This window comes from Leopardus geoffroyi, chromosome B4, assembly GCF_018350155.1.
Source record: "Leopardus geoffroyi isolate Oge1 chromosome B4, O.geoffroyi_Oge1_pat1.0, whole genome shotgun sequence".
Taxonomy (NCBI): domain Eukaryota; kingdom Metazoa; phylum Chordata; class Mammalia; order Carnivora; family Felidae; genus Leopardus; species Leopardus geoffroyi.
The window spans coordinates 79,292,535-79,432,933 of record NC_059341.1 but is presented as its reverse complement, the minus strand read 5'-3'; the positions used below and the strand labels follow the sequence as shown (position 1 = coordinate 79,432,933).

The following is a 140,399-nucleotide window of genomic DNA, read 5'->3' as shown; positions in this document are numbered from 1 at the left end:
AGCAAGCGTTTGCACCCCCCACCACTGTGCAGGTGTGACGGTGAGCTCACAGCTGCCCCCCAGGCATGCCCAGCCCACTTCATCATTCACAGCTCGACAGTTCGCCCGCCCAACCCAGTCCTAGAGGATAAAAAGGGGGGATTAAAGTTCCTGGGTAACAGAGCCGCCTTCTGCGTCCTGCTGAGCTCTGTTCTCGTCAGCACTTCCCGACCCCCTGGTGCCCGGTACTCTTGCTCCGCCAGGAACAAGCCATCATGTCTCGCCAGTCGAGTGTATCCTTCCGGAGTGGGGGCGGCCGTAGCTTTAGCGCTGCCTCTGCCATTACCCCGTCTGTCTCCCGCACCAGTTTCACCTCCGTGTCCCGGTCCGGGGGTGGCGGTGGCGGCTTCGGCAGGGTCAGCCTAGGGGGTGCTTGTGGAGCCGGTGGCTATGGCAGCCGGAGCCTCTACAACCTGGGAGGCTCCAAGAGGATCTCCATCAGCACCAGTGGTGGCAGCTTCAGGAACCGATTTGGTGCAGGTGCTGGAGGCGGCTATGGCTTCGGAGGTGGAGCCGGGAGCGGATTTGGTTTTGGCGGTGGAGCCGGTGGCGGCTTTGGGCTCGGTGGCGGCGCTGGCTTTGGAGGTGGCTTTGGTGGCCCTGGCTTCCCTGTGTGCCCCCCCGGAGGCATCCAAGAGGTCACCGTCAACCAGAGTCTCCTGACTCCCCTCAACCTGCAAATCGACCCCACCATCCAGCGGGTGAGGACTGAGGAGCGGGAGCAGATCAAGACCCTCAACAACAAGTTCGCCTCCTTCATCGACAAGGTGAGCCGGGGTCCTTTTTGAAAAAAACAATATGAGGGGCGCCTGGGTGGCGCAGTCGGTTAAGCGTCCGACTTCAGCCAGGTCACGATCTCACGGTCCGTGGGTTCGAGCCCCGCATCAGGCTCTGGGCTGATGGCTCAGAGCCTGGAGCCTGTTTCCGATTCTGTGTCTCCCTCTCTCTCTGCCCCACCCCCGTTCATGCTCTGTCTCTCTCTGTCCCAAAAATAAATAAACGTTGAAAAAAAAAATTAAAAAAAAAAAAAAAAAGAAAAAAACAATATGAGTGTGTATATAAATGCCAAAGAAAGGGGGAAGAAGGGAGGTTTTCTGACTTTGTGCAAATACCTGCATAGGCGTCTGTTATCGTTTTTTCTGTGTGCTGGATTTGTGGCCCATTTTCTTAGACTGGCAGCATAGAAGAGCGGGTCTTACTGCTTCTATTTCTTCCTCTTCAGAGATTACCCCGAAAGGGCTCCTTGATTCCTGCGGGACAGAGAGATGAATTCTATGCTTCACGTAACAGGGCTGATTGAATAGAAAAGTAGATGAGTTCATCGGGCAGTAATCTGAGTAGCTTCACAGCCACCACTGCACCAGGCCATGCACCACCCAGCTGTGCCCACGGTGCAGGCTGTGTGTCCTGTCTCCCATAGAACAGTGAGGTTGGGCACCTCACTCTGGACCTCCCCTCCTGGGGCCCAGGGCCAGGCATGGTGGCTCATGGTGAGGTGGTGGGGGCGGGGGGGGGGGCAGCATGAAACGGGAGGAAAACTGGCGAACTGACCATTGAGACACGCAATTCAACTTTCTCCACCTTCACCCTCTGCCTTCTCCAGGTGCGGTTCCTGGAACAACAGAACAAGGTCCTGGACACCAAGTGGACTCTGCTCCAGGAGCAGGGCACCAAGACCGTGAGGCAGAACCTGGAGCCCTTGTTTGAGCAGTACATCAACAACCTCAGGAGACAGCTGGACAGCATCCTGGGGGAGAGGGGCCGCCTGGACTCAGAGCTGAGGAACATGCAGGACCTGGTGGAAGACTTCAAGAACAAGTGGGTTGTGGGGAGCAGAGATGGGGCGGGTGGTGTCTTCTTGGCACCAGATGCCCTTCATAACCAGACTGCCTGCCCCTTATGCTTTCCCCACGGGCTAGATGGGTATACCTTTCCATGGACACCTGAAGTACTAGGGAAAAAATCCAGCCCGTGTTTAGAAAGTGCCAGGCCCAAGTTCAGTCCATTGGTAAGGCACTTAGCCACCAGCCAAAGCAGCAAGCTCAGTGCCCTTGGTACCACCTGGCGAAATAAACATCATGGAATCCTTGCTCTTTGGGGCTTTTCTCCCCAGGACACTGGAAGGATACAACATGGGCTTTCTGATGGGTGGCCCCCAAAGCAGGAACTGAGGACATAACCCAACCTAAGTGGCTCAAATAATTTCTTTAGTCCTTGTGAACAAGCAGCTGGGTTGGTAGTTTTTGGTTTGTTTTTTCACAAGGCCATGAAAGCTGGAAAAAAAAAAAAAAAAGCAGTAGGGAAATTGACTAGAGGTGGAGTTGGGGAGAAACAGCATAGCTTCTTTCCAGGAATATTCCTGATACCACTGAATTGTAGCGATAATATAAAGATTATCTGGTAGGCAGTTACAGAAAAACCGATATCCTTATGGGTGAGGACCTTGCCCAGGGGTTCAGACCACCAGTGCTCCCCCACTCTCTGCCCTCATGATGCGAGAAGACCCTTCCTAGAGGGAAGGCAGGCTCACAGTTGTCTTCATGCAGTAAAGACCCCAGGCCTTACCTGTCCCTCATCTCCTGATCAGCACTTCCCATCCTTTTTACCACCAGGTACGAAGATGAAATCAACAAGCGTACCACTGCTGAGAATGAGTTTGTGATGCTGAAGAAGGTGCGTGGGTAGAAGACAGCCTATAGCCTATGGCTATGCTGTCTTATGGTGTCATTCATTTATGTCAGGGTAAAAATCGGGTGTGGTGCCAACCATCCCTGTTTCTCTAGGACGTGGATGCTGCCTACATGAATAAGGTGGAGCTGGAGGCCAAGGTCGATGCCCTAATGGACGAGATCAACTTCATGAAGATGTTCTTTGAGGCGGTAAGAAATGCCCCCTATTTGGGACCCAGAGACATGGCCACTGGGACATCACCAAGAATTAGGGGCTCCAGGATTGACCTCAGTGATTCCCAGGCTGTGGACACATCTCTGTCTCTCCTTCCCTCTTGGTACTACTCACACTTTGTCACTTATGAAGCCAACACTTTAAAAAAAAGAAAGTCAAATTTAAAGCAAAAGACCTCTTCCACAGTTCATTTTGCAGAGTGAGGTTTGGAGTGAGTTATTAGAGGTACAAATATTCTTTTTCTGGCCACCTCCCCTCGCAGGAGTGCCACCCCCTCTCTGTTTTCTCCCAGCATGCAGACCACACAGCTAGATTCTTTTAAAATAAAGTATGACCCAAGAAGATGTGAGTCTGAGAAGTTACATGATGCGGGTTTATTGGAGGTTCAGAGTTTTTAAAGTTTTTTTTTTTTTTTTAAGTAGATGGAGTCATGATTTGGATCGTTTATTAACTTATCTAAATTTTTGATGTAGGTGTTTTATTTCTTTTCTCAAGCTGACATGCCACAGTGAATGGAAGATTTGAATGGAACTGATATTAATGCTGACTTCAAATCTCCCCACAGGAGCTGTCCCAGATGCAGACGCATGTCTCAGACACTTCTGTGGTCCTGTCCATGGACAACAACCGGAACCTGGACCTGGACAGCATCATCTCTGAGGTCAAAGCCCAATATGAGGAGATTGCTAACCGCAGTCGGACAGAAGCTGAGTCCTGGTACCAGACCAAGGTGGGTGCTGTGGTGAATGTATCCTGAGTGAGGGGATGCACACGTGTCTAGGATTCCAGGTCATTGACAAAATGCTGAGGGTGGGGCTTCTGAAACCTGCTGAGGCCTCTTTGGATGACTTATGGGAACAATTATGCATGTATTTTCCACATAAATTCAAGAACCTTAAGGAGAATCTCATTCTGAATCCCACACCTACGTCTCTGTGAAAGCAAAGGCGCTAAAGGGAAAATGATCTAAGACCAGGTCCACCTGGACAAAGCTGAAACTAGCACCAGGCCCCAGACAACTACACTACTTGCCACCTTGGTAGCTCCTACCTGTGAGCTCTGGGAAAATGTTTCCGCCCTCCTATGATTGGGATCTTTCCTCTTTTCTGGTGGCATCAGTATGAAGAGCTGCAGCAGACAGCAGGCCGGCACGGGGATGATCTCCGCAACACCAAGCAAGAGATCTCTGAGATGAACCGGATGATCCAGAGGCTGAGAGCTGAGATTGACAATGTCAAGAAGCAGGTAGGGAGAGGTTGGGAGACCTCTGTTTGGTTTTGTTTTACTTTTTATAAACACACACACACACACACACACGCGCGCGCGCGCGCACAGAGCTGGGACAAGTACCAGCATTTCAATGTTCTACAATCCACAATGACCAGGACAAATGTACTGGCTTCTCCCTGGAATCTCAGAATGAGATACCTCAGGCCTAGCTCAGCTACTAAAGAGTCCCCACTCTCTTCTTTCCCTCCGTAGTGTGCCAATCTGCAGAACGCCATTGCTGATGCTGAGCAACGTGGGGAGCTGGCCCTCAAGGACGCCAAGCACAAGCTGGCCGAGCTGGAGGATGCTCTGCAAAAGGCCAAGCAGGACATGGCCCGGCTGCTCAGGGAGTACCAGGAGCTCATGAACACCAAGCTGGCCCTGGATGTGGAGATTGCCACCTACAGGAAGCTGCTGGAGGGCGAGGAGTGCAGGTGGGCAACGTAATGACTCACTTCACAAGCTCAGGATGGTCTCACATTTGATAATATGAAGCTTCTCCTCCACTACGGGGTGTAAATCACACAAACAAGTGACCACTGTCTTGTGCATGATAATTATTCTTCACTAATCCAGTTTCAATCTGACACCGAGGCATACAGCTGACCTATACAATGTTTCTGACCCTGTTCCCAGGATCAGATTCCTCTCTTTCAAACAGCTAAGCAACTCAACAAATATCTTCCTCATTCTTCAAGTATCTTTTCTTCAGGAAGCGTTTCATGATTACTCCAGCTGACTTGAATGCACTTGCATTTGGATTCTCAAACTACCCCGTTTTCTGCAATCTTCGGACACTATCCACTGTGTCCTTCCTGTTAGAAGTATTTCTGTCCATGCCAAGTCCCCTCAGAGAATGTCAGCTCCTACCAGGCCAAAACTGCTTCATATATATTATATTTCCCACAGCCTCTTACTCATAGTTTCAGTATAATGGGTGGAGGAGAATGTGAATTACAATCTTCCTCCCATAACCTGTTTTTAGGTCAACACCTCTTCATTGGAAGTAACTCTAGAGGGCTATCTCTTTCTCTGATTTAAGCAGCTTTGGGCATGCAGTCTCCTTGTTTTTGTTTTTTTTTTTTTTTTAACGTTTTATTTATTTTTGAAACAGAGAGAGACAGAGCATGAACGGGGGAGGGGCAGAGAGAGAGGGAGACACAGAATCGGAAGCAGGCTCCAGGCTCTGAGCCATAAGCCCAGAGCCCGACGCGGAGCTCGAACTCGCGGACCGCGAGATCGTGACCTGAGCCGAAGTCGGACGCTCAACCGACTGAGCCACCCAGGCGCCCCCAGTCTCCTTGTTTGTAAAACAAGCTCTAAACATGACTATGGGAATTATCCACATGGACTACTACTGTCTTTTGGGGAGTTTTAAACTCTGACTTTAATTTTTCTCCTTTTAGACTGAGTGGAGAAGGAGTTGGACCAGTCAATATCTGTAAGTAAAGTTGAACAGACATTAACAATGATGATAACATGGGGTATTTTGCACCAAGTCAAAATCCTACTATTTCTAGATACTAGTAACTCCCATCCCAATATATGATGTATTTAATACACTTAGTGGGAAGCAGGTGGTAGAGGGGAAAGAACACAGACTGAGACATGAACCAACATGGCGCATGTCTTGTTTCTTAAAGGGTATGGCCCTATATCTTACACATCTTGTAACCTTTCCCTGTTGTTGTCCTTACCTGCTGAAGACTTAGCACCATCCCTTGCCTTCTATGCTCACCAACTGTCTGTTAGGGACTTAACTAAACAGATTAGTTCTGGGCCTTCCTTTGCTACTTTGTGAAAGGGGCCAGGTACAGTGCTAACATTAGCAGTATCAAATAATTTGGACGTGTAGGATCAATCAAGCCAGCTGGTCTTACCAAGTTCTCTCCCCTTTCTCTGCAGCTGTCATCACCAACAGCGTGTCCTCTGCCTACGGAGGCGGCAGTGGCTTTGGCAGTGGCCTTGGTGGAGGTCTTGGCGGTGGTCTTGGCGGTGGTCTTGGCGGTGGTCTTGGCGGTGGTCTTGGAGGAGGTGGCGGTGGGAGCTACTACTCCAGCAGCAGTGGAGGCGTTGGCCTCGGTGGTGGGCTCAGTGTGGGGGGCTCTGGCTTCAGTGCAGGCAGTGGCCGAAGCCTGGGGGTGGGCTTTGGCAGTGGTGGGGGCAGCAGCTCCAGTGTCAAGTTTGTCTCCACCACCTCTTCTTCCCGGAAGAGCTTCAAGAGCTAAGAGCCTGCCGCAAGTCACTGCCTCTCAAGTGCAGCCACCAGACCTGTGCTGACCGCCTCTTCCAGGTGGTTGCCAAGCCAAAATTTTTCTTTTTCTGGAGCGTAGTCTAGAGAAAGCATATTGCAGAACTGCATTCTTTGGTTTCTGGAAGGGTCCACTCGCCAGTCTCTAGTCTCCCATGTCATGATTCTATGTTCTGCTTCAAATCAGCCTCTAGGTCTCTATAGCATGGTCCTTGATGTGAGAAGAATCCAAAGTTTTCTGGTATCTAAATCTTTCCGAACAGGGTCCCCATCCTAAGCCCAAATTTTGTTCTTGTTCTGACTACCTCCAGAGTGTGTTCAAATAAAAAATGCTTTTATAATATAAGCTGTCGTGCAGAATTGTTTTTTCAAGGCTTACAACCAGCTTAGAGACCCCATGAGGGGCAGTCTGTCCAGATGTGATTGGCTCCTCTGATGATTCACGGGGAGAATGGAATGACCTTGAAGGCACAGTGGCCATCATGAGTGGTCCAGAGACTGCAAGAGGCAGAAGAGGAGGTTGCTAAAGCCTCTAAAATGAAGGAGTCTCTGAAGGGCATAAATGGTAATGTCCACTGTATTGCAATTTGGACAGATTTTAGAGCCTTTTGTTGGGAGGGGCCTGATTCAGGGTGGGCTGATTTGTAAGTAATAGCAGAAATGGGCTTAAGTGAGATTTGTAAATAAGGAATATGCTGCCTTCAGAACTCAAAAAAGCCTAAAAGACATTAAGCCTGTTCTAGTATTGTAAGTGCTAAAAGGGTCAATAGCTATTTCTTGACAGTGTCCGTGTGGCCTTTGTATTACCAGATAATTTGAAGTATTTAACTGAGATGGCAGGAACTTGCACTATGTGTGCAGCAGTGGCCCATCCTCTTTTTTTTTTTTGTGAGCTGCTTCGTATTTGCATGTCCTGAATGCACGTGTCCAGTGATTTTTTCAGAGGAGGGTTCATCAGTGTAATATCATACTTGTGCTCCTAGAGAAAGTCACATACATTTAAGATCTTGCCTGCAAAGATTGTGTGCAATGCAGGGTTAAGGAGGCATTCCCTGAGCATCTGAGTCAAAGATGTGTTGTCCCCCTTCAGGGGTGAAGGCAAACTATGAATGAAAGACTGTGGGAATGGGTATTGAACAGAATATTGTTGGCCAAATCCATGAAAGCAAAGTCTTTACCAGTTGCTGATTGGATAGAGTCAGCAATTTCATTAATATTAGTAGGGGGCCTTAATGGGTGTGGCCATGACACTAAGGTTGTGGTAATCCACTATGGGGTACCTTTATTCTTTCCAACTTTAAAACCAAGCCAAATTGGATTTTTGAATGGAGAACCAGTAAGCATAATCCCTCTTCTCTAAACAGATCCCATATAATGGGTTTCACTCTTTGAAGGACTTGTTCTAATTTACATTGGAGCATAGAGGGGAAGGTTTACGGAACCCCATTTTGTCAAGCCAATGTGTAAGTGTCAAGGGCTTAATTTAATTTTAGTTTGTTTGAATGTGCATGACCACTGTGAGAGGTTTTAGGGGGCTATAGATGAAATTTAGGCAAGTCAGTAGCTCTGATTAATTAAGGTGAGGCATGCCTATCTGTTCTCTATTTTGGGTTCAATAACTCTCCCATGATTATAGGGGTACCTTGTTTAAATTTAGTGAGATCTGAGGCATAAGTGTAATTTGACTTCCAGTATGGATTAAGATCATGAAGATTTGCCAATTGGTGTATTTCAGATGTTAAAGCTAATTTAGAACCTATATGATAGAGGCACAAAGCCAATCCATGCCCTTTTTAAAAATCTTTTTTGGGAACCCTCTTGCACTGTTGGTGGGAATGCAAATTGGTGCAGCCACTCTGGAAAACATAAAAATAGAAAAAATTAATCAAAAAATTAAAAATAGACCTACCCTATGACCCAGCAGTAGCACTGCTAGGAATTTACCCAAGGGATACAGGAGTGCTGATGCATAGGGGCACTTGTACCCCAATGTTTAGAGCAGCACTCTCAACAATAGCCAAATTATGGAAAGAGCCTAAATGTCCATCAACTGATGAATGGATAAAGAAATTGTGGTTTATATACACAATGGAGTACTACGTGACAATGAGAAAGAATGAAATATGGCCCTTTGTAGCAACGTGGATGGAACTGGAGAGTGTGATGCTAAGTGAAATAAGCCATGCAGAGAAAGACAGATACCATATGGTTTCACTCTTGTGTGGATCCTGAGAAACTTAACAGAAACCCATGGGGGAGGGGAAGGAAAAAAAAAGAGGTTAGAGTGGGAGAGAGCCAAAGCATAAGAGACTCTTAAAAACTGAGAACTGAGGGTTGATGAGGGGTGGGAGGGAGAGGAGGGTGGGTGATGGGTATTGAGGAGGGCACCTCTTGGGATGAGCACTGGGTGTTGTATGGAAACCAATTTGACAATAAATTTCATATATTGAAAAAAATAAAAAATTTAAAAAAATTAAAAAAATCTTTTTGATGCATAAATTCTCTTAGTAAGTTTTGATTTTCCAATGGCATCAGATTGTGTTTCAGTTCTTTGTTTCTTCCCTGTTTCTAGATTTCTCTCTTACATTCCATTCTTTCTTTCATCTTCTACTTCTTTTGCTTTTTCTTCTTCTTCTCTCCCTCCCGTTCTCCCTCCCTCCTTCCCTTCCTTCCTGCCTTCCTTCCTTCCTTCCCTCCCTCCCTCCTTTCCTCCTTCCTTTTCTTTCTCCCTCCCATTCTCTCTCTCTCTTTTTCTTCACTGTGCTTATTCGATGTACTTGGGGAAGAGGGATTTTTTCTCTACCTTCCTCATGTCTATACATTTCTTCCTCCAGAGGGGATTCCCTCATGGAAATAGTTGAATCACAGTTGTGTCACAGCTATAACATATGTGTGTACCCCTATATGGACCTAAGGATGAGGACCTTTTTTGGCAATAAGGGCATGGGAAGCAGCGACAGCAGCAAAGGCATTTTGCAGGGTCCTAGTAAACCATCTGCCTTTCAGAGTCTGGCCTCAGCATGCCATATAGTAACTGTTCTTTCTCCACATGGGTGATCACGTGATGGGACCATATATTGCACAGGTCCTTGATGGGACCATATATTGATCTTTCCTTTGAGCACTTCACAGAATGGAGACTAATACCTGCTTGAGACACACACTAATGATCACAGGGTAAGAGTCATTCCCTCAATGTTAGTGTCAGGCATTGTTTATGGGAGAATTGAGAACACAATTCAATATGAGACACACAGATAAGTCTGAGCTGAGTGCATGGCCTAATGTCATTTTAAGGAGGTCATCCCCAGTCCCATACTCTTGTCTTTAAATGATGATTATTGAAACTTCTGCATAGGTCAGTTAAGTCTATAACAGATGCCTAGAACTCAGTAGATGTAACACAAAGCAATACAGCTCAAAGTGCAAGTTTGAAAACAGGCAGCAACACAACTCAAAGAACCACTAGATAAAATGCAATAGCTCAAATTGTATGGTTACAAGTAGATGGCAGAGCTATACTGCAAGACAAAGCAAGAAAAGAAGGATCTCAGTGGTAACAGTCATCATCTAGACATCCTGCTCACAGTACCAATTATTATAGCCACCCTACCGAGGCAGGATGGGTCACCACTCAAAATTTGATTCAACTATTGATACTGATGACAATACACATACACACCAGGATGGCATGAAAATATATTACTCACATAATAAGGCTTTCTGAGGGAGAGAAGGGAAGGCTTCCTAAACTGGCTCAAATATGGCTTGAAAGAGCAAGGAATGGAGATGGAGTAGGGTTTTTATGGTGGCTAGGCATTAGGCCAGGCTGAGGATTCCCACATATGGCTTGAAGTTCCCACTAGTCACAAAAAAGGGAAGGAACATCAAGACTTCTTTCTTATCAGTTTTCTCAGATGTGGGAAAAGGGGAAGAGGGATGTATAGGGGGCTTAGAAGCTGTCAAATGTCATTATAGTAAGGGTGGCTCAACATTAAAAAAACCCACCACAATTATATAATGTACAACATTAACATTAACAGAATAAAAAGAGAAATCAAATGGTCTCCTTTGCCCCATGAACATATACAAAACAGACAGCAAATATTATACTTAATACTGAATGATCAAAACTTTCTCATTGACACCAGGAAGGAGACAAGGATAGCTATGATCACCACAATTATTCAACATTATACTGGTGATCATAGCCAGTGCAATAAGGCAAGACAAGGAAATAAACAACTTAAATATTGGAGTGAAAAACAACAACAAAAGCAACACTAACACCAACACTGCACTTATTCGCATATTACATGGTTATGTATGCAGAAAATCAAAAGATTCTTCAAGCTATTAGAATTAATGAGTGAATTTATCAAGGTTACCATAAAATTAATATAAAATCAATTGTATTTCTATATATTAGCAAAAAACAATTAGAAAACAAAATTTAGAAGATCCCATTTTTAGTAGCATCAAAAATATCTGTTACATAAGAATAAAGATATGCAAAACTTATACACAGAAAACTACAAAACCTTATTGAAAATGACTAAAAACTAATAAAGCAAGGTATATACAGTATTCATGGATTGGCAAACTCATTATTGTAAATGTGTCAATTTACCCTAATTTAACTATGGATTCAAAATCAACAATAGTGAAATTATGGAAAGAGCACAAATGTCCATCAACTGATGAATGGATAAAGAAGATGTGATATATATATATATATAGATATATATATGTGTGTGTGTGTGTGTGTGTGTACACAAAGGAGTACTACTCAGCAATGAAAAAGAATGAAATCTTGCCATTTGCAACAACATGGATAGAACTAGAGGGTATTATGCTAAGGGAAATAAGTCATTCAGAGAAAGACAGATATCTTATGACTTCACTCATATGTGGAATTTGAGAAACACAACAGATGAACAAATGGGAATGTAAAGGAAAATAAGATAAAAACAGAGAGGGAGGCGAACCATAAAAGACTCTTAAATACAGAGAACAAACTGAGGGTTTCTGGAAGGAAGGTGGGTAGAGGGATGGGTTAAATGGGTGATGGGCACTAAGGAGGGCACTTTTGGGGATGAGCACTGGGTTTCGTATGTAAGAGATGAATCACTGGGTTCTACACCTGAAACCAAGACTACACTGTATGTTAACTAACTTGAATTTAAATAAAACAAACAAACAAAAAACAAAGCAATTTCAATCAAATTTCAGCTGGTATTTTGGGGAAATTGATAAACCTATTCTAAAATTTGTATGGAAATGAAAAAAATCTAAAATAGTAAAAAAAAAAAAACTTGAAAAAGACAAAGTTCTTATAGTTCCAGATATTGAGACTTTTATAAAAATATACTAAATAAGAGTGTAGTGTTGTGAAAATGACTGAAAAATGGACCAGTGGAACAATATATGGAATCTAGAAACAAACCACATAAGGACTCACTTGATTTATGACAATGTTGCCATTGCAGTGCAATCAGGAAAGAGTGGTTTTGCACAACAAATACTACAAAGTCAGTTGACTCTCCATGTGGCAAAAAAAAATGTATCATGAGTCTTAATTCAGATCATAAACAAAACTCAATTTTAGCTGTATTATATTGTCCTATATGTGAAAGAGAAAATGATTGTTTATTTATTTATTTAAAATGTTTGTTTATTTATTTTGGGGGGGGGAGAATGCAAGCAGGGAGAGGGGCAGAGAGAAGAGGAGATAAAGGGATAAATTCCCCAAGAAGATATTACAATCCTTAATGTGTATGCGCCCAACAACAGAGCATCAAAATACATGAAGCAAAAACTGATAAATGACATAGAGAAACAGATGACTCTACTATTGTAGTTGTTGACTTTAACAACCGTCTATTATTAATTGAGAGATCTAGTAGGCAGAAAATCAGTAAGGACATAATTGAACTCAGCACCATCAGTCATCTGGATATAATTGACATCTATCAAATACTTCATCCAACAGCAGCAGAATACACATTCTTCTCAAGCTTACATGAAACTGGCAGGATAGAAAGAATAGAAATCATACAATCTATGCTTTCAAACCACAGCGGAAGTAAATCAGAAATGAATGACAGAAAAATAACTGAAAAATCCCCAATTATGAGGAAATTAAACAACGCACTTCTAAATAACACAAAAGTCAAAGAACAAATATCAGGAGAAATTTTAAAAATAATTTGAACTAAGTGAAAATAAAAATACAACTTACCAAATTTGTGGGATGCTGCAAAAGCAGTGCATAGAAAGAACTGAATGCATACGTTAGAAAAGAAGAACCAACTAAAAATCAATAATCTAAGCTTCTACCTTTAGAAAGTAGAAAAAGAAGAGCAAATTAGTTTCAAAGTAAGCAGAAGAAAATAAATAATAAAAACTATAGCAGAAATAAATGAAGTAAAAGCAACAAATTAATAGAAAAAAAAAAACTCAATGAAACCAAAATCTCGTTCTTTGAAAAGTTCAATAAAATTAATATGCTCCAGCCAGCCTAACTGAGGAGAAAAAAAAGAGAAAAGACACAAGTTACTAATATCAGAAATGAATGAGTGGACATCACTATGGATCCCATGGACATTAAAAAGATAATAAAAGAATACTATGAACAACCCTATGTCCACAAATTTTATAACCCAGATGAAATGGAGCAATTTCTTGAAAGACACAACCTGCCAAAATTCACATAAGAAGAGATAGACAATGTCAATAATCGTCTACCTATTAAAGTAACTGAATCAACAATTCATAATCTTCCAAAATAAAAACATCAGGCCCAGATTGGTTCACTAGTGAATTCTATGAAATGTTTAAGGAAGAAATTATACCAATTCTCCACAGTGTCTTCCAGTAGAAAGAAGCAGAAAAAATACTTCCTAACTCATTCTACGAGGCCAGCGTTGTCTTCATATCAAAACCAGACAAAGACATTACAAAATAAGAAAACTATAAATCAAAATCTCTCATAAACATGGACTCAAAAATCCTCAGAAAAATATTAACAAGTTGGATTATAACAAAAAGAATTATAGACCATAAGCAAGTGGGACTTATTCTAGATATGTAAGGCTGGATAATTATCCAAAAATCAAGGACTGTAATTCATCGCATCAACAGACTATAGAAGAAAATCACATGATAATGTCAGTAGATGCAGAAAAAGCATTTGACAGAATCCTCCACCATTTAAGATTAAAAACTCTCAGCAAGCTAGAAATAGAGGGTAACTTCCTCAACTTGATAAAGAACATCTACAAAAAAATCTACAACTAACATCACAGTTAATGGTGAGAAACTAGAAGCTTTTCCACTAAGATCAGGAACAAGGCAAGGATGTCCCTTCTCACTGCTCCTTTTCAACATTGCACTGGAGTTCCTAGCTAATGTAATAAGACAAGAAAAGCAAATAAAAGGTATATAGACTAGGAAGAAATGAAACTATCTTTGTTCACAGGAGACTTAATTGTTTATGTGAAAATTCAAATGAACTAACAAAAAATAATCCTGGAATTAATAAGTGATTATAGAAAGATTGCAGGATATGCAATGAATAACTGAAATTTGAAATGAAAAACCAAACTCCATTTACATTAGAACCTCCAAAACTGAACTACTTAGGAATAAATCTAACAAAATGTATACAAGATCTATATGAGGAAAACTACAAAATTCTAATGAACAAAATCAAAAAACTAAATAAATGAAGAGACATTCCATGTTCATGAATAGAAAGACTCAAAAATTTCAAGGTGTCAGTTCTTCCTAACTTCATCTATAGATTCAATGAAATCTCAATCAAAATCACAAGTTATTTTTGGATATTGACAAACTGATTCTAAAGTTTACATGAAGAGGCAAAAGAACCGGAGTTGTCAACATAATATTGAAGGAGAAAAACAAAGTTGGAGGACTGACACCATCCAACTTTAAGACTTACTATAAAGCTATGGTAATGAAGACCATGTGTTATTGGTGAAGGAATAGATAAATAGATCAACAGAATAGAACAAAGATCCCAGAAGTATACTTGTACAAATAAAGTCAACAGGTCTTTGACAAAGCAACATAGGCAATATACAATGGAAAGTCAGTCTTTTCAACAAATGGTGCTGGAACAACTGGACATCCATAAGCAAAAAGTGAATCTAGATACAGACCTTATGTTTTTCACAAAAATTAACTCAAAACGCATCATAAACTAAAATGTAAATGCAAAACTATAAAACCCTAAAAGATAAAATAGGAGAAAATCTAGATAATCTTGGCAATGACTTTTTAGATACAACACCAAAGGCATGATTCATGAAAGAAAGAATTGATCAATTGGACTTCATTAAAATTAAAAACTATGGCTCTGTAAAGACACTGACAAGAGAATGAGAAGTCAAGCCACAGACTGTGAGAAAATATTTGCAAAAGACATATCCAATAAAAAAAAGACTGTTGTCTGAAATATAAAGAGCTCTGAAAACCCAACAATAAGAAAACTAATAACCCAATTAAAAAATAAACCAAAGATCTTAACAGACAGCTCAGGTACAGATGGTAAATAAGATACACAGACGGTAAATAAGCATATGAAAAGATGCCCCTACCATATGTCATTAAGGAAATGCAAATTAAAACAATGAGATACCACTACGCACCTTTTAGAATAGTGAAAATTCAACACTCTGACAACACCAAATGCTGAGGAGGGTGTGGAGCAACAAGAATTCCATTCATTGTTAACGGGAATACAAAATGATACAGCCATGTTGGAGACAGTGTGGCAGTTTCTTACAAAATTAAACACACTCTTAACCGTATTATCCAACAATCACCCTCTTCCGTATTTACCCAAATGAGCTGAAAACTTATGTCCATACAAAAACCTGCACTTACAGTATATTTTTAAGAATGGTACAATCATTTTGGAAAACTAAAATGTATTTACCATGTCGGGGGAAGGAGTAGAGGAAGGGTACATGTGAGATGTGCCTGGCTGGGCTGGCCGTACATTCCCTCTTGATGCAGCAATTCTATTTGTAGCCATTTATTTACGTAAAATGAAAACATATGTCCACACAAAGCCTCATGAGTGTGTTACTAACTGTTTTATAGATGGTAATAAACTGGAAATATTTTAGGAACCTATCAGTCAGAATGGTTAAAGAAACTGTGGTATATTCATACAATGGCGCATCACTCAGCAATAAAAAAGAACGAACTATTAATTAGCAATGAACTATCACAACAATGTGGATGAATCTCAGAAACATTTTGCTGCTTAAAAAATCCAGACGCACACATATAAATGACATATAAATATATAAAATAATAACAAATAAATATATGTATTTTTAAAGTGTATACTGTTTGGTTCCATTTATATAAAGTTCTAAAATAAACACATTAATCCAAGGTGGCAAAAATCCAAAAATAGTTATTGCCCAGGACAGCGGGATTATAGGAAAAAGGACACAAGGGAATGTCCTAGAATAATGGAAATGTTCTCTATCTTGATATTGTATGGATTATGAAAGTGCATGAATTTGTCAAATTTGATTGAACTCCACACTTAAGATCGGTGCATTTCACTGTATGTAAATTATGCCTCAATTAATTTAAAAACATTTTACAAGAAAGAATATTCCACCCTTCAAATTTTCTATAGTGGATATGGGAGAGAAAGAAGGGAATTGGGAATGGAATCTAATTTACCCAATCAACAGTTTCTGCCACAGGGTCCAAGCATTCCCATATTGAATGTTCTTCTTTGCCCTTTTGGAAAAGTCCGGCTGTTTCTGGAAGCAGCTGAGGAAAAGGCAGAGGAAAATGGGAAGGAAGTTAAATTTATCAGATCCCCTTGAGGTCTCCTTTGCCTCATAAATTCCATGGACTTGTGCCAGAATATTTATCTGTCACTAATCCCAACCCTAGGCTTAAAGTGAGATTACAAAGGATTAACAGATGAAGTTGCCACTAAATGCCAAGAAATCTCAGAGGAGAACGTTTGAGCTATGTTTGCTCTCTAGCATATTCACACTAAGACTCGGCTGATTTTGAGATGAGTTTTTTGGGTCAGAATTACTCCAAATTATCCTGAATTGGGGATAAATTAATTACCCAATGTATTCATCCCTAACTAGACATTCCGCCTTTGCTGATATATGATCCTGTCACTGTGTTCTCTGCCAAAATCGTGTGTATAAACCTTGAGAAATACAAGGGAAGTCCTACAGTTTAGTGCATACTGTATGTTCACAACAGCCTAGTAACTAAGTAATACAATTTTGAAAGTTTCGATACTGTCTGAACCTCTGTGTATATCCTAGAAGGCTGCACTCTCTATTCCAACTTTGGTGCTACTGTCTACAGTCTTTATGCATGTGGCTGCATGTGTTTTTTTCAGTGGGTCCTCTGTAGGTATGGGACTGGGTCTGTGGGATTCCCTCTGAACATCATTCTGCACTGAGGCTTGCAGGAGTAGGCACTTAGTCTTAAACTGCTGATGGATTATGACAATATTGTATCCCTCAGTCTCATCTGCCAGCTTTCCACCCAAGGAGTCAGAAAGACAAGGCAGACTTTGCATGGGCTCCATCTTCAGGACTTCCCTCCTGCCTTCCTCCATGCTGGGAAAAATGCAAGGAGTACAAGTTAACCCCTGGGCCCCAGAACAAAGGCCTTCTTCATTCCATGGCGATCAGAAGGCACCACGGAAGGGAGGCTGTCCTGGCAGAAAGAAGAGGCTGGGTTCAGCAGCCTGCTGGGGAGGAGGCTGACTGTCATCGGCGTTACTCAGGTTGCTTGCTTTAGTTTCTCTCACATAGTTGTGTGAACTATCACCCTTTGTTTGACTCTTGTTATGAAGGTCTGGCCTTCTCCACCCTGCTTCTCTGGGAAAATATAACTCCCCTGAGCTCCCCCATGGGACATGATTCAGGAACACTGGGGAGGTTTCATTGAAGAAATCCATTTCTAACCACCCAGTGGGTCCCCACTACCTATGAACACAGCCCTCTCCTGAGAGTGGAAGCAAGAGGAGAGGGCAGAGGACAGGACTCTAGAGGAGAAAAAAAGCACAGCTTAGACCCAGGGCGGCAGTCTAAAAGTGGGTTCCAGAACGCAGGACACCTCCCTGCAACCAAAGATATAAAGAATCCAGGGCAAATGAATCGAGTACAAACTTGACCTTTTGAGTGTGGTGGGATAAGAAAAGAGTGAAATCACAAGGGGACTCACCATGGGGTCGCTTCTGTCTAACTCGCCCACCTCACTGTCATAGGAACCTGTGGCAGCTCTCATGAATCTTTCTCTAGCTGACATCACTCATGGTCAGGGTCACCAGAATTGATTCCCGGGGCATTATTCCCTGGCAGGTAGTGATGACAATTTTTGGGAAAGAGATCTTCAGATATATTAGAGAGAATATAATATAATATAATATAATATAATATAATATAATACAATACAGAATGTCTTATCAATCTGTAAATAGGAGAAATACTTGTGTTGGGAAATGAAACATAGTACTTTATACTGCTGGTGCTATCTGGTGCCCATGGCAAGCTGGGAAGTTGATAATATGTTCAAGTTAAACCATCTTCTGACAGGCTAAATAGTTGAATGTAAAGTTCCTGCTGCAATTGAATTATACCCTATATTCAGGGATGAGTCTGCTCCTACGCTGGAAAAGCTATATAATCAGTACCAAAGGAGGCACTGATCTGGTCACACGTGCTGCTTGATAGCCGCCTGTCCCTGCATGCACAGCCCTGAGGACAGAAGAGGACCGACCCAACAGGAGGTGGCTCAGAGGAGACTGACTCCATAGGACAGAGAAGGCAGCTTGCTGGGCTCCCACCAAAGTCCCAGATCCTCCTTTTCTCTGGCCACAGTTTCCTTCCAGCCACTTGGGTAAGGAGCTCCTTCCACCCTGGAGCAGAGCTTTCCCCTGTCCTGCTGCTCTGAGTGCCAACAAGCTTGTAAATCATACTTCTGCTACTGTTGCTCTTCTGGTTTCCATGGCTCTGAGTGGCTTCTAGGAAGAAGGGCAAACTCCACCTGTGACTTCCAGATCCTTACCAATATGACACAAATCTGCAATGCTGTTATCATTTTTTTTTCATCCCCACCCCCTCTGCCACACACACTGCTGCATCTGTGTTTCAGTTCTTGAAGATTCTCATGAGTTCCTGAACTCATCAAGCTTCTTCATACTTCCATTATAATAATGGTATTAGCTCATCTTCATTGAGGACTTCTGTGCAGGCACTGTGCTAACGCCTTTATGTTACTTCCTATAATCCTCACAACACTGTGAAGTAGGTACTATGTTCACCCCCAGGTTACAGCTGAAAAATGAAAGTTTTCAAAAACACATAGGAACCTAGTTATGAACCTGAGCGCTCTGTCTCCAGAGCTCATGCTCTTTTTAAAAAAAAAATTTTTAGGGGCGCCTGGGTGGCGCAGTCGGTTAAGCGTCCGACTTCAGCCAGGTCACGATCTCGCGGTCCGCGAGTTCGAGCCCCGCGTCAGGCTCTGGGCTGATGGCTCAGAGCCTGGAGCCTGTTTCCGATTCTGTGTCTCCCTCTCTCTCTGTCCCTCCCCCATTCATGCTCTGTCTCTCTCTGTCCCAAAAATAAATAAACGTTGAAAAAAAAAATTAAAAAAAAATTTTTTTTAATGTTTATTCATTTTTGAGAGGTAAAGTGCAGAGGGGCAGAGAGAAAGGGAGACACAGAATCTGAAGCATACTCCAGGCTCTGAGCTATCAGCATAGAGCCTGGTGTGGGGCTTGAACTCACAAACCATGAGATCATGACCTGAGCCAAAGTCAGACACTTAAATGACGGAGCCACCCAGGCACCCCTAGAGCCCATGCTCTTAACCAGGGGTTGAACAACTGTTTCTTTAAAGGGCCAAATAGATCTACTATTAGTACTACTAAAAAGTAGGTCTTTTAGTATTTGCAAGCCATACATTCTCCGTGGCAACAACCCAACTACACCATTACAGTATGAAAGCAGCTCTAGACATAAATATTGGGCAAAATGCATGCTACTGCCACCTGACTTGCCAACCCTTCCTACCCTTCCTGGCATCATCTACGCCAAGCCTAAAGCCTCTATCCCAAGAGAGTAGAGCAGATCAGAACACTGCGCCATGGGAAGGAACACATCTTTCCCAGAACTGGGTGGAAGCACATTTCTTGGTCAGCCATTGTGCAACCAGGGTGGAGAGAAGGGAGCCATTTCCATCATCTTGAGAAGGTATCTCTTTCCTGAAAGATGCTCAGATAGCACCTGCTTTGATATTGTGCACCCCAAAACACTGGGGAGATGGGACATTTATAAGATAGCACCAGGAGATTTACTCAGGTCATCTCAATGTGTGAGTTTCTCTTTTCTCTGCTGGTTGCCATTGCACCCTGTGTTTCTCACAGAATGCCCGCAATTGCTCTCAACACTCCTTGTGCTCAGTGCTTACTCTGTGGACCTCATTCCTCTCCAGACCAAATACCACACTCATTTCACAGCCTTCTTTCCCTCTGAGGTGTGCAGCCAGTTCAGATTGCAAGTGCTGAGATTAGAAATACAAATTTTGAATTTACTTGTGACATCATCACACATGTAAGGACACATTTGTATGATTCACTGTTTCTATATGCCCCTCAACTTTCTGTACACACCCCATTAAGGAGACTGTTTCTTGATTCCTAAGAAATGTCAAAGTCTCTTGGAATCAAACTTCAGTGATTCCTCAATGATTTTTGTCCTTACTCACTTTCAATTCCTTAAGTTAAGCTCTAAGTGAACATTTCAAAACAGGACACAAAAGGTGTCTATGGATTCCAGGTGGAGAGAAAATTTTGCATAATAAGCAGATCAGTGGAAGACCAAGCATTGGGGAGATGGGTGCAGAGGTCAGGCCTCTGGGCAGAGTGGCCCCTGGTGATGTCTCCTGTCCTTTCAGGAAACTGCCAGTTGGGCAGCTTATCCCACAGGACAGAGACAAAATGCTCATCTGGCAGTGTAAAAACTCAACTCTCCAGTTCCTTTGCCTTTCAAAGGGAGTTATGTCCCCAGTATAGCCACCATTTCCATGCCCAGGCCATCAGGAGGAACAGCCAGAAGCTCCAGAGGGACAGGTACAAACATGGTGAAAAAACACTGCAGGCCAATTCTTGCTCAGGCCTCTGGGCAAATGCCTATAAGAACTCAGACAGTCGCAACCTGATGGGAAGGGTGTTGCTGGTAGAGGAGAAAACCTGTGTGGGAAGGGGGCACACAGAGGAGTGTCTGAGTAAGCAGAAGGAAGGGACAATTATCACAGATCAGCTCCTTGTCTCCTTTGTTTGAGGACATGACTAATTCCTGACTTCAGTGAATTCATACGCAGCCTTATTGTGTTGGGATCATCAAGGCTGGAAGGCAGGAGAATTTCTCCATGACTAAAGGAAGCCAAAGAAGCAATCTTCATATTTCATACCTTTAAGAGGCTGGGAGTGATCTCACTATTTGTAAAGATCAGCCCTTCCCCATCTGCAAGCTCACCTTCCAGGACGGAGCCCAGCCCATTTTCACCATATATAAACTGCTGCCGGGAGGCTCATCTCACAGATCTGCTCCTCTCAGCCCTACCCTCCAGCCTCTCACGCTTTCTTCAGCCTTCCCTCTTCAAGAATCATGTCTAGCAAATCTACCGTGAGGAGCCAAAGCGTCAGCCACCGTGGCTTCAGCACCAGCTCAGCCAGAGTCCCAGGGGTCTGTCGCTCTGGCTTCAGCAGTGTCTCTGTGTCCCGCTCCAGGGGCACTGGTGGCCTCAGTGGAGTGTGTGGAGGAGCTGGCTTTGGGAGCAGGAGCCTCTATAGCCTGGGCGGCTCCAAGAGGATCTCCATCGGAGGGGGCAGCTGTGCCATCAGTGGCGGATATGGTGGCCGAGTTGGAGGTGGCTTTGGCTATGGAGGTGGAGCTGCCAGTGGATTTGGTTTTGGTGCCGCAGCTGGTGGTGGCTTTGGGCTCGGTGGTGGAGCTGGTTTTGCTGGTGGCTATGGGGGCTCTGGCTTCCCTGTGTGCCCCCCTGGAGGCATCCAAGAGGTCACCGTCAACCAGAGTCTCCTGACTCCCCTCAACCTGCAAATCGACCCCACCATCCAGCGGGTGAGGACTGAGGAGCGGGAGCAGATCAAGACCCTCAACAACAAGTTTGCCTCCTTCATCGACAAGGTGAGCCGGGAAGACCTGCCTCCACTGGGCTGTCAGGCTCCCCAGACTAGACAATCAATGAATGTCCTACTGGGGTGAGATTCAGGAGGGAGGGAGAAGGGGACTCAGAGGAGCTCTCCCCTGGGATGTCAGATGGCCTCCATGTTGACAACAGGCAGAAGGTGATGGAAATCACTTGAAACCACTGGGTCTCCTAAATGTCCTTCATCCCAGCCAGGGAACAATACTCAACTTGTGTTATCCATGAAGCAAAATAAGGCAATGAGAGAATAGAATCGGTCAGCTTTACCTGCTGAATATTGTAAGAGATTAAATAATAATTCCAGTGGAAAACTGTTCTAGGGCTATGGACATGAGGAAAAGGTGAAATAAAAGAAAAAGATTTCTGAATGAATTAAAAAAAGGGTCAGAAATATTTACCTAAAGATAGAAATAAGAAAAAGATTTCTGGCTGAATGAGAAACAAAGTCTCACAAACACTTACATAAATATAGAAATGCAAAATGTGTAGAACTAGAGCATGACCATTAGGGCATTTGTTATACAGGGCAATCATGCACTAAAGCAGAAGTTAATGGAATCCAGTAATTAACTGAATTGGATTAAATCACTAGTTTCTGCACATTTAACAGTCCTTTACCTGAGGTACAATTTAAATATAACTTTCCACTTTGTAACAGAGAAATACTATGTTTTTAAATGTCTATTTAAGTATTTTGAGAGAGAGAGAGAGAGAGAGAGAGAGAGACTAAAAGAGAGAACAGGAGAGGGTTACAGTTAGAGAGACAGCACAGAGCCTGACAGGGGCTAGATCTCACAACACTGAGATGATGACCTGAGCCCAAATAAAAAATCAGAAGCTTAACTGAATGAGCCACCCAGGCACCCCAGAAATATTTTTAACTAGATGTGTGGTTGTGCTTTTCAATAAAAAGAGAAGAAATGTTGAAAGACGCTGATAGGCCAAATAGCTTAGTTGGTGAGAAGATGTCATAGGTCCATGGAAGAACTTCACACTAAGACCAGTGAGGTTGGAACGAAATAGGGTTGGGGGTGCAACACTGTCAGCCTGACCCTCTGTACATGGTCTGTAATAGCCCAACCTGGGCGACTACCCAAAGTGCCTGGGCACCTGTCAGGTTACATCTCTGTCTCCCTGGCTTTCTCTGGCAAATAACAATCTTGTCTTCTTCCAGGTGCGATTCCTGGAACAACAGAACAAGGTCCTGGACACCAAGTGGACTCTGCTCCAGGAGCAGGGCACCAAGACCGTGAGGCAGAACCTGGAGCCCTTGTTTGAGCAGTACATCAACAACCTCAGGAGACAGCTAGACAGCATCCTGGGGGAGAGGGGCCGCCTGGACACAGAGCTCAGGGGCATGCAGGACATGGTGGAGGACTTCAAGAACAAGTGAGCACAAGGACAGAAAGGGCTCCATTCCCTGAAGTGCACACATCAAGACTATTGGGTGACTAGGTCAAGATGTGGGCCTGATTCCATAGCAAAACATGTTCATGGAAATGACACTCACAATTGTTGCCGAAACAACCCCAAAATAGCAAAAAGGCCATGGAGGTGGATGGGGAGAAAAAAAGATAAAAACAATTTAGGGACCCCCAAAAATCATTTTTGTGGCTCACTGGCAGGAAGCTCTTTTGGGGTATATCTCTCTTATGGAAAGTTGGGATTCCAGGACACTTTCTCTGTATCATCCTTGCCACTGGCTCAATTCTGTCTTACCCTCTTCTGTGTCTAGATACGAAGATGAAATCAACAAGCGCACAGCAGCAGAGAATGAATTTGTGACTCTAAAGAAGGTGAGCTGCTGAAGATCAGGGGTTCATGTTCCTTTCTAGAAAGAAAGGACTCTTGGGCCCTGCACACATCCAAGAGGGGAGTAGATGGGGAGACTAAAAGGCGTTCAGACTGGGAAGGAAGGCTCAGCTGACTCCAAGGTGTTGGCTTGTTCCCCAGGATGTGGATGCTGCCTACATGAATAAGGTTGAATTGCAAGCCAAGGTAGATGCTCTCATGGATGAGATCAACTTCACCAGAGCCTTGTATGAAGCAGTAAGCATCCCCACTCCTCTTTTTTTGTTGTGATGGGGCTCTGCCAAGGGTGGAGGATCTTGGGGTGGGCTACGTCTGTAAGGCCAAGGGAAAGATGATCTGATGATCTTATGCTCTGCAGGAACTGGCTCAGATGCAAACCCACATCTCAGACACTTCCGTGGTCCTGTCCATGGACAACAACCGTAACCTGGACCTGGACAGCATCATCGCTGAAGTCAAAGCCCAATATGAGGAGATCGCTCAGAAGAGCCGGGCTGAGGCTGAGTCCTGGTACCAGAGCAAGGTGAGCCTTGAGTTGACAGGTGCCCAGGATTGCCTGTGTCCTCTTCCTAGACACCAGCAAGCCTACCCCGTTTGCTGGGAAAATCACCTCAAGGAAGCTGATGATTTCTCACAAGTGTGAACCCTGCACTCACAGAGTAGGCATTCACAGAATTTATGTGCTTTTTGAGTAAGTCAAAGAACACCACTGCAGGAGGCTAGCTATATCGATATGGATCTAGTGATCCTTGCTTTTGTCTTCACCCTGAGTCGGCTCCCTTGGAAACATAATACAGAACATTGCTGGCCTCCAACTGAACTAGGCAGCCAGCATTCCATTCAAAAGAGGGTCTGTGATCAGCGTACAGTATTCAGTGACCTTGCCCCGTCAACTTTCTCTAAAATGCCTTGGTGAGAAGTCCCTAGCTCTGGGTGTGTTAAATGCCAGATTGAGAAGTCAGGTCACCATTAGCATGTGAAAACCCACATGCACCACCTTCTCTCCCTCTGCACTCCAGTATGAAGAGCTGCAGGTCACCGCAGGTAGACACGGGGATGATCTGCGCAACACCAAGCAGGAGATTGCTGAGATCAACCGCATGATCCAGAGGCTGAGATCCGAGATCGACCATGTCAAGAAGCAGGTACGGTGGGGGACAAGCATCGCTTCCTCACTCAACCACCAGGCAGCAATCAACCACCTTTTGGGAAATGCTGGGAATTGGGGGAGAGCAAAGAGAGGGGTGCATGTGGCTCCCACCCTCAGTGAGTTCCCACATATGAGGACAGATGAGTGCTAACCCTACAGAATGACACAACTGCATGACAAGAGCAATCCCAATTAGTCAGAGTGTAGAAAGATCATCCAGAAACTTTTGGTTTAGAGAATGCTTGGTTTAGGAATACAAGAAACAAGTGGGGAAAGAAAAGGGGAGGCCCAAAGTGGGGGGGGGCAAGATTGTTCTAAATCTGCTCAACATCGAATTGAAACAGAAGTTGAGCAGTGACCCAGGATGAAGATCGGTGTTGCCCAAGCATGTTAGAAGACCTTAGGAGTGAGGAGGACAAGATCTCAGTGGCCAGAAGTGAAACTCATAGCCTTAAGTGAAGATGTTGGTAATTTTGTATAAATTAGGGGGCATCCACATGAATCATGAGAAAAGGTTCTGGTCTGGCTTTGGAGACAGCACTCAAAACAAACTGAGTGGGTCCATTTCTTCCAACTATGCTGGTATTTGGTCCAGTATAGGGTCTCCCACCCAGCCCTCAGAGAAGGTGGTTTCAAAAAGGCATATATGTTCTCATGTAGCTCCCAGACTAGATAAGTTGTGCAGAGCAGACAAAGACTGGGAAAAAAAGTGGTAGAAGTCCCTTACCATCGTATCTGGGCTCTGGAACTGTTCCTCACTAGAAATAAGTATGGCTATCTCCTGGAGAACTACATTACGAGTTCCTTCTGCCTATCTTCTTGCTCTAGTGTGCCAACCTGCAGTCCGCTATTGCTGATGCCGAACAGCGTGGGGAGATGGCCCTGAAGGATGCCAAGAACAAGCTGGCTGATCTGGAGGATGCTCTGCAGAAGGCCAAGCAGGACATGGCCCGGCTGCTGAAGGAGTACCAGGAGCTGATGAATGTCAAGCTAGCCCTGGACGTGGAGATTGCCACCTACAGGAAGCTGCTGGAGGGCGAGGAGTGCAGGTGAGTAACTCACACAAGCTCCTCAAACCTCTGAATCCATGTCCATGATGTCTGGCCATGAGCACAAGTTGAAGGCATTCTAGTTATGGCCACAATCATGACTCTCCGAGAATCTTAAAAGGCAGTTTGCTCATGGGTTATCCTCACATCGAGGCTTCCCACTCTGGTCCAGTGGTGGCTGTCTGAGGTCTCACGGTCCCTGTGTTTTCTCCCTTCCTAGGCTGAGTGGGGAAGGTGTTGGACAAGTCAACATCTGTAAGTACTTTGCTTGCCCCTCTCCCTTGCCCTTAGCCCTTCTGACGAGACTCAGACTGGCAGAATGAGCTCACTGTGTCCTCTGTGTCCTTTTCTCCCTCCCCTTCACAGCTGTGGTGCAGTCCACCATCTCCGGAGGCTATGGCAGCGCTGGCGGCTATGGCAGTGCCAGCGGTGTGGGCAGTGGCTCAGGCCTGGGCGGAGGCAGCGGCTACTCCTATGGCAGCGGCCACAGCCTGGGAGCTGGCTTCAGTTCCAGCAGCGGCAGAGGCATTGGGGGTGGCTTCAGCTCCTCTGGAGGCAGCAGTTCCACCATCAAATACACCACCACCTCATCCTCCAGCAGGAAGAGCTACAAGCACTAAGTCCTGCCATCAGCTCTTGGCCCCACGTTGTCCCATCTACAACTGGATTGCCCTCTCTCAGGCTGCTTCTCCTCTCCCGTCTCTGGTTTCTTACTCACTGACTCTGAGTGGAACCTGCTGAGTGCCTTCATTTCTCATCACTGCCTATACCTGCTCCACCTGAGCTTCCACTGCTCACCATCCAAAGGTCACTGCCTGGGTCCTACTCCAGGACACAGCAACTTCTTCTTGCTTCCACGGGCCCATGAATTCCCCATCTCTCAAGTAGTGAGGCCTTCCCTCACAGTGCTTGTGAAAGCATAAGTGATCAGCTCTATGACAAACAGGGTTTGTGTCCCTGTCATGTGTTCTTCTCCTTGCTCTCTTCCAATGCAATAAAGCAGATTTATAATATAATTCATGGTGGAGTAGTGACTTGCTTCATTACCTTTGGGTCCTGAGTGTTTTCATCAGACAAATGCCTTATCATGTGAAGAATACTCCCAATCCCCAGTACTTACTCCCATCCTCTAGACTGCTTCGTCAAACCTCAGTCTCGCATCCTGATGTGCAGGATTCCTTGCCAGATTAGATTCCATGTAAATGCTTGTCAAGTGGAGTGGCAGGCATCTGGTCTACCATCAATGTACAGTGTTTGCACTGCCTGTATTTGGGAGTAGCATCTTAGCCTCTTTGACTTGGTCTGTAAGATTCTCTGCCACCTGCTCAAGCAGCCACCCATAATGCCCAGAGAAATATAGTAGTGTCCAGTTAGAGCCAAAGAATAGTGACAAGAGAATAAGAGATTAGATTTTACTTGCAATTGCCTTCATGACCCAGAAACGTGCCTGACAATAGCAATTAATATGTGTATACTGCTGAACCGGAAGTATACTTCTAGAAATGTATCTTAAGAAACTAGTACAAATGCAGGACGTTATATATACATGGATGTGAATTCCAATAATCTTCACAACATGAAAAACTTGAAAACACTAGATTGGAGCAATTAAGGATCTACAAACTCAGGCACAAATCTTAGATGCTGACCTCTTGAAGTCTGAAAACAAAACAAGAATGGAATCTCCCTATTCCTTACCTCCTAGACCTCTTAACAGAGGCTCAAAGAAGTCAAGTTCTGTGCTCTGATGAGATGATCTTGCATCCCCTCTAGCTGTGCCCTGGCCTGCTCTGGTTTCTAAGAATGGTTAAGGGAAAACTCAGGATACAGTGCAAGGATGGTCTGTTAACTTCCGCTTCCCAACCACCAGTCACCGTTTTCAGTACCTGTTTCCCCCATGCCCTTAACCCCAACTCTCAGCACAAGGGAAATTCTCATGAATTGGCTAATTTGTAAAGATGTTTCTGGGTCCTGCTATATCAACACCCTGCTGTGTTCACTTGTAACCATTCCCACAAGGAACAGTGTCAGCCTTTCATTTTGACATAACTCCCTGCCCAGAATTTATTTAATACCGGATATGTGATGATTGCTTTCCAAAATCTAATCCCACTCACCACACATGCTAATATTCCCATGTGGAGTAATGGAACGTAAAATAATTGACAAAGAAATTTATCTAGGATATAGCAATACACAAAAAGAAGATAAAGGGGTTCCTGGGTGGCTCAGTGGTTAAATGTCTGACACTTGGTTTTGGCTCAGATCATGATCTCAAGGATTCATGCGTTCAAGCCCAGTGTCAGGTTCTGCACCTTCAGCACAGAGCTTGCTTGGGATTCTCTGTCTCCCTCTCTCTTTGCCCCTTTGCACTAGCATTGTCTCTGTCTCTCTCAAAATAAATAAATAAACTTTAAAAAAAATTTTTTAAAGGACACTAAATAACTGTATATGGATTTAAATTAAAATTTTCTGATGCCTGTACATCAAAATTATAATCAAGAAAAACTCCACCAAACTGTATACTTACAAATTTGATAATTAAAAAATTTTTAGATGTTTATTTATTTTTGAGATAGTAGAGACAGAGCAAAAGCAGGGGAGGGGCAGAGAGAGAGAGAGGGAGACACAGAGGGAGAGGGAGACACAGAATCGGAAGCAGACTCCAGGCTCTGAGCTGTTAGCACAGAGCCTGATGCAGGGCTTGAACTCACGAACTGTGAGATCATGACCTGAGCTGAAGTAAGACACTTAACCAAATGAGTCACCCAGGTGCCACATAAATTCGATAATTTAGATGAAATGGGCCAAAATAGAAATACAGAAAAGTGCTGAAGCTTACACAAGGAGAAATTTATAATCAGAATAGCCTTGAATCTATTAAAGAAATTGAATGAATAATATATAACCCTCCAAAAAAAAGCACAAGTTAGGGGTGCCTGGGTGGCTCAGTTGGTTAAGCTCCAGTCTTCAGCTCAGGTCATGATCTCACAGTTCATGGGTTCCAGCCCTTCATTGGGCTCTGTGCTGACAGCTCAGAGCCTGGAGCCTGTGTCAGATTCTGTTTCTCCCTCTCTCTCTGCCCCTCCTCCACTCATTCTCTCTTTCTCTCTCTCTGTCTCTCTCTCAAAAATAAGTAAACTTTTTAAAAAATTTTTTTAAAAAGCACAAGTCCTGGATATTTGCATTGGTTAATCCTACCAAACAATTAAAAAAGAAATGGTACCAATTCTTGACAATCTATTATAAAAAATAGAAGCAGGAGGAACACTTTCTAACTCATTCTATGAGGACAGCATTACTCTAATACTAAAACCAGATAGAGAAACTCTATGATCTCTTATGACCATGGATACAAAGGTGCTCAACAAAATATCATCAAATTGAATCCTATGATGTATAAAGAGTTATACACCACAATGAATGGGATTTATTGCAGATATGCAAAGCTGATTCAACATTCAAAATCATTCAATGTAATTCGCCATACCAAAATTTTGAAGGAGAAAAATCATATGATTGTATTAGTTAAAGCAGAAAAAATTATATAATGCAATCCAACATCCATTCATGATTTTAAAAAAAAGGAAAAAAATCTCACCAAAGAATAAAGGACAAGTTCCTCATCTTAGAAAAGAACATTAAGTTGAAGAGCCTGGGTGGCTCAGTCAGTTAAGTGGCAGACTTCAGGTCATGATCTCAGGTCATGATCTTGCAGTTCACGAGTTTGAGCCCCACGTCGGGCTCTGTGCTGACAGTTCAGAGCGTGGAGCCTGCTTCAGATTCTGTGTCTCCCTTTCTCTCCCTATCCCTCCCCCACTCAAACTCTGTCTCAAAAATAAATAAAAATTTAAAAACCTTTTAAAAAAAGAACATTTAAAAAAATCCTATAGAGGTGCCTGGGTGGCTCAGTCAGCTAAGTGTCTGACTTCTGCTCAAGAAATGATCTCACAGTTGGTGAGTTCGAGCTCCGCATCGGGCTCTGTGCTGACAGCTCAGAGCCTGGAGCCTGCTTTGGATTCTGTGTCTTCCTCTCTCTCTGCCCCTCCCCAGCTTGCACTCTGTCTCTCTCTGTCTCTCTGTCTCTCTGTTTCTCTCTAAAAAAATAAATAAACATTAAAAAATTTTTTAATAGAAAAGAAATCCTATAGCTGTCATCACACTTACTGGTGAGATACTGGACCCTTTTCTTCTGAGGCCAACAATAAGATAAGCATGTATTCTCTCTCCATTTTTATGCAACAGTATACTGGAAGCTCTAACTAGTGCAATAAGATGAGAGAAATCAATATAAGTGATACAGATTAGAAGTGAAGAAATAAAGCTCTTTATTCTCAGATGAGATGATAGTCTACGTAGAAAATCTAAAAACCTCCTCAAATAAACAAGTCGGTATAGCAAAGTTGTGGTACACAAGATCACTACCTAAAAAATCATTTGCTTTTTTATAGACCAGTAGTAAAGAACTGAATGTTGAAAAATTTTAAAGTATCATTTATAGTAGTATCAAAATATTAAATATACTTGGGCATCCATCTAATAAAATGTGAAGAGGATCTATGTGTGCAAAATCATAAAATATTGATATTGATGAGAGAAGTCAAAAGTGTAAATATATGGATAGATATTGCATATTCATGGATTAGAAGATTTGATATTATTAAGATGTCATTTCTTCCCATTTTGTTATATAGATTCAACATTATCTCAATTGAAATTTTAGCAAGCTTTGGGGCATCTGGGTGGCTCATGCAGTTGGGCGTCCAACTTCAGCTCAGGTCACGATCTCACGGCTCCTGGGTTCAAGCCCCACGTCAGGCTCTGTGCTGACAGCTCAGAGCCTGGAACCTGCTTCGGATTCTGTGTCTCCTTCTCTCTGTGCCCCTCCCCCACATGCACATTGTCTCTCTCTCTCAAAAAATAAACAAACATTAAAAAAATAAAAATTAGTTTCTTTTTGTATATATATATATATATATATGTGCATACAAAAGTCACACATGTATATACAAAAAAGATTTATTTTAAGGCTCATGTGATTATATATATTACGTAATAAAATATTTCTTTATTTATTTATTATAGATTTATGATCTATATAATTATATGTATGTATTTAATTATATGTATTGTATATATCGTAAGTCTACAATGATTTTTTGTACACATACGTATATACGTGTGTGTGTGTATATATATTTTTTCTGTCTCCTTGGTTCTATTTCTTTGGAAAACCCTGACTAATACCATTAGGAATTAAGAAAGCTCCCTGGAGAAGTGACTGATACTAGGACTGGGGTGGGAAATACACAAGATAATGCTATAGCATCTTTCAGTGACAAAAATTTAGGAAATAATTGGGGCGCCTGGGTGGCGCAGTCGGTTAAGCGGCCGACTTCAGCCAGGTCACGATCTCGCGGTCCGGGAGTTCGAGCCCCGCGTCAGGCTCTGGGCTGATGGCTCAGAGCCTGGAGCCTGTTTCCAATTCTGTGTCTCCCTCTCTCTCTGCCCCTCCCCCGTTCATGCTCTGTCTCTCTCTGTCCCAAAAATAAATAAACGTTGAAAAAAAAAATTAAAAAAAAAAAAATTTAGGAAATAATCAAAAAGCCCACTGAAAGAGCTCCCAGTGGCAAAATTGGAATGATTTGTACCACGAAGGAAAGACAGAGGGAAGGAAGGAAGGAAGGAAGAGAGGAAACATGGAATCCTGAGCATGTCCCAATGCATGGAATCACATCTCATGGTGGGGCAGGGGTGCAGCACAGTCAGGGGAGGGAATGCTTCAGAGAGGGGTTAAGAGCATGCTGCTCTTCTCTGCTCTGCTCCATGCCCCAGAAAGCAATCCCTACAGACTTCCTTGTTTGCTAACTAGTCATTGTATTTGGCCTTATGAAAAACTGGCAGTAGATCCAAGGATGAGAGGACAAAGAGTTTGAGGTGTCCATCTCTGGAAGTAGCTGTATCCCTCTTTGACCATGACTCCCGTTGGGCAGTTCCTTCTCAATGCTTTCACTTACTGGACTCCCTTTGACACTAAAAAGTAGTCACGGGGCAGGAAAACCATCCTCTTTTGGTCTTGGAGGCTCCACTCAGAGGCTCCATTTCCCCCAACACTGTTGCAGTCCCCACTCTCCTCATGCCCCTTTAGCAGCCCCTTCTGTAAGGCCGCTGTCATCTGTATCTGTATTCCTTTCACTTAAGAGACTCAGCTCCATCCATTGTGATAATGGAGGCCCTTGTGTTCCTGCTTCTGTCTGAAACTGCCAGCCTAGAATTTATCTGAATGCTCATGAAAGTTTTCTTTCACCACTTTCTTTCCATGCCCTTTGCCTAACTTGTTTTTCTTCACAGCACTTGGAGAAAGTAGTCACAAAGAAATCTTAACCTGTATTCGGTAGACTTAGTTTTAATACTAACACTGATATTGTTCTTTTGATACTACCATAGGTATATTGCAGGATAAAGCAAATACATAATATATTTATGTCATTCAGGGCCAAGCTTTCAGTGTGAGAAACAATAAATAAGGTATAAAACCATTCTGTAACATTCTTTTTAAATTGAAAATATTAGCATAACTTCTGATTTGTTTTTTTTAATATTTTTTAATGTTTATTTTTAACACAAAGAGACAGAGTGCGAGTGGGGGGGCAGAGAGAGAGAGAGAGAGAGACTGAATCTGAGGGAGTCTCCAGGCTCTGAGCTGTCAGCATGGAGCCGGACAACACAGAGATGGACAGCATGGAGTCGGACGTGGGGCTAGAACCCACAAACCATGAGATCATGACCTGAGCCGAAGTTGGAAGCTCAATCGACTGAGCCACCCAGATGCCCCAGCTTCTGATTTGTTTTTAAATATATTCTTACATCTTTCCTAGTTCTGAACATTGAAACGACATCAAAGCAAAGACAACCCAGTAAAAGTGAGTACTCTTTTCATCCAAATTGTACTTTATGAATATTATTTCCCGATATAAGGAACTGGAGCTATTTGGCAGAATGGTTGGTCCCATGTCAGTGACAAGGTAAGTACAAGGTAAGCTGGAGACAGATCGTCTCAGAAAACAAGGAAGCTGTAGAAGCTGAATGGGTCCTGTCGAAAGAACACAGAAGCCAATCTGAAGAACTCCCACTGGCTTAAGATGGGACAATTTAAGCACCCAAAGAACTAATGGCTGCAATGGACGAAAACATATCAAATATATAGATATTTTAAACTGTGAGTTTATAATTATACCAAAAATTCAAACAAAACAAATGACCAAACTAAAAATCTTGATTACCTTTCTAATTGCTAAATTCTGAATCCGTTACTCTAAAAAGTGATTTAAAAGGGGAAAGGATGGGGGCCGCTGGGTGGCTCAGTTGGTTGTGTCCAACTTCAACTCAGGTCATGATCTTGGGGTTCGTGGGTTTCAGTCCCGAGTTGGGCTCGGTGCTGACAGCTCAGAGCTTGAAGCCTGATTCACATTCGGTGTCTCCCTCTCTTTCTGCCTCTCCCCCCTACTTGTGCTCTGTCTTTCTCCCTCTCAAAAATAAATAAACATTAAAAAAAAAAAAAAAACAGGGAAGGATCAAGAACTTTGTTTGACTCTCCTGAATGAAGTTAGTATTAGGTTACCTAAAAAGTAAACATTAAGATTCCTTCTTTATAGATGAGTACTGACTAACAAATGCAGACACAGGATGATAAAATTGGAAAGGTGCCATTTTGCAACCCCTAATGAAATAGTGAGTCTAGGAAGTGCTCAATGAATATTACAATCTTAGATGAAATTTTATCATGTACCTTTCAGTGGAGGGGTGGGGCTGAACCACAAAAGTCCCCTGATCCATCTTAACATCACTAAGAATTAGACAACTAGCATTACGTACCTCGTGATACAATGCACTCAGGAGTACGGAGCACAGCCAGAATGCCTCTTGCCTGAAATAATGGAAGTAAATCTAATCAACTCAATACAAACTCTAGTACACAGAAAACCAAGGATGGAAGAAGTTATGTGACGCTGATGGGACACAACAAGACACAGCCTGGAGGTAGACATTCTGTAGAAAAAATAAGTTCTCCACAAATAAGTGACACATAGAAAAGGAAGAAAGAATCAAATAGAAGAATCTTAAGAGATATACCTGTTAAATGCAATATGTGAACCTAGTTAGGATGTTGCATCAAGCAAACCAGGATTAAAAAAACATCTTTGAGATGACCTGAGAAATTCAAATACAAGTGGGTATTAGATATCATTTAAAAAAAAAACTGTTTCTTAGGAAAGCTATAGTAGTGTTATGCAGTTGGATTAAAAAGTCATTATTGCTTAGACACACCTGCAAATATTTACAAGTGAAATGACTTGCTGTCTGGGTTTCCTTTAAGTCACTTCAACAAGAGTAGTAGAGGATTTAGATATAAAAAGTAAGGGATTAGATGAAACAATCATGAGAAAATGTTAATAAATGTTTAATCTGGGTGATTGGTACATGGTGGTTTATATGCTATTCTCTGCAATTGTATCCACTTGAAATGTTCAAGGATACAAATTTTGTTTAAAGTATTAAGTAAATCATCACACCGAGGAGAGCATTTAATTGAGGATTACATTTCTACTGACAGTAAATGTGATGTCTTCCAGAAAGCTTTCAGGTGACTCCCAGCATGGCTCTAGGGTAGAGAGGCCCTTAGGACGAGGACATCCGCTTAGAATAAAATTGTTTTCATTAAGTGTGAGAGAGGAAAAAATAATATTTTTAATTGATTAGCTTGATATTTTAGTTTGTATGATATTTTAAATATAAATGTGTGAATGGGAGCCTTCTGAACTTAATTGTAGAGACAAATGAGAAGCATTTCCTCCTTCTCAAATACCCAAAAATGAGAAGAAGAAGAAACAAAAAAGTAAACTCCACCTTCAACCACCAACATGAAACAATCTAAAATCCATTAAAAAAAAAAAAAAGGAGCATGTGGGTGGCTCACTCAGTTGAGCATCTGATTTCTGCTCAGGTCATGATATGGTTTGTGAGTTTGAGCCCCACATGGGTCTTGCTGCAGCCCAGAGCCCACTTTGGATCCCTTGTCCCCTTCTCCCTCTGCCCCTCCCCCTCTTGCACCCTCTCAAAATATATAAACCTTAAAAAAAATGGAAGAATATTCTCACAGACATAGAAAAATGCAAGACAGTTGTTAAGAAACTCAGAGAGAAGATGCCCACAGCTGCAGATCTCAGGGAAGAACACTCAACACCAACAAATCCAAACCAAACAACTCAATAACCACAAAGGAACACCAAACAAAGCCAACACAGGTTTTCCTACGTGCCAGACACTGTTGACTCACTGCACTGCTGCTAAGTCCCTGTAAAGGACACTTCATCAGGTGCACATCCAAGAATCCCTTGTTTGCAACAATCAGAACTGGGTGTGTGGGCTGGAGGCAGGACCCCATTTGTCATGAAGTTTCACAAAACTGTGAAGGCTGGGCTGAATAAGGAATCAGTCCAGGCTTATTGGCAGCATTTTGTTGGTGAAGCAAAGAAAGCAGAGACAAAATTGTGAGCCACTCTGTGGTGACCTTTGTTGGCTTGTCAGAATTAAAGCTTAGAGGAATTATTCACACAGCCCTGTGTCATAATGAGAAATCCTATTAGCCTGGATATGGCCCTGGCCCCCCCTCCCAGAATACCTCCTGCAAATGGCAGGGCCAGAAAGGGCTTGCTTCATTCACAGATGAGCACTGGTCAGAAAGGAACCATTCCAGGGCGCCTGGGTGGCTCAGTTGGTTAAGCGTCCAACGTCAGCTCAGGTCATGATCTCACCGTTCATGGGTTCCAGCCCCGTGTTGGGCTCTGTGCTGACAGCTCAGAGCCTGGAGCCTTCTTTGGATTCTCTGATTCAGATTCTGTGTCTCCCCTTCTCTCTCTGCTCCTCCCCTGCTTCTTCTTCTCTCTCTCTCTTCTCTCTCAAAAATAAATTAACACCCATTAAAAAACAAAGGCAGAGATAAAGGAAGCATTCCAGGATCACAACAGGCACCTTCCATTAAATAACACAGGGACAAACAAGAGGCATGTGAAAAACACTCAACAGAAAAAAATTCCAATAGTATATTTCCCAGAATTCGATGAAATAGACACCATGATAAAATCAGAGAACAAATGGGGCAATTGAATGAGATAATAAAGGAGAAAATGAACTGGAGGAGCTCAGAAAAAGAGCCAAGAATGAAGGCCATGCTGAAAGCAGAGAGGGAGGTGAAGGCATTGCTGAATGGGCAGTAATGGACATGGAAAGGGAGGTAGACAGAGCGGGAGAAGAGCTTGCAGGCATGAAACAGCCATCACTGAACATTAAAGGAGGACGAGGAGAAAACACATAAGAAATACAACACAGGCGTAACTGAAAAGAGGATATAAACGTGGGTATTATACAAACATGGATATGCATAAAATATATACTTTTTAACAATATGGGCACCCTCTGTACATATACACTCGCCCCAATATCTCTCTCCATCTCTTTCTTCTCTCTCTCTCTCTCTCTCTCTCTCTCTCACACACACACACACACACACACCACATACCCCAGGAAAAACACAGAAACACCCAAATAAGGATACTACAAAGATACACAGGAACTGAGAACACCGCTTGAATCCATATATAGGAATTGGCTGCTTGGGGAATGACCTTGAATGTATATTTTATTCCTTGAACGTCTTCAACATTCTCCTTCAACGTCTAAACATTGAAGCAAGTGTGTAAGTAACAATACTCAATATATGAGTAGGCAGTCTATACATCTACATCTGGAATGTTTAAACAGATAGCACATTAAGTTTCTAGCTTTACCTATCACTTAACAGGATATACAAAGGACACAGTAAAGTGTTCAATGAGGCACCATGAACATGCAACTAGAAAAATCCAAGGAATGAAACACTGCACCTGCCAAAGAACCCAGTCTCTTTAACAAATAAATTGTATGGAAAAAATGAAGGAGGGTATACTGACTTACAAGATTTAAAAGACATTGCACACACATATAATATGGATTGAGCTTATTTGGATCCTGATTTGGACAACCAAAATATAAAAAATAACACCAACAGGTATATTTGAAAATGGAATAGACACTTGGTGACATTAAAGAATATATGTAAAATTTCAAGATAAGAAAATGACATTTTGGTTATATTTTTGAGTCTCTCGTTCAGACATAAATATAGAATTATATACAAACGAGACAACATGATCTCTGACATTTATTTTCTGATAATTTACAGCCGTCATGGTATAGAGTAGGAATATGGAAGCTATCATATTGGTCGTGAGATAATGCCGTTTATATAGCTGAGTGATAAGAGTATAGGGACTGATTATGTTGTTATGTTACTCCTTTATGTGGGTGAAATTTTAAGTAAAAGCAAAAAAAGTCATATTTAACTATCGTAATAAAGAAAAAGAATGAGAATGTTACTATGAAGGCATATGAAATAGATTATTTCAGTCTCCTTACTCTGCTGGGTACAAGACAAGTGGAGAGGAGAGCACTTAACTCCTGATACACATGCATAACATGCAGATCCTTTGTTTGAGACAGTGACTAACTCCTAGCTCAGTGAATTGAGAATAGTCTCATTGTATTGAGATCAAGTCAAAGCTGGAAGACAGAAGATATTTTCCCTGACTAAAGGAAGCCAAAAATGCAATCTTCATTATTTCATAACTTTTCTAATAATCCAGATGTGACATCACTGTTTGTAAAGCCCAACCCTTCCCAATCTGCAAGCTCACCTTCCAGGACGGAGCCCAGCCCATTTTCACCATATATAAACTGCTGCCGGGAGGCTCATCTCACAGATCTGCTCCTCCCAGCCCTACCCTCCAGCCTCTCACGCTTTCTTCAGCCTTCCCTCTTCAGGAATCATGTCTAGCAAATCCACCGTGAGGAGCCAAAGCGTCAGCCACCGTGGCTTCAGCACCAGCTCAGCCAGAGTCCCAGGGGTCTGCCGCTCTGGCTTCAGCAGTGTCTCTGTGTCCCGCTCCAGGGGCACTGGTGGCCTCGGTGGAGTGTGTGGAGGAGCTGGCTTTGGGAGCAGGAGCCTCTATAGCCTGGGCGGCTCCAAGAGGATCTCCATCGGAGGGGGCAGCTGTGCCATCAGTGGCGGATATGGTGGCCGAGTTGGAGGTGGCTTTGGCTATGGAGGTGGAGCTGCCAGTGGATTTGGTTTTGGTGCCGCAGCTGGTGGTGGCTTTGGGCTCGGTGGTGGAGCTGGTTTTGCTGGTGGCTATGGGGGCTCTGGCTTCCCTGTGTGCCCCCCTGGAGGCATCCAAGAGGTCACCATCAACCAGAACCTCCTCACTCCTCTGAACCTGCAAATCGACCCCACCATCCAGCGGGTGAGGACTGAGGAGCGGGAGCAGATCAAGACCCTCAACAACAAGTTTGCCTCCTTCATCGACAAGGTGAGCCAAGAAGACCTGCCTCCACTGGGCTGTCAGGCTCCCCAGACTAGACAATCAATGAATGTCCTACTGGGGTGAGATTCAGGAGGGAGGGAGAAGGGGACTCAGAGGAGCTCTCCCCTGGGATGTCAGATGGCCTCCATGTTGACAACAGGCAGAAGGTGATGGAAATCACTTGAAACCACTGGGTCTCCTAAATGTCCTTCATCCCAGCCAGGGAACAATACTCAACTTGTGTTATCCATGAAGCAAAATAAGGCAATGAGAGAATAGAATCAGTCAGCTTTACCTGCTGAATATTCTAAGAGACTAAATAATAATTCCAGGGGAAAACTGTTCTAGGGCTCTGGACATGAGGAAAAAGGTGAAAGAAAAAGATTTCTGAATGAATTAAAAAAAGGGTCAGAAATATTTACCTAAAGATAGAAATAAGAAAAAGATTTCTGGGGGCGCCTGGGTGGCGCAGTCGGTTAAGCGTCCGACTTCAGCCAGGTCACGATCTCACGGTCCGTGAGTTCGAGCCCCGCGTCAGGCTCTGGGCTGATGGCTCATGATGGCTCAGAGCCTGGAGCCTGTTTCCGATTCTGTGTCTCCTTCTCTCTCTCTGACCCTCCCCCGTTCATGCTCTGTCTCTCTCTGTCCCAAAAATAAATAAACGTTGAAAAAAAAAATTAAAAAAAAAAAAAAGAAAAAGATTTCTGGCTGAATTAGAAACAAAGTCTCACAAACATTTACATAAATATAGAAATGCAAAATGTGTAGAACTAGAGCATGACCATTAGGGCATTTGTTATACAGGGCAATCATGCACTAAAGCAGAAGTTAATGGAATCCAGTAATTAACTGAATTGGATTAAATCACTAGTTTCTGCACATTTAACAGTCCTTTACCTGAGGTACAATTTAAATATAACTTTCCACTTTGTAACAGAGAAATACTATGTTTTTAAATGTCTATTTAAGTATTTTGAGAGAGAGAGAGAGAGAGAGAGAGAGACTAAAAGAGAGAACAGGAGAGGGTTACAGTTAGAGAGACAGCACAGAGCCTGACAGGGGCTAGATCTCACAACACTGAGATGATGACCTGAGCCCAAATAAAAAATCAGAAGCTTAACTGAATGAGCCACCCAGGCACCCCAGAAATATTTTTAACTAGATGTGTGGTTGTGCTTTTCAATAAAAAGAGAAGAAATGTTGAAAGACGCTGATAGGCCAAATAGCTTAGTTGGTGAGAAGATGTCATAGGTCCATGGAAGAACTTCACACTAAGACCAGTGAGGTTGGAACGAAATAGGGTTGGGGGTGCAACACTGTCAGCCTGACCCTCTGTACATGGTCTGTAATAGCCCAACCTGGGCGACTACCCAAAGTGCCTGGGCACCTGTCAGGTTACATCTCTGTCTCCCTGGCTTTCTCTGGCAAATAACAATCTTGTCTTCTTCCAGGTGCGATTCCTGGAACAACAGAACAAGGTCCTGGACACCAAGTGGACTCTGCTCCAGGAGCAGGGCACCAAGACCGTGAGGCAGAACCTGGAGCCCTTGTTTGAGCAGTACATCAACAACCTCAGGAGACAGCTAGACAGCATCCTGGGGGAGAGGGGCCGCCTGGACACAGAGCTCAGGGGCATGCAGGACATGGTGGAGGACTTCAAGAACAAGTGAGCACAAGGACAGAAAGGGCTCCATTCCCTGAAGTGCACACATCAAGACTATTGGGTGACTAGGTCAAGATGTGGGCCTGATTCCATAGCAAAACATGTTCATGGAAATGACACTCACAATTGTTGCCGAAACAACCCCAAAATAGCAAAAAGGCCATGGAGGTGGATGGGGAGAGAAAAAGATAAAAACAATTTAGGGACCCCCAAAAATCATTTTTGTGGCTCACTGGCAGGAAGCTCTTTTGGGGTATATCTCTCTTATGGAAAGTTGGGATTCCAGGACACTTTCTCTGTATCATCCTTGCCACTGGCTCAATTCTGTCTTACCCTCTTCTGTGTCTAGATACGAAGATGAAATCAACAAGCGCACAGCAGCAGAGAATGAATTTGTGACTCTAAAGAAGGTGAGCTGCTGAAGATCAGGGGTTCATGTTCCTTTCTAGAAAGAAAGGACTCTTGGGCCCTGCACACATCCAAGAGGGGAGTAGATGGGGAGACTAAAAGGCGTTCAGACTGGGAAGGAAGGCTCAGCTGACTCCAAGGTGTTGGCTTGTTCCCCAGGATGTGGATGCTGCCTACATGAATAAGGTTGAATTGCAAGCCAAGGTAGATGCTCTCATGGATGAGATCAACTTCACCAGAGCCTTGTATGAAGCAGTAAGCATCCCCACTCCTCTTTTTTTGTTGTGATGGGGCTCTGCCAAGGGTGGAGGATCTTGGGGTGGGCTACGTCTGTAAGGCCAAGGGAAAGATGATCTGATGATCTTATGCTCTGCAGGAACTGGCTCAGATGCAAACCCACATCTCAGACACTTCCGTGGTCCTGTCCATGGACAACAACCGTAACCTGGACCTGGACAGCATCATCGCTGAAGTCAAAGCCCAATATGAGGAGATCGCTCAGAAGAGCCGGGCTGAGGCTGAGTCCTGGTACCAGAGCAAGGTGAGCCTTGAGTTGACAGGTGCCCAGGATTGCCTGTGTCCTCTTCCTAGACACCAGCAAGGCTACCCCTTTGCTGGGAAAATCACCTCAAGGAAGCTGATGATTTCTCACAAGTGTGAACCCTGCACTCACAGAGTAGGCATTCACAGAATTTATGTGCTTTTTGAGTAAGTCAAAGAACACCACTGCAGGAGGCTAGCTATATCGATATGGATCTAGTGATCCTTGCTTTTGTCTTCACCCTGAGTCGGCTCCCTTGGAAACATAATACAGAACATTGCTGGCCTCCAACTGAACTAGGCAGCCAGCATTCCATTCAAAAGAGGGTCTGTGATCAGCGTACAGTATTCAGTGACCTTGCCCCGTCAACTTTCTCTAAAATGCCTTGGTGAGAAGTCCCTAGCTCTGGGTGTGTTAAATGCCAGATTGAGAAGTCAGGTCACCATTAGCATGTGAAAACCCACATGCACCACCTTCTCTCCCTCTGCACTCCAGTATGAAGAGCTGCAGGTCACCGCAGGTAGACACGGGGATGATCTGCGCAACACCAAGCAGGAGATTGCTGAGATCAACCGCATGATCCAGAGGCTGAGATCCGAGATCGACCATGTCAAGAAGCAGGTACAGTGGGGGACAAGCATCGCTTCCTCACTCAACCACCAGGCAGCCATCAGCCACCATTTGGGAAATGCTGGGAATTGGGGGAGAGCAAAGAGAGGGGTGCATGTGGCTCCCACCCTCAGTGAGTTCCCACATATGAGGACAGATGAGTGCTAACCCTACAGAATGACACAACCGCATGACAAGAGCAATCCCAATTAGTCAGAGTGTAGAAAGATCATCCAGGGACTTTTGAAAGAGATTATTTAAGGAGAATGCTTGGTTTAGGAATACAAGAAACAAGTGGGGAAAGAAAAGGGGAGGCCCAAAGTGGGGGGGGGGCAAGATTGTTCTAAATCTGCTCAACATCGAATTGAAACAGAAGTTGAGCAGTGACCCAGGATGAAGATCGGTGTTGCCCAAGCATGTTAGAAGACCTTAGGAGTGAGGAGGACAAGATCTCAGTGGCCAGAAGTGAAACTCATAGCCTTAAGTGAAGATGTTGGTAATTTTGTATAAATTAGGGGGCATCCACATGAATCATGAGAAAAGGTTCTGGCCTGGTTTTGGAGACAGCACTCAAAACAAACTGAGTGGGCCCATTTCTTCCAACTATGCTGGTATTTGGTCCAGTATAGGGTACCCACCCAGCCCTCAGAGAAGGTGGTTTCCAAAAGGCATATATGTTCTCATGTGGCTCCCAGACTAGATAAGTTGTGCAGAACAGACAAAGACTGGGAAAAAATGTGGTAGAAGTCCCTTACCATCGTATCTGGGCTCTGGAACTGTTCCTCACTAGAAATAAGTATGGCTACTCTCCTGGAGAACTACATTACGAGTTCCTTCTGCCTATCTTCTTGCTCTAGTGTGCCAACCTGCAGTCCGCTATTGCTGATGCCGAACAGCGTGGGGAGATGGCCCTGAAGGATGCCAAGAACAAGCTGGCTGATCTGGAGGATGCTCTGCAGAAGGCCAAGCAGGACATGGCCCGGCTGCTGAAGGAGTACCAGGAGCTGATGAATGTCAAGCTAGCCCTGGACGTGGAGATTGCCACCTACAGGAAGCTGCTGGAGGGCGAGGAGTGCAGGTGAGTAACTCACACAAGCTCCTCAAACCTCTGAATCCATGTCCATGATGTCTGGCCATGAGCACAAGTTGAAGGCATTCTAGTTATGGCCACAATCATGACTCTCCGAGAATCTTAAAAGGCAGTTTGCTCATGGGTTATCCTCACATCGAGGCTTCCCACTCTGGTCCAGTGGTGGCTGTCTGAGGTCTCACGGTCCCTGTGTTTTCTCCCTTCCTAGGCTGAGTGGGGAAGGTGTTGGACAAGTCAACATCTGTAAGTACTTTGCTTGCCCCTCTCCCTTGCCCTTAGCCCTTCTGACGAGACTCAGACTGGCAGAATGAGCTCACTGTGTCCTCTGTGTCCTTGTCTCCCTCCCCTTCACAGCTGTGGTGCAGTCCACCGTCTCCGGAGGCTATGGCAGCGCTGGCGGCTATGGCAGTGCCAGCGGTGTGGGCAGTGGCTCAGGCCTGGGCGGAGGCAGCGGCTACTCCTATGGCAGCGGCCACAGCCTGGGAGCTGGCTTCAGTTCCAGCAGCGGCAGAGGCATTGGCGGTGGCTTCAGCTCCTCTGGGGGAAGCAGTTCCACCATCAAATACACCACCACCTCATCCTCCAGCAGGAAGAGCTACAAGCACTAAGTCCTGCCATCAGCTCTTGGCCCACGTTGTCCCATCTACAACTGGATTGCCCTCTCTCAGGCTGCTTCTCCTCTCCCGTCTCTGGTTTCTTACTCTCTGACTCTGAGCGGAACCTGCTGAGTGCCTTCATTTCTCATCACTGCCTATACCTGCTCCACCTGAGCTTCCACTGCTCACCATCCAAAGGTCACTGCCTGGGTCCTACTCCAGGACACAGCAACTTCTTCTTGCTTCCACGGGCCCATGAATTCCCCATCTCTCAAGTAGTGAGGCCTTCCCTCACAGTGCTTGTGAAAGCATAAGTGATCAGCTCTATGACAAACAGGGTTTGTGTCCCTGTCATGTGTTCTTCTCCTTGCTCTCTTCCAATGCAATAAAGCAGATTTATAATATAATTCATGGTGGAGTAGTGACTTGCTTCATTACCTTTGGGTCCTGAGTGTTTTCATCAGACAAATGCCTTATCATGTGAAGAATACTCCCAATCCTCAGTACTTACTCCCATCCTCTAGACTGCTTCGTCAAACCTCAGTCTCGCATCCTGATGTGCAGGATTCCTTGCCAGATTAGATTCCATGTAAATGCTTGTCAAGTGGAGTGGCAGGCATCTGGTCTACCATCAATGTACAGTGTTTGCACTGCCTGTATTTGGGAGTAGCATCTTAGCCTCTTTGACTTGGTCTGTAAGATTCTCTGCCACCTGCTCAAGCAGCCACCCATAATGCCCAGAGAAATATAGTAGTGTCCAGTTAGAGCCAAAGAATAGTGACAAGAGAATAAGAGATTAGATTTTACTTGCAATTGCCTTCATGACCCAGAAACGTGCCTGACAATAGCAATTAATATGTGTATACTGCTGAACCGGAAGTATACTTCTAGAAATGTATCTTAAGAAACTAGTACAAACGCAGGACGTTATATGTACATGGATGTGAATTCCAATAATCTTCACAACACGAAAAACTTGAAAACACTAGATCTGAGCAAATTAAGGGTCTACAAACTCAGGCACAAATCTTAGATGCTGACCTCTTAAAGTCTGAAAACAAAACAAGAATGGAATCTCCCTATTCCTTACCTCCTAGACCTCTTAACAGAGGCTCAAAGAAGTCAAGTTCTGTGCTCTGATGAGATGATCTTGCATCCCCTCTAGCTGTGCCCTGGCCTGCTCTGGTTTATAAGAATGGTTAAGGGAAAACTCAGGATACAGTGCAAGGATGGTCTGTTAACTTCCGCTTCCCAACCACCAGTCACCGTTTTCAGTCCCTGTTTTCCCCATGCCCCTAACCCCAACTCAGCCCAAGGGAAATTCTCATGGATTGGATAATTTATAAAGATGTTTCTGGATCCTACTATATCAGTACCCTGCTGTGTTCACTTGTAACCATTCCCACAAGGAACAGTGTCAGCCTTCCATTTTGGCACTAACTACACAGAATTTATTTAATACCAGATATGTGATCCCAGATCATGGATATGAAGGGCACTAAAGTATCATCAAATTGAATCCTACAGTGTATAAAAAGAGTTCTACACCACAATCAATGAGATTTAATGCATATAAGCGAGGCTAATTCAACATTCAATATCAATCAATTTAATCCACAATTTCAAATGGCTAAAGAAGAAAAAATCATATGATTGTAATAGTTTATGCAGAAAAAAATTAAATAACATGATCCAATATCCATTCATGATTAAGTGAAAAACTCACCAAACAATGAATAGAGGCAAATTCTTCATATTCGAAAATAATATTTTTTAAAAAACATGTAGCTAACATCACACTTACTGATGAGAGACTAGACACTTCACTTCTTTTTGTTTATGTTTATTTATTTTTGTGTGTGTGAGAGAGAGAGAGTGAGCATGAGCAGGGGAAGGGCATAGAGAGAGGAAGACACATAATCCAAAGTAGGTTCCAGGCTCTGAGCTGTCATCACAGAACCCGAAATGGGGCTCCAATCCACGAACCCTGAGATCATGACCTGAGCTGAAGTTAGACACTTCACCAACTGAGCCACTCAGGTGCCCCTGGACCCTTTAGTTCTGAGGTCAAGAATAAGATTAGCATGTGTTCTTCTCTCCACTTTTATTGAACAGTGTACTAGAAGTTCTAACTATACAATAAGATGAGAAAAAGCAATATAAGTTATACAAATTAGAAGTGAAGAAATAAAGCTCTCTTTATTCTCAGATGACATGATAGTCTATGTAGAAAATCTGAAAACCTCCTCAAATAAACAAGCCAGTATAGCAAAGTTGTAGTACACAAGATTACTACTTAAAAAGTCATTTGCTTTTTTATTTTTGTTTTGTTTTGTTTGACTATAATTTATTGTCAAATTGATTTACATACAACACCCAGTGCTCATCCCAATAAGTGCCCTCCTCCATGCCCATCACTCATCTTCCCATCTCCCCCAAACCCCACACACCCTTGGTTTTTGTATTTAAGAGTGTCTTGTGGTTTGGCTCCTTACCTCTCTGTTTGTAACTAATTTTTTCCCCTTCCTTTCCCCCATGGTCTTCTGTTAAGTTTCCCAAGATCCACATATGAGTGAAAACATATGATATCTGTCCTTTTCTGACTGACTTATTTCACTCAGCATAATACCTTCCAGTTCTACCCATGTTGCTGCAAATGGCATGATTTCATTCTTTCTCATTGCCAAGTAGTATTCCATTGTATATATAAACCACATCTTCTTTATCCATTCTTCAGTTGATGGACATTTAGACTCTTTCCATAATTTGGCTATTGTTGGAAGTGCTGCTATAAACATTGGGGTACACGTGCTCCTATACATCAGCACTCCTGTATCCCTTGGGTAAATTCTTAGCAGTGCTATTACTGGGTCATAGGGTAGGTCTATTTTTAATTTTTTGAGGAACCTCCACACTGTTTTCAAGAGCAGCCGCACCAGTTTGCATTCCCACCAAGAGTGCAAGTGTTTACATTTCTCCACATCCTCGCCAGCATCTGTAGTTTCCTGATTTGTTCATTTTAGACACTCTGACTGGTGTGAGGTGGCATCTCAGTGTGGCTTTGAATTGTATTTCCCTGATGATGAGTGACATTGAACATCTTTTCGTGTGTCTGTTGGCCATCTGGATGTCTTCTTTGGAAAAGTGTCTATTCTTGTTTTCTGCCCATTTCTTCACTGGATTATTTGTTTTTTGGGTGTCGAGTTTGGTAAGTTCTTTATAGATTTTTGGATGCTAGCCCTTTATCTGATATGTTATTTGTAAATATCTTTTCCCTGAATGTTGAAATTTTAAAAAATTATCATTTATAAGTAGTACCAAAATATTAAATATACTTAAGCATCAATCTAATAAAATGTGAAGAGAACCTATGTGTGGAAAATTATAAAATATTGATATTTATGAAAGATACTGCATATTCATGAATTAGAAGATTTGATATTATTAAGACATCAATTTTTCCAATTTTGCCTTATTGATTCAACAAAGTCTCAACTGAAACTTTAGCAACCTGTTTTGTAGATTATCAACAAGTTGATTCCAAAGTTTATAGGGAAAGGCAAAAGACTTTTGCAAGGTTAAGTAAGTGTACACAGAAGGACTTTAGTCCTGTTTGATACTGCAATGGTGTATTCATGAAACTCTGAATTTGTCAAATCTCACAGAATTTTGCAGCACAAGACTGAACCTTAATATGTGAAATTAAAAAGGAATAATTCCTAAGATTGAGGAATCCCAGGTTAGAAGGTAGAATTAAAAAAAAAAAAAAAAACTACTGTATTACAAATGTATGAAACAACCTCACGGAAAAGAATGGGGATAAAAAAGGCTGACCGAAGTAACTTTGGAAATGAGTGGAATCTGTAAGACTAAAGGCAACAGGAACTGTACACAAACATTGTAGTTGATAAGGTTGATTCCCACAGAGGTATGGTGTAATACTTGGGATACCACTATACACATACACAGCGATTGGAAAATCAAGTAAATGGATGGCAGATGGTTGGAGCCTGGTTTCTCACTGTTGGTGCAAGTTTACATATAAGCAAAAGTTAAAAAGGTCCTTGTGATATTGAATTGGAACTATAGACATCAACATGAGCTTATGGCTAGTGTAGGATAGATACAGATGGTTTTACATATGGTCACATTTAAATATGTGTGTATACACAGGGAGGGGCTAGAATATATACATCGTTTTTTTGCTCTATCACCTAAGGGCACCTAGAAACAATGACACTCCAGGAGCAGTGAGCATATCTAGCACCCAGATCTTGGTTTCTAATACTGTGACCCAATATTAGTGTGATGGTTAATTTTATGTGTCAACTTGCCTAGGCCACAAGGTAGCCAGTATTTGGGCAAAAATTATTCTGTGTGTTTCTGTCAGGACTTCAGATGAAATTATCATTTACATTGGTCCTTTGTGTAGATTGCCCTCCATATTGTGGGTGGTCCCCACCCAATCCATTGAAGACCTGCAGAGAACAAAAAGCTGACCCTTCCCTAAATAAGCAATTCTCTTGTTTTGATGGCCTTCGAAGTGGGACATTGGCACTTCCTGGCTCTGCAACAGCCTGGCTGCCCTCAGACTTGAACTGGAACACAGCTATGCAGACTTTGGACTTGCCAGCCTCCATAATCACACAAGCCAATGCCTTAAAATAAATTCTTTTTTGTATATATATACATGCATACAAAGGAAATATATATATATATAGTTATTTATTATAAATATTTATATTTATTATAAAGAATTTTTATGTATTAGAAGATTTATCAAAAGTAATTGGCTCACCTGATTATATATCATATATATAAAACTATTTATTTATTATAGATTTATGATATATAATTATTATGTATTTATATGCTATTATATATTGTATATATTATAAATCCATGGATGTTTATATATATATATATATATATATATATATATATATATATATGCATGTATATGTGCATATAAATATATTTTCTTGTCTCCTTGGTTCTTTTTCTTTGGAAAACCCCAAGTAATACAATTAGGAATGAAGAAGTCTTCCTGGAGAAATAACTGATTGTAGGACTGGGGTGGGAAATATACAAGATAACCCTACTGCATCATTCAGGGCCAAATTTAGGAAATAATCAAGAAGCTCACTGAAAGAGTTCCAGTGGCCAAACTGGAACAATTTGTGCCAGTAGGTAGGAAGGAAGGAAGGAAGGAAGGAAGGAAGGAAAGAGGGAGGGACAGAAGAAGGAAAGGAGGGAGGAAGGAAGGGAGGGAGACTGGGTTGTAATACAAAATATAAAATAAATATTCATGAGCCCATACTGATATGAATCAATGATTAGATTTATTAGTGAAGGAAGATAGACTACTCTTATGCAGAAGAATTCCCAATTATTTTCCTACATGGTCCACCCTCCAGCAGGTAGTGAATAACTCCTCCCCTCCCAAGTGGAGACTGGGCATAATAACTTTGTTCCAAAGAGTATGGAGGAGGAAATGGGTGGAGGAAGATGGCGGCCTAGGAAGATGCTGGGCTCACCGCATCCTGCTGATTGCTTAGATTCCACCCACATCTGCCTAATTTACCCAGAAAACCACCAGAAGACTAGCAGAACGCACTCTCCAGAGTAAGCGTAGACGAGAGGCCCACGGAAGAGGGTAGGAAGGGTGGAGAGGCAGTGTGTGCTACACGGACTGGCGGGAAGGAGCCAGGGTGGTGGAGGGGCAGCCAGCCCAACTGCAAGGCAGAGCTCCCAAGTCTGGCTTGCAAAAGCGGAGGGGCCAGACGGAGTGTGTTCTGACAGCCAGTGGGACTTAACATCTGGAATGTTGTAAGTCAACAGCTCTTCTCAGAGAGCAGGAGGGCTAAAGGACAACGGGAGGGAGACTTGTTGAGCCCCGTAGGACAGAGCTCAGCTTGGCGGGGAACAAAGGCGCTGGGAAGTGCCATCTCCCTTGCCCAACCCCCAGCCAAAATCCCAAAGGGAACCAGTTCCCATCACGAACTTGCTTGCACCGCGCAAACACCCAATGCTGTGTTTCTGTGGATACATCCCTCGGATGGGTCTGCCTCCCTCCCGGTGCCACAGGGCCCCTCCCAAAGCGCACCACCAAAGGCAAAGTGAGCTGAGCCTGCCCCTCCTGCCCCTGTGCATCTCGTGGTTCCACCCAGCTAATACTCCAGATCCCATCGAAGCAGCGCCACAAGCCTGGGCAGTGTGCAAGTAGCCCAGACAGAGGCCACACCACTCCACAGTGAGTCCTGCCCCTGGGAGAGGGGAAGATAAGGTACACACCAGTCTGGCTGTGGCCCCAGCGGTGGGCTGGGGGCAGACATCAGGTCTGACTGCGGCCCCGCCCACCAACGCAAGTTACTCCAGACAGCACAGGCAAAGAGCCCTGCAGTTCCCCCGCCACTCCAGGGGCTATCCAAAATGACAAAACAGAAGAATTCTCCTCAAAAGAAACTCCAGGAAGTAGCGACAGCTAATGAACTGATCAAAAATGGTTTAAGCAATATAGCAGAAAGTGAATTTAAAATATTAGTCATAAAATTAATTGCTGGGCTTGAAAAAAGTATAGAGGACAGCAGAGAATCTATTACTACAGAGATCAAGGGACTAAGAAACAGCCAGGAGGAGCTAAAAAATGCTATAAATGAGCTGCAAAATAAAATGGAGGCGACCACAGCTTGGATTGAAGAGGCAGAGGAGAGAAGAGGTGAATTAGAAGATAAAATTATGGAAAAAGAAGAAGCTGAGAAAAAGAGAGATAAAAAAAATCCAGGAGTATGAGGGGAGACTTAGAGAACTAAGTGACATAATTAAACGAAATAATATATGCATAATTGGGATTCCAGAGGAGGAAGAGAGAGGGAAAGGTGCTGAAGGTGTACTTGAAGAAATCATAGCTGAGAACTTCCCTGAACTGGGGAAGGAAAAAGGCATTGAAATCCAAGAGGCACAGAGAACTCCCTTCAGACATAACTTGAATCGATCTTCTGCATGACATATCATAGTGAAACTAGCAAAATACAAGGATAAAGAGAGAATTCTGAAAGCAGCTAGGGATAAACGTGCTCTAACATATAAAGGGAGAATGATAAGACTAGTGACGGATCTCTCTACTGAAACTTGGCAGGCCAGGAAGGAATGGCAAGAAATCTTCAATGAGATGAACAGGAAAAAAAATGCAGCCTAGAATCCTTTATCCAGCAAGTCTGTCATCTAGAATAGAAGGAGAGATAAAGGTCTTCCCAAACAAACAAAAACTGAAGGAATTCATCACCACTAAACCAGCCCTACAAGAGATCTAAGGGGGATCCTGTGAGACAAAGTACCAGAGACATCACTACAAGCATGAAACGTACTGATATCACAATGACTCTAAACCCATCTTTCTATAACACTGAATGTAAATGGACTAAATGCTCCAATCAAAAGACACAGGTTATCAGAATGGATAAAAAAAAACAAGACCCATCTATTTGCTGTCTACAAGAGACTCATTTTAGACCTGAGGACACCTTCAGATTGAAAGTGAGGGGATGGAGAACCATCTATCATGCTACTGGAAGTCAAAAGAAAGCTGGAGTAGCCATACTTATATCAGACAAACTAGACTTTAAATTAAAGGCTGTAACAAGAGATGAAGAAGGGCATTATATAATAATTACAGGGTCTATCCATCAGGAAGAGCTAACAATTATAAATGTCTATGCGCCAAATATAGGAGCCCACAAATATATAAAACAATTACTCACAAACATAAGCAACTTTATTGATAAGAATGTGGTCATTGCAGGGGGCTTTAATACTCCACTTACAATATTGGATAGATCATCTAGACACTTGGTCAATAAAGAAACAAGGGCCCCGAATGATACACTAGATCAGATGGACTTGACAGATATATTTAGAACTCTGCATCCCAAGACAACAGAATATACTTTCTTCTCAAGTGCACATGGAACATCTCCAAGATAGGCCACATACTGGGTCACAAAACAGCCCTTCATAAGTATACAAGAATTGAGATCATACCATGCATACTTTCAGACCACAATGCGATGAAGCTTGAAATCAACCACAGGAAAACATCTGGAAAACCTCCAAAAGCATGGAGGTTAAAGAACACCCTACTAAAGAATGAATGGGTCAACCAGGCAATTAGAGAAGAAATTTAAAAATATGTGGAAACAAATGAAAATGAAAATACAACAATCCAAACGCTTTGGGATGCAGCAAAGGCAGTCCTGAGAGGAAAATACATTGCAATCCAGGCCTATCTCAAGAAACAAGAGAAATCCCAAATACAAACTCTAAGAGCGCACCTAAAGGAAATAGAAGCAGAACAACAAAGACACCCCAAACCCAGCAGAAGAAGAGAAATAATAAAGATCAGAGCAGAAGTAAACAACATAGAATCTAAAAAAACTGTAGAGCAGATCAATGAAACCAAGAGTTGGTTTTTTGAAAAAATAAACAAAATTGATAAACCTCTATCCAGCCTTCTCAAAAAGAAAAGGGAGATGACCCAAATAGATAAAATCATGAATGAAAATGAATTATTACAACCAATCCCTCAAAAATACAAGCAATTACCAGGGAATACTATGAAAAATTATATTCCAACAAAGTGGACAACCTGGAAGAAATGGACAAATTCCTAAACACCCACACACTTCCAAAACTCAAAGAGGAAGAAATAGAAAGCTTGAACAGACCCATAACCAGCAAAGAAATTGAAACAGTTATCAAAAATCTCCCAACAAATAAGAGTCCAGGACCAGATGGCTTCCCAGGGGAATTCTACCAGACATTTAAAGCAGAGATAATACCTATCCTTCTCAAGCTATTCCAAAAAATAGAAAGGGAAGGAAAACTTCCAGACTCATTCTATGAAGCCAGCATTACTTTGATTCCCAAACCAGGCAGAGACCCAGTAAAAAAAGAGAACTACAGGCCAATATCCCTGATGAATATGGATGCAAAAATTCTCAATAAGATACTAGCAAATCAAATTCAACAACATATAAAAGAATTATTCACCGTGATCAAGTGGGATTCATTCCGGGGCTGCAGGGCTGGTTCAACATTCGCAAATCAGTCAATATGATACATCCATCACATTAATAAAAGAAAAGGTGAGAACCATATGATCCTTTCAATCAATGCAGAAAAAGCATTCGACAAAATTCAGCATCCTTTCTTAATAAAAACCCTTGAGAAAGTCGGGATAGAAGGAACATACTTAAACATCATAAAAGCCATTTATGAAAAGCCCACAGCTAATATCATCCTCAATGGGGAAAAACTGAGAGCTTTCTCCCTGAGATCAGGAACAGGACAGGGATGTCCACTGCTGTTGTTTAACATAGTGTTGGAAGTTCTAGCATCAGCAATCAGACAACAAAAGGAAATCAAAGGCATCAAAATTGGCAAAGATAAAGTTAAGCTTTCACTTTTTGCAGATGACATGATATTATACATGGAAAACCCGATAGACTCCACCAAAAGTCTGCTAGAACTGATGCATGAATTCAGCAAAGTCGTAGGATACAAAATCAATGTACAGAAATCAATTGCATTCTTATACACTAATAATGAAGCAACAGAAAGACAAATAAAGAAACTGATCCCATTCACAATTGCACCAAGAAGCATAAAATACCTAGGAATAAACCTAACCAAAGATGTAAAAGATCTGTATGCTGAAAACTATAGAAAGCTTATGAAGGAAATTGAAGAAGATATAAAGAAGTGGAAAAACATTCCATGCTCATGGATTGGAAGAATAAATATTGTTAAAATGTCAATACTACCCAAAGCTATCTACACATTCAATGCAATCCCAATCAAAATTGCACCAGCATTCTTCTCGAATCTAGAACAAGCAATCCTAAAATTTGTATGGAACCACAAAAGGCCCAGAATAGCCAAAGTAATTTTGAAGAACACCAGAGCAGGAGGTATCACAATCCCAGACTTTAGCCTCTACTACAAAGCTGTAATCATCAAGATAGCATGGTATTGGCACAAAAACAGACACATAGACCAATGGAATAGAATAGAAACACCAGAACTAGACCCACAAAAGTATGGCCAACTAATCTTTCACAAAGCAGGAAAGAATATCCAATGGAAAAAAGACAGTCTCTTTAACAAATGATGCTGGGAGAACTGGACAGCAACATGCAGAAGGATGAAACTAGACCACTTTCTTACACCATTCACAAAAACAAACCCAAAATGGATAAAGGACATCTCTTTAGGGGAAAAACCTCTCTGACCTCAGCCGCAGCAATTTCTTACTTGACACATCCCCAAAGGCAAGGGAATTAAAAGCAAAAATGAACTATTGGAACCTCATGAAGATAAAAAGCTTCTGCACAGCAAAGGAAACAATCAACAAAACTAAAAGGCAACCAACGGAATGGGAAAAGATATTTGCAAATGACATATCGGACAAAGGGCTAGTATCCAAAATCTATAAAGAGCTCACCAAACTCCACACCCGAAAAACAAATAATCCAGTGAAGAAATGGGCAGAAAACATGAATAGACACTTCTCTAAAGAAGACATCCGGATGGCCAACAGGCACATGAAAAGATGCTCAACGTCGCTCCTCATCAGGGAAATACAAATCAAAACCACACTCAGATATCACGTCACGCCAGTCAGAGTGGCTAAAATTAACAAACCAGGAGACTATAGATGCTGGAGAGGATATGGAGAAACGGGAACCCTCTTGCACTGCTGGTGGGAATGCAAACTGGTGCAGCTGCTCTGGAAAACAGTGTGAAGGTTCCTCAAAGAATTAAAAATGACCTACCCTATGACCCAGCAGTAGCACTGCTAGGAATTTACCCAAGGGATACAGGAGTACTGATGCATAAGGGCACTTGTACCCCAATGTTTCTAGCAGCACTCTCAACAATAGCTAAATCATGGAAAGAACCTAAATGTTCATGAACTGACAAATTGATAAAGAAATTGTGGTTTATATACACAATGGAATACTACGTGAAATGAGAAAGAAATATGGCCTTTTGTAGCAACGTGGATGAAACTGGAGAGTGTTATGCTAAGTGAAATAAGTCATACAGAGAAGGACAGATTCCATACGTTTTCACTCCTATGTGGATCCTGAGAAACTTAACAGAATACCATGGGGGAGGGGAAGGGAAAAAATGGTTAGAGACGGAGGGAGCCAAAACATAAGAGACTCCTAAAAACTGAGAACAAACTGAGGGTTTATGGGGGGGGTGGGAGGGAGGGGTGGGTGGGTGGGTGATGGGTATTGAGGAGGGCACCTGTTGGGATGAGCACTGGGTGTTGTATGGAAACCAATTTGACAATAAATTTCATATTAAAAAAAACCAAAGAGTATGGAGGAAAAAGGGTAAAAGAATAACTTTATAATAACTTTCCAAAAATCTGACAAACACTCCCTCAGCCAGGTGATCAAGGTTAACAACAATAGTAATAAGACACATCAAAGCATGTACCCTTGATACGATGTGATGAGAATGGAATGTTACCTCTGTGGTCTTCCTCTCAAAATCCTGTAACCCAGTCTTATCTTGAGAAATCATCAGACAAGGCCGAAATCTGAAATTCTGGAAAATATCAGTCCACTGCTCTTGAAATTTTCAAGGTCATCAAAACAAGGAAAACCTGACAACCAGCCTCAGGAAACAAGAGTTAAGGAGACATAATGACTAAACGTAATGTAGTATCCTGGATGAGAGCCTAGAACAGAAAAAAAGAAAAAAAAAAAAAGAACATTGGTAAAAGCTAAAGAAATCCAAATAAACACAACTATTACTAGTATATTCGTATTGGTTCCTTCATTGTGCCAGATGTACCATACTAACATGAGGTATTAATAAGAGAGAAATTGTGTGAGGTCTACAGGACCTCTCTGTAGTACTTTTAGAAACTATTTGTAAATCTAAAACTGTTCTGAAATGAAAAGTTTATGACAAAAACTGCTTAAGGTGTGGGGCTCAAAGTGACAGCTATATTTTTAACTAATACCAAATTTGTAAACAAAATTATACAACAACTAAGGTAGAGAAAGAGAGAGACAGAGACAGAGAGAAATAAATGAAGGACATATGCTAAAACAATATTGGTTATTTCAAGTTGTATTTGTTTTAATTTGTGCACCTTCTCAAAAATTATCCCAAAACAAGAAGAACAAGAAACATAAAACTAAACTCCACCTTCAACCACCAACATGAATCTATCTAAAATCCACTAAAAAAAAAAAAAGGAGCACCTAGGTAGCTTAGTCTGTTGAGCATCTGATTTCTGCTCAGGTCATGATATGGTTTGTGAGTTTGAGCCCCACATGGGTCTTGCTGCAGCCCAGAGCCCACTTTGGATCCCTTGTCCCCTTCTCCCTCTGCCCCTCCCCCTCTTGCACCCTCTCAAAATATATAAACCTTAAAAGAAATGGAAGAATATTCTCACAGACATAGAAAAATGCAAGACAGTTGTTAAGAAACTCAGAGAGAAGATGCCCACAGCTGCAGATCTCAGGGAAGAACACTCAACACCAACAAATCCAAACCAAACAACTCAATAACCACGAAGGAACACCAAACAAAGCCAACACAGGTTTTCCTACGTGCCAGACACTGTTGACTCACTGCACTGCTGCTAAGTCCCTGTAAAGGACACTTCATCAGGTGCACATCCAAGAATCCCTTGTTTGCAACAATCAGAACTGGGTGTGTGGGCTGGAGGCAGGACCCCATTTGTCATGAAGTTTCACAAAACTGTGAAGGCTGGGCTGAATAAGGAATCAGTCCAGGCTTATTGGCAGCATTTTGTTGGTGAAGCAAAGAAAGCAGAGACAAAATTGTGAGCCACTCTGTGGTGACCTTTGTTGGCTTGTCAGAATTAAAGCTTAGAGGAATTATTCACACAGCCCTGTGTCATAATGAGAAATCCTATTAGCCTGGATATGGCCCTGGCCCCCCTCCCAGAATACCTCCTGCAAATGGCAGGGCCAGAAAGGGCTTGCTTCATTCACAGATGAGCACTGGTCAGAAAGGAACCATTCCAGGGCGCCTGGGTGGCTCAGTTGGTTAAGCGTCCAACGTCAGCTCAGGTCATGATCTCACCGTTCATGGGTTCCAGCCCCGTGTTGGGCTCTGTGCTGACAGCTCAGAGCCTGGAGCCTTCTTTGGATTCTCTGATTCAGATTCTGTGTCTCCCCCTCTCTCTCTGCTCCTCCCCTGCTTCTTCTTCTCTCTCTCTCTTCTCTCTCAAAAATAAATTAACACCCATTAAAAAACAAAGGCAGAGATAAAGGAAGCATTCCAGGATCACAATAGGCACCTTCCATTAAATAACACAGGGACAAACAAGAGGCATGTGAAAAACACTCAACAGAAAAAAATTCCAATAGTATATTTCCCAGAATTCGATGAAATAGACACCATGATAAAATCAGAGAACAAATGGGGCAATTGAATGAGATAATAAAGGAGAAAATGAACTGGAGGAGCTCAGAAAAAGAGCCAAGAAACGAGACAAAACCACACTAGAAATGAAGGCCATGCTGAAAGCAGACAGGGAGGTGAAGGCATTGCTGAGTGGGCTGTAATGGACACGGAAAGGGAGGTAGACAGAGGGAAAGAAGAGTTTGCAGGTATGAAACAGCCATCACTGAGCGTTAAAGGAGGACGAGGAGTAAACACATAAGAAATACAACACAGGCGTAACTGAAAAGAGGATATAAAGGTGTATATTATACAAACATGGATATGCATAAAATATATACTTTTTAACAATATGGGCACCCTCTGTACATATACACTCGCCCCAATATCTCTCTCCATCTCTTTCTTCTCTCTCTCTCTCTCTCTCTGTCTCTCTGTCTCTCTCTCTCTCTGTCTCTCTCTCTCTCTCACACACACACACACACACACACACCACATACCCCAGGAAAAACACAGAAACACCCAAATGAAGATACTACAAAGATACACAGGAACTGAGAACACCGCTTGAATCCATATATAGGAATTGGCTGCTTGGGGAATGACCTTGAATGTATATTTTATTCCTTGAACGTCTTCAACATTCTCCTTCAACGTCTAAACATTGAAGCAAGTGTGTAAGTAACAATACTCAATATATGAGTAGGCAGTCTATACATCTACATCTGGAATGTTTAAACAGATAGCACATTAAGTTTCTAGCTTTACCTATCACTTTACAAGATATACAAAGGACACAGTAAGATGTTCAATGAGGCACCATGAACATGCAACTAGAAAAATACAAGGAATGAAACACTGCACCTGCCAAAGAACCCAGTCTCTTTAACAAATAAATTGTATGGAAAAAAATGAAGAAGGATATACTGACTTAAATGATTTAGAAGATATTATCTAAAAGACATTTCACACACAAATAACAGATATAGAGCATACTTGGATCCTGATTCTGACAACCAAAATAAAAAAATAAATAACACCAAGAGGTATATTGAAGACTGAATACATACCTGTTTATGTTAATGAATATATACATTTTTAATATATGAAAATGGTACTTAGGTTATATTTTTAAGTGTCTCTCATTCAGACATAAATACAGAATTATATACAAACGAGACAATATGATCTCTGACATTTGTTTTCCAATAATTTACAGTCATCAAGGAATAGGGTAGGAATATGGAAGCTGTCATGCTGGTTTTGAGATAATGACTTTTATAAAGCTGAGTAATAAGAATATAGGGACCGATTATGTTGTTATGTTACTCCTTTATGTGGGTGAAATTTTACATAAGAGCAAAAGAAAACTCATATTTAACTTCTGTAATAATGAAAAATAATGAGAATGTTACTATGAAGGCATATGAAATAGATTATTTCAGTATCCTATCTCTGCTGGGTACAACACAGGTGGAGAGGAGTGCATTAAATTTCTCATACACGAGCATAACATGCAGAATTTGAGACAGTAACTACTCCTACCTCAGTGAATTGAGAATAGTCACATTATACTGAGATCAAGTCAAAGCTGGAAGACTGGAGATATTTTCCCTGACTAAAGGAAGCCAAAAATGAAATTTTCATTATTTCATACTTTTCTAATAATCCAGATGTGACATTACTGTTTGTAAATGCCCAACCCTTCCCAATCTACAAGTTCACCTTCCAGGATGGAGCCCAGCCCATTTTCACCATATATAAACTGCTGCCGGGAGGCTCATCTCACAGATCTGCTCCTCTCAGCTCTACCCTCCAGCCTCTCACGCTTTCTTCAGCCTTCCCCTCTTCAAGAATCATGTCTAGCAAATCCACCGTGAGAAGCCAAAGCATCAGCTACCGTGGCTTCAGCACCAGCTCAGCCAGAGTCCCAGGGGTCTGCCGCTCTGGCTTCAGCAGTGTCTCTGTGTCCCGCTCCAGGGGCACTGGTGGCCTCGGTGGAGTGTGTGGAGGAGCTGGCTTTGGGAGCAGGAGCCTCTATAGCCTGGGAGGCTCCAAGAGGATCTCCATCGGAGGGGGCAGCTGTGCCATCAGTGGCGGATATGGTGGCCGAGTTGGAGGTGGCTTTGGCTATGGAGGTGGAGCTGCCAGTGGATTTGGTTTTGGTGCCGCAGCTGGTGGTGGCTTTGGGCTCGGTGGTGGAGCTGGTTTTGCTGGTGGCTATGGGGGCTCTGGCTTCCCTGTGTGCCCCCCTGGAGGCATCCAAGAGGTCACCATCAACCAGAACCTCCTCACTCCTCTGAACCTGCAAATCAACCCCACCATCCAGCGGGTGAGGACTGAGGAGCGGGAGCAGATCAAGACCCTCAACAACAAGTTTGCCTCCTTCATCGACAAGGTGAGCCAAGAAGACCTGCCTCCACTGGGCTGTCAGGCTCCCCAGACTAAACAATCAATGAATGTCCTACTGGGGTGAGATTCAGGAGGGAGGGAGAAGGGGACTCAGAGGAGCTCTCCCCTGGGATGTCAGATGGCCTCCATGTTGACAACAGGCAGAAGGTGATGGAAATCACTTGAAACCACTGGGTCTCTTAAATGTCCTTCATCCCAGCCAGGGAACAATACTCAACTTGTGTTATCCATGAAGCAAAATAAGGCAATGAGAGAATAGAATCGGTCAGCTTTACCTGCTGAATATTCTAAGAGATTAAATAATAATTCCAGTGGAAAACTGTTCTAGGGCTCTGGACATGAGGAAAAGGGTGAAAGAATAGAAAAGAAAAGAAAAAAAAGAAAAGAAAAGAAAAAAGAAAAGAAAAGAAAAGAAAAGAAAAGAAAAGAAAAGAAAAGAAAAGAAAAGAAAAGAAAAGAAAAGAAAAGAAAAGAAAGGATTTCTGGCTGGATTAGAAAAAAAAGACTCAGAAATGTTTATATATCATAGAAATACTAAATGTATAGAACTAGAGCATGACCATTAGGGCATTTGTTGTACATGAAAATCATGCACTAAAGCAGAAGTTAATGGAATCCAATCATCAACTGAATTGGATTAAATCATTAGTTTCTGCACATTTAACAATCCCTTAACTGAGGTACAATTTTAAAAAAATAACTTTGTGCAGTGGAATAGGAAAATAATATTTTTAATGTTTGTTTATTTATTTATTTATTCATTCATTCATTCATTCATTCATTCATTTATTTTGAGATAGAGAGAGAGAGCAGGAGAGGGGCAGAACAAGAGGCAGAGAGCCTAGAGCCCAAACAGATTTAGAGCTCAATCTAAAAACAGGGTGGTCATGACCTGAGCCAAAATCAAGAGTCAGACACGTAACTGACTGAGCCATACAGCCACCTGGAGAAATACTATTTTTAACTAGATGTATGGTTGTGATTTTCAATAGAAAGAGAAGAAATGTTGAAAGTCACTGATGCGCTATATAGCTTAGTCAGTGAGAAGACATCATAGGTCTCTGGAAGAATTTCACAGTAGGACTGCTAGGGTGGGAAGTAAATAGGTTTGGGGGTGCAACACTGTCAGCCTGACCCTCTGTACATGCTCCATAATAACCCACCTGGGTGACTACCCAGACATGCCTGGGCACCTGACAAGTAACATCTCTTTCACCTTTGCTCTCTCTGGCAAATAATCATCTTGTCTCTTCCAGGTGCGGTTCCTGGAGCAGAAGAACAAGGTCCTGGACACCAAGTGGACTCTGCTCCAGGAGCAGGGCACCAATACTGTGAGGCAGAATCTGGAGCCCTGGTTTGAGCAGTATATCAACAAGCTCAGGAGACACCTGGAGAGCTTAGAGGGGGAGAATGTCCAACTGAACTCAGAGCTCAAGGACATGCAGGACATGGTGGAGGACTTCAAGAACAAGTGAGTTCAAGGAGAGAAAGGAGTTCAGTTCCCCGAAGTCTTCAAGATTATTGGGTGACCAGGTCAAGATGTGGGCCTGATTCCATAGCAAAACACGTCCATGGAAATGAAAATCGCAATGATTACCTAAAACAAACCCAAAAGACAAAGAGCCACGGAGGTGGATAGGGAGATAAAACAATTTAGGAACCACAAAAAGTCATTTTTGTGGCTCACTGACAGGAAGCTCTTTTTGGGTGTATCTCTCTTGTGGAAAGTTGGGATTCCAGGACACTTTTTCTGTATCATCATTGCCACTGGCTCAATTATGTCTTACCCTCTTCTGTGTCTAGATACGAAGATGAAATCAACAAGCGCACAGCAGCAGAGAATGAATTTGTGACTCTAAAGAAGGTGAGCTGCTGAAGATCAGGGGTTCATGTTCCTTTCTAGAAAGAAAGGACTCTTGGGCCCTGCACACATCCAAGAGGGGAGTAGATGGGGAGACTAAAAGGTGTTCAGACTGGGAAGGAAGGCTCAGCTGACTCCAAGGTGTTGGCTTGTTCTCCAGGATGTGGATGCTGCCTACATGAATAAGGTTGAATTGCAAGCCAAGGTAGATGCTCTCATGGATGAGATCAACTTCACCAGAGCCTTGTATGAAGCAGTAAGCATCTCCACTCCTCTTTTATTTGTTGTGATGGGGCTCTGCCAAGGGTGGAGGATCTTGGGGTGGGGTACGTCTGTAAGGCCAAGGGGAAGATGATCTGATGATCTTATGCTCTGCAGGAACTGGCTCAGATGCAAACCCACATCTCAGACACTTCCGTGGTCCTGTCCATGGACAACAACCGTAACCTGGACCTGGACAGCATCATCGCTGAAGTCAAAGCCCAATATGAGGAGATCGCTCAGAAGAGCCGGGCTGAGGCTGAGTCCTGGTACCAGAGCAAGGTGAGCCTTGAGTTGACAGGTGCCCAGGATTGCCTGTGTCCTCTTCCTAGACACCAGCAAGGCTACACCTTTCGCTGGGAAAGTCTACTGCAAGGAAGCTGATGATTTCTCGCAGGATATGTGACCTGCTCTCATAGAGTAGGCATTCACAGAATTTATGTCCAAGTTCAATTAAGTCAAAGAACCCAAGTGCAGGAAAGTAGCTACATAGATAAGGATCTGGTGATTCTTGCTTTTGTCTTCACTCTGATGCTGACTCACTCAGAAACATAATATAGAACATTGCTGGTCTTCAACTGAACTAGGCAGCCCGCATTCCATTAAAAAGAGGGTCTGTGATCAGTGTACAGTATTCAGTGACTTTGCCACTTCAACTTTCTCTAAAATGCCTTGGTGAGAAGTCACTAGCTCCAGGTGTGTTAAATGCCTGGTTGAGAACTCAAGTCATGAAAGCCTATATGAACCACCTTCTCTCCCTCTGGACTCCAGTATGAGGAGCTGCAGGCCACTGCAGGCAGACTGATGAATGATCTGCGCAACTCCAAGCAGGAGATTACTGAGATCAACCGCATGATCCAGAGGCTGAGATCTGAGATCGACCGTGTCAAGAAGCAGGTATGGTAGGGGCTTCTGGAGAAGATAAGCATCGCTTCCTCACTCAACCACCAGGCAGCCATCAGCCACCATTTGGGAAATGCTGGGAATTGGGGGAAGAGCAAAGAGAGGGGTGCATGCGGCTCCCACCCTCAATGAATTCCCACATGTTAGGACAGATGGATGCCAACCCTACAGATGATACAATCACATGACAGGAACAATTTCAATTAGACTGTAAAAAGATTGTCCAGGGACTTTGGAAAGAGATTATTTAAGGAGAATGATTGGTTTAGGAGTACAAGAAACAAGTGGGGAAAGAAAAGGGGAGTTCCAGAGTGGGGCAAGACTGTTCCAAATCTGTTCAACATTCAATTGAAATAGAGTGTTGAGCAATGACCCAGGATGAAGATCCATTTCCCAAGCATTTTAGAAGCCCTTAGGAGTAAGGAAGACAAGATCTCAGCAGCTAGCAATGAAACTCATACCTTAGGTGCGGATGTTGGTGATTTTGTCTAAGTTAATGGGGCATCCCCATGAGATAATCAGAAAACGTGCTGGTTTAGCTTTGGAGGCAGCACTCAAAACAAATGAATGGGTCCATTTCTTCCAAGTATGCTGGTATTTGGTCCAACATAAGGTCTCCCACCCACCCCTCATGGAGGGTGGTTTAAAAACGGCACAGGTGTTCTCAAGTGGCTCCCAGTCTGGGTAAGTTGTGCAGAACAGAAAAAGACTGGAAAACATGTGGTAGAAGTCCCTTTCTATGGTATCTGGTATCTGGAACTGTTCCTCACTAGAAAGAAGTATGGCTACCCTCCTGGAGAACTACATTACGAGTTCCTTCTGCCTATCTTCTTGCTCTAGTGTGCCAACCTGCAGTCCGCTATTGCTGATGCTGAACAGCGTGGGGAGATGGCCCTCAAGGATGCCAAGAACAAGCTGGCTGATCTGGAGGATGCTCTGCAGAAGGCCAAGCAGGACATCGCCCAGCTGCTGAAGGAGTACCAGGAGCAGATTAATGGCAAACTGGCCCTGGACTTGGAGATTGCCACCTACAGGAAGCTACTGGAGGGTGAGGAGTCCAGGTGGGTAACTCACACAAGCTCCTCAAACCTCTGAATACATGTCCATGATGTCTGGCCATGAGCACAAGTTGAAGGCATTCTAGTTATGGCCACAATCATGACTCTCAGAGAATCTTAAAAGGCAGTTTGCTCATGGGTTATCCTCACATCGAGGCTTCCCACTCTGGTCCAGTGGTGGCTGTCTGAGGTCTCACGGTCCCTGTGTTTTCTCCCTTCCTAGGCTGAGTGGGGAAGGTGTTGGACAAGTCAACATCTGTAAGTACTTTGCTTGCCCCTCTCCCTTGCCCTTAGCTCTTCTGACGAGACTCAGACTGGCAGAATGAGCTCACTGTGTCCTATGTGTCCTTGTCTCCCTCCCCTTCACAGCTGTGGTGCAGTCCACCGTCTCCGGAGGCTATGGCAGCGCTGGCGGCTATGGCAGTGCCAGCGGTGTGGGCAGTGGCTCAGGCCTGGGCGGAGGCAGCGGCTACTCCTATGGCAGCGGCCACAGCCTGGGAGCTGGCTTCAGTTCCAGCAGCGGCAGAGGCATTGGGGGTGGCTTCAGCTCCTCTGGGGGCAGCAGTTCCACCATCAAATACACCACCACCTCATCCTCCAGCAGGAAGAGCTACAAGCACTAAGTCCTGCCATCAGCTCTTGGCCCCACGTTGTCCCATCTACAACTGGATTGCCCTCTCTCAGGCTGCTTCTCCTCTCCCGTCTCTGATTTCTCTTACTCTCTGAGCAGAACCTGCTGAGTGCCTTCATTTCTCATCATTGCCTATACCTGGTCCACCTAAGTTTCCATTGCTCAGCATAGAAATTCAACCTCTGATTTATACCTTAATACAACCACAACTGGGGCCTCACTTTGTTACCAAAACATTACTCTTGCCTCTTTGTTCCATTAGTAAGCTGAGCATTAGTAGGATATTACCTCTGCTCACTTTCAATACAGAAACCTGCCTGGGTCCTACTCCTGAACAGTGCACTTTCTCCTTGTTTCCATGCACCCATGAATTCTCCCATATTCTCTGTTTTGGGCACCTCCTCTCTTGTAGTGGTTGTGAAAGCACAAGTGACTAGTTCTACAGTGCAGAAATCTGTATCTCTCTGACATTCCCTCTGCTCCTTGCTCTCTTCTAATTGCTAAATAAAACAAATTTATTGTATAATTTATCATTTTGTTGTCTTGATTTGTCATCAGTTGTTCTTGAGCTCTTTCAGTGGACAAATGTATATTCATGTATTAAAGATTTTCCCAAAACTGGTGGCGCCTGGGTAGCTCCTTCAGTTGAGCATCCCACTCTTGATTTCAGCTCAGGTCATGATCTCACAGTTCATGAGATTGAGCCCTGTGTCAGTCTCTAAAGTGACAGCATGGAGCCTGTTTGGGATTCTCTCTCTCCTCTCTCTCTGTTCCTTCCCCACTTGTGCATACATACTCTCAAAATAAGTAAATAAACTTTAAAAAATAAAAATAATAATAATAAAGACTCCCAATCTCCAAGTACTTCACTCTCTTCCTTGAGAGAGGTGCAAAATCCTATAGTTTGGCATCCTGACACTCAGATTTTCTTTCTAGATAAGATTACATTTAAATGTTTGGTAAGTAGAATGGGAAGAATTTGGTCCACCATCATTGTATACTCAGCTTTTTATTGCCTGTACCAGAGAGTAGTGGCTTAGTCTCACTTCCTTCATCTCTAAGACCACTTTACTACATGGGCTGGAGATGAACTCTAAATTCTCAGTTGGGGAAATATATTTCTGGCTGATCAGAGCCAAAGAACATTCAACAAGGGATAAGATATTTGATTTTTAGCTTGAAATTAGCTTCATAACCAAGAAACTTGCCTTACAAGGTGTATCAAGACAAATTAAAGTGTACATACTTCCAAAGTGCAATGATACTTCTAGAAATGTATTCCAAGGAAACAGCACAAATGTCAGAAATTGTATGCACTTGGATGTGAATCCAAACAATCTTCACAACATGGAAAAACTGAAAATACTACAGGTTCTCCAATTAAGAATCCAAAGACTCAGGCATAAAACTCACACGCTTATTTCTTGAGGTGTAAAGGTAAAACAAGAATAGAAATTCCCAGGTTGTCACATCCTAAGACTCTCACGGAAATGGATGAAGCTGAGTCCTTGGTGCTTGGAAGAGATGCTTCCACATCTCCCCTCTGGTATGCCATGGCCAAGTTTGACTTCTATGAATGGGAAATGAAAACTCAGGATATGGTGCAAGGTTCATCCTTCAACTTGTTCTGCCCTTGGCCACATCAGTCCCTGTTTCTTTGTGAGTGATCATTATCTTCCTGGCTACCAAGCTGTCACATCACAAGAGAAAATTTCTTCACTTCAATAATACATATAGGGTGCTTCTGGATCCTTTTGTATAAGTATCTCCTGTGTTCTCCTCTGAGTGTTCCCCCAGCAACATGGGCAACCCTAACATTGACACCTACTCATCCTCTGACTGAACTTCCCAACAACAGATAAAGTGATGACTGGGTTTCAAAATCTAAGCCCATTTAACTTTCATCTTATCATGCACCCATGAGGAATAATGGAAAGGAAACAACTAACCTGGAAAATTGTATAGGATAAGCATCTAACAGAACATCTTGCAAAAACAGTATATATACATGGATTTATTTAAAATCTTACTGTACAGGTGATGATAACAAAGTGGCAGACTGGAAACCCCAATCTCTCCTTCTGCCCAGAAACATCAAAAAACAACCAGAAAATATCTGAGTAAACTCCGTAGGAGCTCTAGGAAACAGTCAAAAATTTACAACAGCCAAACAAATGCCCAATCAAGAATATGCACCTTCAAAATTATAGCAAAGTTTTTTAACATTTTTCTTAGCACTTGCCCTACACTCTACCTGTTTCAATTTTGGTCTTGAGTAGGCAGTAGCCTGTTCCTGAATTCTTTCTCAACCCCACTCCTACCCTTCAACCCTCTGCTTACTTCCCACCCTCTGCCTCTAGCCCCATCAGCACATATGCCTTGAACCTGACAGAGCAGCTGTAGACCCTATGCAAGACCCTGCACAAGTCTCTTCAAACATGACTGGAGGATTTCTGAAGAACTAAGGCAAGGTTCTTTTCTTTGTTTCACATAAATCCAAATGTAGATAAGAGAAGCAAGAGACATAGCAAGGAAAAACTGCAAGACTATAACCCACAGAGACCTGGAGTAAGAGATTATAGGAGGAAACACACAATGGACCATCTAACAATCTGATGTCTAGCGACTAAGCTGGAATGAAATTCTTTGGAAAATTAGGACAAATTTCCCAAAGTAGCTCTGTGTGTGAGAGAATTTAGCAAGTCATACATGTATCCAGGAAGACACATGCTCAGAAAAGTCTTGAGAAGATTTTAGGTATTCACCTCGTGTTGATTTCTAGGTTCAGAGTAAGCCTAGCTAAGTGGTAAAGGAGTGTCCCATCTCAGCGACAATAGGCAAACATCAAGAGATGAGGTTTTCTCAGTTTTGTTATTTTGGTTTTTTTATTGTTGTTATTTGTTTCAGCTCCTGGAACACAAAATATTATCTGTCAAAACAATAGCTGAACACAAGCTAAAGAAGCAGCCTGATGTTGAAGTTCTATTATGTGCCAGGCACTGTTGACTCACTTATCATAAGTAAGTCAATGTGAAGGATAAGTCATCAGGTGCAAATCCAAGAATCCCTTGTTTGCAACAGTCAGAACTAAGAGTGTGACCTGAGGCAGGAAACTTCAAGAAGCCTTGAAGGTAGAACTGAATAAAAAAATCAAAGACAAGGGGCACATGGGTGGCTCAGTTGGTTGAGCGTCCAACTTCGGCTCAGGTCATGATTTCATAGTTCATAAGTTTGAGCCCACATTGGGCTTAATGCTGTCAGCCTGTCAGCACAGAGCCTGCTTTGGATCCTCTGTCCTTTTCTCTCTGCCCCTCCCTCACTTGCACTCCACCGAAAATAAATAAATTTTTTTAAATGTTTTATTTATTTTTGAGACAGAGAGAGACAGAACATGAGAAGGGGAGGGGCAGAGAGAGAGGGAGACACGGAATCCAAAGCAGGCTCCAGGCTCTGAGCTGTCAGCACAGAGCCTGACACAGGGCTTGAGCCCACAAACCACAAGATCATGACCTGAGCCGAAGTCAGACGCCCAAATGACTGAGCCACCCAGGCGCCACAAATAAATATTTTGTTAAAAAAAATCAAAGACAAGGCCTACTGACAGCATTTTGTTGGTGGGGAAAAAAAAGTAGAGAGACTGGGAACAAGCCACTCTGAGGTTGTTGGGTAGGGTGTTTTAAGGAGTAAGAATTATTCATCCAATCTGTTAGCCTACATATTGCCCACCCCATTCCCCCAGAATACTTTCTATAAACGACTGGTCAAGAAAGAGTTCATCTTATTCATGGATGAGCTGTAGTCAAAAAGGGACCATTCTAGGACCCCAAAAAAGATAATACATATTCAAAAATGAAATGAATATGGAAAACAAAAGGCAAATAATGATCACTTATCAGAACAAAGTCACTATAAAATGTTGCCAAAATTAATAAAATAAACCCTTTTTAAAATTTGAGAATAAAAGCCATATAATGAGAGGATAAGAACTAAAACATTACTTATAGAAGTCAGATGTGGGATACCTGGGTGGCTCAGTTAGTTGAGCATCCTACTTTTGATTTCAGCTCAGGTCACGATCTCAGTCATGAGATTGAGCCCTGTGACAGCTCCATGCTGAGCATGGAGCCTGCTTGAGATTCTCTCTCTCTCTCTCTCTCTCTCTCTCTCTCTCTCTCTCTTTCCCTCTGGTTCTCTTCCCCACTCATGTTCTCTCTCCCTCTCTCTCTTTCTCTCTCCCTCCCTCTCTCTCTCTCAAATTAAAAAAAAAAAAGAAGTCAGATATGAGACAGAGAGAAAAATAAAACCACAATGCAAATGAAGTCCAAATTAATATCAGTACAAAAGGCAATAGGTGTGCTAAATGCACCATAAAGAACAAATGGGAGAATATTGAGAAAACAGAATAGCATGAACTGAGGGGTCAAAGACAGTTAAAGGAGAGTCAAGGATGTACAACAAAGGATATACAAATAAAGAAGCCAAGCAGGTCCAACACAAACATAATTGGAACACCCAAAGGAAGTGTGTACACACACACACACACACATGCACGCACGCACACAGTCCCTCCAAAGCACAGAAATATCTTCAGTTACATGGCAGGGGACTTGTCTTGAGCATTTCTTTTTTTCTTTTTTCTTTTTTTTCTTTTTCAATTTCTAAATGGTTTTCAAGTTGGACTTTTTTAAATTTTCCTTAGTTAACATACAGTGAAATATTGCTTTCAGAAGTAGACTTCAGTGATTCGTCACTTACATACAACACCCAGTGCTCATTATAACACGCTCTCTTTTTAATATCCATCACTCATCTAGCCCATCCCTCACCCACATCTCTCCTTCAACCTTCAGTTTGTTCTCTATCATTAAAAGTCTCTTGTGGCTTTTCTTCTCTCCTCTTTTATTCCCCCTTCCCTCACGTTCATCAGGTCTGTTTCTTAAATTCCACATATGAGTGAAACCATATGGTATTTGTACAGTGGCTGCTGGAAGCCACTTCATGTTCCTCCTCCTCTCAACTCCACCCTCCAGCCTCTCACACTTTCTTCAGCCTTCTCTTCAGGATCCATGTCAAGCCAAATGAGAAAAAATATATGAGGTGCACAAATATTTATAATCTATTAAAAATAAACTTATTCTAGAAGCAGGCATTGGCTATCTATCAAGAATTTTTTAAAAGAGGGGCATCTGGGTGGTTCAGTTGGTTAAGCATCCAACTTCAGCTCAGGTCATAATCTAACAGTTCATGAGTTTGAGTCCCGCATCAAGCTCTCTGTTAACAGCTCAGAACCTGCTTCAGATCCTCTGACCCCCTCTCTCTCTGCACCTACACTGCTCTCTCTCTCTCTCTCTCTCTCTCTCTCTCAAAAATAAATAAACATTTAAATAAAAAAGAATGTTTTAAAAGGGATAGTTGCAGTAAATGGAAGTTTAGATTAGAATTGAATCATTAGGTAACATTCAACATCCCTCTACTGACATCTTTGTAAAATAGAAGCTTTGAACAGTGTATCAGATAAAAACTATTTTAAATTATATTTGGGATTCTGCTTGTCAAGAGAAGGAGAAGAAGTGATGGGCATGGTAACTTTTAGGGAAGGAACATCTCAAAAGCCTGTTGGGGGAATTTTATCAGTGAGATCTGTGGGTTGAGAAGGAAAAAGATTGGAGGGGAACATACTTCCCAAACTGAGCCTCTCTTAGTAGAGAGCAAACTGAGCATTGCCTTAGTAGCCCAATACCATGGAGACCACCCTGGCCTGTTTGGAAATAGTATTGGTCTAAAAGAAATAATTATACTGAGAATTGTAAAGGAACAAAGGGAAGGAAAGTCTGGCCATAAGAGTTAAGAAAAGATGCTGAAAATCTGCTCATGATTCAAGAAAAGAGGGAGGAAGGAAACAAGAGAACAGTTCTCCCCAAAGTATATGTAGTTCTGAGGTAGGAGGAGGGCAAGGTTTCAATAGTCTCATGGAAAGTTCACTTTTTCAATGTACCATATTTGTAATGTGCAAATTTGGTCATGCCAAACACAGCTGTCTGTGGTCCAGATTTGACTTTGGAGATAACACTCAAAAACAACAACAAACTCAGTTATCCATTTCTTCTAATGTGTGGACTATAGGGTTCTGCATCAGTCACCACCCACATTCTCATGCAGGTGGTGAATACAAAATGTGTAGGACTTTGATAACAGGCTCAGAGACTTGAAAAAGTAAGCAGATAGTCAAACATCTAGACAGGAAGATTCAGAGTTCCCTCTCCATCAATTCTACACCCTAGGACTCTTCCTCACTAGTCTTCCCCAGAAGTCCAGATTGGAAGTTCATTCTGTCTATTCACCTTCCAGTGTACCAGCCTGAAGCCCACCATTTCTGATAGTGAGAAACATGGAAAGATGGCCCTCAAGGATGCTAAGAACAAGCTGACTGATGCAGAAGGCCAAGCAGACACGGCCCGGCTGCTGAAGGTGTACCAGGAGATGAATGTCAAACTGGCCCTGGATGTGGAGATTGACACTTACACGAAGCTGCTGGAGGGCAGGGAGTCCAGGTGAGTAACTCACACAAGCTCCTCAAACATCTGGATGCATGTCCGGGATATCTGGCCATGAGCACAAGTTGAAAGCACTCTAGTTATGGCCACAGTACTACTCTCAGAGAATCATTTAAAAGGTAATTTCTCCATGGGTTATCCTCACATCAAGGCTTCCCACTTTGGCCCAGTGGTGGCTGTCTGAGGTCTCATGATCTGTGTGTTTTCTCCCTCCCTACGCTGAATGCGGAAGGTGTTGGACAAGTCAACATCTGTAAGTAACTTTGCCTCCCCTTCTTGCCCTTGCACTCTTCTGACAGGACTCAGGCTGGCAGAATGAACTCACTGTGTCTTGTGTGTCCTTGTCCCCCTTCCCTTCACAACAGTGGTGGAGTCAACCATCTCTGGTGGCCATGGCAGTGCCGGCAGTGTGGGCAATAGCTTAGGCCTGGGTGGAGACAGTGGCTACTCCTATGGCTTGGCTATATGCTAAATAAAATGCAAGAAAAACTTCCACAAGAAAAACAATAACCAATGCTGTTCTAATAATATTTTGCTAATTTGAAGCCATGGCAGAGACCCATCCCCCTGGGTCATGAATCAAATGGCAGTCTAGCCTTATTCCATGGTTGTCCACAGGTGGGCAATGGTCTGGCTGCTGAACATGTTGTTAGGCTGAAGTTTTGTAACTGGGGGAGGCTTCTGAATATCAGTTACCTCCCTACCACTCTATTATGCAGCTCTAGAGTTTGAGGACAAGGACATGGTGGAAGAAAAGCTTAGGAATTGCCATGCTACACTTCCTGCAAAATCCCAAAAGCTGACAGGGAAACTTCCCAATGAGCCAGGCTCAGACTCTGGTTCTCCCTCCCCACGTGAGAAGTTCCGGGACAGCAGTTACCTACAGGCCTCCTTCACACCCTTGAGTAAAGACCAGATGAGTCCCCGGTTCTATAGAGGCCAACTATATGCTAGCAGGCATTGTTATTCCAGTCGCCTATGAGTGGGCCACGTAGACAAAATACGCAATATACAGTTAAATTTTAATTTCACGTAAACCACATAAAAAATTTAGTATAGGGTGGCTGAGTCGATTGAACTTCTGACTCTTGATTTCAGCTCAGGTCATGATCTCATGGTTTGTGAGACTGAGCCCTGCATCGGGCCCTGTGCTGACAGCCTGCTTGGGATTCTCTCTCCCCTCCCTCTCTCTCTCTCTGCCCCTCTCCTGCTCATGTGTTCACTCACGCTCTGTCTCAAAATAAATAAAATAAACGTTAAAAAAATGTTATAATTATGTCTCAAATATTACATGGAACATACTTATGCTAAAAAATTGTTTGTCATTTATTTAAAATTCAAATTGAACTGCACATCATGTGTTTTTATTTGCTAAATCTGGCAACCTTACCTGTGAAGTAGATCTGTCATTATTGAACTATAGACAAGGGCACTCACTAGTGGATGGGTTGCTGTTCTGAATTTCTACTGTAAAAGGGCAGACAGTAGGCGAGAACCAAACTTAAGGCCTTTCCCTCCACCCTACCCTCTCCTTGCCACCTCAGGCTTGGGCTCCAGGCTGCAACTACCCATCTGCCCCTGTAATCAGCTCAAGTAACTTCGGACCCTCCCTGGGCTTTCTCACAGTTTTTGCAATTGTCATTGGTAGTTCTTAGTATCCATGCCTTCCATGTGTTTCTATAATTTCTTAGCATTGATCCTGAGGGAGAGAGACAAACCAGGACCAGCTGGTTGGCCATCTTAGCAGGAACTTGAGTCATGAATTGTTTTTAAAGGACACTGCGTTTATTTATTATGTATATGATTTATTAAAAGATGCTAACACGGAGGGCACCTGGGTGGCCCCAGTTGGTTAAACATCTGACTCTTGATTTTAGCTTAGGTCACGATCTCATGGTTTATGAGATCGAGCTCCGCATCGGGCTCTGTGCTGACAGCACAGAGCCTGCTTCAGATTCTCTTTCCTCCTCTCTCTGCCTCTCCCCCCACTCTCTCTCTGTCTCTCAAAATAAATAAAACACATTAAAAAAAGATGTTAACGTGGAAAAAAGGATGAAAGCAAGTAAGTTAAAATAATAATAGTGATCGACTCTAAAAAGTGGGAATTTGGTAATTGCTCTTTTCCTTTTTGTACTTTTCTGCTACATGAAGATAAACATCCTCATTCCCACTCACGCATATTTTTTAAATAAAGTAAAAATTAAATTTTACTTTATTTAAAAGTGAAAAATACCATTTTTATTAGATGCTGAATTCATACATTTTCTCTTCTGGTCATTGGTCTCTTTGTATGACCACACCACTGTAATTACTAACGCTTCCTATTCCATGATGCTTTCTAACCCAGCAATTTCTACTCTTTGTGTATTGTTTGTTTTTAATGTTTTCTGGTTATTCTTGAGCATTTTGTTTTATTGTAACTGTTACTGTCAGGTAGCCCTAGGTACCTCCGAGTTTTTGTGATAAATGAGAACCCTTTCTTTTCTGTCATATTTTCTAATTACTGAAAGGCAGTGCATGAGAATTACTGATTTCTGTACCCACTTACATCACTAAACTTTATCCTGGTTATAGTGATGAGGTTAAATGAATAAGAAGTAGAACCAGCATCCAAGGACCGACCTGCCCCCTTTCAGAACCTGTCTCTTCGCTGGTGTTAGGGAGGTACGTGCAGTCTTGCCCAGGACTCCAGCTCCATCAGTTCCCCCTCTGGCCACAGGGACAGGTGCAGGAAAGGAGGAACCGACCTGGCATTCCCCCACCACTCCAGTCCTTCCTTGCTTTGCTCGCCCTCTGGCGGGGGTGCCACTACACTGGGGTGTTGCCTCACCTAGTTGGGGCATCTGTCCCCATCTACCATATGATGACATCAGCTGGTGACATACACGCTGAGGGCAAACACCAAGCAGTGCTGCCCTTGAGCTTGAGAATCCCTGCCCACACTGGAAGGAAGAGGAATGACTGCTTTTGCCCAAGCTGGCAAGCTTACTGGTCTCTCCTCCCCCAGCTCTGGACTCCATCCAAGCTTTATTTTGCCTTGCCTTTTCCTGAGAGCCCTTACGAGTCTCTAAAGCATTATGTCCTCTACTCAGACTTTTCATTCATTCTTTAGTGATGAGGGAGTGATGACTGGAATGTGACTGTCTTTAGCCAGTGCTACCCTTGCCTCAGAAAGTGTCTTCCAAACCGTATATATGTCCCATGTGACTCAGCAACCCAGCAAAGTTACCCAGCAATACAGTTTAAGATGATCTGTGGCATAGCTGGGTTGTAGACACTGCAAATAATTTTTAAAAAGACGGATACACTATTAAGTTCATGTTGGATTCAATGGAATTGTGTGCTTACCTTTCAAAAAAGCCCCTCTTACTCATAAGAGAGAGAACACCTTCCCACACACACACACACACACACACACACACACACATGCACACATGCACACACACACACACAAACCAGAAGGCAAGGACAATGTGTGCAAAGTATGAAGGTGTGTGAGCCATGGCAGATCCACTTTGGAGAGGCCAAGTGGAGGTCAGTTCCTTCAAGGGGGAATTTTTAAAGATGTAGGAAAATCATATTTTAAAACTAAATCCTTAAATACCATGATGTCTAAAGAACCTTATCAGGGTACAGAGTATAGGTACTTATCTTATAGAGACATCAAATGCTTCGAAAACTAAACAAAACAAACAAAATTCCATTTGTTGCAGAATCACACCTTCTAAATCATTCCAGAAAGAATCTACAGAAACCTCACCCCTTCTCTGGAGAGAGGATTTCCCTGTTTACCATCAAAGCACAGAGGCCCTTTGATTCTGAGTTGAATTCTTCTCACTGAGGTTTAAGTGTATTCACTGGTGGCTCCAACAACAACCAAGAAACTGACTGGTCTCCTACCCTAATGTCCTTCCCTACTCCCCACACCTCCCATTTCCCAATTCCCTGCTCATATTCATTAGACTTTGGGCTCACTCCAAGTTGGTCAACTCTTGCTTAATAAACCAGTCCTCACGGGGGAAGGGGAGGAGGGAATGAAAAGCACTTTGACACATTCCTTTAAAGGAGTTAGTGTCTCTCATTGGCCCCATGGGAGCATATCTAGAATACCTACTGGAGGCAATCACTTGGAGGCCACTGAGACACCTGCCTGTGAGGTCACACCCCTTTTCAGTCCTTTTCCAGGAAGGGAGGTGACAGCAGTGTCCTGGCAGCATCACATACGGTGCTGGCCCATTCAGTGGAACCTGCTTCATCCCATTGGATTCCAGAAATCTGCCTGGTTTTGCACCCGAGAAGCCCCTCTGCAAAGCTACATATCAATCCATTGCTCTTTGAGTGCAAAGAGAGCCAGCTAATTCAGAGTCCTCCGCTGAGTGGCTCCTCAAAGAGATTAATTCTTTTGTAATAATGAGTCATTAATTGGGCCTAAATTTTCACCCCTTGTCTCTGGGCTTTTGAATGTTTACCCCTCTTAAAACAGAGCACAGAGAGATACCCACTCTCCAGTTTACCTTGAGTCAATCACTCCCAGCTTAATGGCTCTCAGTTTCCCGACATCATCATCATTGTCACTGTCCTCATCATCCGTGTGTGCTCACGTGGGGCCCACAGGTCAGCTGGGTGTCAGGCAGCCCAGCATGACACACGTCATGAGGCAGGGACTCCTAGGCCACAGATCGATGCACCATGGGCCCGGCCCTCCAGAGGATGGTGGAAAACACAGTCCCACATCCAGAAGCTCCTGCCCATGGAAAGTCCCAGGTAAATGATGCATCAGAGATGTCTCAGACAGGAACACAGCTTTACAGACAAGGTGGGTGTGTGTTCAACAGATAAATGCAATCCCACCTTAAGTATCCATGGATGGATTCACTCTGTGATTTATCCATGAGAAATGTTAAACCAAGCCAGTTCCCCCAGCCTCTCCCTTCGTGCTCAGGCTGTATCCTCATGTGTGTGTGTGTGCCAGAAATGTGGCCTTTGGAGCCAACAGGGAGAGTAAGGCACATGTGAAACCCTCAAGGTCCATCCTGCGATCATTCAGGACACTCACTGTCTGGACTGCATTTTTTTAAATATAATTTAATGTCAACTTGGCTAACATACAAAGTGTACAGTATACTCTTGGTTTTGGGGGTAGATTCCCGTGATTTATCACTTACATACAACACCCAGTTCTCATCCCAACAAGTGCCCTCCTCAATGCCCATCAGCCATTTTCCCCTCTCCCCCACCCCCAACAACCCTCAGTTTATTCTCAGTTTTTAAGAGTCTCCTATGGTTTGCTTCCCTCCCTCTCTGTCTGTAACTATTTTTCCCATCCCTTTCCCCCATGGACTGCATATTTTAAATTCTGTTATATGGCATCTAAGACGACTTTCACTGTGCCATATGTGTCCATTTTACCTTTCTCACAGCCCGAATTAAAATATTGTCTCCTGGGGGGTGGGAGGGAGAAGAGGGTGGGTGATGGATATTGAGGAGGGCACCTTTTGGGATGAGCACTGGGTGTTGTATGGAAACCAATTTGACAATAAATTTCATATAATAAAAAAAATAAAAATAAAAATAAAATAAAATATTGTCTCCTGGCTTTGCAAGTTACCCCAAGAGGTCAAAATTTTATTAAAAAAATATAAACAGAATGAAGATATTATCTCCTGGTTTTGCAAGTTATCCCAAGAGGCTAAAATTTTATTTAAAAAATATAAACAGATTGAAGATATTGTCTCCTGGTTTTGCAAGTTATTCCAAGAGGCTAAAACTTTATAAAAAAAATATAAAAAGAATGATCTTCCTTGAAGCCCAGCAGGCCCCTGGGGGTGAGAAGCATACAGAACAAGGACTGTATATTTGGCACGCAGGGAGCATTGTGGCCCAAGCTCTGTGCGGGGGGACAGGAGACAACAGTGCCAGCTCCAGCTTTACTCTCAATTCTTTATGGGACTCTGGGCCTCACTCTCCTCATCCAGAAATAGAGAACCTCTTTAAGGTCCACTTCGTGAGCTTTTCTGGAGCTGAAGGTGAAGAGCAAGGGCCTGGGGTCTCAACCCCAGATCACACCTGGCCTCTGAGGAGGACGTGTCCCTACCAGGTGTCTCTGAGCTCCCCATGCACGTGCTGCACCTACTCGTATGCATATGGTAACCCTCTGTCAGAATGGTTTATTTCCCTGAAACAGTGCTGATGATGGCGCCTCCTTCACAGTCCTTTTCCAGGACCTCATACATAGTGGGTCCCCATGAAGATTTGTTGAAAGAATAAATGAGCAAATGAACAGATGCATGTTGTATGAAGTCTCCAGTCAGCAGTGCCTCCCAGGGATCCCTCGGGGTAAGAGAATGACACTAGAAAGCAAGAAGGAGGGAAGAGCTTCTGTAATATCCAAGTTTATGAGATACAAAGGTGATGCCAAGCCCGGTATGGCTTCTGGCTGCTACTGCCCAGCAGATTACACACACCCCAGACCTCAATGGGCACCCCCGAGCCCTGGAAGGAGCCAGAGGATGGTGTCAACAGCCTCCCACCATGCACCAGTATCACCCAGACCACCCAGCCTATGTCCACAGGCCAAGGCTGCAAGCCATGTCCATCTGGCCGGGGTCTCTAGGTATCGAGTTCTCTGTTCACAGAGGCCCAGGAAGAGCTACGGGGGTATTCCTTTTGTCCCCCACTTTCCTCTCGCAATAGTGTCCCTGTTTGGAGGCTCCTCTTCAGCACCAGCCAGAGAGACTTGGTGAAGCACCCTGATCCTGGGAACAAATGAAGCCATTAAAGTGGTCGGAGGCAGCTGGCCAAGACACACCTGAAGCCGTTCTTGTCTAAATCCCTTCACCTGCTTTCTTCAGGGGCCCACGGCGGGGGGGGGCCCCTTGAGACGCTGGCATCACACCACCCCCTCCCTCCAGGAGGAGCCCCGAGTATGCTTCCCAGGCAACAGGTGCTTTTTGCACTGGCTATGATGTGAGGGAAACTCCAGGCAAATGTGAGCGTCCAAAGGAATCAGAATTTCAGCCTGGGTACCAAATGGCTGCATGGCTTTTGACAGTTCTTGCCCTGGGTTTCCTTCCTCATCTCTAAGGTTCCTTCAGGCCCCAAATGCCTGACTCTGCCCCTTCATGTCACTTCTCTACCCAGATGCACCCAACTGCCGCCATGTTGCATCTAGACCATTGTTTTGTGAGCGTTCTTAAGACATGCGTGTCCATGTGTCCATGCTTTGCCTGTCTGTTGGATGTGCCTGAAGAACTTGATTGTGGAGGGAAGGGGGCTGATCCATCTTCTCTCAGCCACAAGCTTGAATGAAAAGAACACCCCATTTTCTTGCTAAAATTGACAGAAGGGGACTTGAGGGCTGCCTGCCCACCTGCACAAGGCTATGCATCTGCCCATCAAACCACAGCCTGGTTATGTTGGCAGAAGGGAGCAGGTCAAACGAGGTTTTTTCCCAAGTGGATGTCCCAAGTCGTGAATCTTGGTGATTTGTTAAGATTGACTGCCACATGCAGTGCCCTTTGGAGAGCAATTATTGCCACTGAATGCAGGAGCAAAGGGAGCTGTGGGGTGGAGGGTCCGACCCCCTTAGAGGCAGGTCAGGTGGTGCCTCTTAGAGGTACCAAACATGAAGGAAGTCAGCTGCCCTGGCATGAACTAATAGCCAAGGTGGGAAAGTGTTCCTGCTTGCTTTGTCTCAGGCACTGCGACAACAGAATTATCTTCTCTCCTCTCAGCCCCTGGGGGCTGTAATTGGCAGAGCCACCTGTGACTGCCCCTGAAGCCTCAGCTCCCCTCTCTGCCTCAGTGTATACTCCAAGAAGAAGCGATTGTGTCTGCTTTGTTCACTGATGTACCTCCCATGCATCTGGCACGTAGTAGGTACAGGGAGCATCTGGCACGTGGTAGGGACTAATAAATAGTCATTAACTAACGGTGGGACTCCCCAAGATAGTGGGAGCGGTCCATCCCAGTGTATTGAGCCATGGGGGCTGGGTGGCTTGGGGCCTGGGTCCTCTGATACTGTACGCAGGGACTTGGCTCTGTGCATCAAAACAGTCTGCCCTAAGGAATGACTTAATCCTCTCTGTCCCCATGCAGCCTGCCCTTCTCTGACCTTGGCCTGGTTGGAAGCCAAAGCTCCTTGGGGTGCCCCTCTCTCCACTCCTTTGGCCTTGGGAGGCGTGCCTCCATGCCTTCTTCTCCTTCTCTACCCAACTCCACAGCCCTGGTTGCCACCCCAGCCCAGTCTCCTTGAAATTCACCACAGCCAAGGGCCTCCGTGTCACCTAGGGGATGGGAGAGACCACCCTGAGCAGGATGGGCAGGGAACAGGGAAATCACAGAGTTTGGCCTCCCAACCTGGGGCACCAGAGCACACACCATAGTTCTTGATCCAGCACTCCCCAAAACTTCAAGAAAATTCCTCCGGACAAACCCAGTAACATTGAGTTGGAGAGACCCTGGAGAATCGCAGAACAGAGACAAATATGTAGCTCTTCTCTAAACTAGAGAACCTAGGGGAGCCTGGGTAGTTCAGCGTCCGACTCTTGATTTCGGCTCAGGTCATAATCTCATGGTCATGAGATCAAGCCCTGCGTCGGGCTCTGTGCTGACAGAGTGGAGCCTGCTTGGGATTCTCTCTACCCCCCCCCTCAAAATAAACTTTAAAAAATAAAAATAAAAAAACTAGACAACCTAGCTTGGGTGAACTTCTGCCACATTCTATTTAGGGTGCTAGGAGGCAAGTTGGGGAGAAAGAAAAATACCCTTAACCCTCAGAGGTAAACCAGCCCCCAGATCACCAGAAAACCATAGCGGTGGAAAAATACACTGACCTGCAAGCCAAGCACAGAAGGTCTCAGGAAACAGGCATAAAGGGGTCAGTACTTGGGTGCAGTTTATCTGAGAAGCCTTCTTGGGGGTGAGTTTTGGGTGGAATTATAAACGAAGTGAAAATCAAAACAGAAAACTTCCCTTGGCAGAAAGGAAAAAAAGAAGGTATTAATAGTCTCAAGCTCTGAGGCTCTAAAGGGGACGGGGACACAGGCCGTCAGGGAGTCCGGGGTGTCCTAGGTGTTCATGTCAATGTTGTTCACTTGGGAAAAATGTCACACTGAAGGTCAAAGGTCATAGACAAGGGAGTGAACCAGGAAGAGAAGTGAAAGACTTATCCATTTCCTTCTATGTCACCAAAGTCAGTGAGCGAGACAGTCCAGCTCTGGAAACAACAGTCCGAGTAGAAAAATTAGAGAGAGGAGGAAGAGAGAGAAGTGGGCAGCCCTGGATGAGAGGCAAACGGAAACACAATGTGTGGGCAATGCCTGGGAAGAGGGCTCCCAGGAGAGGCCATGGGGAAGAAAGGAATGATCCAGGAAGGAAGGCAGACAGGAGTCAGCTCCCACACAGGAAGCGTGATGGGAAAAAGCAGTGGGGGGACCCGTTCCCATGGGCATGGGCTAGGCACTCCCTAAGCCCTGACCCTCCACCGGCCTTTGTTCCATGGAAAGCTCTGAAGGCCTTACTCAGCACAGGTCAGGAAACAAATGCCTCTTCTCTGGGAGAAAAATGATCATGCAATGAATACAGAAAACAAAGACAATTATTTTTTCCGCCCCAGATGCGTGCACCACCCGGCTGGGACCTAGGCACACTGGCAACCAGGTGAGAGAGCGCCTATGCTCCTCTTGCCCTGTATCAACAAAAGCTATGATTCATAGGTTCCCTGTGGAAACTGAGACTCTCAAACAATCTCTCGATGGAGGCGAGCCTCCCCCCCCCCCACCCCTCCCGCCTCAGCCCCAAGGAGGAAATAGCTCAGAGGACAGAGAGCCACCGCTCCAAGTGCCAAGCTGCCATTCCAGGCAGGTGAGAGTCTGCCAAGCCATCATCACATGTGTGTCTCTGGAAGGACACCTGTGTGGGAAGATCATGGAATCTGGATCTGCTTCTCCATAGCTAGGCACCACAGGTTCTGCTCGATTTACCACTCAGGGGCTCAGTTTCAAGCAGACTGAATGCATTTCAGTTCCTCTCTTGCGGTGCTATCTCTCAAAAGCACTCCAAGTAGCAAGAAGCCAGCCAGATCAAAGAAAATCGAACAGTTTCTCTGTCTGGCTTCCCCCTGCGGTAGAGGCAGGGAGATGAGGCACAGGAAAGGAGGAGATAAGGAGCTTGGAGACTTCCTATCGGTTTAGACTGACGGGGAGGTGCAGCTCGGTCAACAAGATGAACAGGGGAAACAACACAGGTGTCTTGGGCCCCCTCCACGCTGCAACCACTGAAGCTCTTCTGGTGAAGATTGAGTGCCAGGGAGCAGGGGCCAGTCTGGGAGGCTTCTGGAATAAGGCAGCCTCAGACAGAGCTGGGGGGGGGGGGGGCGGGTAGAGCTTTATAAACACTTTTATTGAAAAAGCACCTTTTTATACATTAATGTGCTTCAGTTCTGTCTTCCCAGCAGGACCACGGGCCTGTTACTAAAGAAGAAGAATGTATATTGTGTTCCTTTTGAATCCCCACCAGAATTGCCATGGGATGGGCTCTCCTCTCATCTGTGCTTGACGGTCCCAGAGGGAGAGAAGACTCACCAAGCACTCACTCAGCATTTGCACGCCCCTAGGCCTTGCAGAAGCTGTTTTCGCACATGAATCCTCATCACAGACCCCACTTCACAGATACCAGCACTGAGGCTCGGAGGAGGTTCGTGACTGGCCCGGGGTGTCACAACTAGTAAGTGGCGGGGGCCGGGATTCAAACCTATCTCGGTCCACCCACAACCTTCCCCAGCAGACAGAGGGTCTGTTCCCCAGAGCACCATAGTGGAACAGACAGGACGTACGTGTGCGTGCACGCACAAGCTCCTGCTCCAGAAGGTCAGGTGTGACCTGTACAATGGAGAGGGCAGCTTCTGAGGAAAAGAGAGGGGCAATCAAAACCGGGTGCTTTCCCAAGAAAGAGGTGTGCAGCCGGCCTTTCAGGACCTGGAAGGCCAGCTGCGGGAGGGGGCGCAGGCGGTAATTCCCGAGGAAACGCTCAGGAACAGGACGCCCAGGCCAAGGAAGAAGGCCTGGGAAACGGGGAAGGGGAATCGCAGTCACTTGTTTTGACACACAATGTTTGCACAGGAGGGAGTGGGTCCCAGGCCCAAGAAAGCGGTTTAGAAATGAGGTGGTGTTTTTAGAGCCCATTAGGAGACGCATGATTAGGACATGACTGAAAGCAATTAGCGTGCCTCTCATTCGTCTGCTGATCAAGTTGCGACTGGAAAGCAGTTTCCACGTGGGGGAGGGATGCCAGGGGAACCAACCAGTGGCCTTGCCGGTGTTTCCGAGGGGCGCTGAGGGTGAGCTCAGGGTTGGCGAATGCCTGGGGGATGCCATCAGAGGCCTCCATCAGCAGTGCCCGCCCCTCCCCGAGACCCATAAAAGCCCAGGCGGCCCGGGGCGCCCCAGATGCCCGGTCTCTTCCATCCCCCTTCACGCGCACCCGTGTCGGGAGCTCTCGTTGCCAGCCTCGCTCAGCCACCATGTCCAGGCAGTCCAGCATCACCTTCCAGACCGGCAGCCGCAGGGGCTTCAGCACAGCCTCGGCCACCACCCCTGCCACCGGCCGCTCCCGCTTCAGCTCCGTCTCCGTGAGCCGCTCCACGGGAGGCAACGCGGGGCTGGGAAGAATGAGCAGCGCTGGGGCAGGCTTCGGGAGCCGCAGCCTCTACAACCTGGGGGGCACCAGGAGGGTCTCCATCGGGGGGTGCGGCGGCAGCTTCCGGAGTGGCTTTGGCGGCAGGGCCGGCAGCGGGTTTGGGGTCGCCAGTGGCTTTGGCAATGGGGGCGGAGCCGGAGGAGGCTATGGGGCCTCGGGCTTCCCCGTCTGCCCCCCTGGAGGCATCCAAGAGGTCACCGTCAACCAGAGCCTCCTGACTCCCCTCAACCTACAAATCGACCCCTCCATCCAGAGGGTGCGGAAAGAGGAGCGGGAGCAGATCAAGACCCTCAACAACAAGTTCGCCTCCTTCATTGACAAGGTGAGGCGGGGGCTGCATCTGTGCCATTGGGTCCGGGTAGCAGGAACTCTTGGACAGGCCCCCACCAGGACACCCTATGGAAGAGCCGTCCGCTGGACAGGTCCCTTGCCAGTGGGGCCAAATCACCCCACAGGTCTTTGTGGAAATTTCCCTCATCCTCCCTGGGAGCCACCTGGCTGGTTCAGCCAACTCTGAAGAAAAGAGTTAACTTGTTCTCCACAGGAAGTTTCCACTGAGCAAACTAACCTAACCCAGAGCAAGTGTTGTCCAGACCCTCAACCCAAGAGTAGAGTCTCCCCAAAGAGACCTCTGAGCTGAGCACACCAGTTCTATGGAAGCCCCAGAGAACTGTGGGGGTAGCTTCAAGGGCTGTCTCATTTCCATTTGGAGATGTCAATTATATAGCTGGCAGATGGGTATCAGGTAAAAAGCGTATTTTTCTTCTCCCCCTTGTTAACTGGAGGGTCTGGCTCTGCCTCCCCAGTTTCTCAAGATTTCCTGCTCCCTCCCTGCAGGTGCGGTTCCTGGAGCAGCAGAACAAGGTCTTGGAGACCAAGTGGGAGCTCCTCCAAGAGCAGGGCTCCAAGACGGTGAGGCAGAACCTGGAGCCCTTCTTCGAGGCCTACATCAATGACCTCCGCCGGCAGCTGGACAGCGTCACCACTGAGAGGGGCAGGCTGGACGCTGAGCTGAGGAATATGCAGGATATTGTGGAAGATTTCAAAGTCAGGTAAGTGGGAGATGGGCTCCTGGTCACACACGGTCATCCCAGGGCTCCTATTTATAAGGACCAGCTGGGTGCGAAGGAGCCAATGCCAGTGCCAGCAGGGTGATTTGGAACCTGCAGTCAATATCCCGTGAGATGAAGACAGCACGGTGTGGGATAACAAACGGACTCCCATCTCGTGCATCACTATTAACAAGAAGTCTATTTTAATCTGTCCACATGACCTCAAAGGGATGTGTGCATCATCAAACACAACATTGCTACTCTGGAAAGCATAATACTATTTCACAGCCAGCATATTCTTTAGTTCTGCTGGATGTGGGCTCTACTATTGAAATGGTGCATTTCCAGGGCAAATGCTTTTGAGTGTAAACAAGGCGATCCTCCTGGGGGAGGCAAAATTTCACTGGCCATCATCCAGGCTGCAGTACTTGAGGTATCCAACAAAAAGGGATGATCCTCCCTAACCCTTTAGCTGGCTTACCCTTGGCTTCTGAGGTGGAGCTACTACTCTACTTACTAAAAGCATACTACTTACACAGCTGCTCTGAGGTTTGGTGAAAATTCATCAGAATCTTCCAGAACAGTTTCCTGAACAGACAAATTTTACCTCATAAAATTAATTTTTTTTCTCGCAGAGAGAGAACAAGCAGGGGAGGGGGCAAAGGGAGAGAGGAGAGAGAATCTTAAGCCCGACGCGGGGCTCCATCCCACAACCCTGGGATCGTGATCTGAACTGAAATCAAGAGTCAGGTGCTCAACTGACTAAGCCACTCAGGCACCCCTACCCCACAAAATTTTTTTAAATATTGGAATTGTGCATCTCCGAGACGATGGAGTTGCATAAGTACACATTTCTATTCCTATAAGTTCCATGCTCACCTTCTAGTCTTACAAAAGAAAGAAGAAAAAAAAAATTCTGGCAGAAGAAATGATTTCCCCTTTTATAGAAGGAGAAATAGAGGTGAAGTGAATCACCCGAAGTCACACACAGGTCAGGTGGAAGAGCTGGAAAGGCTTTGAGGTCTCTGAACTCTTGCTACACCAGAAGCAAGGGAAGATTTCAGCCTGGAAGAATTCAACCGAACACTTGCTCAACATCACGCCTCCTCTTCTCTGTGCTTACAGGTACGAGGATGAAATTAACAAGCGCACCGCTGCTGAGAATGAGTTTGTGGCCCTGAAGAAGGTAGGTGGAAAAGTCTCTCAAAGGAGAAGATTCGAAACTGAATCTTGGAGTGTGGGGTGACTCAACCCTTGGGACGCCCAAGAAATGTCCCATAACCCTTGACAGTATCTGGAGAGCTCAAACCTGCCAAAAGGCTCCCTCTGTATTTATGGTCCCACTGACCCTGCTTGGGTTTCTGTGAGCTCAGGGAACTCAAGCTCCCATTCTCTGCAGTCGCCCACCCCAACCCCAAACCCCAGACTCAGAGTTTGCTAAAATCCAACCTGGAAGGGCCAGGGAGGAGTCCGTCCAACTTCTTCTGGACCCACTGCTTGGGGCTGTGGTGTCAGAGAAGGATCCCGTGCTGTTGTTCTAGGACGTGGACTCAGCCTACATGAACAAGGTGGAACTGGAGGCCAAGGTCAATTCTCTGACAGACGAGATCAACTTCTTACGGATGCTCTTTGAGGCGGTAAGAGCCTGCAAATGTTTTTGTCCCTCCTAGGTCTGGAGCCTGGAAAGAAAAAGATGCTGCAGACAATGTTATCTATATAGGGACTCCACCCAGCATCTTGCCCAGATACTCTAAGATGGGGCTGGGGTGATCATGGGGACCTGGGAGAACTGCTTGAAATCTTGCCACCTTAAACCCTACTCCAGCTCCAAGGCTTCAAACCTCCACCCCACAGCATAGCAAGGAGGGAGTGCCAATTCTCGAATCCCAAGTCCCCGGGTAGCATTCCCACAGGATTAAGACCACCTCTCCCTCTCCCCTCCCAAAAAAGTTCAAAAATGCCAACTGCCCCTCAGCTCATTGGTCAGGGTGCTTCTTGCCCTCTGAAGGTGCCTCATTCTCAGCACTGCCACTGTGAAGGCAGAGACCTGGGTCTTTAAAGGGGAGACAGAAGTAGAGAGTGATGAAGTCACATTGTAGGGGGGGGCAACAGGGTCCTAAACTTCACTCTATCCTAAAGAAACATTTTATGCTGGCATATCAATCAACATGTCATATTCAGCTTAGTATAATTTGGACCAGAGAACACTGAGCCACCCTTCATGCCCAAGGAAAACACACAGGTAGGGGTCTTGGGAAGCTATGCTGGGGGACACACCCCCATCACACTGATCTGTGACCCAGAAGCTTCTCAGCGATTGGCATAGGAGTCCATAAATAGCTGTGAGTGCCCAGGGAAGGGTTGGAAGACTCCCTGCCAGGGATGCCGAAGAAAGGATTCCTGACCTAGATGGGTAGTCAATTGTGTGATTTCAAGATCCCTCCTTTTCATGCCTTGGTGACGCTGAGTTTACTGGCCCTGCAGGAGCTGTCCCAGATGCAGACCCAGGTCAGTGACACATCTGTGGTCCTGTCCATGGACAACAACCGCAGCCTTGACCTGGACAGCATCATCGCTGAGGTCAAGGCTCAGTATGAGGACATTGCCAACCGCAGCCGGGCCGAGGCTGAGTCCTGGTACCAGACCAAGGTGAGTGTGGGCACCTCTATGATAGGTTCTGGGACTAGTGTTATCAGAAGCCCCAAATAAGCATGTAACTATTAGCCACAAACCTCGGGAAATACATGAGCATTTCTGTTTATTTCAACATGGCAGATGTGTCTGGTGCTAGGCAAAGTCAACCTGAAATGCGTATGGAAACCCAACCATACACATTAATATGTGGTCAGGCAATGTTGAGTGCTCAGGACAGCCATCGTCCCCACATCACTTATGATTTCGTTGGGGCTGGGTGAGACTCCGAAACAACCAAGAAATAGTCATAAAGCTATTTCTAAATGGCTTATTCATTCGACACATGTATGTCAAGTAGGGTTACAGAGTTGTAACTAAATAAACTGCAAACAGTTTATTTTTGGTGTGAGAGACCATGAAGTAAATGGAAGGGGGGGGGGGCGTCAAGAAAGGGAAAAGACCATGTTAATAAAAAGCCTCCAAGAAGAGGTGGGTCTTCAGTCCATTTGGAAGCATCCAGGGACAATAGCTTACCAAGGACGGAGATGGTATTTAAGGCTGAATAAGCAGTCCTGTGGGGCTAGAAGGCAGAAATGGGCACTTAGCCAAGCAAGAGAGGTTGTATCAGGAAGAGGGGTGTGGGGATGACCATGGAGAGCTACTGTCCAAAGTCACAGATGGCCAGAAGAAGGTTTGGCTTTGGAGGGTGTGGTAGACTGGCTAGTCCAATCCATGAGATCAGCTCCCTGACAAATCCAGACCCCTTTCAGACTCGGGAGCTCACTTGCATGTGGCATTCCATCTTTTGCCACGCTCAGTGCACTGCCTTAGCCCCTATCCCTGCAACGTGGTAGGAAGGAAGGAAGAGGGTGTCAGGTGCCACGTGTGCACAGAGTGGAGGCAGAGACAGACAGCGAGTGGAGGTGGGATGCGCTTAAGCTGAAATTCATAGTAGCTGATTTACAGTGAACAATTCTCTTTGGGGGCGGGGCCTGTTGTTCCCTTTAACCGTGTCTATCTAGAAACAGAGCAGCTGGGCCACTCAGCGCTTTCAAAGCCAGACAGATCTTCCTTCCAGCAGGGACTCTCTTCTTCCTTGGTAAAGGTGTGGGCAAGAGACAGGGGGCGTTTGTTTCTCCTAAATGAGTGCATCCTGGATAGGCACCACCAGATGGAGAGCTCCCTCAGATGCGGGATTTGGTTACAAAGTCTTCAGAACTGTGCCCCCCCAGCCCGGCTCCATCCAACACGGATTCCCTGCAGCACACTCCTGCTCCCCCAGCACTGACATCTGGAGGGCTACCAAAATTCATGGTCACATTGGTCTGGATGTATGCCCCTTGACTGAAAGCCCCAAGGACAGTGACCAAGTCACCTTCCCACTCCTACAGTTCACCATGCTCCTTCCTGCTGTAGGGTCTTCACACAGGCTATTTCCCCTGTCTGGAATGTTTTCTCCCCAGCCTGTGACTTAGGTCACCCCTTCCCATCTTTCAACACACAGCCGGAGCACCTCCATCTTTGGAAGGACTTCCCTGGGCCCCTCCCCACAACTTCCATATCTGGGTCAGATTCCTTCGTTACACTCCCCTGTTCACTTCCTAAGGGGAACTTATCCCAATTTGGAAATATCAACTCAATAATACGCTAATTTATTTAAGGTCTATGTCCCCCAATAAACTCTAAGCAAGGGTCTGATTATGCTCTCTTTGATATTCCCAGAGCCTAGCACATGCCTGGCAAGTAGATGTGCCTAAGAAGTAGCACCTCAGTGAATGAGCGAGGGAATGTGTGAATGATCAGCGAATGGGTGGGCCTGCTGGTGGCACTGAGAGCCAGGCTGTGCACACAGGGAGTGCCCAGCCCAGGCGTCTGAGGCAGTGACTGAGTCTGCTCTAATTCCATCAGTACGAGGAGCTGCAGGTCACAGCGGGCCGGCACGGGGATGATCTCCGCAACACCAAGCAAGAGATCTCGGAGATGAACCGGATGATCCAGAGGCTGAGAGCCGAGATCGACAGCGTCAAGAAGCAGGTGGAGTTTGGGCAGAGCCGAGAGCTCCTTGCACACTCATTTCTCCTGGGTCGTTCTGCCATGCTTCCAGGACCCCTGCCTAAAAAGCGCTGCACCTCCAGGGGCTGTCAGTAAAGCTCACGGCTTCCTCCTTTTCTTATAGTGTTCCAGCCTGCAAACGGCCATTGCTGACGCAGAACAGCGTGGAGAGCTGGCCCTCAAGGATGCGCGAGCCAAGCTAGTAGAGCTGGAGGAGGCCCTGCAGAAGGCCAAGCAGGACATGGCCCGGCTGCTGCGGGAGTACCAGGAGCTCATGAACGTGAAGCTGGCCCTGGATGTGGAGATCGCCACCTACCGCAAGCTGCTGGAGGGCGAGGAATGCAGGTGGGGGGCTATGCACCTGCTCTATTCCAGCTGCCGGAGCATTCCTAGGGGCTCGGGTTGCTGTGGCCCCCTTCTCTCCTGGAAAAGGGAGCAAAATGCAGGTGGAACTGGACTATGAGAAAGAAAAAGAAAACAGGCATAATTTCTTTCCAGGCCAGTAAATCATTATTGGAAGTACAACTGCTTTGGGCACCCGTAGAAATCTAGGATCTGATCAGGTCCTAGGTCATCAAATTCTATCAAAGGAGAATTTGGGTTATGTGGCAGGTCTGGATATGTGGTATGAAAGGCTCTGGGCTGAGAATAAATTGTCCCGGGATCTGGGCGTACAGACCTACCACAAACTAGCCGCATAACCTTAGGGAAGTCAGTATCCCTTCTCTGGTCCTCAGTTTATTCAGTGATGGAATAAAGAGGCCAAACCATCAGAGCCCCAAAGCTCGGTGGGACCTTTGCGCTCTGCCAATTACCAGCTGTGTGACCGAGGGCAGATTACTTTAGCATTCCATTCCTCATCTGTAAAATGAAGATAACCATGGTTTCTCTCTCGTACGTTATTCAGAGGGTTGAAACAAGGAAATGCACATAAAGTTCTTGGAACAATGCATGGTACATAGTAAGTGTTGAGAAAATCTTAGCAATCGCTCAGTTTAGTGGCTGGAGATACGGGCTTCGGACCCAAATGAGTCTGGCTTCAAAACTGGGCAACTTTGTCAGCTTCTCTGCGCTTCCCTTTCCCTATCCATCAAACTGAGATCATAATACCGACTTAATGGGGTCACTGAGAGAATTGAACAGCATAATGTAGGTAACAGGTCCTTTTAATGTTCTAAGTATGTGTTTATGAATGAATGCCGGTTCTGTCCTTAGCATGGTAAAGCAAAATTACTCTAGTTGCTACAGTAATAGGCTGATTATTGTTATTGTTATGTTTATGACTCAGACTCTTCTCCACACCTATAATCACCTCAGCACTGCCCCGCGCATGACAACAGTCCATTGTTGAGAGAGAAATCTCCTTGTTCCTTAACAAGCCCTGCCTTTCCAACTGACCCTAGTGTATGATTAGCTTTAATTTTCTCCAGGTGTCTACCTAGTTTGAACCAAAAATATGTGTCTTTGAGATTACAGGCTTTACTCCTAAGAACCTCAAACTCCACATTATTTCATTCATTAGATTATTGTTTTCAATACTACTAGTATTTAAATAATTTCAACCTCCATTACTTCTGCAATAAAAATAATAAAGGGTTCTTGAATGCACTTAATTGCAGAAATGTTGTTTCAAATGCCCACAAGCTGCTGGACGTAATAGTAACCTTCTTCTCCCCCTTCCTCCCAACCAGGCTGAGTGGTGAGGGTGTTTCTCCAGTTAACATCTGTGAGTATGACATCCTCTCACATCATTTGGTGTGCATGTGGTTGGGGACAGGCATCGTGTGGGAGGGTGGAGGGCGTGCATGTGGCATTGGAGGGGAGCCCACGAATCAGGTTCATTTTGAGGTCTGAGGTCTTAACTTCTTTAAAATGAGAGCCATATTGGGAGTCTTTTTTTTTTTTTTTTTTAAGAGAGAGTGTGTGTGAGCATGCAAGGTGGGGAGGGGAGGAGAGAGCAAGACAGAGGGTCCAAAGCGGGCTCCCCACTGACATCAGAGAGCCCAGTATGGGGCTGAACTCCAGAACCATGAGTTAATGACCTGAGCTGAAACCAAGAGTCAGATACTTAACTGTCTGAGCCACTCAGGTGCCCCTGCAATTTTTTTTTTTTAAGAGAGAATCTTTGATGTCCCAAGGCTAACCTCTCTGCAAGTGAAAGACACCACAGAGACGGTGATAGGAGGTTTGCTGGAACTCTTCTGCATGGGTTTAGAAAACACACAGCTTCCACCCCCCAACCTCCCGGGACTCCACACCTTTCTTGCTGGGGGTGCAGGTCTAGCTCAGAGATGAGCATTTAGCACAGATGGGATTTATGAAACCCTGGTCTGCCCTCGGCCCTCAAAGGGAGCCTTCGCACTGGGTCCAAGGTCCTTGCTGTAAGGCAGCCCCTTTCCGGAACAGTGTAGAGAGAAGCCCTACCGCTCAGTTATGCTCTGCAGAGCATAAACGACAGAAGGTTACCAAGGTTTTCCAAGGTAGCGAGAGCACATAAGACAGGGCATTTGGGTGCCACTGCTCAGGAACAAGGAAGGGTGTTGGCAAGCTGGAATGGTCCAGCAGTGTGAAGAACACTCATTCACAGAGCTCAGTGCTGGCATCGTGAGGCTAACAGACATGACTTTCACAGTGTATGAGTGAGTTTGGTTTTCATGAATGCGGGATTCACAAAAGCACTGATTATTGTAACCGATGATTCTAGACGCCAGAGCCCTCTGAACTACCCAGGTGTCCTCCCTCGCTGATACCCTTGGCTAGTGGCTCCAGAGACCCTCAAAGCCAGTTTTGGGGATGAATGCTATAACCTCTAAAGTTTCTTTTCTCTTGAAAGCACCTGAAAGTCTCTGTTTGTTATCTAGCGCGGCAACACAGTACCACAAACTGGGTGGCTTAAAACAGAAATGTAGGGTCTCACGGTTCTAGAGACTAGCAATTCAAAGCGGAGGCGTCGACAAGGCCTTGCTCCCTCTGACACTTGGAGGGGACTCCTTCCTCACCTCTTCCTAGCTTCCAGAGGTGGCTGTCAACTCTTGGTGTTCCTTGCCCTGCATCATTCTGATTGCTGTCTCTGTGATCACCTGGCCCTTTCTCTATGTGTCTGTCTTCACATGGATGCCTTTCCTCTTCTTAGAAGGACACCAGTCATACTGGGGTAGTGCCCTCCCTAATGATTTTCTCTTAACTTGATTCTGTCTGCAAGGTCCCATTTCCATATAAGGTTTCATTCACAGCCATGTGTTAAGATTTCAACACATTTTTTTGGAAGACACAACTCATTCTATAACAGAGTCCATTTTTATTTTTTATTTTCCCTTCTGAAGAGCCCCAGATAGGGTACTGAATATTGAAGGTGATTGGGTGGTTATAAAAGTTAGGAAAAGACAGGTAGGGGGTAGAATGGGAGCAGAGTTGGCCAGCCAGGGGGTCATCTGTCCCTCAGTCTATCAAGATGACTCCAGCCCCACTCTGGGATTCAGGGTGTGGGGGCTGGGAACACCAAGGGAGGCATGTACATGCCATTGAGAAGGAAAGGAGACACCAGAGCCAGGCCCACGGAGAGAGACGGGGACAGAGCCACAGGCGAGTGTGATGGGACAGCGGCCCGGAGGACAGAAGTCTCCATTAAGTTCTGGAAGGAAGCGAGGCACCAAGTAGCAGAGGGGAGGCAGGAAGCCATTCCAGACTGGAAGGCTGCCTGGCATTACAGCCCAGGGAAAACGGGGCTGAGCACAGGACAGAGATCTCACCAAGTGGGCAGGGAATAAAGCAGCCGCCTGACCAGACAACCCTATCCCCACCCCCACCCCCACCCCACCCCCCACCCACAGACTTAAGGGCACAGGCCCTGACACCCTAGGTGTCTTCTCTCCTGCCCTTGATTCTGACTATGTCTCCTCTCCTCTGGCAGCTGTGGTCACCTCCACCGTTTCCAGCGGCTACGGCGGTAGTAGCAGCACTGGAGGTGGAAGCCTGGGTCTAGGTGGGGGCAGCGGCTACTCCTTCACCACCAGCACCGGGCACAACCTGGGTGCAGGCCTGGGCGGCTCCAGCCTCAGTGCCAGTAGCAGCCGGGGCCTCGGGGGCAGTGGCTCCAGTGTCAAGTTTGTCTCCACCACATCCTCCAGCCGGAAGAGCTACAAGCATTAAGTGCGGCCACCTCGCTTCCTCACCCCTGCCCTGAAGCCTGCCTGCTTGCAGACCTGGCCTGCCTGCACTCGCAGACAGGATACCTGGGTCCTTCTCCTTCTTCTCCCCTTCCACAAGGCCTGCCCGTGCTGCTGGGAAGGAAGCCTGGTGCCCTGGCTAAACCCCATTCCCCAACTTAAGCCAGCCTCCGCCCTCCTGGCCGTCCCCACAGTGCTCCTGTCCCCTCCCTGTGCCACCGCCCGCCCTCCTTCAAGATTCACATTCAGCTTATCGTGCAGAGACCTCCCCCGCTTCAGCTCCTCCTTCCTTCTCCCCACCTTCCAGTTGCAGAGTTAGGGAGTCAGTGTTTTCCAGGCCATCTCAACGCCAGGTTGTCAGCCCCACCTGTCTCAGGGTGCTTATGAGCTGCCTGCTGGGAGTGAGACACATTCCCTCCCTGGAATGTGTCTATTAAATGCATGTGGAATGTGTTTGGTGTCCAGCCCTCTGTTTGGAATGGGGATGCAGTCCCCAATGCACATCAGACCCTCCCCGTTTCCCTCAGAACGGAGAATGCTGGACTCGGGAGATGGGAGGGATGGAGGGGGCACCAACTGCTGGCTAGACTCCCTCCTGGTCTTTCTGCCCACTTCCTCTGGCCTCACGCTGGGATGCCTTCCTTGAGAAGCCCAAGCCCCCGGGCAGAAGCTGTGTCCATCCTCCCTACTCTGTATGTCATTCAAGGCGATACCATCCCCTCCCAAAACCAGACTGTTTTCTGAGGACACTGACGTAGGGTGGGCAGCCCAGCCCTCCTCCAGCAAAGGGGCTGATTGTTCTCTGACAGCTTCAAACTTGCAGACCTGAGCAGAGAAATAACAGGCCAGGAGAGGAGTTAAAAGTCAGCCCTGGGGGCAATGCTTTCACCAAGCAGGGGAGCCATTTAGGCCCATAATTGCAGGCAGCAGTGAGACATCCAGGATGTCTAACCCACATTCCTGAATTTAGTCTGCTGAACCCCTCCCATAAGGCCTGAGCTCGGCATCACCCAGACTAGGGACAGCCCATGTGGGCTCAGAGGAAGTGGGCTCCAGGCTCAGGACCACGCTAAGGACTGGTGGGAGCTAGGAACTGGGAGTCTGAACCACAATCAATGAGGGTGCCGTGCAAGAAGCTAAGCGGCAGGGGGGAGAGGCCATGAACCAAGACAAGAGAAGATGAGTCTAAAACCAGGGGCTAAAATCAGGAAGGGCTGGGAGGGATGGCAGGAAGAAGAGAAATGACTCTGAGGGCAATTGTTAAATGTCCCTGGTCCTCACGGACGAGAGAAGACGAGGGGACAGGAATGTGGCAAGAAATCCTGTGCCTGCCACCCTCAGATAAGTCATCTCTCTTCCACCAGTGTCAGGTGCAAAGATCCAGAGTAACCTGCTGTCAGACCACTGCGCCCTAACATCGGCTCAGCAGGCATGAGCCACGTGACCTCAGCCAAGTTTCTCAATGACTCTATGCCTCAGTAGCTTCATGAGCAAAACAAGAAGAATAACGGCTACCCCTGGTGCTGCATGGTGATTAAATGAGAAGACAGGTGTAAAGCAGCCACCGCTAACAGCTGCTCAATACACATTGGCAATTATTATTCTTGTCATCCACACTCACACAAGGTTATTATGAGAATCGAGTGACATAACGCTGGCAATGACCAACCACATGGCCTGGCACAAATGGAATCCTCAGTAAAGGAGGTTTCTTTTCCTTTCCCCGTGACAGGAAGGGCCTAATCAAATTCAGAGTCTAAGACCTGGGAATCCAAAGAGAGGAGCAGCTGGGAAAGAGTGGGAGTGTCTGCAGCGTGAGCCTGAGAACCTGGGTGGGTGGGGGGCTCGGGACCTGGTCCTGAGCAGGACCTGGACCAGGCCTGGTCCTGCCCTGGGTAGGGTGTTCCCCATGATGATTAGGGGGCAGGAAGATGGGCTGTGACCAGACATGCCATTGAGATGAACTCAACAGAGTGGTCTTTGATGTTCTCCGGCCAAGCCCAGTTCTCGAAAGGCATAAAAGTGAAGGAGAGCCTGGGACAGCTAGACTTGGAAGGCTCCTCGTTCCTTTGATACTTTCGCTCCTCTGCCTCTCTGGCACCAGCTCCCACCATGACCCAACGATCTTCTGTCACCATCAAGTCAGGAGGCACTCGCAACTTCAGTGCTTCCTCGGCCAGCCTCCTCCCAGGCTGCCGGCCCAGCTTCAGCTCTGTCTCCGTCTCCCAGGGTGGAAAGAGCTTCGGGGGTGGCTTTGGGGGTGGCTTCGGGACCAGGAGCCTCCACAACTTTGGAGGCAGCAAGAGAATCTCCATCAGTGGAGGCTACCGCTCCAACCGGGCCAGCGGTGGGGGCGCTGGCTATGGGCTGGGTCTCGGAGGCATGGGCTACAGGGTTGGGGGAGCCTTCGGTGGGTATGGATTTGGAGCCGGGATGATGCCTGGCTCCGGGGGCATCCAGGAGGTCACCGTCAACCAAAGCCTCCTGACCCCCCTCCACCTGGAGATAGATCCCTCTCTCCAGCGGGTACGAAAGGAGGAGAGGGAACAGATCAAGACCCTCAACAACAAGTTTGCCTCCTTCATTGACAAGGTGAGAGGCAAGTGGTCCCCACTGGGAAAGTTGCTGGTGCCCAGGGTATGTGTCTTTTCTGTGCTTTTCTGAGGTCTACTGTGACTTGCCCAGGACCTGTGATGCTGGGGGCTGGGGAGACTGCCGGCCAGATGAAGGAGGGAGTGATTTCCCACCCTGCTGCGGTGGGAGCAGAAAAATGTTCATCTCTACACTTTAGAGCTGTCTGACCTACTGCAAGGACATTGTTCTTTTGATGGATAATGAATGTGTACTTGGCTTAAAATTAGACAGCAAAAATGGATCGTTTTGAAGGGAAAAGGACAAAGGAAAGAAAGGTTATGAGTTCAGTTCATGGAAGTGGGCTGGGGTCACTTTATCCTGTGCAGTTAATAGAGGCAGTTCCTCCTGTGGTGGCCTCCCTGGTGATTTGGGTATGTCTGTGACCGGCGAGGGGCCGGCTTTCCCACTTTTCTTCCGGTGAGAGCTAAGCTGTGATGTCAGCCCCGAGTGCACCCTGCTGGATGCCTGGCCTCTTAGGGGTTTCCCCAGGTCCAGGGAAAGAAGCTGTTTTGTTTTGCACCACCACCGGTTTACATCTGAGCTGGTTGCTTTTGTTTGGGAAGAAGCTGTTCAACGGTCTGGAAAGAAGAGTGCCAGACTCTTCCAGCCCAGGCTCTACTGCTAGGAGAACGTTCCCTAACTTCTTGGGCCTCGGTTGGGTTGGACAGACAGACTCCAAGGTGACTGTGCAGGTCTAACAGGCTATGAAATGCTTCATCATATGGTCCCATATCTAACCAAAGGGACTGTTGAAGCAGTGCTTCTTGAGTTTTATCACCCATGCCAACCCCCTTGGCCTGGGGTTTGCACCAACAGATGTGAGATTTCCAGGAGGCCGGCTCTGAGGGGAACACGTGGGCCCTCCTTTTCTTGGTTTATCTGGAGGATAGTGGAGAAAAGGGGATGTGCTATGGAAGGACTCGGAGTCAGGATTGCCCTCCGGCCTGTGACAAAGGAAGAGAAAGGTGGGAAGGGGAAGTAGGGTGTTTGTTAGAGGCTCTCTGTAGGCACACTGCCATCTTCTCTGTTTGGGAGGCTCCTCTGTTCCTTCATTCTGAGACTGCGTGTCATTCCAGCTGCTCCCAAAGGAAGGACTTTGTTTAGCGAGAAAGTATTCCCATATTCACAGGACTGCCTCCCAGACAAAGGAGCAGATGAGTGCAACTTAAGAAAACCAAATAAGTAGCACAAGACCACAAGGGACCTGGGTGCAGAGGGGGCTTGGCAAGGCCACACAGTTGGCTGTCGACATGGCTGGGATTGTGCCCAGTTCCCCTCAACGCGACGTTAGAGTGACCCATTTCAGCATTCTTGGACTGTATGGGCAACTGAGTTCAGATTCTAGATCTAGAGAATCACGTAAGAAAGGAAGTGGACAGATTACATTTTCTGCCAAGAATCTCCTGCCCATTTAAGGGGGAATCAAAATCCCACCCAGGAACATGGTGGTGGAGTGTTCTTTCCTTCAGCTGCCACACATCAGCATGATTTGGTGTATATGGATGATTTCCAGCCTCTCTGGTCCTGGTCTTACTTCTCCCATCTCCAAACCAAGCCACCACCTGCCTCCCAGGCCATTGCACCAACATTTGGGTGGCTCTTGACATTCCAGGCTCCTTCCAGGATGAGGAAGAGGAGCCTGCTACCTGGACTCCAAGGTCTTTCAGGGCTCTCTCTGCCCTGTTGGTGGGTCCTGTATCCCAGAGCCCTCTGGGGAGGCTGCACAGGGCAGCCCTCACAGTTTCTCTCCTCTGGCTGGGACAGGTGCGGTTCCTGGAGCAGCAGAACAAGGTCCTGGAGACCAAATGGAGCCTCCTGCAGGAGCATAAAACCACCAGGGCCAATATCGAGCCCATGTTTGAAGCCTACATCAGCAACCTGAGGCGGCAGCTGGACTGCCTGGGTGGAGAGCGGGCACGGCTAGAGACGGAGCTCAAGAACATGCAGGATGTGGTGGAAGACTTCAAGAACAAGTGAGTGGACCCTCCACCAGCTTCTGGGAGGTCCCTGCCCTGAAGCTCCTGGGAGGCCCTGCTCTCTAGAAGTGTCCAGTCCAGCGGAGAAAGGGGACACAGGCTCAGGGCAGTGAGATGGAATCAGAAAAAGCAAGGGGACCCTGTGGTCAAGAATGTTGAGGCTCTGGGGAGGGGGTGGGGCTATAGAGGGTGGTAACTGACATGGTCACAAACAGCAGGATTTGAACAACAATCTGGTAAAGTCTGCAGACAGGAAAGTAAGGCTCTGAGATAGCAACTATTTTATCCAATGTGATACAAGTGGCAACTCATGAGTTAGGACTTAAACCTCTAGAATCTCACCATCACATTTGTTCCACTCAGTCCCACGGCTACCTTGCACGATGTTTGGGCATCCACCCCAACCCTGGCCAAGGCCAGGATCAAAGCAAGAGGAGACCTATCTTCTGCCTCCTCCACGGAACCACACACACACACACACACACACACACAGACACACACACCACTAAACATGATAGCATGCTCATGCCTGTACATTCAAGAAGCTCCTTATTTTTATTGATTTCATTTATTTCTGATGTTCTTGGTCCAAACAAAATAAGTAATTTCATAAGCAGTTTTGGTTATGCTTTGTATAATGTAATGAGAGTTCAGGTCTGAACTGAGTTGAAATGGTAGCCACTACCCGCATGCAGCTATTTTAATTTAAATTAATTAAAATTAAATAAAATTTGAATTTAGCTCCTCCGTCACACTAGCCACATCTCAAGTGCTCAGTTGCCACACGTGGCTAACGGGCCCCGTAGCCGATGCAGATATAGAGCATCTCTATCGTCGCAGAAAGTTCTACTGGACAGCACTATAGACTCTAGAGTCAGTGGATTTAGAATCTTGGCTCAACTGCTTACTAACTGAATGACCTCAGACTCTCTGAACCCAGGTCCTTTGTCTGTTAAAGGGGATATTAATAGTGCCCACCTCATAGGGATTGAGAATATTACATCAAAACTTGCATATGAAATACTTGGTAGGGTGACCAGTGCCTGGCACATAGTAAGTGTTAACTATTTTTATTATAGAGATGATTAGGTATGTAATGATGCAGACATAGGCAAGAAAAGCAATTGCAGATGGCTAATTTACGAGGTAACCGTGTTTCAGTCCAAGAAGGCTTCCCGGAGGAGGAGATAGAAAGGTGGAGAAGGAAAGAGACACAGGGGAGAACTACTGGGGCGGGCAGGCTGGGGATCTGTTGAAGAGCATGCTCCCGGCTGATGGGCAGCCATGTTCCTGTGGCAGGTATCTAAGAGGCCCATGAAGGGAGAGTGACTGTGAGTTGGAAAACACAGAAGACAAGGACAGTTGCATGGAGTTAGGTGAAGAAAACATGTTCAGGGGCACCTGGGTGGCTCAGTCGGTTGGGCAACTGACCTCGGCTCAGGTCATGATCTCACAGTTTGTGGGTTGGAGCCCCATGTCGGGTTCTGTGCTGATAGCTCAGAACCTGGAGCCTGCTTTGGATTCTGTGTCTCCCTCTCTGCCCCTCCCCTGCTCGTTCTCTGTCTCTCCAAAATAAATAAACGTTAAAAAATTAAAAAAAAAAAAAAAAAGAAAAGAAAACACGTTCAGATTTAATTAAAAGGCAGCACGAGGAAGCAATAAGGAAAACCACAACAGTTCTCCCAGAGGACTTGGGAGAAGGCATAGTATTGGAAATTCAATGGCAGGAAAGAGCTTCCCTCAGATCCTACTGGACAGCTGAGGCAACATTAAAGCGGGGAGATTCTGGTTGTATACATAAGGCGGGATAGTGCTTGGTGGTTTTAAAAAAATAAGGACAAGCCATTCAAAGATGAGAAAAAGCCTCTGAGAGGTTAAGGGACTGTCCCTGGTGACTCAGCTGGTAGGTGGAGGAGATAAAGCCCCAACCCCAGCTGCCCAGAGCTGCTAAAAAGGGTGGGGTTCACTGATGCTCAGGAGGGCTGGGAGGAAAAGGATCACCTCGAGCAGAAGGGGAGCTTCCTTCCCAGAGGCCAGTGTCCCCAGGGGGCGGGGCGAGTGGGGCTGCTCTCAAGGGCCAAACTGAAGAATGAGAAACCTGGGCAGCTGCTGGTGGGAGGGACTGCTTCCTCTCCATGGTTCAGTGCAACTAAGAACAGAGCGGCAAGGCCACGTGAGGGCAATACAGGCCGCAGAAGCCAGCCAAGGCCTGGGACTGTCTGCCCTGGGTCAGACCATCCTCTCTGTTCTTCTCTTCTGTTTGGCTTGGGGCGATACCAAGGGGGTGAAAAAGCAGGCATGCTGGCCCCTGGATGCAGCCTCAGCCCTCTAAAGGTCAGAGCCCTGAGAAATGCAATCTCAGAAGGAATGAGGGGGTGACTTTTTGTGGTTTTGGGTTTGAGTTTTGTTTGGGCAGAGGCGGTTGTGTAATTGATTTGGGGTGGGAGTGGGGCATGTGTAACAGGGGAGCTGTGCTCCGGTAGCACGTTCTCCGTGTCCGTTCTGGAGACCCACACTATCTACCCACCTACAGCCCCCACTGTTTGACCTCACTCCCAGAACCCTGCTCCTAACACCAATCCACTTTTTTTGAATTGATTTATAATTAGCATACAATATTATATTAGTTTCAGGTATACAACATGTCAATTCCATATTTTTATATGTTACAAAATGGTCACCTTGACAACCCACTTCTTGATCCTTCCCGCAGGTACGAAGAAGAAATCAACAGGCGCACGGTAGCAGAGAACGAGTTTGTGGTGCTCAAGAAGGTAAGGGGACAGGGTTTCTCCCTCCTGACGCTGAAGCCCACGTAGCCCCTTCTGGGAGTGACAGCTGCCACTGAAGCCAGTGGCCTTACAAGTTTTAATCTGTGCAACTAAATTTTGAAGCAGGTTTTACTTCATTTTTTAATGTTTTTTTAAAGACGGGGAGAGATTTTGTGTGGTGTGCACACTCATGGTTGCGTGTGCACGCACGGGCACGTGTGAGTGAGGGAGAGGCAGAGAGAAAGGGAGAGAGAATCTCAAACAGGCTCCATGCTGTCAGCGCAGAGCCAGATGTAGGGATCAATCCGGCCAACTGTGAGATCATGACCCGAGCCAAAATTAAGAGCCAGACCCTTAACCAACTGAGCCACCCAGGGGCCCCAAAGCAGGTCTTACTTTAGAAGTGAGAAAACTCAGGCTCAGGCAGGTTAAGTACGTTGCCCAAGTTTACCCAGATCATCAGCAGTGAGTCAGGATCTGGGACTCCAAAGTCCCAGCTGTAAATCATGACACCAGCTCCTCCCCATGTGGAGTCCCTGTGGGGAGAAACAAGCAAAATGGACCCTGTGCTGAGCTGAGTCTCCAGGACATCAAGTCAGGCTCAGGAGGACAGGGGCAGGACAGGGATCAGCTCCATGGAGTTATGGATCTTCCTGCTCAGTGGGGGCAGGCAGAGGGAAGGGATACCAGCCAGAGCAGGGAGAATGGAGCAGCGGTGCATAAGGTGCAGGGAGCTGCTGAGAGTGTGAGGAAGGGGGGAGGCCACGGAGGGCGTGGGGAGAGGCTGAGAGAGCCCAGAGGCAGCAGAGGCCCAAGGAGCCAGGATGGGGTTGACCTGATCACATGCAGGTGACAAAAGACATCTGTTCACGTGGCACCAGCTGATGAGTGAGTGGGCATTCCCCAAGAGCCCTGGTCCCCACAGAGTATGGGCCCTCCTGCAAGTTCCACTCCATATCTTGGAACAAAGAAACACCCTCATCCCCGGGAGATGAACTTCTCCAGCCTAACTCCCAGTCAGAGAGGCTGGCTGACCCACGAAGGATGGGATTCAGAGTGACAGCATGTTCTGTGCCCAGGACGTGGACGCTGCCTACATGAACAAGGTGGAGTTGGAGGCCAAGGTGGATGCCTTAATGGATGAAATCAACTTCCTGAGAGCTTTCTATGATGCGGTAAGCAGTGCCAGGCGCTCTCCCCACAAGCGTTGGAGGCTGGGGTCCTGGGCTGGGCACAGAGCCTGACAACTCCTTCCTTCATCTTCTCTCTGCCCTCCACCCCATCCCTGGGCTGGAATTCATGGAACAGATGCTGCCTTCCCTACTAAGGAACAAAATGAGGTTCCCCAGGGCAGCTGGGGGCTCAGATGAGGTGAGAAATTCCACCTTGACCATTTGGACCAAACATGTCTGTTGGTCAGACAAAAAAATCCCTGTGATTGAATTATACGTGATTTCCACAGACCTATCTGAGCAGCCAGGCTCACCCAGTCCAGCTCAGACTTATCAGCTACTCTTCCTAGAGAGGCTGTAGGGTGATGCAATGTCACAAACCAGGTGGCAATTAATGAGCCCTTGGGTGCTTCTAGAAGCACACAGCACAACGGCCTGGTTCTTCTGAAGACACATGTGGTCATGCACTGCTGTATGCCAGATACTGTTCTAGGGGCTACAGGGGCAGTGCTGAGCAGACACAACGAGGCGCCTACATTTTTGGAGCTTCTGTTACAGTAAGAGAGACAGAGAGGATCGAAAACTGTACCATTTAAGGCATAGCAGGGGCAATGGAAAGAAACAACAAGGAACCGTAGCAGGCAGGAGGTGGGTGATAGTTGAAGAGAAACTGAAGAACTGAAGATTCAAGAATGCCCAGAGGAGGCCATGGTGGCTGGAGGTGAGTGAGTGAGGTAGAATGGTAGAGATGGGGTCAGTGATGTCAAGGCAGGGGTGCAGGGTGCATTGTGTGCCTCCAAGCAGGCCTGGTAAGGACCCGTGATATGCCTGTGCATTGCATATGTTTGGTGCCCAACGGAAGTTGGTCATGTTCTGGGAGCAGAAGCATGGGCTCCATGTAGTTGGACGGGCTCAATGACCACCCTGCAGCCCACATAAGGCACAAAGGCATCATTTTTCTCTTTTTTTTACTCACTTCAATGCTGACAGCTGCAAGCATGTGGGCTGAGACCCCCTGAGCTAGGTCAGCTATCAGAAAACTACTTGGGAAAAACAGATTGTGAAACAACAATGACATAGTAATTTCTTAAAGCAGGAAATACATGAGCGGGGAGAATGGAGCAGCGGCGCTGTTTAATAAACAAAGGAAAGGAGTAGTTTCACTTAGATTTCTGCTTTGGACCGATGACTCTCAGGTTTCAGAGTGTGTCAGAATCTTCTAGACATCTTGTTAAAACACCAGTTCTGATTCAGTAAGTCTAGGGTGGGACCCAAAATGTTGCACTTCGAGCAAGTTCCCAGGTGATGCTGCTGCTGCCGGTCTGAGGATCCCATTTGGGGAACCACCACCTTAGATGATCCTGGAAAGTGATCATTAACAAACTGATTGTGGTTTACCTTTTCAAAAAATCGTGTTATGTGGATATGAGTTGATTTAATCCTCACGGAAAGCATATGGAAGCAATTCTAGGATGAGCCCCTCTGAGACTCAGAGAAGCCATCTAACCTGCTTGGCAGACCTGAGACTCAAATGTGTTGTTCCGGTGCCCCTTCAGCTGTCTCGAGCTGATTTCCATTTCCCATCCCTGAAGGGAGGAAGGAGCCAAGTTGGGAAACAGGATTGAGATGCAGCAGAGTTTCTGGCTCCTCCTGACTCCGTGTTCTGGCATGAGAGGATTTCTTTTTCTGGTGTGAAAGGCTGTGTTTTCTCAGAACATGAGACATCCTGGCACTGACAGGCCACAGCAAGGTGCACTCCCTTGATAGGGGGAGTGACTTCTGGAGGATGCTGGCTGGAGTTACTGTGAGGCTGCTCTCTGCCTGCAGATGAGGTGCTGATAAGGCTATGGCATAAACTCAGCCATCTCCCTAATGTCCCTCCCATCCCTTCGGGCCTAAACAAGGTGCTGCACCCCAACAGGGCAAGTGAGGTCCTTGATGCCGGGGTCTGTTCCCCTGGCCACCATCTCCCAACACACACACCCTGCTTCAGCTCTTTATTTTGGCCCCCAACACAGGAACTGGCTCAGCTTCAGGCCCAGATCTCAGAAACCTCCGTGGTGCTGTCCATGGACAACAACCGCAAGCTGGACCTGGACAGCATCATCTCTGAGGTCAAGGCCCAGTATGAGGACATCGCCAACCGCAGCCGGGCCGAGGCCGAGTCCTGGTACCAGATCAAGGTGAGGGGTCAAGGCCAAGTCCATGAAATAATCTTAGAGAACTGGGATTTCAAAGGCGAATTAGGTCAACAGCCTTGTCCCTCTCAGGTGTCCCAGTCTGATGGGGTCAAAGGGATATGCGTTCAGCCTGGGGCTGTCCCTCCATCGGGAGCACCCCTTGGGCAGCACTGTCAGGACCTGAGGGAACAGCCAGATGCAGGCAGGAGGCGGTCAGTCCTCTGCCAGGGAGGAGGATAGACACACCTCCAATGCCCTGTGGAGGACAGCAAGGGACAGCTGGATGGTAGCACCCATCAGTGCCAGCAGGAGCAAGACAGGCAAGGTGGGAACAAGAGCAAGGCCTCGTCTCCTGGATCCAGAGAAGAGAGGTTCAGCTGGCAGCGGCTGAGGGACTGGGAGCAAAGGCTGGACATGGGCTACACAATACCATCTTCCAGGTTAGAGCTGGGTGGGGGTCACAAATGTGAAAAAAGCTTTAAAATCAGAGAGTGACACGCACGCCTGTATGCTGCTGAGCTTCTGAGGAGAAGACCCCTGATGTGGAGGGACTTCCAGGCCCAGACAGGAAGGGTCCAGCTGTGGGCTGGAGCCCGCGGACATGGAGAGTGAAGGGCAGAGCCAAGAGACCATGCAGATGGAATTAGATGGAAAGTAGCAGGGGGGGCCAAGGGAGGCACCGCCAAGCAGCGCGCTGGCAGCCTGTTGGGCCCTGAGAAGCCACGGCCATCCTTTCTCTGGCCCGACGGCCCCTGCCTCTTGACTCCCCTGCCCCCAGTACGAGGAGCTGCAGCGGTCTGCTGGCCGCCACGGGGACGACCTCCGCACCACCAAGATGGAGATCTCCGAGCTGAACCGTGTGATGCAGAGGCTGCGCTCTGAGATTGATAACCTGAAGAAACAGGTAAAGCTGAGCTCCCAGAGGACAGTCTATCCATGTACCTGCCCACCGGCAGACCCGGGCGTGGTCCCAATTCAGCCCATGCACAGAGAAGCCTCCCCAGATACGTGACTGCCCAGGAATGTAACTGTGCAGTCTTCCGCCACCCCAGGGACATTGAGCCCCCCTCTAGGGAAGAGTCTGTCCTCTGGGGGCATACAAGACAAAACTATCCAGAGAAGTGTGGCATTGGAAAGGACCCCCCCCCAAATCATTTTATCCATTATAGCTAAGTCTCAGATTATCCAAGGAGGACAGAGATTGCTCTCATTTTTATTTTTTATTTTAATTTTTAATGTTTATTTATTTTTGAAAGAGAGAGATAGAGCATGAGTGGGGGAGGGGAAGAGAGAGAGAGAGAGACACAGAATCCAAAGCAGGTTCCAGGCTCTGAGCTGTCAGTACAGAGCCCAACACGGGGCTCGAACTCACAAACCACAAGATCATGATCTGAACCAAAGTCGGACGCTCAACCGACTGAGCCACCCAGATGCCCCAATTATTTTTAAAGATGATGAGGCTCCCACCTCCTTTGCATGAAATCCATTTCAGGAAATCCTCCCATATTTTTAACCTAAAACGCACATCTTACTGCACTGTCTGTGGGCGAGCTCACAAACCCCTGTGTGCTCCTGGCAGTGTACCACACTCCAGAACGCAATCGCCGATGCCGAGCAGCGCGGGGAGCTGGCCCTCAAGGACGCCAAGCACAAGCTGGCCGAGCTGGAGGACGCCCTTCAAAAGGCCAAGCAGGACATGGCCCGGCAGCTGCGGGAGTACCAGGAGCTCATGAACGTCAAGCTGGCCCTGGACATCGAGATCGCCACCTACCGCAAGCTGTTGGAGGGCGAGGAGTGCAGGTGAGAGGCTCAAACAGATGCCACTAGGGCAACAAACACCACAGACGCCAAGAGCCCTACAGTGTCGGCCCCAGACAGAAAGTGCAAGGGCAGAAACGAGGTTAAAACGCAGCTGCTCCCCAGAGGCACCCTGCAGTCTCAGCCATTCCCATAGTTCCTTTTGGACCCACGGCAGAGGCTCAAGGAGACAGGTGTCGGGGAGAGGTGGCCCACGACTACCTAGAAGGCCATAAGCAGAGCCGTTCCAGCCCACACCCATGACAAATGACAGTCGTTGAACCTCAGGGTTCAATCTCAGGGTTCTGTGTTTGCCCAGAGATACCTACAATCTGACTGTCCCTTTCTAGTGAACACATGTCCTTCCCCATTTCTCTATGTACTTTCCCTTGGTCTGTCTTCTAGATTTCCCTCATGGATTCATATTAGCTAGATGAACAAAAGGCTTGCTAAGCCCAGGGCCTGGCACACAGAAAGCACTCTGTGCTGACAGCTATAAATGCAAAGAGCCCAGGGCTCATCAGCTTCTCAGCAAATTAAAATGTCTCTCTCTCTCTTCCCCCCTGCAACAGACTCACTGGGGAAGGTGTCGGACCTGTGAACATCTGTGAGTAAATGTCTTGGGATAATAGAAAAGTGGGAGTCAAAACAGAAAGCAATAGCATCACTACCAGGGATTTGGTGATAGATGTGGGCAGGGATGCCTTTAAGACCCTCTCAAGGGCTCTGTGAAGACCCCTTTCTTCTTTGGCCTTTCCTTTCTGGGGGGTCAAGAGAGACCTGTGGTGACACCTCACCCCCCAGGGCCTGTCCCAGTGTGGTCACGTGTCCACAGGAAGGACTCTACTGTGGTCTCTGAGGACCTGAGCTACAGGACAGGACAGACAACTCGCAGAGTGATGGCTTAGCTAGTTCTGGCAGGAAATCAAACGCACCCAGCTAACAAGAGGCTACCAAGCTGGCTAAATGGAAGGAGGCATATCTAGAATTGAAGCAAATTCACCAAACAAGTAGAGCAGTGACTGACCCGGCTCGGCCTCGGCTCGCAGAGGGGAGAGCAGGAAGAATCATCTCACGGAATAGTCCAGCAGGATGAGGGGACATTCAGGGAGCACTGAGTCCCGGGCATGAGAATTCGAGTCTCCTTGGGCCCCGTGTGGCTCAGACCACCAAGGGAGGCCAGAAAGCCAGGCCGGGGAGAGCTCAAACCCAGCTGATAACAGGGACGGGTTTGCTTCACCTGGAGAAATGGACACACAGAGGGGAGGTCAAAGAGGCATCTTCACATGTTTGACAGGCGGTGGGGAGCCACATCCCAAGGTAGTGAGCTCCCCATCACTGAACATATTTGAGCAGGTACTACAAACCATTGATTTTCAGTGATGTGGCCTAGGTGATTCCAACTGGGGGAGGTTCATCTGGATGGCCTTTGGGCCTGTTCCAGTGGGGAGCTTAGGATCCCGCCTAGGAGAGGAGAACTCGTGCTCCATCCAATAGGAGAGGCCCGTGGAGAGGAGGAAGGAGCACAGAGCAGGTGTGACCCTGGGCAGGCTGCCTGATGTCTCTGTGCCTCCGTTTTTCCTCCGTGGCACGGAGGCGATGGGAGTAATAGTGTCCTCTCGGGCACGTTGAGATCGACGTGCTCACAGCTGTGAAGGTGCTCTGAAAACTGCGCAGTCCCTCAATTGGAATGCTCAGTGTGGAGCAGTGTGTGATGGGGACGGCGAGTCCGTGCCCACCCTCTCTGACCCCTGCCCCGGGTCCGAGGAGACTCCTGTTCCCTAAGAAAGCACCGCAGGAGGGAGCCCACCTGGGCTGAGAGCCAGGGAGGGGGGGTCTTGGGGACTCGGAGGAGAGTGCCAGCGTGCCCTGTGCCTTCTCTCCACAGCCGTGGTCTCCTCCACCGGAGGCACAGGCTACAGTGCAGGTGGCGGTGGCCTCTGTGTGGCCGGAGGCGGCTACAGCAGCAGCCTGGGCTACGGCGGGGGCGGCGGCTTTAGCTCCACCAGTGGCCGCAGCATGAGTGGCAGCAGCTCCAGCATGCGTATCATCTCCAAGACGTCATCCACCAAGAAGAGTTACAGGAGCTAAAGGGCCCCGCCAGCCTCGGCTGCCCCCTCAAGGTCCCCAATGCCCAACCCTAAGGCCTGCCGCTTTGCTGATGCTCCATGCACACAATCAACAGCCAGAGGCGAGGGGAGTGGTCTGTGAGTTCTAAGGTCACCTTGCCCATCCCTCTGTCTCAAGGAGGTACCCCCCTTGCTCCTCATCCCAGAGCCCTCCAAAGTCCCCAGGCATCCAATCCAACTAACGCTGACTCAACTGCCCTGTGCCAAGACCCAGGCTAGGACTTTGCCCGTCGGTGGCTTCCAGACCAAGGGTGCAAAAGTAGGGTCTTCCTCTCCCCATCCTAGCCAAGTCCACTGCACCCATACTCCTTTATGGGGGAGGGGTGAGCTTAGGATTGACCTTGGTACCCCCAAAGAAGTTGAGTGTAATCTCGGCCAGAGTTCACACGTGTGTGCTCTCTCACCGCACACAGAACCGTCTCCTGCATGCCCCCCTCACACCAGGGAATGTTGCCAAACTGGCCGGCATATTGTGTCCTCACCTCCTGCCTTCTTGTCCCCACCCAGCCACCAGCCACTTCCCCTGACAACTCCCACCATCAGAATATTGGAATAAGAAATCAACACCGCACAAAACATTACCAACTCAATTATTCATGCTAAAATAGAATAATTTTATCAAGAACCCAAAAGTTCTCCATGGCCTAGGACTATGTTCCGTGATCGTTCATAGCCAAACGCCTTCAAATCAGCCTCGTTGAAGCCAATATTAGAATTACTGCCCCGCACAGAACCGCCCTGCTGCTGAGTGGGAGGGAGGCAGGCTCACGCCAGGCTGTGGGAAGGCAGCGAGGCAGAAGGTGCACCAGGGAAGGGAGTCCAGTTGGCCTGTGTTAGAACTGCCCTGGGAGAATCCCCCTGCAGAATAATCCTCCGGGCTCAGGAGTCTTTCTCCATCCTCTGTGGTAGCCACGTCCCTTTTCTGGAAAGTTCTCTTTCCTGCTTACTTTTCTCTTTCCACCTTCTCATCCACCCTCCCTCCTTATTCTCCTCCTCCTCCCCCACCGTATGTGACTCCTCTCCCGATCCCTCCTCTCCGCCCCTTTATTCCTTTTCTCCCTCTCCCACTCATCCGTTTGGCAATAGATCTCCTGCTCCCTCTCTCCTGACCTTTCTTTCTCTATCTCCCTGTCTCTGAAATATCTACAGTGTGGATTTTCCTGTCCCCAGCCTTGGCTACAACCACAACTCTTAAGGCAATCCACCAAACCCCCTGCCCCACGGGGAAGACCTAAGAGGGCAGACACGGGAGAGGGGCAGTCCTCCCCCTGTGTCCTTCCTCGCTCTCAGAGGATGCTTGCTCGGCCTGTGAAGGAAGCAGAGGTAGGGGAAGAGTGGAAGAGGGGAGCCACGTAGGCACAGAGATCTTTCCCTACTTGAGGAACTGTGAGCCTTCCCAATACCTGCCACGTATTCAAGACCAAAGTGCATTCCAAAAGCAGGCAGGGACTGGCTGCCAGCTGTAGACACGAAGACAGGAGAGAAAAAAGTCACCCCGCTCTGATCGTCTCAAACCCTTCTGAACTGCCTGCTCCCCATGCCTGCCTATTTCCTAAAATCGCTTCAATAAAGTGTCACCGAGCTCTCTAGGTCTTGGTGGAGTCTGCGTCCTATCTCACATTCTGGGCAACATTGGACCTGGTGTTATCCTGGAGCACTTGCCTTCCACCCACAACAAATCCAGGGAAGCATCCTACTCTCTCTTCCCAAGCTCTGGTCCTGGGCTCCAGGGAACCCAACGCATCATGGCAACATACTCTGGTCTACCTGGGGGTGGAGGGGGAAGGCTCTCCAGTCTGGCTTCTTGGTGTCTCCAGCACTGTCTCCTGGGCCCACCTCTGGGACTCTTACCCGAGGGTGGCACGGGAATCCCCTTTTTCTGACATCATGCAACAAGACCCACCCCACCCCACCTCTGCCTCCCACCATTGCCCACAGCCCCTTGTTATACCCCTGACATCCCCAAGCCCTGCTTGCCCTCCCCAGCACTCTAGGACCCAAAGTTAAGACTATGAAAAAAGGAACTGTGTGAAATGTCACAGTTAAACCAAAACTGTGGGGTCCCAATCTCCTAATTTACAGGTGGAACCAAGAAGTCATAAGCATATTGGCAGGAGCCTCCATTCTTTTTTTAAATGTTTATTTATTGTGAGAGAGAGAGAGCACATGTGGGGAAGAGACACAGAGAGAAGGAGAGAGAAAATCCCAAGCAGACCCCATGCTGTCAACACAGAGCCCCCATGAGGGGCTTGCACTCACAAACTGAGATCATGACCTGAACCGAAATCAAGAGTGGGACACTTAATTGACTGAGCCACCCAGGTGCCCCAGGAGACCCCCATTCTTAACCAGGCTTCTCTCCACCAGAGCAGCAGAGCATGGTGATGTCAGAAAGAATAGGATCGAATCCCAGCCTACCACAGATAAGCTGTGTGGTTTGGGGTACTTTAATTAAGTCCTTTAATCACTCGGCTCCTTACTTTCCTCATCAGTAAGGCAGAAACTGCTTCACGACGTCATCATACAATTAAATGAGATAATGGATGTAAGGCTTATGGTGGTCCCAGCACACAGGAAGCACCCAATAAGTTGCTATTATTATTGTTGGCTTGATTTTGACCTGGAGAACAGCCAGTGAGGGAGGGAAAGACAGCTGGCCCCAGCGGAGGTCTCACTGATGGAACTAACAGAAAGGGAGGAAGGAAGAGAATCGGGGGGCATTTCAAACATCTCCAAAGAGCTGTGACCTGGGTGCTGGGGAGAACGCCTGTATCCCGCATACACCTGAACAATTCCTGAGGGCAACAAATGTCCCCAGAAATGTCCTCAGGCCAGAGCAGACTCCGTCTACCTCAGGGAGGCCAGGGACGGGGTGAGGAGAAAAGGCAAAAGAGTAGTGACACAATAGTATTGATCTGATGGTTGACCACAATGCATCCTTGAGGGCCCAGAGATTCTTGGGGAGAGCATCCCTTCCTCTCCCCTCCTCAAGCACAAAGCATCTCCTCTGGAGTCCCCTGTAGGCTTTTTTTTTTTTTTTTTTTAACTAAATGGGCCCAAAGACAAGAGTCAATGTCAGGAGCCCTCGTGGCACTGAGTCGGAACCAGTACCCGCCTGGCCTGAGCCTGTTTGTGGAGGCTTCCCCCACCCCAAATCCTCCCTCCCAGAAAGCCTCTAGGATCACCTAGGAGCCCATGATGAGCCTTGCACATCAGCAGAGAAGCAGAAAAGCAGCCTTGGGGAAATAGAGCATCCCCAAGCATAGTTAACTTGGCCTCTAGTCCTGGGGCAACCAGAGGGTATAATTCATCCCCCACATATACCATGAAGTGACGTAAAGTCCCAACTCTCCCTTTCCTTGAGGCTGAGCCACCCAATATGCCCACCGTCTGGCTGGCTGGCCCCTTTCATCACCCCCATAAACGAGGAAAGGGGACACCAGCACTGCCCACTGGCTCCCTCCCTTTGCTCTCTGCTACCCTAATTATCCACCTTGGTACTTAGCTGCTGCCAACAGCCCAAGCTTATAAACCTGTTAATGGTGGTTTGGGCTTTGACCCTGCCCAGCCCTCCATCTCCCACCAAATAAAAGGGCAGAAGCTGGGCTGGCTTGGTAACTCGCACCACCCGCTCGCTCTCCGGGCCAGCCACCTCTCTGCCTCTGTCCCGCCATGTCGTGCCGCTCCTTCCAGCAGGGCTCCAGGTGTGGCAGCCGGAGCTTCAGCTCGTGCTCAGCTGTCCTTCCCCGGATGGTCACCCACTACGCAGTGAGCCAGGGGCCGTGCCGGCCCGGGGGTGGGGGAGGCCTCCGTGCCCTGGGCTGCCTGGGCTCCCGGAGTCTGTGCAACGTGGGCTTCGGGAGGCCCCGGGTCGCCTCCAGGTGTGGCCTGCCTGGCTTCGGCTACCGCACAGGGGCCGCCTGTGGGCCCTCAGCCTGCATCGCCCCCGTCACCATCAACGAGAGCCTGCTGGTCCCGCTCGAGCTGGAGATCGACCCGGCCGTGCAGAGGGTGAAGAGGGATGAGAAGGAGCAGATCAAGTGCCTGAATAGCCGCTTTGCATCCTTCATCAACAAGGTAATAGGCAGTCCCCACACTCTGAGGCTGTGGGATGCAGAGAGCACCTTGTGTCGGGTCCAGGCAGGCAGGGACACACGAGTGATGGAGAAGCCACAGTTGATTGATTGGCTCTCCTGAACTGTATGACTGCTAATCGTTGAAAACTGCTTACATCAGGCTCAGCACTAGACATCTCTGCCTGCTTGCTCGTTCTTTTTTCACGATGTCATTTCTCTCTCTGAATATTATCTGGTAACATCACCAAGGCTGCCTGAGGTCAGACTACAAGAGGAACTTCCAAACAATGACAGATACTGAAAAGAAAAACCAAGGAGGTAGATGAGGCTTTAACAATCGAGCCGCCTTCTGGGGCACGTGGGTGGCCCAGTCGGTTAACCATCTGACTTCGCCTTAGGGCACGATCTCCCTGTTCATGGGTTCAAGTCCCATCCTGGGCTCTGTGCTGACAGCTCCGAACCTGGAGCCTGCTTTGGATTCTGTGTCTCACTCTCTTTCTGTCCCTCCCCTGCTCACACTCTGTGTCTCTCTCTCTCTCTCACACTCTCTCTTAAAAATAAATAAACATAAAATTTACGAAAAATACAAGAGAGCTGTCCTCTGAGTGCCTGAGCTGGCGCGAGACCCTTGGGCCTGGATTCACCACCAGCAAAGGCCCAGGGTGAGGAGAAGACAGAGAAGTCAGAGCTGGGAACACAGGGAGCTAGCTGTCACCAAAGCCTTGTCTCTTTCGTCCTCAAAGCCACAGCTCTAGGAGACTACAGGGAATAATGGTGGGCTGCCTTTGAAAGGCACTGAACTGACCAAGTGGAAGTTCATGCAGCTGCCTCCGTACCTGTCCGCATACCCCAGGGAGGCTCTCGGGATGAAGATACATGCCAGGGGCTGAGCCAGCATTTCTGCTGACCCCAACGTGTAGGGCAAAGAATCCTGGGTCAGCAGTCGGGAGGCCTGGTGACGGCCCTACTCCCGCCTGACCCCCTGAGGCCCCGTGCAAACCTCTCACTTCCCAGCCTCAGGGCCCTTGCTGCCCAGCAGGGAAGGGGGCCGTGACGGTGGAGAATCAAAGGTGGTAATACACATAAAAGTGCTCCAAAAAGAAACTTATTTCTGTAAATGGGAACTGTTACACTTACAGTTTTATCTTTAAAGCTCCTTAGGTTCTGGGCTCTGAGCTTCAGCAACATCACTCTACCTTCTGTAGGTCCGGTGACCAGAAGTAGGGCAACATTTCTTCCTCTGCAGGTTTCTTTTGAGGATTGGATGTCGTGTTCCCTCTGCCAATGGCTAATGGGGTGGCAGTGATCAGCTCACCCAGCTCCTACTAATCTTGGTTTCCAAGCCACCGAAAGGGAGAAGCTGGGCCAGCAGATCTCCCCATTGCTGTGACAGGGACACTTTTTGGATGTAGCCACGCAGGGTGCAGCAGAGTCGGGGAAAAGAGCTTAGAGCCCTAGAACGAAGCCTTTAATCTGAACTCCCTGAGTGCCCCTGGGCTGTGACCAAAGAAAGCCTGAACTCCGAAGCATAATGTCACCAGCTGACATTAGTAGGAAGATTTCTGAAGTGCTTCCCATATACAATACCAAGCAGGAAGCTTAGGGCCAGGATGTCTCGGCCAAGGTTACCAGGCTAGTGGGAGATAGGCAGGCAGGGCTGGAAGGGGAACCTGTCCCAGGCCTCTTGGGACAGTAGCCCTCCCATGACAATATGCAATCCCTGGGTGGAAGGTGGGGGGGTCCCATAAGCTCCCCGAGGCAGGGGAGAGATGGAGATATGCTGTGGTGCCAGTCTACACGGAGAGCCTCATCTGAAAATGTTAGCACACTGGCAGCAGTGTGTTGGGAGTAAGAGCACACGCTGATCCCACCGCCCGTCCACCCCCCCACCACCGCTTACTGTCTCCCGGCCGTGGTCCCCAGGCTCCCTGCTCTCCAGTGACAGCCTGTTCTTGGCTACAGGTGCGATTCCTGGAGCAGAAGAACAAGCTGCTGGAGACCAAGTGGAACTTCATGCAGCAACAGAGGTGCTGCCAGAGCAACATAGAGCCCATCTTCGAGAACTACATCAGCGCCCTGCGGAGGCAGCTGGACTTTGTGGCGGGGGACCGGGCCAGGCTAGAGTCAGAGCTCGGCAGCCTGCAGGACGCGCTGGAAAGCTACAAGAAAAAGTGAGTATGGCCCACTTTCAGCCTGCCGGGGGACCTGGAGCAAGCTACATAAACCACCTGGGCCTCAGTTTCCCCATCTACAAGATGAGAAGCCTAAAGCTTAGTTGATTAGGTGGAGGAACAGTGCAGTGGATAAGACAGGCAGGGCATTTAGACACGGCAGAAGCTCTGAAATGGCGTTTGCCTTCACCACCCTTCCCGCGACCTTCCCTCAGTTAGGCCCTTCTCACGTCTATGTGATCTAAGCTCTTTCTCCTGCCTTCTTCCCGCGTTTCAGGGCTCTGTTCTACCACTCGTCCTGCCTTATCTTCCATCAGTCCCCATTCAGATCCGGAACTATTTCTTATTCCCCGAACAGGCCCCCAAACCCTCTTCCCTCCAAACTTTTCCTCCCGCTGTCCCTTCCCCCTGATAGGCCCCTCTCGGCATCTCTTCGGACCACATCCAAGCTAACGCAGCCCACAGTTCCTCTCGCTCCCCGACGCTCAGCTCCCGGACTTCCTGCCCACAGCTGGAAGCCACCACCCGTCGGGGCTCCACGTCCCCAGTTCTTGTCGTCAAGGTTATGTAGACCTGCTACACTCGCCCTCCCTGAGGGCAGCTCCTGGCCTGACTCACAGAAGGCAGCTGAGAAGCAGATGTTAATTAAGGGTTTGCAGGCTACTAGGTCCAATGCCCGCAAGAGGCTTGAGGCCCAGATAAACTGCCTCACGGGTCCTAGGTGGGTCTATCCAGGTCTAGGGTCCCATGGGACCACATGTTGGGGAGGGGGGGGGTTTGAGAGAGACACAGTTCCATAGACAAGAGGCGGTGAAAATACGCTCAAAGCAATGGTTCCTAAGGGATGTGGATCAGTGGAACGGAGCCACATGGGGGACACTCGTGCTACAATTGTCAGTCATATGTTTACTTGGTGCCAGATTCTGTGCTGAGCTGGCTCCTTCCCTCACGATACCCCAGTCCGGCACAGACCCCCATGCACCCCCACCCGCAGCAACAACAGGGTACAGGGCAGAAAGAGAGAGGAATACCCAGAGAGCGAGAGAGCAGGCAGGGCCCAGGGAAGCTTCCCGGCGAAGGTGCCATTTGCTTGGGGCTTTGATGAAGTTTCATTCCAGCTGGGTCTTCCAAAAGGGGAGTCCAAAGTAGACCCTAGGGAAGGGGAAGGGACAGGAGCAGGTGACAGGAGGGCCAGAGTGTGCCAAGTGACACAGGACAACTCAAGCAGACTGTGACAGGTGGGACATGGCAAGGCCAGCCCTCTCAGCAGGAGCAGTGCCTTTCTCGGTGGGTAAGACACAAGATGGTCAGGAGACATGGTTTGCATCACAGGATGAAGACTTTGGATTGGGAAGGTGGGGAAGCATAGGAGGAGTTAAATGGTGTTAACTCACAGCAGCTCTATGAAGCCGCACAAGTGTTCCTCTCTCGCTGTACATGATGAATGCGAGGCACCAAGAGGCCAAGTCCCTTACCCCAAATCACATGACTAGCCCCTGACTGAGCTGGGGCTCACACCCAGGCAGCAGGCTCCAGCTTCCGGTGGCCCTGCTAAGGCCGAGCTCTGCCACCAAAAGGAAGGATGGGCATCAGGAAGCAACATGAAGCTTTTAATGGATCAGTGTCGCTCATCAGACTGAGTCATTCCAGCTAGACTGAACCTAACCCTGATTCCACTGCCCAGGGGGGCACTGAGTGGGCGAGGAGCTCCCTGGGAGCCTAGAGGAAAAGGTCAGGCTGTCTCTCCAGCTCTGGTAAGTGGGTCATTGCTACCTCTGCAAATGAGCCGCAGGTAGATGCAAGGCTCCAAACTCGCCTGGAGGGGAGGGGCCCCGGGTCGGCTGCGATTTCAGTGACTGTAGCCAACCCTCAGAACAACTCAGAGAGGACAGCAGAACCAGCAGCAGACAGCCCACTCTGCACCACCTTCCCAGAGGAAACAACTCTGGGATGAAGTGGGCTTCCTTAGCAGCAAGATAGAATGCAGGTAGCCTTAAGAAGGACTTCCCAAGGGGCGCCTGGGTGGCGCAGTCGGTTAAGCGTCCGACTTCAGCCAGGTCACGATCTCGGGGTCCGTGAGTTCGAGCCCCGCGTCGGGCTCTGGGCTGATGGCTCAGAGCCTGGAGCCTGTTTCCGATTCTGTGTCTCCCTCTCTCTCTGCCCCTCCCCCCTTCATGCTCTGTCTCTCTCTGTCCCCAAAATAAATAAATGTTGAAAAAAAAATTTTTTTTTTAAAAAAAGAAGGACTTCCCAGAAGATGACTGATCATAGGAACAGGCTACTGAGGAGCAGGGAAGGAAGTAAACGTGCAAAGTGGCTAAAAAGAGGCTATGATGGCAACCATCCGTCCTGAGTGGCTGGAAGAGCCAGAGGTGTCCAGTGACAGGGACTGGACCTGGCGGTTCCTTAGGGGATTAAGCCAGTGAGAGGCACATCTGTCCCAAAGGCCCCCTCCCTCAGGCTGGATGCCCAGGCGGCTTCCGAACGGCCCCAAGACAGACTAAAACATTTCTTCCTGCTCACCCGCCAGGTACGAAGAGGAGCTCTCCTTGCGGCCTTGTGCTGAGAACGAGTTTGTCGCCTTGAAGAAGGTAAGGGAGGGCGGCACAGGGAGAGAGAAGGCCCCCAGAGCTGGCCCAGCCGGCCTTGCCACACTCGGCCCCTGACCGTGTTCAAACATGTCTGCAGCCCACCCACCCCCACAACAGGGTCTCTCATCCCTCAGCCCCTGGGGGCCATCCCCATTGACCCTGGGAAAGAGGAAGGCCAGCCCCCACCCACTTCTTACAGAAGGACAGCGATTGACCTGGCCTCCACCTCCCAGCTCATGGGGGTCCAACCCGGTTAAGGGTTGTGTCTACACCTGCCCAAGAAGCTGGAGATAGGGCGAATGCCAAACAAAAGCAAAACAAGAACTCTGCCTCTAACCACAAAAGATAAAAACAATAGCAATGGTTTTTCGGACAGATGCCTAGGTACTTTATGGCCCATGCCCTGCACGGTGGGCTTTGAGAAGCTGCATTCGGGGCTCCTTCAAAATGCACTCCCTCAAATCCTTCACCCTCAGGGTGCCGGGCCCAGGCATGGGGTCCCGGGACTGGGGCCCCTCCCCCTATCCTTGGCTCTGTCACCTTTTCACTTCCACGTGGGCCTACACATGGATCCCACACTGCCACCAGCTTGCCTGGGAGGCGGCCCGGTTGGTGGAGGGGGTGGCCTTCGCATGTTCCCCCGGCCCCAGGTTATGGCTGTCACCGCTCTGGCCGCAGGACGTGGACACCGCCTTCCTGATAAAGGCTGATCTGGAGACCAACGTGGAGGCTCTGCTCCAGGAGATCGACTTCCTGAAAGGCCTGTATGAGGAGGTACCCACAGCCCCACTGTCCGCAGGTGCTCAGTCGGGGCCAGTTCCGTGGGCAGGACAGAGTAGGGGAGCTCCAGCAGGGACGGCCCCGGGCTAGCTGACTCCAAAGTAGGATGGGGAGGAATCAAGCAGACAGCTTGTGAGACCCCCAGAAGACACAGGGCCCAGACCTTGGCTCTTGGGTCTACGTAACTAGAAGGGGGACAAGGAACAGGTCGGTGAGAGAAGGCTCGGGACAGCCTTTCAAAGGGCTGTGCAAATCTGCTATGGGAGGATCAGAGTTGCTTCCACCTCTCCCCCGCCCCCACCTTTATCCTCAAAACGCTCCCACCTGGGGCCCCCACCCCCCAGGAGATCTACCTGCTGCAGTCTCAGATCTCAGAGACCTCCGTCACCGTGAAGATGGACAACAGCCGGGAGCTGGATGTGGATGGCATCGTGGCCGAGATCAAGGCCCAGTATGACGACATCGCCAGCCGCAGCAAAGCCGAAGCCGAGGCCTGGTACCAGAGCCGGGTGAGGCCCGGGCAGGGCGAGGCCGGGGGGTGGGGCTGGGGGACCCCGGCCCCCTTCTCCCCCAGGAAGTGAGTGAGGAGATAATGAAGGCAGAGGGAACCCCATAAACCCAGTTCCTGTTGTTCCTGCCAGGCCCCAGGCCAGGGCCCTGCAGAGCGTGTGGGAGGGGACCCCACAGACAGCCCAGGCCTGTCATCAGGGTGGCAGCGCACCCAAGCTTTACCCACCCACGGACCTACGGCAATGCTCCTCTAAGCAGCATTCAAGAAACGCTAATTGGCAATGACTGCAAAGAGGGGCTGTGGGCTAATGGCGCAGTGGGCACTAATGGCAGGGCAGAAGCCGTCATTAAGGCAGCCCCAGACTTAAGGAATTAGGGGCTGGCTGGGAGGGAAGGGGATGCCCCCAAGGGCAACTTGATTTCACAAATATTTTCATGTCTGTCTCACCTGCCCTGTCTGAGAAAGGCACCACGCACTCATTCACTCATTTATTCATCCAGTAACTTCATTGCCACGCACTGTTCTAGATGCTGGATTCCAGCAGAAAACAGAATAGACAGCAATCCCTGCCTTCATGTCACATTCATCCCAGAGGCAGGGGCGGGGTGGCGGGTGCAGACGAGAAATGAGGTGAATAAGTACAGTGGATGTACGTTAGATGGTGACGTGTGCCATGGCGTTACTGAGGCGTGTGGCACCAGGATGATGCTAAGAGTCACACCAGCCCTGTCCTCAAAGAGGTTACAGAAATAGACCATCCACAGGTGACGCGGAGGCTCTGTGTTGTCATCAGGGACACAAGCTCCTTCTAGCTTTTTATGCTGCCACCCTTAACATGGCTTTAATCCTCACGGTTGCCTCATGTCCCAAGAAGGCTGCCGTAGTGCTAACTTCACATGTTCATTCCAAGGAGGAAAAAGCACACAGGGCAAAAGAAGCATGCTGAATGAGTCATCTCCCACTTTAAACAGCTTTCCTGGAAGTATTACCCATCGAATTCATTATGAAAGGGCCAAGAAATACTCCCTTATCTGGGCTCACTGCCACCCCAAACAAAAGGAGGGTTCTGCTTGAAGAAGAGGAGAGTGGATGTTTTTTAGACAGCTGCGGGCTTTGTCACAACAGCCAAACAACAAAAGAGCCAAAAGAGAGTGATATGTGCTTATCGCTTGTTTTGCCTTCTCTATGCAAAATGCTCCCATCCATTATATGCAGAAAATCTAAAGTTGGCTGCTTTTTTAATCTATAGGTGTAGTCGATAAGACATTATTCAGAAATTGAATTCAGAGTTGCATAGGTTTCAAAAAAAATGTTAAGCCAAAGTAGGAAGTAATATTGCATTTCGTCTTCGATTGTTTTGAAGGAGAATAGACAAAGGTACTCACCCTGGTGGTCTGTCCTCACTCCCAGATGTGTTAGGCATCCCAGGCTGAGCACAGAAACCCCTTCTCAGGTCCAGAGGGAAATCTAATAGGGAAGGAGCCCTCAGCAGACCACCGGGGCGGGGGGAGGGGGGAGATGAGCCACAGAACAGCTAAAGAGAGAAAAGGAGAGTTTGGAGAAGTATTTAATAAGGCTGAAGGTTCAGGGCTGGGGAAGGAAATAAGGAGAAGCCCAGAAAAGGGCCAGAAATGGAAAAAGGAATGGGGGAGAGAGCAAGCATAAGAATCCAGAGAGCCCTGAGCTAGGAAACCACTGGAGAGACTCAGGACAGTGAGAAGGGGGGCTGTGAGGTGCTACAGGGTGGGCGTTGTGGCGTTCTGACCTCCCCGGTCCCGGCAGTATGAGGAGCTGCGGCTGACAGCGGGGACCCACTGTGACAATCTCCGCAACCGTAAGAACGAGATCCTGGAAATGAACAAGTTGATCCAGCGGCTTCAGCAAGAAACTGAGACCGTGAAAGCCCAGGTGAGGCCAGAAAGATCTTGTTTCGAGAACCCCGTTAGAGGCTGCCCTGCCGGCTGGTCGGTGGGGGGGGGGGGGGGGGAGGGGGGGTGGGGTCCGCTCTCCCTGGGAGCATCTCAAAGAGGCCATGAACTTGTGCTGCCCTCGCTTAAGAGGGAACAAACCCTTTCCACGAAAGCTGACCGACAGCAGGAACAGCCTCGGGAAACAGCGAGATCCCAGCATAGGCTAGGCAGCCTTCAGTCACAGATGAAATAGCAAGGGTGCTTCACTAGATGGGGGCTTAGAAAAGATGCTCGCCATGGCCCCTCCCTACCCAAAGGCTCCAGTCCTAGGATCCTACAATTCATGACTCCCAGGAGTCCATACACGTGGCCCCACTCCATTCTCCTAGGCTGGTGAAGACCAGCCACACACTTCAAATCTATTAGCCTCTAAGAATTCGCGCGGGTCTCCTTGAGGTGTTATAGATGGAACTGGCCCCAGTTCTCTGGAGTTCAGCTGTCACAATCCTAAGATGAAACGCACAGCAGCTGTGAATCTGGCACATCACCAGGACTGAGAAGGAAACCTCCCTCCTCCTCCTGTGTGTCCCTTTTACTGTCACATTACTCCCACCTGCATGAAGTTGCTCTCACAGACAATTCAGCCACCCCAGCTGGTGCCCAACAGTTCCATTCAACTCTGACACTACCTACCTGGAGAGAGGGTCAGATCCCACAGGGTTTAGGGCTCAGTCCCACACAATGCCCTTGTTTCAGATGCCGATTGTGGGTCCAGGCTGTCCCCTGTGCTTCTGATCCATCAGCTGTAACTCGGAGCTTCCCATGACCCCCTCTTCAGGTTCCATTCATTTGCTAGAGTGGCTCACAGAACTCAAGAAAACAGCTTGCTTATGTTTAGCAGTTGGTATAAAAGGATATGATAAAGAATACAGATGAACATCCAGAGGGAAGAGACACACAGGGCAAGGGAGGGAGGTGGGAAGGATCCAGAGCTTCCGTGCCCCTCTCTGGGCACGTGATGCTCCCTAGACCTCCTCACGTACACCAACCTGGAAGCTGCGTGAACCCCATACTTCGGGGACTTTTATGGAAGCCTCCTCTCATAAGCATGATCCATTATTTTTTTTTTTTTAATTTTTTTTTTCAACGTTTATTTATTTTTGGGACAGAGAGAGACAGAGCATGAACGGGGGAGGGGCAGAGAGAGAGGGAGACACAGAATCGGAAACAGGCTCCAGGCTCTGAGCCATCAGCCCAGAGCCTGACGCGGGGCTCGAACTCCCGGACCGCGAGATCGTGACCTGGCTGAAGTCGGACGCCTAACCGACTGTGCCACCCAGGCGCCCCGCATGATCCATTATTAACTGCATTTCCAGCCCCTCTTCCTTCTCCAGTGAAGGCAGGGGGGAGTGGGGCTGGATATTCTAAGCTTCTAATCATGGCTTGGTCTTTCTGGTGACCAACCCCCCAGGACCCACCCAGAGTCACCTCATTAGAACAAAAGACATTGCTCTCATCCAGGAATTCCAAGGGACTCGGGAATTCTGTGTCAGAACCAAGGGTCAAAGACCAAGTATTAGAACAAAAGATGTTCCTAATGCTCTTATCACGTGGGAAATTGCGAGGATTTAGGAGTTTTGCACCAGGAACTGGGGCAGAGACCAATATACATATGTTTTATTATCTCACAATGGCCATGTTCTCCCTGTCCTTCTGAGAGTCAGCCTCAGGCTCCAGGGGCCCCCAGTAATGCCTTTCTGTGCCCGTTCCCCCCAGCGCTGCAAGCTGGAGGCCGCGGTGACCCAGGCAGAGCAGCAGGGCGAGGCGGCCCTCAGTGACGCCAAGTGCAAGCTGGCCGGGCTGGAGGAGGCCTTGCAGAAGGCCAAGCAGGACATGGCCTGCCTGCTCAAGGAGTACCAGGAGGTGATGAACTCCAAGCTGGGCCTGGACATCGAGATCGCCACCTACAGGCGGCTGCTGGAGGGCGAGGAGCACAGGTTAGTCAAGGCGAAGCACCGAGGACTACGTGTTCCCTGCCCTCTGGTCGCTGGGGCTACGATTGCGCGTCCTGCTAGTCAGGGAACATCCGAGACAGTGCATAATCCACAGGCCCTTCTCCTTAACATAGTCCACGGTGGGGGCAGGAGAGGGGTGCCCCACATTCATTGACTTTGTTCTCTGTGATGCAGTGACCTGAGCCTTCTTCTTTCCACTCCAGGCTGTGTGAAGGCATTGGGCCGGTGAATATCTGTGAGTAGACCAGCACTCCTGTGGGGCTCTGGGGTTGTGGGGGCTGATCAACCCAACAAGGACAGACCACTGTCCTGCCCAGACTTCAGAGTGCCTCCCCCACCCCCAAGGAAGGGCTCTGTCTGCCAGGAGCTCCTGGGCGGACGGAGAAGCTCTACTTCAGGACTGTCCAAGTCTTTGGGAGTCAGAAGTGGGAGCCGATATGCAGCAGGGCCTCGGTGCTTTGGGGCCCAGACGCTGCCAGGAACCATCATGACAAGGAGACGCCTCTATGGAGGAAATAGTTCTGAAGCAGGCTCAGACAAGTAGAAACTGACAGCATGAAGCGGAGGCCAAGGCTTTGGGAAACAAGGAGAGGCAGAAGGGGGGCAGAAGGGGAAGAGGCAGAAGGCTAAGCACTTTTTAGGGCTAGAGTGGGAAGTCGGTGGCTGGCACGGGGGTGTCCTTATTGGTGAGTGGCAGCAGGTGGGGGGCATGGCCTGGTCTAGGGCAACGTCCTTCCAGCCACCCAGTGCAGGACCCTGAGCATCCCTCTCTGTTCCCACAGCCGTGAGCAGCTCCAAAGGCGCGGTCCTCTACGAGCCGTGTGTGGTCAACACACCCGTGCTGAGGACCGAATACTGCCCGGGGGGCACCAGTGTCCTCAAGAGCAGCGGGGGCTGCAGCGTCGTGGGCACCGGTGAACTCTACATCCCCTGCGAGCCTCAGGGGCTACTGGGCTGTGTGAGCGGGCGGAGTTCTGGCATGAAGCTGGGGGCTGGGTGCGGCTCCTCCCGCCACAAGTGTTAGCATTGCCCCAGAAGCTGCAAGCCCAGCGACAGGGCGCTAGCCCCCGGCCTGGATGTCGTCCACCGATCAGCTGAAGACAAGGATATTCCTAAACCCCTTCCTGTATTGACCACACGTTTCCCTCCCGTTTTCACACTGGGAGCCGCCCCTCGGGTATCTTTAAGAGTCACCTTTCACTTGGCTATGTGCAGACCCTGAGCTAGGCCTTGGGGGTGGACACATTAAAGTTCTCCCACCCCCTACCCCTGGAAGTTCCCCACCTCCCTTACCTCTGGCTCTCACACACTTAAGCAAAGAGAACTTCTTTTAACCCCCAGCTAACACACGCACTATCGCAATTATCAAAAGGAGGCACCCCCAAATCTCCCATTCTGAATTCCAAAGCCAAGTGCCAGCATTTCAGGATCACTCCAGACCTGTCAACGGTTCTCTCTGGTACACAGAATCAAGAGCGGGTTCTTTAGGGCAGTAGATTTACCTGCCCGTGTGTGCTAAACTCACACTATGAAAATACATTTTTTCCTGAACTGCACCGGCAGCTGACGGGCGGGGAAATGTCTAGAACAAGGGCAAGGGAACAAGGAATACTTACTAGACGGAGAGAGTCAAGACTTCTTGACTTGACAAGAGTCAAGACCTCTTGACTTGACAAGAGTCAAGGACAAGCCCTTCCCCCACCTTCTGTATATAGCCCTCCCCCCCCCCCACCACCACCCCATCTACTTCCAGTCCTGCTCCTTCTCCCCTTAGGTCCTCTTGCTTTGGGTCTGTTATAAATGTGTTTGCCTGGCTACGGTGATGTGGGGCCGCCCAGAAACTTGGAGGCTTTGGCTCAGGGGCTGTCACAAGGGGTTGTGCTGACGCCCTCTCCCCAGAGGCCCCTAGTGCTACATCAGGCAGTAGCGTCACCCATCTAGGGAGACACCACCTCTGCCATGAGCCTCTGGGTTTGTCTGCTCCCAATAAATGGACTGTTCACAGGCGGCAGGAATCAGGATTATTCCCAGTGCCCTGTGGGGTACGAGAAGGCTGAAGGGGAACCAATGAGCAGCCTTTGGGGTCTGGGTGCTGGGAGGCTTGGGAGTGGAAACCAAGGCTATTATACAAACGGAAAAGCTACCTATGAATAATTTGCGAGTAGCCTGTGGAATAAAGGTGGATCCACACAAATCACATTTAAAACCGGCATATCCCACCCCTATAGACTGTGAGTCACTTGCCTTGTTGAAAACCATGGCGTTATGCACATAGGCTTCCTCACCACATGGTCACCTGCACACCTCCTAGAGAAAGCCTGTGGGCCCCCTATCATAGCTACACTCAGTGGCCTCCAAGCCTTGGGCTCTGTGCCCCGCCCCATCCTGGACCAGTCTCTGTGCAGATCAAGTGATGGCCTGGGGACAGCAGTGCGGATGGGCAGTAGCCCACCCAGTGGGGAGGACCCCCTAGTCTCCTCTCCCTCCGAGGGAACCCTAAGACCTGGAGCTGAGGCTTGGTGGTAGCATTTCCACCCTCTGTGGGGCCCCCAAACCCTTCCTGCTGCCTCACTCATGTCCTGTAACAATCCCCCCACCACAATCCCCTCTCCTGAGTGTTAGGGTGCAGCTCCCTTTTCCCCACAGCCCCATGCAGAGCATCTATTCTGTGCCAACCCCTGCATTAGAAGCTGGTGATACAGAGGTGACTAAGACACTCTCTTAACCCTGGAGGGACTCTTGACCTCACCGAGGAGTCATAGATAATGAGAGGCAGCGAGCATGGAAACAACAAGAAAAGACAACTAATGATCATGCCCAGAAAGGGGGTCAAGAGAGATGCTCACAGAGAAGATTGTAAGGATAGAGCCTGGGTGAAAGCGTAGGGCAGCATATTCAAGAGAACCCGTTCATTCACTTTTTCATTCCTTCAATACACACTTAGGAATCACCTGCTATGGGTCAGGCCACCCAGGGGTGCTGGTGACACGGTGATGAGCAAGACAGCTCCAGTCAGGATTGACTTACTCAGCAGACAGGGTAGATACAGTTCCTAGAGCCCACAGCAGGGCCTGTAAAATGGTGCAGGCACTTTGGAAAACAGTCTGGTGGTTTCTCCAAATGGCAAATACAGACCTGCCATTCGACCCAGCAATTCCACTCCGAGGTATATACCAAGGAGCGATGAAAACACGCGTCCACACAAAAACTTATATGTGAACACTCATAGAAGCGTCATTCACAACAACCAGACGGTGGAAACAACCCAAACGTCCATCAATGGACAAACAGATCATCAAAATGTAGCGTATCCACACAACGGAGTATTATTTGGTCATGAAAAGGCATGAAGTACTGATCCGTGCTACCACACGGATGGTCCTTGAAAACATCATAGTAAGTAACAGGAGCCAGACACAAAGACCACGTGTTCTATTACTCCATTCCTATGCAAGTCCAGAATAGGGAGATCTATAGAGACAGAAAGCCAACCAGTGGTTGCTTAGGGCGGGAGGGAGGAGAAGATGGGGGTGGGGGGTGATAGCTAAATGCTTCCTTTTGAGGTGGTGAAAATGTTCCAAGTTTGGCAATGGTGACAGTTTCATGAGTCTGAGCATATATACCACCACACTGTGTATTTTTAAGTGAGTGGATTCCATGGTATGTGAATTATATCTCCATCGAGCTCTTTGGTTTTTTTTTTTTTTTCAACGTTTATTTATTTTTGGGACAGAGAGAGACAGAGCATGAACGGGGGAGGGGCAGAGAGAGAGGGAGACACAGAATCGGAAACAGGCTCCAGGCTCTGAGCCATCAGCCCAGAGCCTGACGCGGGGCTCGAACTCACGGACCGCGAGATCGTGACCTGGCTGAAGTCGGACGCTTAACCGACTGCGCCACCCAGGCGCCCCTCTTTGGTTTTTTTAATGAGGCCCTGGCCCCAGTCCGTGCCTCCCAGGGCGTACAGCCTAGCAGGGCATAGAGACCTGGAACGGGAGATTACACATGTGAGAACTGCTCTGGAAGGGGTCATAACTGAGGGTCCCACCCAGCCCCAGGCTTCGGGATGGTCCCCAGGAGGAGGGCAGGCAAACTGGACCCTGAAGGGAAGTAGGACTCAGGGGAAGAAAGCCCGGTGGCAGTTCCGGGCCAAGGGCCCGGCAACTGTGAGCCAGAGCGCACCGTGTGTGAGCCGGTGAGAGTCAGGAGAGCGGGACATCCGCACAGGGGGCAGGCAGGCGGGCACACAAGAGCAAGGCCTCCCAGCATCCGTTCCCACTTGCAGCCCCGTCACTCTGGGCCTGGCCCTAGAGCCCTGCTAAGAAGCAACTTGCCGATGAATATACAAAGCTCTGAAAACTACAGGGGTGCTTTGGCCTGGAGTCAGCAAAAACAGAGATTCCAATAGACCACCCACCTCCAGCTCACAGATGGCTCCCTGAGGCCCAGGAAACACCCCACCGGAATAAAGGAGGGGACGGGTTCCCCACCCTCACTGGGAGGTGGGCTCCCACATGCCTACCGTCCCTTTGGGATTTCCCTTTCAGAGGGCAGAGGCCCAGGGAGAGAGGAGGCTATCTGAACAGTCCACGAGGCAAAACTGGCCCCAGTGGTGGGAGACCCAAGCTCTGTCCTGGAAGGGAGCCCGGAGGCGTGGGCCATCCCCCTCCAGACTGCGCACCATGCAGTCCCCCTCAGTGTTGTGCAGCACCACCCCCATTCTTCCTCCCTCCCTCCACTAGGAGCTGACTCAAGGCAGATGGGACAAAAGCGCCTCCTGGTGGTGGCCCGGTGGTTCACATTCCATTCACCTAGGCACCTGCACCCAGGGCCAGCCCTGTGCAGGGAGGGTGCTGGGATACAGACAGAGAGGATCTGCGAGACCATCGTCTGCCTGATGTCTGAGTTTCACTGCATCCCTCTGGGCCTCGGGAATCCAAACCCTGGCCTCTTCCAGAGCACCCCTGTGAAGACAGGACGGGAACAGCCCAAAGGGGCCTGGGGACAGTGGAAGTACCCAGAATGAAGCTCCTTGTTTCCGTGTCTGTCTCCCCAGAATGTCTCCCATTTCTTTGTCCCTCTCCTCACCAGGACCTCTCTTCTCCCCACGAGGCCCTTCCCAGCCCCACCTCCTCCTCCCTCAGGTCCCCTCTGCCCTGCCCCGACGGCCCCTTGTCTGGCCGGGATCCCTTCCTCACCCCAGTCCTCTCAGTGGCCCCAGGGCACCCGCCACTGCTGCTCTCCACCAGGGCTTGGACTGGGGGAAAATGGCCTCCGAAGCAGCCCTGTGAACAGACCAGGGAACAGGATCGCTGTGTCTGCTGGAAAGCACCCAGCTGGGCCCCAGCCATCCCAGCAGCTGAACGCGGTGCCGGGCACACAGCAGTGCCCAGCAAGGCTGCAGAAGCGCCTTGACCGGTGCACCTTCCAGGAGCAGCATTTTCACCCTGGTCAGGTGACAGCTGCCTGGGCAACGTAAGGAATTGGGATTACACCTGAGAAAAATCCTCCTGCCTGGAAGAGTGGGCATCCCCAAACAAGAGGGGTGCTCTGTCTCTCCGGGGGAGGTGTTTAAATTCCATCCAAGGGTCATTAGTCTGAGAGGGTAGAGGGGTGGAAGGCCTAAGCAGGGGTGAGCTCGGCCTCTCCCCACCACACCCCTCTTTCTGCTGGGGGACTCCCAAGCTTCCCTTCCCACGGGGCGGGGGGGGGGGGGTTGCAGATCCCAGCATGAACACCTCCCAGGGAGTGTCTTTTTCCAGCACAAACTTGTCTCGGGGCAAAACGGAAACATTTGGAAGAAGGCGGCTTTAAGCAAAGCCTCTCAGCCTCTGGGATTTCCCTGTCCTTCCCTCCCACACGCGCACACAGCCACAGCATGCCCAGGGTTCCCAGACCCAGGACAGAGCCTCTCCCCATGCTTCAGGGGCTCTGCCTCCCCCCACGGCACAGAGGGCAGATCCCTGGCACCCGTCCCACAGCCATCCTGGGAGGAGCCGTGGCGGGGCTCAGCCCCCAGATCTGGGGATTGCACCCGGACTGACTGACAGCAGCAGGAAGGAACCGTCAGGGCAGCAAAAGCTCCCGCCAGCCCAGAGTTTCCAGGGCACCTGCTGCCTACGTGCCACCCCCCTACCCTGAAGAACCTGCTGAGGGTTGTGTTCTGCATCATCTGGTGGAATGACACCTCAGAACTATAAACTGCTGATGGTGATAGCTCATTCCGGAACCGGAGTTATGCCTGACTGGTCCCACCCGCCCTGCCTGGTCAGGCCCGCAGGAAGCAGGAAGCCAAGGACAGCCCCAGAATGGCTGGGCTGGCGGGTGATGAAAGTGAAGTGTGACTGTGGTGCGGGAAGAGGCGGTTGCTGGATAGGAACAGGGGTGGCCGTCTAGCAGGGAGGGGAGGCTTGTGCAAAAGAGACGGGAGGGGCAGAGAGAGGGAGGGAGGGAGGAGAGCGAGGGGGAGAGATGGACGGCAGTGACCACACCAGCTGCCACAGCGTTGCCCCAGACATTTTCACCTGTATCCCCACAATACTGTGAAGGAAAAGGAGGTGCCAGTCCATTTTACGGATGAGAAAACTGAGGCTTAGAGAGGTTAAAGGACTTCCCCCAGGTCACCGGTATACCCCAGAGGGGGCATGTTTGCTGCCCAACACTGTTCGAAACGACCAGTGAGCAGTGATAGTAACAAGCAGACTGACATGCAGTCGGTTGTATTATAGTTTTGAAGTTCTCTACAGACAAGAACCCGCAGCAGAGCCCTGTTCCCCATCTGCCCTCGGTGCAGCACCGTCCAAGGTCACTCTGCTGGCAGGTGGCAAAACTGGGAATGAACCCAGGTCCATCTGACTCCAAGGACTGTGTCAAGTCCCTGTCGTTGGCCTGGCACACTCACCGGGGTTCTCAACGCCTCTTTCCCACTTTCACACCCCCAGGGGTCCTCCATTCCCCTTCCCAACCACCTAGATCCCCTTACTCACAGCCCCAGAGGCCAGACCTGGAGGGCAAACTGGGTTGGGTCCCCAACAAGCACTTGAGATTCTACCCCACCATCATCCTCAGGGCCATGCCTGTCCATTTTGGAGCCCGGAGTCTCCTCTTCATGAAATATCCCCAAAATCAAATGCTCAACTTCCTCTTCTTCCTACTTCCTGCTCCTTTCTCCCCCTTGTCCTGCTTTGAATCTTTGAGGTGTATTCATGCATTCTACAAAACTAGGCATTCCCATCACGTGCCCCACTCTACTAGGCCCTGGGGGCACAGAGTGCACAAAATGCACAAGTGCCTGCATCCTGCGACTTGCATTCCAGCCAGCGAAGGCAGAAGACCAGCAAGCAGACCCATACAGGAGAGGCCCCCTGACGGCAACAATGAGAGGAGGGATCGGGAAAGCTTGGGGAGGGGACTTTAGGGGATGACCTATGAGCAAGGACCTTGAAGAGCTGAGGGACTGGGCCACGAAGCTATTTGAGGAAAAGAAGTTCCCAGTGGAGAAACAGCAAGTGGGAAAGGGTCTGAGGCAGGACTTTTCCTGTCTGTTTCATGGACAACCAGGAGGTCAGGGTGGCTGGAGCCTGGTAAGCACCCAGATGGATAGAGGGAAATGAGGTCAGTGAAAGGGGACCATAGACTTCTGCATGCCATTTACTCAGTGGGATGGGAAACCAGGAGGGCATAGAAATGACATGATCTAACAGGTTTTTAAAGGATCACTCTGTGCTGTTAAGAAAGACTGAGGGGGAAAGGGAGACTAGCTGGAGGGCACGCCAATGGGCCCTGTGAGAAGTGATGGGCTTGGGCAACATGGTAGCAGTGGGGTGGTGAGAGGGAGTAGGAATCCTGGAGTAGGATTAGCCAACGAATTGAATGTGGGCCATAAAAACAAAGCAGAGGAACCAGGATGATGCTCAGATTTTTGGCCTGAGCTACTAAAGGGACAGTGAGCTTGGCAAGTAGAATGTATTTAGTGGGAATGGTATTGGGAAAACAGCATTGGATACATTAGATTGAGACACCTATTTGATATCCAAATAAAGATGTTGATTATTAAAATATAAGTGTGAAGGACAGAAGGGATGTTCACCATAGCGATATGTCTTGGTAGTCATCAGTGGATAGACAGTTTTAAAGACATGAGACTTGGGGTGCCTAGGTGGCTCAGTGGGTTAAGTGTCCGACTTCAGCTCAGGTCATGATCTTGCGGTCCATGAGTTTGAGCCCCGCGTCGGGCTCTGTGCCGACAACTCAGAAGCTGGAGCCTGCTTCCGTTTCTGTGTCTTCTCTCTCTCTCTCTCAAAAGTAAATAAACATTTAAAAAATTTTTAAGACATGAGACTGTATGATGTCACCAAGGGAATGCATGTAGATAAAAATGTGAACAGGTACGAAGCTTGGGCCCAAGGATGCTGCAGTGTGTAGAGGTTGGGGATACGATAAGAAACTGGCAACTGAAAAGAAGCTGTCAGTAATACGGCAAGACAATCAGGATAGCATGCTGTCTGGAAACCAAAAGAAGAAAGGATTTCAAGGAAAGGGGAATGATCAACGACGGCAAATATAGCTGAGAAGGTAAGCGAGGGCTGAGGACAGACCACTGAAGTTAGCAACATGGAGATCACCAGTAATCTTCACAAGAAGAATTCTCTCGTTATTACTTTCCTGCTTCTCTCTTTACTCATGCACCTGATATCTGGGTCTATGGAACGGAGTAGTAAACTAGGAACAGAGGGAAACTTCCTCAATTTGATTTTTAAAAAATCTACAAAAAACCTACAACTAACGTCATACTTTATGGTGAGAACCTTGAAGCTTTCCCAGTAAAATTAAAAATAAGGCAAAGATGCCCCCTTTTACCCCTGCTTTTCAACATCATACTGGAAGTCCTAGCTAATGCAGTAAGACAAAAGGAAATAAATGCTGTAGAGATTGGAAAGGAAGAAAACAGTGAAGCCTCAAGCTGGATAGCTCAGGGCAAAAGCACACACCTCCCTCCAAGTAGAGCCCCAAGCATCCTAAAGGATCCCAAGCATCCAGTCAAGCACAACAACCACCAGGCACAGGGCAAGTAGAATGAACCATGTGTCACACTACGAAAGAAATGGAAAACACTTGTCTTTGGATCCTGAAAGAGCTGCAATATTGATAACAATGATAATATCCAGTTGCTTATAACTTTCATTTTCTGTCCAGATGCTTATTCTTTGTCTCCCATCCAAGTACTAACCAGACCTGACCCTGCTTAACTTCTGAGACCTGATGAGATCAGGTGTATTCAGAGTGGTATGGCCATAGGCCAGACACTTATAGCTTTGGATCTCTCCAGCCTAACCAAAGATTCATCAATAATGCAAGAAACCTGCACACAAGACTATAGATCAGCCCTAATGTGTATTTGGGGAGTTCAAAATCATGTGGTTAACTTTCCACACAGGTACATGGCCAAACCATTGGCATGCTTTGGCCTCAAATTATGCCATGGAAGTATTGACTAGTGGAAGTCCTTAAGCTAAATCTTCCCCCACCATTGAGACTGTCTATCTGTGTTCCCTCAGCATCACGCACATTGCCTGGGACAGAGTAGGCAACTGATAATTTTTGAATGAACTAAAAATTAGTGAATTAATCTCTTCTGAGTATCTCAAATCAGACATGCGTCTGTACTAACCCAAATGAGCTTTCCTGAAGGTTCAACTCTTACATAGGCAGCCAGACTGGAGCATGGAGAACAGATAAGGCAGTACAAAAGGTTTTTGGTCTATTTAATCCATCTGTAGAGATGCAATAAACCATATTCTTGCCATACCATTTGTTACTCGGAACTGTGAAGACCCTGTCTTTTCTGTACACCCCCATCTATTCAGGAGTTTATATCTGTATGGATGCATCCTTTTGAACCTCTTGCTGGAGTTGTTACCAACCTAACTTTCTGGTGGTTAGCCACAGTAACAGTGAAAAAGTCTATTGGATTTATGACCAAGGCAAATTAATGTCCCCATAATGGCAATTGTGGTGGACTTGTGGGAAAAAATAAGACCATAATGTTTGTGTTTATGTGTTTTTAATGTTTATAGGTTTGATGTTGTAGCCCTGATCTTGAGGAGAATAGGTGTGCCTGAGATTAGCTCATTATTAATAAACTTACAGGCATGAAGAGTTTCTGCTAACTACCCAAGCTCATAAATGTGTCCAAATGGATTTTTTTTTGTTTTTATGGGGCCAATCCTCAGATCCCCAGACACATAAAAGGGGAAAGAGGGATCCACTAGCCTCAGAGGGACTCCCAGCTCAAGCCTGCCCCACTCTGCAATCCCTGCTCTGTCCTCACCCAGGAAGTCATCATGTCTTGCCGCTCCTACAGAGTCAGCTCTGGTCGCCGCATGGGCAACTTCAGCTCTTGCTCAGCAGTGACCTCCCAGAACCTGAACCGCTTCCGGGCCAGCTCTGTCTCCTGCAGGAGTGGGCCCGGCTTCCGGGGTCTTGGCAGCTTTGGTAGTCGGAGTGTCATCGCTTTTGGATCGTGCTCACCCCGGATGGCAGCAGTATGCCCTCGTCCCATCCGCTGTGGAGTTGGCTTTGGTGCTGGCAGTGGGATGGCCTTTGGCTTTGGTGATGGGAGTGGTGCTGGTCTGGGCTTTGGGGCCAGCGGTTGTGTTGGTCTGGGATTTGGAGCCAACAGTGGCCTTGGTTATGGCTTTGGCCGCCCTGGCTTTGGCTACAGAGTTGGAGGAGTTGGAGTCCCAGCAGCCCCATCTATCACAGCAGTAACTGTTAACCAGAGCCTGTTGACCCCCCTCAACCTGGAGATTGATCCCAATGCCCAGAGGGTGAAGAAGGATGAGAAGGAGCAAATCAAGACCCTCAACAACAAATTTGCCTCCTTCATTGACAAGGTACTTATAACAGCTCAGTCTCTGGGTCTGGGATGGTGAGGGCTAAAATGCATTGGGGTGTCCTCTCCCTTAAGAAGAAGCAGCCCAGGCCTGGGGAATCAACCTTGACCCAGAACCTTCAGGCACCACAGTATGATTTCTGGGTCACTCTGCTGCAAAACAAGGACAAACTTAAGGAAATGCTGCAAGGTGGAATAGACTAAGACAGAGGTTGTGTCTTCTTGAAGAGAGAGGAGCATCCAGCCAAATCTGAGGGAATCTGGACAAACTAAGACCTACCACCTAGTCACTTAGAAATATCTCCCAAATAAGCTAGAAATTAGGACTTTGGCCAAATGTTGGCTACATGTTTAAAAGGTTTTATCCTTTGAGATCTTGGTGCCCTTTTTAAGATTGCCATAGCTTCTGAGGCTGTGTGACCACATCTGTTCAGGCTCAGGAAAGTGGAGTATGGAGTAATTTTTGCACAAAACAAATAACGTATACTCCCCATGTGGGGTACCCAGGTTCAGCTGAGTTGCCTAGATTGAGAGAAATAGTAGGGAACTACCAGAGGAAGTCATGATGGTCAGACTCATGAGAGAAACAATGATGTGGAACTGACATCCCACAAACCATGTCTCCATGGAGCAGGAATGCTCTGTGTCTGAGAATAGAAACTCACCTCTGTGAGCTTTAGGTTCCTCATCTCTGAAACAAAGTATTGGAGCAAATGATGTCCAAGTTCTCCTCCAGCTGATGGAGCTCTTCAATTCTCAGCTGATGGAGTATCTGGGATGGTGGGTATGACTTATGACCTGAGAATTCCTACCTCCTAATGCTTTATCCCACCTCAATATACTTTACTTTGCTCCTCATTCCCTGTGAGAGATGGCCAATATCAGTTTTTAGATACAGGTAAATCCCTGCTCCCCTTTCTTGGAGGGTAGAGGCAAAATGGTACTGTGGTGCTTTGGTTCGAAAGTTTCTGTTTAGCTGAGCCTGGCTGAGCATGAGGAGGGGGTCACAGACCTACTCTTCCAGCTCTTACTGAGCTAGAGGATGAATGAAAAGCCAGCAGGCAAGAGGACAATGTCAACATGGGGCTGAGAGTCATCTATGGCCACCTGAAGAGCCGGTCAACGTGTAGGCGACTCTATCAAGCTCTTCAGGTGCCATTTCTTTGACCCTGTGGATTTAGGTGCGGTTCCTGGAACAGCAGAATAAGCTCCTAGAGACCAAGTGGAATTTCCTCCAAGAGCAGAAATGTGCCAGGAGCAACCTGGAGCCCCTCTTTGAGAACTATATCACCAACTTGCGGAGGCAGCTGGACGTAGTTAACAGTGACCGGGCCCGGTTCGAGGCTGAGAGAAACCACATGCAGGATGTCCTTGAGGGTTTCAAGAAGAAGTAAGTGGCATCTGGACTGCATAGAGCAAGGATAGGCAGGGTTTGGTCCCCAAAGCAGCTGCCAAGCTCAGATAATAGCAGCTGGACAGATCAGAGTTGAATGCTGGTTTCAATACTCAGCCTAGAGATAGTGGGGGAAATGATATGTAAGACAGGAGGCGGACGCCCTCTGTGGTTCCTGAGTAAAAACTAGTCTTGGAATTGGGCATGATTTGTTCCTAGTCTTGCCTATGGGAATGGGTCCATTGACTCCAGAAAAATAGTACTCAGGTGCAACAATGAGTTGGGTCCTACATCCTCTATGTTCAAGTGCAATGACTCCAAGTCTTTTCTAGCAGAGGAGCATAGCAATGGTCCACATTTTCAGACCCCAAATCTAATTTGAGAAAGTAAAAATAATTTGGAAAAACTGAGGGTCACAGGCTCATAAAAGGTCTTAAAGATGAGACAAAGATGAGATGTGAACATGTAGGTGCCAACAGGGACCTGTGCTCCTGAATGCAGCAGAGATGTTTTAAGAGGCTCATTGGGGAGAGGAGAGTAACTGGCTCTCAGTTCAGAATGAGAAATGAGAATTCACCCTCTCCATCCTTATCATCCAGGTATGAAGAGGAGGTAGGATTCCGGGCCAACGCTGAGAATGAGTTTGTGGCTCTGAAGAAGGTAAGGGAGAGCCATAGGTCCAAGCAAACTTCTCCTCCAGACAGCAGAATGTTCCAAAGACGCTTTCTGCCCTGGAAACTGCCCAGGCAGCCCTGTAGAGTCTGGGACCACTCGCACAGAGTGGGACCTCTAAGGTCATAACAGGTTCCTTTTGGAGTTCCGATTTGGCCTCAGATTATTTAGGACTGGGTCTTCACGAGAGCAGAGGTCTGAAGAGATGACCTTTTAAGAGTCTTAGATTATCCAGATTCTCCTTGCCTCTAAATAAGCATCAGAAAATGTCTACAGCCCCCAGGGGAGTCTTCATGTTGTAGTAGGGAGAAGAACAATGGTCACTAAGCTGCATTCCAAGGACTCCACCATCCATCGCAAGGCTGGCCTGGCCCAGTGGGGACTGGCCTGATTTTTCCACCCATCTCCAGACCCTGCCAAGCTTAAACGGTGTACAACTAATGGCCATTTTATCCTTCTCTCTTTTATGTAGGATGTGGATACATCTTTCTTAAATAAGTCTGATCTAGAGGCCAACGCAGATACCCTAACTCAGGAAATTGACTTTCTCAAAGCCTTATACATGGCGGTAAGCATTCATCCCCTTCTGGCCTAAACAAGATCAGTGCTTGGCCTGAACTCCCAGGAGGAGGTGGGGGGGGGGGGGGTTCATCTGGACTGGCATAATTTCTAACATTTGGTATTACACATCTTCCTCCCATTCAAATCTATATCCTCTATATGTTGATGTGTCTACAAATGGATAAGGGAAGGTAAGCAGGCAGGCTTCTTGGCTGCCTGACTCAGCTCTATGATAAATTCCTTGGATCTATGATCCAACTCCTTATTGGCCAATCCAAAGACTGGGGTCTAGGAGTTTCACTTCCTCTCTACTGGTCAAAAGACTCCAGAAAACTGATTTGCTAGGAGGTGTAAGAAAAATTGTGGTTGACCTACTTAGCTGGATGAATTAGTTACGTTTTGCTTTGCAAGTGGTCTGTTTGGTCGGGTACAGAGCCAGCCAGTGTTAATGTCTGGCTCCGAGTGGAAAGGCTGAAGAAAGCTCCCTCTGGAGCCCTTATAGTCCAAGCCCCTGGTTCTATTAACAACTTGGGATATAGGAATTCCTAGACCACCATGTTCTAGAATATTATCAACTCTCAATGATCCATGAGAAGCACAGCCACTTTGTGGATATGCCAGGGAGAAGTTTCAGCCCTAGCACGGCTCTCACTCCCCTCCACTGAGCTCCTAGGCACCGTGTATTCACCTAAGCAAATGAAGTGTGAAAGGGAGTCTTCAAGTATATAATGAGGGCTGAAATTCAAACTGAAATGGTTTGCAGTTCATGTCCTTTCCTTTGCCCTCGGTTTGGATGGTCCACTCCGTTGCTTTGATCTGAAAAAAGGAGCAATGCTCTCTGCTCCTAGAGCCACTCTTGGGGCCCCTGGGGCAGAGTCCCGGCCACTGATGGGATGCTGAGCCCATCTGTCTCACTGATCCCCCAACACAGGAAATCCAATTGCTGCAGTCACACATCTCGGAGACATCGGTCATCGTGAAGATGGACAACAGCCGGGACCTGAACTTTGATGGAATCATCGACGAAATCAAGGCGCAGTATGAAGAGGTTGCCAGGCGCAGTCGGGCTGATGCTGAGGCGTGGTACCAGACCAAGGTGGGTGGTGGAATGGGGGGGGGGGGGGCACTGAGGAAGAGGTGTGGGCAGCCTCAGAGTAAGACTCATGTACAATGGAGTGGACGCAGCGGAGGTCTAAGGCCCCCATCTCAGCTGGGGCTGTGGTCTTGACTCAGACTTTGGATCCTCATAACATCCCTCGCTTGCCCCCAGTACGAGGAGATGCGGGTGACAGCCGGCCAGCACTGTGACAACCTGCGCAACACACGGGATGAGATCAATGAGCTGACCCGCCTGATCCAGAGACTGAAGGCAGAGATTGAGCACTCCAAGGCTCAGGTGGGCAAAGGAGAGGGGAGGAGACGGAGGGGGCAGTGTTTCTAGCCCCACCTGGGGATCTGCTAGTCCCTGCCAAAGCCCACCTGCACGCTGCCCTTCCTGCAGCGGGCCAAGCTGGAGGCTGCGGTGGCCGAGGCAGAGCAGCAGGGCGAGGCGGCCCTCAATGACGCCAAGTGCAAGCTGGCGGATCTGGAGGGCGCCCTGCAGCAGGCCAAGCAGGACATGGCCCGGCAGCTGCGAGAGTATCAAGAACTGATGAACGTCAAGCTGGGCCTGGACATCGAGATCGCCACCTACAGGCGCCTGCTGGAGGGCGAGGAGATCCGGTGAGAGCTCTCCGCGGGAGTGAGGTCAGACTTAGGCATCTAGAAAGACTCAGTGGGGGAGGGGACCAGGTGAAGAACTGCTAACTTGAAGTTAACAGTCTCTTCTCTGCAAACATTAGTCCCCTTGCCCTCACCAAGGAGCTAGAAGACGGTTCTAGATTTTCGCCCCCCAAATGCGAGTTTGTAGACAGGCTGCGCCGGAATCACAGGGAGTTCTGCTTCACTGATTATCTGTTTAAAAACAATAATAATAACACATTTCCTCAAATATTTTGATTCAGTGGTTTTGGGGCAGAGTCTAGGAACGTGTATGTTTTTTCAAAGTTCCCGGGATGCTTGTACAGCTAGGGGTAAGAACCACCAGTCCACTCTGCCAAGAAAGCCCTTCGGAGAGCAAGCAGGTTTTCAGGGAATAGCACTGCTTATGAGCTGACTTATTCCTTTCCATCCCCAGGATCTGCGAAGGTGTTGGACCAGTAAACATATGTAAGAACCTTAAGTCTTTTCCTCTTCACATTTCTCTCCTGGAGCTCTGCAAATTTCCTTTCAACCCAGGCCCACGTTGGGATCAGGAGCCCATGGCTGGGCTGGCCATGACAGTCAGGGAAGCAAGGACCAGCAAGCCCCTGGACTGGGGACATCACCTTAGCTGAGGTCCAAGATCTCCCCTGAGCCTTCCTTCCCCAGGGTTAAGCAATCACAAAGGTTTGCAGGGCCTAACAGATGGGAGAGCGTTCTGGAAGAGAGTCCGCCTTTTTCCTTTGAGTGGTCTTGCCCTTCAGGGACAAAAGCCAGAGACAGAATGAAAAGATCTGTGCCAACGAGTTGCCCCATGCCCATGGCTGGGGATGGGACAAGAATGAGCAGATGTCTCCCTGCTGCTGCTGCTGCTGCTGCTGCTGCTGCTGCTGCTGCCAAAGTATTGTTTGTGGCCGAGCGTACAGGGGGTTATGCTGGGCACTGCAGGGTGGGGGCACAAAGACCAGGAAAGACCAGCCCCTGCTCTCTAAAATTACAATCTTCTTTGGAAGACGAGCCCTCTCCACTGTCCACCTAACCCTCAAAGCCCTGAGGAGATGAATAGGCATTAGTACCCCTTTTTTATTCACTTAGAGAAAATATGTGGTTTGCCAGAAGCCACAAAGCTAGATTTCTGATCCAAAGGTTTAAATCTACACAGGTGCATGGTGGAGCTGAATGCTATCCTGGGTGGGTCAGGTAGTCACAGCTACTTGTCCTCGGATGTCCCTGCCAGGTCAGAGAGGGGGAGGCAGCAAGGAGTGGCTTTCTGCAAGAGGTCAAGCTTGAGTGAAGGTCACAGATGGTAGGAAGCATTCTGGTAAAAGGAGAGGAAAGGAGGGGCGCCTGGGTGGCTCAGTCGACTCAGCATCCGACTCTTGATTTCGGCTCAGGTCATGATCTCATGGTTCATGGGATGGAGCCCCGTGTCGGGCTCTATGTTGACAGAACAAAGGCTGCTTGGGATTCTCTCTTTACCCCTCCATCTCTCTCTCTCTCTCTCAAAAATAAATAAACGTTAAAAAAAAAAAAAAAAAAAAGGAGAGGAAAGGACCGGGAGCCCTCTCCACAGATGGGGCTGAGCTAAGGAAGCTTTAGTTGGATTGGCATCCTGGGGTACAGAGGCAGGCCCAGGGATACCAGAAGGCTACAGAGCAGAGCCATCAGTGGGTGGGAAGAGAACTGACTAGCGACTCTTGTTGGAGGGACAATGTGGGGACCACCAAGGGGCATGATATGATCAGGAGAGAGAAGCCCCAAGCTTTATAGGAGCTACTGCTCCGGTATCTGGATAATCCAGCTCATGCCCAACCTGACTTCAGCCATATATAAATGACAGCCAATTTATGACTATATGCAACCTGGGGGATTGGCTGAATTCTTCCATTTTAATCTGAATGTTCAACTTCAGTTGAGTCACGGCCTTTGAGTCACCCAGACAAGAGAAGGGAAAAATGGGTGTCATCTGTGTGGATGATAGGGACCACTTGCCCAGGCCACTTCCCCTGATGTCGCCAGTCCTGTCCCCTCCTCCGCCCCCCTCAGTGGGGAGACCACTGGAGGACTGGGCCCCAGGAGTGGGCAGCCCACCTCGCTGACAGTTTCCCCTCTCTCCTACAGCTGTGAGCAGCTCCCGGGGTGCCGTGGTGTGTGGGCCTGAACCCCTGGTCGCCAGCTCCACCCTCTCCCGCGGTGGGGTCACTTTCTCGGGCAGCAGTTGCATCCGGTCCAGCAATGCCTGTGGCTCCAGCCTGGGTGGGACCCGGATCGTCACGGCCGGCGGGGACCTACTGAATGTGGGCTCCCGGGGTGGCTCCGTGCTCACGAGCGAGGCCTGCGTCCCCAGTGTCCCCTGCCCGCTGCCCACCGAAGGGGGCTTCAGCAGCTGCAGCGGGGGCCGCGGCAGCCGTAGCTCCAGCATCCGCCTCGTGTCCACCACCACCTCCCGCCGGACCAAGTACTGAGAGGCCAGTGCCAGCCAGCCGCTTCCCAGGGAAGAGCCATCTCAATGTCACCTGCTTCTGTCCCCAGAGGCGTCTGGACTCTGGGCCAGAGGGGATTCCAGCTACCCCTCCTGCCAGGAGGCCGACACTGCCCTCCCCAGGGATGGATCCGCCCAGCCCCTGTCCTCTGGGGGGATTTTCTCACTACCTAGACGCTCTGTCCGCAGCCCCAGTACACTGGCTTCTCCCTGACTCCCCATTCCTGTCCTTTGAATCGCTCTCCACCATTGAACAGCCTGAAGAAATGCGCATTCAATACAGTCACACAAATCAGTGCGCCAGGGAGAAAAGGAACTGTCCAAAGCCAAAAAGAATGTGCTTGGGTAGCATTGCCACCCATGCCTTGGACTAATTTGGAGAATGGAGAGTTGGCTGTCCACACTGCAGGCGTCTTTAGCCCACTGTCCTTTGCTTCCTTCTTCTTCCTTTCCCTGGCAGGAGAAGGTTCTTTCCTTCTCTTCCTCCCCCAGAAGGACTCCCAGTCCTTCGTGGCCCGAGGATCTCTAAGTCCCCTGAGATGGTTCTTCTCCAAGTGGCAGATGTCCTAGCTGCTTCTCTCCCAGGGTCATTGGTTTAATTCCAGCATGTGAGTGCACGAGGTGGGTGGGGTGCAGATGGGGAGGTGGGCTCTGCTGTGTTGCATGTGCCCCGTCCCTGTGGGTGGTGTGAAGGAGGCCCAGCCCTGTCCGCTGTAGCGGGGTTTATGTCTACAAGCTCCAGGGAGGGCCTGGGTGGGGGGACAAGGTGCCTGTTTATACTTTTCTTTGCGTTGCTGGGTTTTCAATAAACTTGCCAAGCTAACATCACCAGGACTCTGGCCTCTCCTTCCAGATCACTCTGCTGATGGGGGGAGACTGCCTCCTAGACTCCACCAGCCCAGCCCCCTGGGGACTTGCCGAGGGCAGAGGCTGCGGTCATGGGCACAGAGGAGGCACAGAGGAAAGAGGGCTCGGGACCCTCCCTGGAGGACCTCGCAGCTCAGGGAGGGAGAGGAAAAATGCAGCAAAGGCCCTGAGAACAAGTGCCCAGCAGCCCACTTCTCTCCCGGAGAGAAGTGCCCCGTACCTCACGACCAACACAAACCCTTCTACCTGTTCCCCAGCCTCCCCAGCCCCACTTCTTCTGGGATCATTACAGGACCCTCATCCTTCTGTCCTCACTCTTGTCTCCAACCGGCTCACTCACCGTGACGCTGTTAGGAAGGCCTTACTCACATAGAAAACTGATCATGGCTCTCCCCTACTTATAGCCCTCAGTGGCTCCCCATGGTCTTCTAGTGAAAGCCCAAACTCTTTAACGTGGCGGAACACGAGCGTTCTGAGCATATACTTCCTCCCTCGCCATCGGTTCCATGCACCCCACGCTGGCTCTCCTCTTTTATTCATTCATCCACCAGACTTTTGATAAACGCTTAATACACATCAGACACAATGCTGAGAAAACAGCAGTGAACAAGACTTCGTCCCTGCCCTCAAAGAGCTTAGAGTCCAGGCTGACAGATGGACCGGTAAACAAGCACTTGTGACTTGATATGCTAAGCGCTGGGTTAAGAGTGGAATCCATGCTGCGATGCACGGAGGAGAGGCCCGACTTAGACCAGGAGCATTATTAAAAGCTTCCTGGAAGATGTCATGTCAGAGCAGAGATGTGAAGGATGATAAATTAGCCGTACTGACAAGGAGGAAGTACTCCGATCAGAGGAAACAAGGTGTGCAAAACCCAGGAGGTCGGAGAAAGCATGCCCAGTTTGGGGATCTCACTGGGGCTGAATATAGCATAGCCTGCAAGGGACAGCACAGGTGGGGGCAGGAGGCAGCCCAGGTGTGCTCTCACCTTGAGAGTCCTCCTTCTCAGAGAGCAGGAAACACACGTTTCATCTTTATAGATACTGCCTTGCCCACTCCTCAGCCAGCTCTGCTCACAGCTGAAGGCCTATCCGGCCCTGGACTCACCAGCCACCCACCCTCCTGCTTGCAGGAGCTCCATACCACCTCCACACCGGTAGGCATTTCCAGAGACACTGGAGACGCATTGCAAGAGTAGGACTTTCCTTCCATTGAGCTCTCTCAACAGCTTCTCTACTGCC

At 47.5% G+C, this 140,399-nt stretch overlaps 8 protein-coding genes across 8 annotated transcripts; all 8 read left to right on the top strand.

The window, feature by feature from the left end:
- Positions 1–148: 148 nt before the first annotated feature.
- Positions 149–6,809, top strand: KRT5 (keratin 5). Its single transcript, XM_045466125.1, has 9 exons — positions 149–806; positions 1,643–1,857; positions 2,652–2,712; positions 2,823–2,918; positions 3,509–3,673; positions 4,063–4,188; positions 4,426–4,646; positions 5,619–5,653; positions 6,118–6,809. The coding sequence occupies exons 1-9, from the start codon at positions 255–257 to the stop codon at positions 6,438–6,440; spliced, it is 1,794 nt and encodes a 597-aa protein (XP_045322081.1). The 5' UTR covers positions 149–254; the 3' UTR covers positions 6,441–6,809.
- Positions 6,810–21,094: 14,285 nt separating this feature from the next.
- Positions 21,095–26,751, top strand: LOC123590110 (keratin, type II cytoskeletal 6A-like). The gene is made up of 9 exons (XM_045462967.1): positions 21,095–21,702; positions 22,899–23,113; positions 23,460–23,520; positions 23,678–23,773; positions 23,895–24,059; positions 24,556–24,681; positions 25,515–25,735; positions 25,956–25,990; positions 26,102–26,751. Exons 1-9 carry the CDS (start codon positions 21,163–21,165, stop codon positions 26,353–26,355), a joined length of 1,713 nt encoding a protein of 570 aa, XP_045318923.1. The 5' UTR covers positions 21,095–21,162; the 3' UTR covers positions 26,356–26,751.
- Positions 26,752–37,591: 10,840 nt separating this feature from the next.
- Positions 37,592–43,507, top strand: LOC123590109 (keratin, type II cytoskeletal 6A). Its single transcript, XM_045462966.1, has 9 exons — positions 37,592–38,199; positions 39,645–39,859; positions 40,206–40,266; positions 40,424–40,519; positions 40,641–40,805; positions 41,301–41,426; positions 42,272–42,492; positions 42,713–42,747; positions 42,859–43,507. The coding sequence occupies exons 1-9, from the start codon at positions 37,660–37,662 to the stop codon at positions 43,110–43,112; spliced, it is 1,713 nt and encodes a 570-aa protein (XP_045318922.1). The 5' UTR covers positions 37,592–37,659; the 3' UTR covers positions 43,113–43,507.
- A 14,891-nt stretch (positions 43,508–58,398) lies between these two features.
- On the top strand, positions 58,399–64,211 carry LOC123590111 (keratin, type II cytoskeletal 6A-like). Its single transcript, XM_045462968.1, has 9 exons — positions 58,399–58,953; positions 60,224–60,438; positions 60,771–60,831; positions 60,989–61,084; positions 61,207–61,371; positions 61,861–61,986; positions 62,833–63,053; positions 63,274–63,308; positions 63,420–64,211. Exons 1-9 carry the CDS (start codon positions 58,414–58,416, stop codon positions 63,671–63,673), a joined length of 1,713 nt encoding a protein of 570 aa, XP_045318924.1. The 5' UTR covers positions 58,399–58,413; the 3' UTR covers positions 63,674–64,211.
- A 17,439-nt stretch (positions 64,212–81,650) lies between these two features.
- Positions 81,651–92,289, top strand: LOC123590108 (keratin, type II cytoskeletal 75). The gene is made up of 9 exons (XM_045462964.1): positions 81,651–82,254; positions 82,770–82,984; positions 84,110–84,170; positions 84,526–84,621; positions 85,469–85,633; positions 87,527–87,652; positions 87,795–88,015; positions 89,362–89,396; positions 91,581–92,289. Exons 1-9 carry the CDS (start codon positions 81,757–81,759, stop codon positions 91,817–91,819), a joined length of 1,656 nt encoding a protein of 551 aa, XP_045318920.1. The 5' UTR covers positions 81,651–81,756; the 3' UTR covers positions 91,820–92,289.
- Positions 92,290–93,777: 1,488 nt separating this feature from the next.
- LOC123590112 (keratin, type II cytoskeletal 5-like) lies at positions 93,778–108,086 on the top strand. Its single transcript, XM_045462969.1, has 9 exons — positions 93,778–94,428; positions 96,235–96,443; positions 99,160–99,220; positions 100,297–100,392; positions 102,408–102,572; positions 103,348–103,473; positions 104,149–104,369; positions 104,939–104,973; positions 106,255–108,086. The coding sequence occupies exons 1-9, from the start codon at positions 93,949–93,951 to the stop codon at positions 106,455–106,457; spliced, it is 1,596 nt and encodes a 531-aa protein (XP_045318925.1). The 5' UTR covers positions 93,778–93,948; the 3' UTR covers positions 106,458–108,086.
- A 2,042-nt stretch (positions 108,087–110,128) lies between these two features.
- KRT82 (keratin 82) lies at positions 110,129–122,556 on the top strand. Its single transcript, XM_045462970.1, has 9 exons — positions 110,129–110,572; positions 112,534–112,742; positions 115,273–115,333; positions 116,012–116,107; positions 116,458–116,622; positions 118,407–118,532; positions 120,311–120,531; positions 120,753–120,784; positions 121,332–122,556. Exons 1-9 carry the CDS (start codon positions 110,168–110,170, stop codon positions 121,571–121,573), a joined length of 1,557 nt encoding a protein of 518 aa, XP_045318926.1. The 5' UTR covers positions 110,129–110,167; the 3' UTR covers positions 121,574–122,556.
- Positions 122,557–130,869: 8,313 nt separating this feature from the next.
- KRT84 (keratin 84) lies at positions 130,870–138,908 on the top strand. Its single transcript, XM_045462971.1, has 9 exons — positions 130,870–131,444; positions 132,625–132,833; positions 133,436–133,496; positions 133,981–134,076; positions 135,001–135,165; positions 135,340–135,465; positions 135,571–135,791; positions 136,246–136,277; positions 137,931–138,908. The coding sequence occupies exons 1-9, from the start codon at positions 130,893–130,895 to the stop codon at positions 138,272–138,274; spliced, it is 1,806 nt and encodes a 601-aa protein (XP_045318927.1). The 5' UTR covers positions 130,870–130,892; the 3' UTR covers positions 138,275–138,908.
- The last annotated feature ends 1,491 nt before the right edge of the window (positions 138,909–140,399 follow it).

Coding starts and splice junctions, on each gene's coding strand:
- KRT5 (XM_045466125.1), top strand. CDS start 255: ATGTCTCGCCAGTCGAGTGTATCCTTCCGGAGTGGGGGCGGCCGTAGC. Junction 807..1,642: donor TCGCCTCCTTCATCGACAAG/GTGAGCCGGGGT, acceptor TGCCTTCTCCAG/GTGCGGTTCCTGGAACAACA. Junction 3,674..4,062: donor AGTCCTGGTACCAGACCAAG/GTGGGTGCTGTG, acceptor TGGTGGCATCAG/TATGAAGAGCTGCAGCAGAC.
- LOC123590110 (XM_045462967.1), top strand. CDS start 21,163: ATGTCTAGCAAATCTACCGTGAGGAGCCAAAGCGTCAGCCACCGTGGC. Junction 21,703..22,898: donor TTGCCTCCTTCATCGACAAG/GTGAGCCGGGAA, acceptor GTCTTCTTCCAG/GTGCGATTCCTGGAACAACA. Junction 24,060..24,555: donor AGTCCTGGTACCAGAGCAAG/GTGAGCCTTGAG, acceptor TCTGCACTCCAG/TATGAAGAGCTGCAGGTCAC.
- LOC123590109 (XM_045462966.1), top strand. CDS start 37,660: ATGTCTAGCAAATCCACCGTGAGGAGCCAAAGCGTCAGCCACCGTGGC. Junction 40,520..40,640: donor CCAGAGCCTTGTATGAAGCA/GTAAGCATCCCC, acceptor TATGCTCTGCAG/GAACTGGCTCAGATGCAAAC. Junction 40,806..41,300: donor AGTCCTGGTACCAGAGCAAG/GTGAGCCTTGAG, acceptor TCTGCACTCCAG/TATGAAGAGCTGCAGGTCAC.
- LOC123590111 (XM_045462968.1), top strand. CDS start 58,414: ATGTCTAGCAAATCCACCGTGAGAAGCCAAAGCATCAGCTACCGTGGC. Junction 63,054..63,273: donor CTGGAGGGTGAGGAGTCCAG/GTGGGTAACTCA, acceptor CTCCCTTCCTAG/GCTGAGTGGGGAAGGTGTTG. Junction 63,309..63,419: donor TGTTGGACAAGTCAACATCT/GTAAGTACTTTG, acceptor TCCCCTTCACAG/CTGTGGTGCAGTCCACCGTC.
- LOC123590108 (XM_045462964.1), top strand. CDS start 81,757: ATGTCCAGGCAGTCCAGCATCACCTTCCAGACCGGCAGCCGCAGGGGC. Junction 84,171..84,525: donor AGTTTGTGGCCCTGAAGAAG/GTAGGTGGAAAA, acceptor CTGTTGTTCTAG/GACGTGGACTCAGCCTACAT. Junction 87,653..87,794: donor TCGACAGCGTCAAGAAGCAG/GTGGAGTTTGGG, acceptor CTTTTCTTATAG/TGTTCCAGCCTGCAAACGGC.
- LOC123590112 (XM_045462969.1), top strand. CDS start 93,949: ATGACCCAACGATCTTCTGTCACCATCAAGTCAGGAGGCACTCGCAAC. Junction 99,221..100,296: donor AGTTTGTGGTGCTCAAGAAG/GTAAGGGGACAG, acceptor TTCTGTGCCCAG/GACGTGGACGCTGCCTACAT. Junction 102,573..103,347: donor AGTCCTGGTACCAGATCAAG/GTGAGGGGTCAA, acceptor CCCTGCCCCCAG/TACGAGGAGCTGCAGCGGTC.
- KRT82 (XM_045462970.1), top strand. CDS start 110,168: ATGTCGTGCCGCTCCTTCCAGCAGGGCTCCAGGTGTGGCAGCCGGAGC. Junction 110,573..112,533: donor TTGCATCCTTCATCAACAAG/GTAATAGGCAGT, acceptor TCTTGGCTACAG/GTGCGATTCCTGGAGCAGAA. Junction 115,334..116,011: donor AGTTTGTCGCCTTGAAGAAG/GTAAGGGAGGGC, acceptor CTCTGGCCGCAG/GACGTGGACACCGCCTTCCT.
- KRT84 (XM_045462971.1), top strand. CDS start 130,893: ATGTCTTGCCGCTCCTACAGAGTCAGCTCTGGTCGCCGCATGGGCAAC. Junction 131,445..132,624: donor TTGCCTCCTTCATTGACAAG/GTACTTATAACA, acceptor CTGTGGATTTAG/GTGCGGTTCCTGGAACAGCA. Junction 135,792..136,245: donor CTGGAGGGCGAGGAGATCCG/GTGAGAGCTCTC, acceptor TTCCATCCCCAG/GATCTGCGAAGGTGTTGGAC.